The sequence below is a fragment of the Danio aesculapii genome, chromosome 10, assembly GCF_903798145.1.
Source record: "Danio aesculapii chromosome 10, fDanAes4.1, whole genome shotgun sequence".
NCBI classification, from domain to species: domain Eukaryota; kingdom Metazoa; phylum Chordata; class Actinopteri; order Cypriniformes; family Danionidae; genus Danio; species Danio aesculapii.
In genome coordinates this window covers 438,272-562,884 of record NC_079444.1, presented here as the reverse complement: position 1 = coordinate 562,884, position 124,613 = coordinate 438,272, and the positions used below count along the sequence as shown (strand labels likewise).

Here is a 124,613-nt window from a genome sequence, read left to right as displayed (position 1 = left end):
TCCCTTCACTGAACAAGGCGAGACCATACGGTCTTGCCTCATTGCTACCTCTTAATTAAGAACAATACATTCATTTGGAACTACGGAGGTCTCTGAATATAGATGTATAAAGTTTTGCCGAGGCTTTCAAAGTAGTTGTAAACCAGCCCATCAACAAAGCTTTTACGTTTCGAAAGCATTAATGTAGAAAATAGCTTCTTTGGGCGCATGTATTTAAGGTATTGAGAGTTTTATGTCAGAGAAATCCAAAGAGAAATTTAATATTTGGGAGAATGGCTTACCAACATATGTTTCCTGTAGAATATCCCTACCAAAGGTTTTAGGTTACATTGGAGGAGGTAAGGATGTACTTTTGTCTTTTAGTTTTTGACAAAGAGCAATGTAGTGGGATGTTAGATTGTACTTGACATTTTACTAAAAACCAATGAACTTTTTTCTTCTGGTGGTTGGTGGGCCGCTGGCTTTCCATGTCTTTTCATTTACGTTTACAGTAGTTTCTCAAGAGTATCTTTTGGTTTCTTGCTTTGTCTGATAAGAGAACCTCAGAAGGACTAATTTGTATTAGTTCAGACAACTGTAGAAAACCATAAGAGAGCATAGCGAGTGTTGTAGATTTTTGTGTTACACATCGACCATGCTTCGAAAGCTTACTGAATGAGGAGGAATTGATGCACTGGATCGCTCATTTAGCCATCATACCCCAATACAAACCTTGACGCCAAGTTACATGGCATCGCATAAAAACCATTATGATTTGTTCTTTCGAGGTATAGAATCCAAGGTTATTCAAAATGCTGGTAATTGTGTTGGGTGAATGTTACATGGTCAGTGTTGGGTAAACGCTGATCGATGTATTTATAGTTCAGTGCTGAATTCTTTGCTGCCATTTTCATTTCATATCTCAGTTACAGATTGTTTCGCCAGTGTATCACATTCCATTGTGATTCTTAGCCTTCTTAATGTTAAAGTCTTAATGGCATTCCTTTTTTTTTTTTGAGAGATATATTTTTGCTGGTTCTTTCTCCCAAGTCTTGTGTTTGAGCTTGTTAATGACAAACTTTGGGGTGCAGCTATAGTCCTGTTAATGGAACAATGTTTACAGCCGTCTTTTTCCTGGAATCCTTTTGGTTTTAGTTTCTCAAGTCGTCTCCGATTGTTATCCAAAGTCAATACGCTGAAGACTCTATATTCATTGCATCATCTCCACCAAAGCTCATACCCAGTTACAGTTAACTCCAGCCGAATGCAAGACTGTCACCAAATATTTTCTAGTTGAATATCTTAGACGATGTCTTAGGTACAGTACAAGTGTGCTCTGGCGTTGATACACACCTCAATTCAGGGAGACTTTTAATAGAGTATTTTTTTTGTTCTCGATAGGATTCCAGGAAAAAGCCGCCACCAAATATCGTGCTATTTTACGAATACCATCAAGCAAGCTGTGTCTTGGGTGGTGCGAGGCTCTTGTCAATTCCAGCATTTGAGACTATAGCTGAAAGAACTCGGAGAGCAGGAAAAAAGGATGACAAAAAGTTTCAAACTGTGACAATAATGTTTCTACTTCAAAACTTCAGGGATGGTTCTGTGTATTTTATAAACGCAGGGCTTTCGACTACATTTGTAAGACTGTGTCAATACTGTGTCAATTTCTGTATTTTATTGATGAAAAGCAAAACACTAGTTTCCTACGAAATAGATTTTACGAGTGTGTTCCCATTTCAAAACGCCTTCAAAAAAGACAAAAATAAGCCAGAGATGTACATGGAAGAGTTTTACTTTTAAGTTCCAGAGTGTTTTTGAACAAAACAAAACAAAAAAAAAACGAAAAACAAAAAAAAAAATCAAGCGTTCTAGTAAGTAAAAATAAAAAAAGTATAAACGAATACGATAAAAGCTCATACCCAAAATTTCAGACTATTTTCTAAACCAAAGCACATTTTGAATGATTGATTGATTGATTGATTGATTGACATTTTAAAGATACTTGTGTATAATATCTCATTGTTTACATAAACTCTTTACAGTCATAGACCTCAGGTGAGGGGAGGCCAGTTTGAACCTGCTTCTGCGTAGGTCACCATCCTTCAACACGAGCGAAACCAATTGTAACCGTGTCTTACCCTGTGAACGTAGCCGCATGCTTTTGATTTTTGGCTGCATTTATCGGTTGTGAATGGCCCTTTAAGATGTGCCGAGACATCCCTTATTAATCGTCACTGACATCATTCTTTTTACGAATCTGCTGCTTTATCGTTTTCGTTTTTTTTAATATATGTAAATACGCATGAATACAACTACATACACATTTACCTCAAAGTAACTATTTAGGATGTGCTGCATATAAATATATATATAAATGTATAAATATAAATATATTTTATTTTTTAATTTGAGTCCTCTCTCTCGATATTATTTCTAGAATGTAGTCTTATCGTTTTTTTTTGTATGTATTCTGAGCTGCCTGGGTTTATTTTAGTTTGTTTTTATTCACGAAAGAAGCAACTTAAAAACCGACTGGCCTCTCCTCCATCTACATTGGTGCAAACACTTACTGACAGTGTTCACTTTTTTTATCAAATGTCTATTGTCAGTGATGAATGTATTTATTTGTTTTGATCCTTTGGGTGAGACGATGTGTCTTCAGGGTCTGAGTTTATTCTGTTATATAGTACGTTGAGAGGTAAATAAATAAAAAAAGGCATAGTTCATTTTTTCAAAACCTGTGAAGACGTAGACATGAGGAATGTATTTCTCCATGAAGTGTCCATCATTAAGGATGTATCCACCATCACTTTTTTATTTTGTAACTCTTATCTCACTCAAAGCATGCATGTCCTCCGGATCATGTGTTTTCTGTCGTGGACACTCGAAGGCTGTTTGTCAATTGTAAACGTTCTCTGTCTGTGCGCCTCTGATGCAGGAAGGGACCCTTTAGAATTGTGTCAAAGGCATTCAAGGTTGTGTTTTCTGTACTGAAAGCTGCCGTGTTGCTGCTCGCTGTGATTCAAGGCTGTCGGTTGATTCCGTTTGTACATTATCCACAACAGAGCCAAAGGAGCCCCGCGTTTTCATTCACAAATCTTATTACTGTAAGGTCACGCATATCTTTTTAAGCTTTATAATATGCACTTTCTAAGTTCTCACTGAGGTCCTTTTCTCAAGGCAAGCTCTAGGTGACCGCGTCTTATCAGTTATTGCAAAGTGTACTCCAGTTTGTAAGTAAACGCAAAGATTAACACTCGCGTTTGCTGCTGCTAATGTGTAGTTTTCATCTGATTCTACATATCCCAGATAGTATTATATGTTGAACGTTGTCGATTCATAACTGGTGAGTGTTAGCCGTTTGCAGGGACCTTGAGTTACCAAACCAACATAAACCTAACTAAACCAAAGCCAGATTTACAAGCACGTGCATAGCAGGTGGGCATGTTTCCAGATGTTTTCACTTAAACGCCATATCACTTTTTAAATGCTCCACTAGCCTGTCCGCCCCACCCTTCATGAGCATTCCAATTTTATATGCTGATCGATATTTCTGTTCAGTTTTGAGAGCGAAAAGACATCGTCACTGCTGGAAGAGTTAGCTTGGTGCACTTGTGAATGAAGACAAGTTGCCCTTGATGATTATTAGCTTGAGTTGCTGTCGTGTGTGTGTGTGTGTGTGTGTGTGTTTTGGTCAGCCTTGAACATGGCGCATGCAGACAACACGGCGGTTTTGCGTTCCTCAGAGAGCTTGTATTCAGGTCAGAGCTACATGCCGCATGCAGCTCGAATTCTGTCTCATGTGAATAAAACAGTGTACAGAGCTCATCTCACGTCTTAATGTACAGCTACGAGAAGTCATTTTAGAATCTTTTCATTAAAATCTTGATCAAAAAAAGCACTGGCTTCTGTTGATTTATTTTTGGTCTGTTTGGTTTTGTAACTTTCTATAGAAACTAATGTAGATGTTCACAAACTCTTGTTGTTGTTGTTATTAGCGACACCGGTGGCTGTTATGTGAACTGCAGCTACATGCAAAATTTAATATATATTTTTTGTCTGTTTTGGTTTTACAATGTGCTGTGGAAATTAATGTAGAAGTTCTCAAGCTATTATTAGTGGGGTTTGCTTTAAGGCAATTTTAAATTTTTATTATTATTATTAGCCACACCGGTGGCTGTTATGTGAACTGCAGCCACCAATGTTTCTACATGCAAAATAATTTTTTTGTCTGTTTGGTTTTATAACTTGCTATGTAAACTAATGTTGAAGTTCATAAATGGTTATTATTATTATCATTATTATTATTATTATTATTATTATTATTATTATTAACGACACCGGTGGCTGTTGTGACCTGCAGCCACCAACTAATTTACATGCAAAACGAATAACTTGCTCTCAAAACTAATTTAGAAGTTCATAAACTATTATTATTATTATTATTAATATTATTATTATTAGCGACACCGGTGGCTGTTATGTGAAGTGCAGCCACCAACTAATTGACATGCGAATCATTTGTTTTTCATCTCATGGCAATTGTGTACATTTTTGATTTAGTGACTATTTCGTATGAATTCATTAGTACAATATAGTACGATTTGCTTATCCCCATGACGATTGGGTTTAGGGGCGGGGAAACTTTGATGCCACGCCTTTTTTTAAAAATCATACATTTTCGTACAACTGTACTCGTCCAATTTAGCCACTAAACTTTCCTCAAAAAGAGTGTTTTTACGTTAAGAAATTAATTTAATGTGATAGTTTGACCAAAATCTTTAATTATCTGTTTGTTTATTCTCCCTCATGTTGTTTTAAACCTTCATGGGGTTTATTTTTCTACTGTAAAGTCGATATTTTGAAGAATGCTGCTTGCTGGCTCCCATCCACTACCACAGTATGGAAAACAACCTGTACAGAACTCAATGGGTGCCCAGCAACCAGTATTTTTCAAAATATCTGCTTTTGGGTTCAACAGAATAAAGAAAGAGGTTTCAAACAAGTGAAGGGTACATTTTTGGGTGAACTGCCCCTTTAAATGGTGATTTGGAAAAAATATGATACTTAAAAAGATATATTTGTGCTTTCAAAGTGCACTGAAAAAATGGTTCATTTGGATTTACTTAATATTTTTAAGTTAAGTGGTTTGAAAACAATTGATATGGGCTTAATTTGTTTAAATTCAGCCTCCATTAAATGGTTTTCCGTAACATCCAGGAGTGCCCCCAGGTTCAGTCCTCGGTGAACTTGAGTTTCTCCATCTTCCAGAGCACAATGCAGTGGGACGTGTTGCGTTGGTGAGCCTGAGGGTCACCGATGATTAATGACGAGAGGGCGAGGGAGATTTTGGGCCCTCCACCCCCACCCGGGCTCTAACCGGCCGTGGCACAAGGGGTCCGTCTGCCATCTGGGAGCCCCTCTCTGAGGTTTACCAATCAGAGTCGCCGCTCGCTCCTTCACCAGCGCTTTTCTTTGCTCTCTGCTCTGCATTCTCGGGACCATTTAGACCGGCCCTCCTTTTGTTCCCCCTCCAGGCTTGCCAGTGTATGTCAAGAGGCCAGCGTGCACCTCCCTACCCCAAGGGAAAAGAGGGTTGGCATTTTTATGGTCCTTGTGTGCCTGATTCTACGGGGCCATTAAGCCCCGCCTCAAGTGGTGTCACATGCCAAATGACCCTGAATGGGGTCAGTTTCAGGCACAATGAGTTGTATGTTGATGCCGCCTCCCCCCGCTCGGCCCGTCTGCTAAGTATAGATTAACTATAGACACATCTGCGAGGAGGCAAAATCACATGCAGATCTTGCAGGAAGCCCTTAAACGCATGAAAGGCCTTTCAGCATCTAATGCCCATGGTCGTGGCATCTGCTGCATCATGCTAATTTGTAATGCAAAAATTGCTTTTGGTTAAGACAAGCAGGAATATTAGAGTTGTTCACGTTTGAGTTAAAGGAACAGAAAATATGCTCATTTTACAAGTGTGATCATTATTAAATGCATTCAGCTGATCTTCGGGTCTGGCGGCAGCACTTTTAACTTAGCTTAGCATACACTATCTTATCAGATTAGACCATTAGCTTCTCGCTCAAAAACAGTTTCTGCAGTTTTCCTGTTAAAAGCTCAACTCTATGGTAAGTTTGCTTGATTATTATGCTGGTATAAGAGTGTAATTCTTCGCCACGCTACCCTATAAGATAGCAACTTTTCATTTTCCACTCATCTTAGTACGCGATGCAACATAGTCAAGTTTTAAACAGGAAAATTAGCAGTGTTTTTTTTAATGATATGCTAATGGTCTAATCAGATTCAATGGTTTATGCTAAGCTAAGCTATAAATGCTCCCGCCAGATGTGTCAAACTTTATATAAGAAATTCATTCATTTTCTGTTCAGCTTAGTCCATTTATTAATCTGGGGTCGCCACAGCGTAATGAACCGCCAACTTATCCAGCATATGTTTTTTATACAGTGGATTTCCTTCCAACTGCAACCCAACATGGGGAAACACCCATACACACTCCTTCACACACATACACTACGGCCAATTAAGCTTACCCAATTCATCAATAGTGCATGTGTTTGGACTGTGGGGGCACCTGGAGGAAACCCACGCCAACACAAGGAGAACATGCAAACTGCAGACAGAAATACCAATTGACCCAGCCGGGGCTCGAATCAATGACCTTCTTGCTACGAGGTGATTGTGCTACCCACTGTGCCACCGTGACACCCATAGAAAATTTATTTACATTTTTGAGCGAGATGCTAACGATCTAATCAGATTCAATGATTTATGCTAAGCTATAAATGCTCCCGCCAGATGAGTCGAGCATTAAAATGGAAAGTTATTAGCTTTTTTATTTTTATTTTTTTTTTACATTTTTGAATTAGATGCTAATGGTCTAATCAGATTCAATGAATTATGCTAAGCTAAGCTAAAGGTGCTCCCACCATGCGCTGACATCAGCTAAATAGATTAAAAAAACTTGTAAAACTCCTCTGTTTAACTCTAGGTAACTTGTAAAATAAGCCTCTTCCTCTCAAAAAAGGCCCAAAATTGTAAAATAAGACTATTCCCCCCGCCAAAAAAGACCCAAATTAAGAACCACTGGTCTAATCAGATTCAACTATTTATGCTAAGCTAAATGTTCTCCTGCCAGATGAGTCCAGCTTTAAATAGTAAAATTATCCAAACTTTTTTATTTTTAAACAAGATGCTACTGGTCTAATCTGATTCAATGAATTATGCTAAGCTGAAAGTGCTACCACCATACGCTATGATTAGCTGAATGGATTCAAAATTTGAATTCTAAGTGGATTCAAAAATGGTAAAACTCCTCTGTTTAACTTTAGGTGACTTGTAAAATAAGCCTATTCCCCCCAAAAGTGGTGTCTTCCTTTAACTGATTTTGATTAAAATCCTCTTCATTGAGCATATCTGGAGATTTGGGTCTTTAAGAAATTGCATAGCAATAGCGTAACAGCAGACCGGTTACTATTCAACACCTTAGCAGCTACAAAGCATGAGGCAAAATCAATTAAGAGACCATAGCAGTGTGTTAAAACACATTCCAAAAAATATTGTGATGCCCTAATCACCTTAGCAACCACATAACATGCACTTGCATTGACAGCATGCCAATAAACAACTGGAGGGGGATTCTGTAATTGCAGAGACATTTGGTATACGAAGCCATCATTTTTTCAGCTTTTTTTAAAGACATGGCTGGATTTTTGATTATTTATAAAATGTGTCACTTATTTTTGTACATTGCAAGATGTTACATGCCATTACAATATAATATTTTCTGTAAAATGTGTATTAAATTGGCAAACATCTTGATTTATTTATTTATTTTATTACATCATGTAATCAAAGTAGTTTATTTAGCTTGTTCTTTGGCAATATTACATTTACTTTGTATTTTTAAAAGCTCTAAATGGTCATTTTCCTAATTCTACAACATTAAATTGTTTAAAAAAATAACTTTTCTAACAAAAATGCGTCCCTAAATCTTCATTTAAAAGCTTAAATTAGAAAGCGTAAAGTATTTTACCTTTACTATATTCAGCTTTTTATTCAACAAATTTGTCAATCATCTGTAAATGAACGAAATTCATTCATTAATTTTTTTTTCATCTTAGTCCCTTTATTAATCTGGGGTCGCCACAGCGGAATGAACCGCCAACTTATCCAGTACATGTTTTACACTGCTGATCCCCTTCCAGCTGCAACCCATCTCTGGGAAACATCCATACACACTCATTCACACACACACACACACACACACACACTACGGACAATTAAGCTTATTCAATTCACCTATAGCGCATGTGTTTGGACTGTGGGGGAAACCACGTGAACACAGGGAGAACATGCAAACTCCACACAGAAATGCCAACTGACCCAGCCGAGGCTCTAACCAGCGACCTTCTTGCTGTGAGGCAACAGTGCTACTCACCCCACCCACACTTGTCAGATTTCCTTTCAGAGGGCAGACGTGAGGTTCAGCTGTGTGCTCTTCATTTTCTCAGGCTAATACACTGAAGAAGTGTTGCATGCAAAACTGTTGCAATTTAACAATGTTCAACTTAATTTGCTTGTTTAAATTCAGCCCAAATAAATTGTTTACAACCGCTTAACGTAAAAAAAAATGAGTAAATCCAAGGAATCATCTTTGAATCATTTTTTTCAGTGTACAGCTACTCTGACTGAAAATATTTAGCAACGGCAAAAGCACGTGCTATTAGAGGCATGACACTTTCCTGGCGACGTGGAGCCAATGTTAGCTGACCAATCAGAGCCTCTTGATGGCTGCCTTTCAGAGGAACTAGAAAACATGACAGCTGTTTTCATGTTAGCTGAGTAGCTGTATATAATCAAAGTAATATATATGAACAAATAACGGGATTTTCTTCAAATGAAGCATGAGCACACATTGCTTTGCATCTTATAAACACAAAAAAGCCTTAAAAATACACTCTGGACCACTCCTTTAAGGTAAGTGGTTGTAAACAATTTATATGGGGGCTGTATTTAAACGAATTAAGTTGAACATTGCTAAACTGAATGTTGAAATCAGCCCATATAAATAGTTTGCGACCACTTATCTTAAAATAATTGAGTAAATCCAACGAATCTCCCAGTGAAATTTTCTACACTGTTCATTTAATGTTGTGGAAACACCTTGGGCTGAGGCGTTTGGGTTCGAGCTGGCGGTTTGCATAAGAAGTGCTGCGCCAGGTGTCTGTGTGGCCCCGCGGTACAGCAGCTGCCCCTCCAACCCTGGATTAATGCGGAGCGAGGAGGGGCCAATACATGCGAGCATTGAGCCTATTCTTCTGCTGATTTCTTTCATTTCTTTCTTTCACTTGGGCTGAATGTAATGGCACAGACTGCCAGGCTGACAGTGCAACGGCCCCCCAAAAAAAGAAACGACCCTACAGGTGGTGGGCACTGCGAGAGTTTAGCATATTGATCCTTTCACGGGGAATAGTGCAGCGAGAGAAAGACCGGACCTCCACCCCGTCCCCCTGCTCTCTATTTACACTGTGCCATGGTGCTATACAAAACAGGCTTTAGGGCAACACATAATGGGCTCCTTTGCCTGAGCCTGAAGGGCCACAAAAGGACAGAGAGAAGAAAAAAGGTTTAATGTGAAATTCTGATGCCTTTTTTCCTCTCTTTCTTTTTCTTCATCACATGATGATGCTGGACTGGATAATTCAAAGGTACAGCTGATTTTTGAAAGATGCACGAAGCTGAAATCGGTGCCAGGGCCTGTTTTTTGTGTTTTCCACACATTTATACAGTAGTCAACCTCATTTGAACTGGATCAAATACATTTATGAAAATATCCTAAAACTATTAAACAACACTCATTCTTGTCTTCAGATAATTTTGAAAAACCCTTTGACCCACTTCAAATGTTGACTACTATATATATATATATATATATATACTCTCACCGGCCACTTTATTAGGTACACCTTACTTGTACTGGGTTGCACCCCCTTTTGCCTTCAGAACTGCCTTTATCCTTCATGGCACAGATTCAACAAGATACTGGAAATATTCCTCAGAGATTTTGCTCCATATTGACATGATAGCATCACACAGTTGCTGCAGATTTGTCGGCTGAACATCCATGATGCCAATCTCCCGTTCCACCACATCCCAAAGGTGCTCTATTGGATTGAGCTCTGGTGACTGTGGAGGCCATTTGAGTACAGTGAACTCATTGTCATGTTCAAGAAACCAGTCTGAGATGATTGGTGCTTTATGACATGGTGCGTTATCCTGCTGGAAGTAGCCATCAGAAGATGGAGACACTGTGCTCATAAAGGGATGGACATGGTCAGCAACAATACTCAGGTAGGCTGTGGTGTTGACACCATGCTCAATTGGTACTAATGGACCCAAAGTGTGCCAAGAAAATCTCCCCCACACCATTACACCACCACCAGCAGCCTGAACTGTTGATACAAGACAGGATGGATCCATGCTTTCATGTTGTTGAGGCCAAATTCTGACCCGACCATCTGAATGTGTCAGCAGAAATGGAGACTCATCAGACCAGGCAACATTTCTCCAATCTTCTATTGTCCAGTTTTGGTGAGCCTGTGTGAATTGTAGCCTCAGTTTCCTGTTCTTAGCTGACAGGAGCGGCACCCGGTGTGGTCTTCTGCTGCTGTAGCCCATCCGCCTCAAGGTTGGACGTGTTGTGTGTTCAGAGATGCTCTTCTGCAGACCTCGGTTGTAACGAGTGCTTATTTGAGTTACTGTTGCCTTTCTATCAGCTGGAACCAGTCTGGCCATTCTCCTCTGACCTCTGGCATCAACAAGGCATTTGCGCCCACAGAACTGCCGCTCACTGGATATTTCCTCTTTGTCGGACCATTCTCTGTAAACCCTAGAGATGGTTGTGCGTGAAAATCCCAGTAGATCAGCAGTTTCTGAAATACTCAGAGCAGCCCGTCTGACACCAACAACCATGCCACGTTCAAAGTCTCTTAAATCCCCTTTCTTCCCCATTCTGATGCTCGGTTTGAACTGCAGCAGATCATCTTGACCATGTCTACATGCCTAAATGCATTGAGTAGAAATTTGCGTTAACGAGCAGTTGGACAGGTGTACCTAATAAAGTGGCTGGTGAGTGTATGTATAAATATTTGTCAGGGGTCGCCACAGCGGAACTTATTTAGCTTTTTTTTTTGCGCAGTAGATGCCCTTCCAGCTGCAACCTGATACTGGGAAACACCCCTGCACACTTTCACACACATTCACACACCTTCTTAATGTGAGGCGACAGTGTTAAGCACTGAGGTACCGTGCTGCCCCTTATATGTTTGTATGTATATTATGGCTGGTCACTGTCAACATTGCTGATGTTCATTTAGCCGGAGATTGTCAAATGAAACTGAAATCAAAAACTTAAATACATTCTGTGAAAAACACAACAGAAGTACAAAAACACATCATGTTCACTAACCCTAAAGTGAAAACACTAAAACTAAAGTGAAAACACTGAATACAAACTTGTATAAAACATTTATCCAGGCGACATTTTAAAAATTCCACAAAACATAAAAAACACACGGCATCACGGTGGCGCAGTGGGTAGCGCTCTTGCCTCACAGCAAGAAGGTTGCTGGTTCGAGCCTAGGCTGGGTCCTCCGTGTGCTCCGGTTTCCCCCACAGTCCAAACACATATGCTATAGGTGAACTGAATAAACTATATAGGTTGTAGTGTATGTGTGTGAATAGGTGTTTCCCAGTGATTGGTTGCAGCTGGAAGGGCATCCGCTGCATAAAACATATGCTGGATAGGTTGGTGGTTCATTCCGCTGTGGTGAACCCTGATTAATAAAGGAACGAAGTCAAAAAGAAAATGAATGAATAAATAAAAAAAACACGAAAAAAATTTTGAAAATACTAAAATTTATAATCAAATTTAAATGCAAACAAAACAAAAAACTAAAAAAAAATTCAAGTCCTCTCCTCCAATCACAAAATTCTATTAGGAAACGCCTACTTTTCACGGACCAATCAAAAGCCTTGAAAACAAACGGCGCAATTCACTTGGAAATGGTCAAGAACCCTGCTCATTCTAACGAGCCATCGCCATTAAAGACGCAAGACATTTCTTCTCATCTCGACAAAATGTGAATATCCAGGTCATGGTGAGTAAAGGTGAGAGCGGAGGGTGGGTGAAGGGCAGCTCATCCCAGTATTACCGTAGTATTATGAGCAGAGCTATTGCAGACCTCATCGTATCCCCTTAAGCATGTAAATGAGTATGATGTTCATCACACACACACACACACACACACGCGCGCTCGCTAAACTAACAGAAGATGACAGTGATGAATGTGCTGCTGCTGATGTCGGACCCTCGCTGAATCTGCATACATATGGCGGGGGTTCTGCCCATGTGACCCATTAATGTTAATCAAATGTGCTTGACAGTTCCTGATTAAAAATGTTGTACCTCGAGGCCAGACTTGAGCGGAGCAGGTACTTTCACTGCATTTTAAACACAGCAAGAGTCTACATAAACATCAGAAATATTCCATAACATGGTCGTGAATAATATAGATATGATTCAGAATCCTTACTGCCACTAGGGTTGGGTTAGTAGACACTGCCATCGCCGATAGACATCACCATGCTGAGCCGGCATCGCGATCCTCTGCCCAGCCGCCGTTGCAGCGGCAACCCAAGGGCGTAGGTTTGCACTTGACACTAGTGGGGACGTGAATCAAACATATATATATATATATACGTGCAGTTATTTATTTAACTGCTATTAAATTATATTAATAATTAATCCTCTCTTTATACAGTTTATTAAGTTTTAGGCCTGTAGCCGAGGGGGGGTCCGGGTGGTTCGAAGACCAAAAGTTGGATTATTATTATTATTTTTCTAATTATTCAAATGGCCAAATTCGGACTGAGGAAAGTTGAATGTTCTGGCCAGTTTGTTATTCGCCTGTAGGCTTCAGTTTTTATTTTAAGACAAGTTTTATCAGATTTCCAAAACAAAAAATGTAATGATAGATGATAATAAATGTGTATTTTAAAAATAAGCATCTTTTCATATTTTTTTATAAAAATAAATCATTATTTCTACAACTGTAATATAAAACGTACAGCTTAAATGCACATTTGTAAATAAACACTTAAAATAGTAATATAAAATATAAAATAGTACGGTAGGCAATTTGACACATGGGTTGAAAATATTATGGTATATCAAAAAGTGTGGTTATGATCAGCATCCGACAAGATAATCCAGCAAAAAATAGTTCTTAAAATGTCAGTAAAATGCAATATTTATACCTCATAATTAAATAGAAAATGAGGGGAATAACTACAAAAAGGTTTGGTTTTCCAGAAAAAAACACCCCTATTAATAAGCTGACTACAGGCCTGAAAGTGTAATGTTATATTAATGTTTATTAACTGATAATGAGACTTTAATACTTTATTTTAGCCGTGGTGTAAATGAAACATGTCTCACATATCAGTATTATGCCTATACACAGGCTGTATTTTTCTGACAAATTGTCTGAACTGAAATTGGACATGCTACTCTGAGAGATCAGGAGAACTGACGGGGATCATATACTGTATTTAGCTGTTTATTCTGCAGTTTGTTTTCAGGGTATATTATTCAGCCTATTTCAGTCTGCTCTAACGATAGACTGTGAGTAAAGCCGAGGAAAACACCAGCATTACCGCCATTATCATGATGGACTCATTCCGTAGCAAACTCTTACACTTATGTTGAAAAAAGCACCTTATGTCCACCTTTTTCTGCTGCCGCAATCCTCGCTTGTGTGTCACCCAAAACACTTTATTCCTACACAGGTAAAAAAACAATCGACCGCTTTTTGCTTGCATCCGAAGGCAGCCACAGCCTCTCACATGATAGCAGGGAAAGGCACAGCCAATCAAAATGGCCATATGCGTTTTGGGGGCGGGAGGACTCGAGGAGAGAACGCCATTTAACCTGTGTCTGGGTTAATGCTGACAGCGCGGTTTTTATTTCTGTTTTTAAAGTGGATTAAATTATTGGTGCGGACATTTCTATGGTCGGTGGATATTGGTGGGGATCTACGCCCCTGCAACAACCCGTTGGCGAAAAATACACACTTAGGCCCCGTTTACATGAACACGTCTTAGTTTTAAAATGGCATTTTAGAATGAAAACAATCCATGTCCACACTGGCGGTTCACCTAGCATTTCTGAAAAGCCCTCCTTCCACACTATAGCGCTGAAAACGCACATCATGTGACCACACACACTCGCTGCCATGCGCTGCAGTGTAGGCTATGCGCGCGTCTGACTCTGAGCTCCAGTGGTCACCCCAGAGAGCAGTGTACGTCTGGCAGTTTATCAAGGATGTAGCGCTGGATGGCGTCTCACTATAGTTGTTAAACATGATATTTAATTAATCTCGTCTCCATCTAATGACTCTTTGGTCTTTTAAATCTATCAGGTAACGTGTCACAGCGCCAGTACACTGCTTGTTTGTGGACGTCATTATAAGGACACAGATCACTCTGCCTGTTCATGCCAGAGTTCTGCGGAGATAGTGATTGACAGACGGTAATTTGTGAGTAGCTTATCTTTATTTATTTATGATTTGGTTATGGGTAAAACAAAGACCAAGCAGGTCAGGTAGTTGAAACAGTAAGCTACAAATAATTCATTATTCATAAATAATTAATTCACCACCGCCTACGACGACAATGCCATCGTCCATCGCAGTGTTTGAGATTAGAATCGTAGGATGCCAAATTGGTTGACATCGCGGAACCCTGATCGCCACAGCCATATCACCCCTGCCTGATTTACCAATATCTCTATAACTTTTCCTGGCCTTCGAGTTTTAGAAGTGGCTGATGTTTCCATGCTTTTGGTTAAAGCTCCATCCATGTGCTTGGCACTTCAGGGTGGATGTGTAAGTGTAAAGTATTCCTGGCACGTTGTCATGACGACCAGCTACACATTAAAGCCCATAATCTCTAAGCTCATTAAAAATTAGAGTAGCAGTTCTGCGGCCGCTCGGAGAATCCTCAAGGCATGATCTGCACTCCCCGTTCTCACTCCACACACACTGTCTTTATTTATTCTGCTTGATCACCTGTGGAGGTGAACACACTCAAAAAAACTCTTGTTCAAAGTACTTATTTAAAATGAGCTGAATCTAGAGCACAATTCTAGAGCTTTAACTTAATAGTTTTATGTTAAGTTCACAAAATTAATGGGTTTACTTAATTTCTGTATGTTGTTTCAACACATCGATTATGTGGAACCCAGAAATTTGACAGCGTATTCTGCCCAGAAATTCTCGCAGGAGAAAGTTAGCTTGTTGCTAATGCTAAATACAAAAGCATACAGGAAATAAAACCTATAGGAAAAGAGGAAAGTCGTGACATTATACTGAGAGCGCTGGTTATTCATTATGGGCGGCACGGTGGCTCAGTGGTTAGCACTGTCGCCTCACAGCAAGAAGGTCGCTGGTTCGAGTCCCGGCAGGGTGAGTTGGCATTTCTATGTGGAGTTTGCATGTTCTCCCATGTGTTGGCATGGGTTTAAAACATAAACTGAAATAGCTGGTGGTTCCTTCCGCTGTGACAACCCCTGATAAATAAGGGACTAAGCTGAAGGAAAATTCCTTTAAATTGTTAGAGAATGGTTTGAGTCCCTGCCAGTGCCAGGACTCGAACCTGCAATCTTCAAAACACAAGTTTAACTCTTTAACCATTACTACAGCTACCTAATGTTGTTGTTCCTACTACACTGTAAAAAGCAATTAGTTGACCTTGAAAAAACAGAGTAAACGCTGCCTTAAAATGGCAAAACTATGCATAATTCTAAAGATGAAGACAACTTAATAGTGCTGTTGCAACAGAAATACTTGACATTGGCTTTACTCACTTTAAGTGAGTGCTTTTTACAGCGTATAAGCTTATTAAGTAACAACAACTAAGAAAAACACTGCAGTAAGCGAAATGGAGTACTGCATATCAGGGGTGTCAATCTCAGTTCCTGGAGGGCCGCAGCCCTGCACAGTTTAGTTCCAGCCCCTGCTTCAACACACTTAAGCTACGGTCACACCGGGCTTTGTGTGTGCAAAATCCTGTCGTACGGCGCTGCAAAAAGGGGCGGGATTAAACAAGATAATTAGACATTTAATAAAGCGAGCGATTGCTCCATGCTTTAAATTTATGTCCAGAGAGGTCCTGTTTTGATCCTCGATTGGTCTCACACAGTCAAGTGATGTGATTTCGCAGGTCAGAGTTCACCAAGCTTGAACTTTGCACCGCAGCGACATGCGAAACTTGACGCATGACCTTGTGTTTCCTGTCTGACGCATTCGCGTGCGTATGAATGGAAGTCTATGGGAGGAAAAGCTCAGTGTGAGCGCAGCTTTACCTGTAGGTTTGAAACAAGTCTTATTAGTCTGATCAGGTGTGTTTAATTAGGGTTAGAACTAAACTGTGCAGAGCTGCGGCCCTTCAGGAACTGAGTTTCACACCTGGGCTGTATACGATTGTTTTTTTTTTTTTTAAACACACACACACACACACACACACACATACACACACACACACACACACACACACACACACACACACACACACACACTTATATACCCTATATTTTTGTTTGTATCTTAATTGACAAAATCAAACCATTGGAGAGCTGCTATAAAGTTGTTTGGGCTTAATTTGTAACGTGCACACACTGTAAAACCTAACAATGAAAATCACTATATGAAATGAGTTAGTTAAACTTAAAGTTACTTTGACTTAATGAAGAAGTGTTATGGTAACTCATCAACTGATTCTATAAAGCAGAAAACAAATCAAATGATTCATGAACTAATTCATTCTGTTTTTTTTTTTTTTGTTCACTTAACTAGAAGCAATATCAAACCATTTAAATAGCTGTATAGTTGTTTGGACTTAATTCATTCTAATAACAACTTAAAATGTTTAAGTTACAAATACTTGAAATGTTTGACGATACCTACACAAATAATATATATATATATAATTGAATCATTTATTCCAGTGATTTTAATGGTGAACTTTCAGCTTCATTACTCCGTATTACTTAATTTTAATTAATTACTTAAACTTAATTATAATTTAATACTTTTATGTTATTAAAATTCATATATTTATTTCAATTATAGTCAATTACATATAATTAAATGTATTTTAAAATGTTTAAACGTGTATAATTATAATAGATTTGAATTAGAATTAAAATGTAACAATAATTCAGACTTGAATATTAAACCATTACTCTGAAAACTTTTCAAAAATGCTTAAATAATAGGAGTAAACACTCAGATGAGTCCTGCAGTGTTCAGGTAATGCGGTGTTCATGAATCCTCTGCGCCAAAGCTGCAATGAAACACATGCAGTGGAATACTCTTTATGCAACAGAGCCTGCAGGCGGATCACGGGCAGGAGGGAGGGAGGGAGGGGCTCAATTGCGCTTTCTGAAAATTGCCCTGTCGAGAATAAATGGGCATGTTTGAGGAGACGGGAGAAATCAGTGGCAACACCTTTTATTGCAGGCCAGTCCTCCTCCTTCTCTTCTTTTTCCTCCTCCCCCACCCAGCGCTGAGGGAACCGTTGCCATGGAGATCCAGTATTCCGACTAATGTATGGATGTGGAAGTGGAATTCCAGGAGACAGTGAGGATCCTTCAGCCCTCAGATCTCTCTCTCTGTGTGAACTTAGAGAAACTAGTATGAATGGTCGGAGATACTAGTATTCAGCTTAAAGTCTGATTCAAAGGCTTGATTAGGTAAATTAGGGCAAGTCATTGTATAACGATGGTTTATTCTGTAGACAATCGAAAACAATTATGAAGAGGGCTAATAATATTGACCTGAAATGTTTTGTTTTTTATAAAAGGGTTCCTGCATGTTTCATCAAGTCAAATTTAAGACCAAAACCAAACAAAAAGTGCTCAGGGGTCTCTTAAATAATGTCTTGGTGCTCTTTGGGCAAGGGATTCATCAGAAGAAACTGCAAAAATCAGTCTAAGGCGCTGGAAAGATGTGGGAAAATTATTAAAAACCTTTCTTGACATGGCATTAACACAGCAAGAAAGGCGCTGGTTCGAGCCTCGGCTGAGCCAGTTGGGGTTTCTGTGTGAAGTTTGCATGTTCTGCCCGTGTTGGCGTGGGTTTCCTCTGGGTGCTCCGGTTTCCCCCACAGTCCAAACACATGCGCTATAGGTGAATTGGGTAAGTTAAATCAGTCGTAGTGTATGTGTTTGAATGAGAGTGTGTGGGTGTTTCCCATTGATGGGTTGCAGCTGAAAGGGCATGCGCTGCAGAGAACATATGCTGGATAAGTTGGCGGTTCATTCTGCTGTGGCCTGATTAATAACAGCATTAAGCTGAAAAGAAAATGAATGGATGTCAAAGAAAACAGCCATGATGTAATATCACATCATGTAATATCAACTCTGCAGATGACAATCAATAGTGTATTTCCTTCACTCCAGAACATTTAAGCTGATCGATACGACACAATTCAGCTGCCTACATGTGTTTGCTGAAACATACTAAACTTCACAATCAACACAAAAAATCGACAAAAGATACAATTAAGCTTACCTTCTGCCTCTTCGGGGTTGAGTTGAATCAATGTATAATCCGTATATCCAGCATTTTGCATCCTGAAGCAAGTTTAACTGGTTTGAACAGATGTTTGCATCTAGTTTATATACACTATGAACAGCAGCTATGCTAATTATTCTCTATTTCTACTTGGGGATAGTCATCCCGAGGTCCCCAGAGACTATGCAGTACCATTGAGGAGACCATTTGCAGACTCGTGAGGAGATGATCCCATGGTTCCCATAATCCTGGACCAGGCCGTATCCTGAGCAGCTGCTGTGGTGGTCATGGAGGAGTGGAGAGCATGAGACTGATTCCTGTGATGCTCCAGCTTCTCCAGCGCCTAGACTGCAGCTCTGCACAAAAAGTTTGGCCAGAGGAGAAATGGTCGTGCCCAACTGAGCCTGGTTTCTTCACTTTCACCAATTAGTGAAGTTTTTCCCTCGCCGCTGTCATCACTGGCTTGCATGGTTCGGGAAATGATAATGGTTGTCTCATTAGGAAAGATTGTGACTTATTAAACACCGCCTGAGGCATGCATATTCAAATATCCCAGCAGTCAGAAATGATTAGGACAAGTAGAAGGCTTTACTTTGATTGAACGCTCATCACAGAATGTACTCTGTAAAAAAATGCTGTTTCATACAACCAATATAAGTTGGGACAACATGAAGTTCACTTATTAGTTTTTAAAAATATAAGTAGATTGAACTTAGCAGTTGGCCCCCTTCCCCCAAAAAAACTCTAGAATTGTGTTGTTTCAGCTCAATTTAAATAAGTAGCTTAAACAAATATAGCAAATGAAAATTTCTGAGTGCAGTTTCTTAGCCAGAGCTTTGACGCCAAGGGTTTTTCAGTGATGTTTTGATCACATTACTGTCTAATAATCCAGCATCACCGCGAGCGGGAAACTGTGACAACTGCCAGAAGAGGTGCATTAAAGCAGTAAGCCTTAGGAGCCATTGATTTTACCCTGGTAAATGGATGCTGATGAGTGTTTGAGCAATAAGGACCGGCAAACAACTGCAATAGAAACAAACAGCAGCTTATCTGCTGCTGTCAAGCACATTATAATGGTTCCAACACATTCAATTATTAATATAAAAAACAAATATTATTAACGGAAAGAGCAGAGGTGCATCAGCAGAATTAAAACTTGTGGTTTTGACACTTAAAGGAATAGTTCACCCAAATATAAAAAAATCTGTCATCATTTACCCTCCCTTTGCTTGTTACAAACATTTATGAGTTTCTTTTTTATAGTAAACACAAAAGAAGGTATTTTGAAGAATGCTGGAAACCGGTAACCATTGACATCTATAGTATTTGTTTTTCCAGGTTTCCAGCATTCCTCAAAATATCTTCTTTTGTGTTCAACAGAAAAAAGATGCTCATTAAGGTTTGGAACCTTGTGAAGGACAGTAATTAGCGAGTCAATTTTCATTTTTGGGGAAACTAATCTTTAATTCGAAACTGAAATAATTTGGCCGTATTGAGAGTAAGAATTAATGGTGCCTAATACTGCATCAGTTCAATAATTTAAGGCTTTTATTTAAAATTTATTTATGGCTTTGGTAAGTAAAATACCATGTTTGCCTGTACCTGTGTGTCACGCAACAGTCTGCTTTGTGTTCTGATTTCCTTATTTTTGTCCATGGAGGTTTTATACTCGTGTAATTTACACAAGATTACTCATGATATGGCCCTTTCCATATACTGATCTCTTATTAGTCGACTATGCCAAGGTATTTCTTCAGCTTTAAACAACATTTGCATCTTTCATCATACTGCTAATCTGCTCTACACACATTATTTGTAAAACTGTAACACAGACTGGTAACACATTGCTCATTTTAGTGTGTTCATCCCATTGGATTATAGACGAGTTTTCCTAGGGAGTTTGTGTTCATTGTGGATCCTCCATAAATGTGACGCCCACCCTTAAGGAGTAGATCAGCAGTTCTGCGACTGCTACATCAAGCCATTAAATATTAATAACGTCAGGAGTCACAGCAGCTAAACCATCCTCTAGGTAACACACACACACACACACACACACACACACACACACACACACACACACACACACACACACACACACACACACACACACACACACACACACACACACACACACACAGACCAGGTTTAAAATGTTGGCTTCCACACAAACACATCGATTTGTGTTGGGACAACATGAAGGAATTGAGTTCACTTTACCCAGAATTTTTTTAAACAAATAAAATCAAATAAATATGTTTTTAAAATGATTGAAAGATTTTAAATGATTGATTTTAAGAGTGTCCCTTTGTTAAAACTTTCTGGTCTGATGTGAATACTCTAAATGTCCAACAGATTTGCGGTGACATCTCTTTAAGCTACAGCTGTTTTGGGGTTTTACACTAAAGAAAACTAAATCTGTATAAACCTCATATTATTTATTAGAACGTTTCTTATTAAGCGAAAGCAAAAATATACTAAATGCAAACCAAATTAGTTTTTTTATGTACTTAAATGCAATTTAAGATAACAAGAAAGCAGTTCAAATGTCTAAACGTGTGCTTTATTTATTTATCTTGCAGCTAGCTGTCCACAACTCTCACATGGTCACCCACTGAAGCTAAGCAGGGCTGCGCCCGGTCACTACCTAGATTACATGGGAAAGCTAGGTTGCTGCTGGAAGTGGTGTTAGTGATGCCAGCAGGGGGCGCTGCGCTGTGTGGGTCATAACACCCAGTATATTGATGGGGACTCTATACTGCTCAGCGAACGCCGTTTTCCGAATGAGACGTTAAACCCGACCGAACGTTAGTCCCGACTCTATGTGGCCGTTAAAAATCCCAGGATGTCCTTTGGAAAAGAGTAGGGTTTAACCCTGGCATGGTGGCCAAATTTGCCTACTGGCTTCCTAACCATCCCCATGTCATAATTGGCCTCATCACTCAGTCTCCTCTCCACAAATCAGCTGGTGTGCGGTCTGGCGCAATTTGGCTACCGTCGTGCCATCCAGGTGGATGCTGCACACTGGTGGTGGATGAGGAGACCCCCCTTCCCTTCTCCAAAAAAAAAAAACAATGTGTAAAGCGCTTAGATTATCCAGAAAAGTGCTATATAAATGTAGGGAATTATTATTATTTAATATTTTGCATAAATGTTTATGATTTTTTCAGATTTTTATTTTAGATTATTTTTTCTCCCTCTCTATTTGCGATACAACTTCTGTAATTTAAAATCGTTAAATCTCCCTTGTTGCAAAAAGTAATCTCAGTATTGTATTTGTCTGTTGTATTTACATGGGAATTGCCTGTTGTCATTGCAATAAAAATACTACAGTAAGTCTCGAGGAAAAGATAATTAAGTTAGCTTATTCGTTTTTACAAATTTAAGTGGATTGAACATAAAACAATTAAGTTGTCCACGAAAAAACTCACAAATTTGTTTCAGCTTATTTTGAATAAGTGGTTTGAACAAACAGCAAACGTTCTTTTTTGAGTGTGCCTATACGAGAAATAATATAATGTGAGTTTAGTAAATCACCAAACACAACTGCAGAGTTTACATTTTAATAGATCATTTCAGGTCCATTTCTGTTCACAGACACGTTTGATTGTTACACTGACAGCGATGACATTTTAAAAGTGCAATTGCGGACAAACGGCATACAAGTTCGACTTTATTTTAATATAATGAGGTTACGAAACGTTCCCAGATTTCGATTTTTCACAGACAACCGTGAACAGACTTCATGAATGGATTCACACAGAACACAATTCAACACGCGACTTGATTGTCAATGATGCTAACGGCGACGCAAACACCAATGAAATGAATGAAACGTCAACATACGCAGAAATAAAGTGTTTTCTGACATTTTTCTTAATATCACAAATATCAGACGCACATATACACACACAGATGAGTATAGAGTCTATATAGTCTATTGGTATACAGCTAAAATAATCTCTTCGAGTAAATGAAAGTGATTCATAAGACTAAAGCTTTTGTCTCTAATATATATTTGAAATCTGTTCACCGAGTAAAAAATAAAATCAGCTAGGGCAGCATATGAGGAATAGCAACTATACAGCAAATCTCTCGTCGTAAAACCCACCGACGACATGAAAGCAATGTGATAAACGTAATACTCGCAGTTCCCTATTTCCACCACTATGAAATTACATCTTCAGTATTGTTTTTATAATAAAAATACGTGCAAAACATCCACCAGATATTCTGTTAATTATTCAGTAAACTACATTTTCTTATAGAGTTGAAGATCCCTGTTTAGGAGTAAAGACACACACACAACATACGAGTAAATCTCACGAAAACACAGCTAGGTCACATTTCACCCTGCTGATGTCAAAATAATATTCCATTTTTATATTATATTAAATTCAACTCCATAGTTTAATTCTATCTGACATGGAGAAAATAAAGCATGAGATGATTCTGAAAGCAGCCTTCATTTTGTATTATTTGAGTTTTACACCCCTGAACCAACATAATTTACCCTTAAAAATATAAATCTTATTTCCATGACCAATACGATCATTTGGATTACTTTTGTATTATTTGAGCTGAAATATTATAGCTATAATTTAGTATAAGAAAATGAAGCCAGGTTGTAGGAGAGTCTTTACCTCAGGTGAGGAGTTCAAGTATCTTGGGGTTTTGTTTACGAGTGAGGGAAGGATGGATCGTGAGATTGACAGGTGGATCGGTGCAGCGGCAGTAGTAATGCCGTCGATGTACCGGTCTGTAGTGATAAAGGAGCTGAGCTGAAAGGTAAAGATCTCGATTTACCGGTCAATCTACATTCCTACTCTGACCTAAGGTCATGAACTTTAGGTCATGACCAAAAGGATAAGATCTTGGATACAAGCGGCCAAAATGAGTGTCCTTCGCAGGGTAGCAGGGCGCACCCTTATAGATAAGGAGCTCTGTCACCTGACAGTTTGCATATGTGCCTCCCACTTGTTAAGGGTCCAAAAGTAACTGGACAATTGGCTTCTCAGCTGTTCCATGGCCAGATGTGTGTTATTCCCTCATTATCCCAATTACAATGGGCATATAAAAGGTCCAGAGTTCATTTCAAGTGTGCTATTTGCATTTGGAATCAGTTACTGTCAACTCAAGATGAGCTCCAAAGAGCTGTCACTATCAGTGAAGCAAGCCATCATTAGGATGAAAAACAAAACAGTCAACAATCAAGAGAAGACTACACATGAGTGAATACAGAGGGTTCGCCACAAGATGTAAACCATGGTGAGCCTCAAAAACAGGAACCTCTAAAAAAAAAAAAGCCTTCACAGTGCTGAAACAACCTCATATGGACAAATGAGATCAAGATCAACTTGTACCAGAGTATCTGGAAGAGAAGAGTATGGAGAAGGAAAGGAACTGCTCGTGATCCTAAGCAGTGAAGCATGGTGGTAGTAGTGTCATGGTTGTCAATGGAACTGGTTCTCTTGTATTTATTGATGATGTGACTGCGGACAAAAGCAGCAGGATGAATTCTGAGGTGTTTCAGGCAAGATTTTCTGCTCATATTAAGCCAAATGCTTCAGTAGTAATTGGACGGTGCTTCACAGTGCAGATTGAGAATGACCCAAAGCATACTGCAAAAGCAACCAAAAAGCTTTTGAAGGGAAAGAAGAGGATTGTTATGTAATGGCCAAGTCAATCACCTGACCTGAATCCGATTGAGCATACATTTCACTTGCTGAAGACAAAACTGAAGGGAAAATGCCCCAAGAACAAGCAGGAACTGAAGACAGTTGCTGTAGAGGCCTGGTAGAGCACCACCAGGGATGAAACCCAGTGTTTGGTGATGTCTTTGCGTTCCAGACTTCAGGCTGTAATTGACTGCAAATAATTTGCAACCAAGTATTAAAAAGTGAAAGTTTGATTATTATTCTCTCCAATTACATTTGGACTCTTAACAAGTGGGAGGCACACATGCACACTGATGTAATTCCTACAGCGTTCACCTGATTTGGATGTAAACAGCCTCAAATTAAAGCTGACAGTCTTTTTTCTAGTTTCATTTCAAATCGATTGTGTTGGTGTATTCAGCCAGAACTGTTAGAATTGTGTCTATGTCTAAATATTTATGGACCTAACTGTGTGTGTGTGTGTGTGTATATATATATATATATATATATATATATATATATATATATATATATATATATATATATATATATATATATATATATATATATATATATATATATATATATATATATATAATTTTTGTTTAAGGTAAAATGCAGACACCAAAGATTATTCAATTTTTTTACAATAAATATAGTGTAACTATAATATATTTTACATATACATATATAAATCCTTCTATTTTTATTTTCTTCTATTTTTAATCTATTTAATCTAATAAAATAATAACAAATCTTTTTTTAATATTTATTTCTCTTTTATTTTTATTACCTGCATTTTACTTGAAAGAAAAATGATATGGTTGTATATTTTAGCAAATAAAACCTGTTTTAAATCATTCATTCATTGTCCTTCGTCTTATTCTCTATGAGCATTAATAATCATTGTTATTTACAGGATTTTCATTACTCTTCCTACGCTAACTCTCTCCCCACAATTTTCATTAGTGCAATGCATTCAAATGGAGGTCTGTTTTTTCTATTTATTTTTTCCAAATCTCATCAATCTCAATCAGCATTCTGGATGCGAATGTTTCGTTATGTTGTAGTAATAAATGCTGTAGCAGTACAGCAAACACCACCATGTGATTTTGCTTTATTTTATTGAGAAATTGCATTTAAAAACGTGCTTTGCATAACGCTAAAGAAGTATTGCTATAAAACAAAACTAAAATCTCAGTGGTTTTCTTGACAGCTTTCGTGAGATTCACCCGTTGAGTGAACAGTGAACACAGACACAATAATATCTACAAACACTGATGTATTGCATAACACAGAGGTCATTTACTGACAGCACTCAATCTACAGTGCAATCTGTGCCATAGTCTGAGAAATGGCTTCCTGGGTGACGCAACTAACCCCAGTCAAGATTCAAGTAGAGGTAAAGGATGTTTTTATACGCAGGGAATGTCAAAACTCACGCAGAAACCGTGACGGCAGACGCCTTAAAGGGAGAGAAGAGGACAAACATGCAGCCGGTCACTACAGATGCCCTCGCTGACAGGAAGTGACACGCCTGGACGCTGCCATCAGGGCCAATCAGAGCAGGGGAAATATTCAGATCTATAAAGTGCTCATCGTAAAGGATTGAAGAGATGGTTTGAGTCTCAGTATGGGATTTGGTTCTGGTAATATTGCAGCATGTCGTAGGTTTTGCTCCTGTAAAAGAGAAACACAAAAGGCTCATGGTTACACGTTATAATAAGAATCAGACTGTTATGCATAAAAGAAAAAATTCAATACAAATTAAAGAAAGTACAGCTAATAGAGTAATCAACAATGATCAATAAATAAATAATTACATTAAATAACTTTTATACGTTATTTACAATTGGCTGCTTATAAACATTGTAATATAAATATTTGTAATATTCCCTGATAAATAAGGGACTAAGCTGAAGGAAAATTGTATGACATGTAGACATGGTCAAGACGATCTGCTGCAGTTCAAAGCGAGCATCAGAATGGGGAAGAAAGGGGATTTAAGTGACTTTGAACGTGGCATGGTTGTTGGTGCCAGACAGGCTGCTCTGAGTATTTCAGAAACTGCTGATCTACTGGGATTTTCACGCACAACCATCTCTAGGGTTTACAGAGAATGGTCCGACAAAGAGGAAATATCCAGTGAGCGGCAGTTCTGTGGGTGCAAATGCCTTGTTGATGCCAGAGGTCAGAGGAGAATGGCCAGACTGGTTCCAGTTGATAGAAAGGCAACAGTAACTCAAATAAGCACTCGTTACAACCGAGGTCTGCAGAAGAGCATCTCTGAACACACAACACGTCCAACCTTGAGGCGGATGGGCTACAGCAGCAGAAGACCACACCGGGTGCCGCTCCTGTCAGCTAAGAACAGGAAACTGAGGCTACAATTCACACAGGCTCACCAAAACTGGACAATAGAAGATTGGAGAAACGTTGCCTGGTCTGATGAGTCTCCATTTCTGGTGCCAAATTCAGATGGTCGGGTCAGAATTTGGCGTCGACAACATGAAAGCATGGATCCATCCTGCCTTGTATCAGCGGTTCAGGCTGGTGGTGGTGGTGTAATGATGTGGGGGAGATTTTCTTGGCACACTTTGGGCCCATTAGTACCAATTGAGCATCGTGTCAACGCCACAGCCTACCTGAGTATTGTTGCTGACCATGTCCATCCCTTTATGAGCACAGTGTCTCCATCTTCTGATGGCTACTTCCAGCAGGATAACGCACCATGTCATAAAGCGAGAATCATCTCAGACTGGTTTCTTGAACATGACAATGAGTTCACTGTACTCAAATGGCCTCCACAGTCACCAGAGCTCAATCCAATAGAGCACCTTTAGGATGTGTTGGAACAGGGGGATTCGCATCATGGATGTGCAGCCGACAAATCTGCAGCAACTGTGTGATGCTATCATGTCAATATGGAGCAAAATCTCTGAGGAATATTTCCAGTAGCTTGTTGAATCTGTGCCATGAAGGATAAAGGCAGTTCTGAAGGCAAAAGGGGGTGCAACCCAGTACTAGTAAAGTGTACCTAATAGAGTGGCGGTGAGTGTGTATATATGTATATGGAATACATATACATATATACATATGTATATATATGTATATGGAGTTATGTGTTTTTTAGTACCAAAAACAAAGTTGTGTAAACAAACACGCAACACTTTCATGTATATTTATTCTTGGAGCATCACGTGAGAGAATTGTTGTTTGTTACCTGCTACTAAGGAAGCAGCGCTCGATGACTTTAATCATGAAGGCTGCAGCTTCCTTCTCGCTCATGTTTGGGTTGAACCGTTGCCTGCCGAACACAATGAACAACATACAGAAATCAGCAATGGGCACGACCCGTCAGAAACCATCATATTAGCCCCTTTCACACAAACATCAAGAAAAGGTCAACCCCTTCTATGTTTACAAATGCAAGCGCAGCCGTTTAGAGCTCATTTCTGGTTGATGATGTCAGAATTTACCGGTATTTTGGAATGGATGTGTGAATGGTCTATTCCGGAAAAATTACAAAACGTCCGTGCCTGTGTGAACACTTGTTTATGAATTTACCGGTAAAGTCCTTCTGGAAATGTTCAGCATATTAACCAGTATCACTGTGTGAAAGTGTCTATTTACCGATAGAATATTAAAACTCATTTAATGCTAATTTTTGGGACGCTGATTCCAGACACTGACTGTTTTTGTGCTTGAAAATGTAAGATAAAGACGTCTTGTATTATTATTTCACAGCAGCAAAATAACAACACCATTGAGATGTTTTTCAGTGATATTTAAATACAGCTGAAATCACAATTATTAGCCCTTTTTTCTCCAAATATTTCCCAGGAGAAAGTCTGATTTGTTTTATTTCAGCTAGAATAAAAGCAGTTTTTAATTGTTTTAAAATAATTTTAACAATATTAATAGCCATCTTAAGCTGTTTTTTTTGATAGTCTACAGAACAAACCACTGTTATACAATGACTTGCCTAATTACCCTAACTTGACTAAATTAACCTAATTAAGTCTTTAATTAAGCCTTTAAATGTCACTTTAAGGTCAGAAAATGCAAAAAATATGTACATTTGAATACTGGCTGTGTGCTTTTTCTCTTGTTGATGTTGCTGATGTTTTGTGTGAACACACAGTCGCTGATGGCTTTTATTGGTTGCCTGTCCTTGTGTAATATTTTGTATAAACTCTTTTTGTTTACTTTTTTGTTATGATTGGGCCGTGCTTGTCTGTGTTATGATATTATTTCCAGTAACGTACTTGAGGAGTTTGATAGTCTGTCCTCTGAAGCAAGGCAACCCCGTGTCCAGCATCAACGTCACCAATGACACGACAGCATCCATGTACGGCCTGAGAATCATAACATGCATATAAAAACTATTAAAAACCTCTCACAAACCAGCTAATTGCAAAAAAAAGCAACCCTATATCATCTTAAAGGGGACCTATTATGCAAATTTCACCTTTATAAAGGGTTTAAACACAGTTGTGTGGCAGCAGCCTGTGAATATAACCCATATAACCATAAAAATATATTGATTTTATTTTTCATAATCACACTTTGATTGACATTCTTCCTTTATACGTGTCATCAGAGGGGAAAAGCTCCGCCCATTAGTGATGATCTCTCCCTCATTAGCATATGATGTTAGTCTTGTTTTTGTATCTGCCACAATGCTGACACACAGGCATTTGTAGCCCCTCCCTCTTTTGAAAAGAGCACAATCTCATTTGAATTTAAAGCGACAGTCATCAAAACGGTACATTTTGGATCAAAGCCTAAGAGGGTCAATTTCAAAGAGTTATAAAACATTACTAGTGTACTATTCTGAGCTGAAACTTACACATACACACTCTAGGACATCAGAGACTTGTTTTAAATCTTGTTAAAAAAGGCATGATAGGCCCCCTTTAAAACATTCGGGTGGTTTGTAGGGGACAAAGAAAAGTCAAAATCCTTCTGAAACCCTTGTGAAATATTGAAGAGCGACGCATCTCACCTTACAGCCAGGTATCCGCGCACACACATCTCCATGAACCACTTAAAGGGTGTAGCCTCCATCTTGCCCCCCATGATCATCACCATCTCATCGGTCAGCTTAATGTCGGGCTCCCAGCCCAGATTCCCACCCGGAGAACTCTCAAACATGAAGCCGAAGTCTAAGAAAAAAACGCAAGCCCAGAGTCATTTCAACTTCACATAATACATTAATTAAATACAGTTTTAATATAATTTAGAGTTAATTAATTGGAGGAACTGAATAATTAAGAGGGTTATATGATGAAAATGTTCCTTGGTTGATGGACTATAGGATATAGAAATTGAGTAGTTTTCAGTAATTATTATTAGAACTAATAAAATAATAATAGTAATAAAAAAAATTTATAATTAAAAAATAATAATAATAGTAATAATAATAATAATAAAATAAAATAATAAAAACATAAATGTTGCATTAATTTAATAGGTTGATTTAAAACTAAAACTACAAAATAGTAATATATAAAATCCAAAACAGAATTAAACTATACAAAAAAAATAGTAATAATAAAAAAAAATTTTTTTAACTAAATTTAAAATGAAAAGGTTAATAAAACAAAATAATAATAAAACAAAGGATAAATAAATACTAAAATAACTCAAATAAACTAAACTAAATATAAACTATAAACTAAAATAGCACTGATGTTTAGGCAACCATGGGTCATTCAAAATAAAATAAAATAAAATAAAGAAGAATAAAAAAAAACAAGAACAATAAAACAAAATAAAGAAAAAGTAAAAAAAATAAATTTAATTACAAAATATAAATAATTGAAATCTAAAACTCAATTAAAACTATACAAACAAATAAAAAATACACATTTTTAAACTAAATTTAATATGAAAAACAATAATGTAAAAAATGGTTAGCCGACCATGGGTTGTTCGAAATAAAATAAAATATACAATAAAACAAAGCAAAGTTAAATCAAACAAAACAAAACACAATTAAACAAAACAAAATAAATAAATAAAATGTTGCATTAGAAAATGAAATAGGTTTAAGTTTAAAAAAATTACAAAATAGAAATAAATAAAATCCAAAACTTATTACAAATATAATTACAAAATTTATAATAATAAAAAATACACATTTTTAAACTAAATTCATAATGAAAATCAATAAAGTAAAAATTAAAGCCATTTCCAAACATTAAGAAAACAAAACAACATTAAAACAACAACAAACTAAATAAAAAAATTTTAAAAATGCAATTAAAAAATTTAAATAAAACTGAATAAAATGCAACAAAACAAATAAAATAAAAAATAGATAAAACTAAATACAACAAAACAAATAAAATAAAATACAACAAAATAAAATACAACAAAACACATTACAAAAAAATAACAAAAAAATAAAATGAAAAAACACAACAAATTACATTAGAAAAAGATCAAATAAAATAAAAGCACTTACAATAAAATAAAATGAAATAAAATTAGAAAAACAAAACAAAACCATGACTAGCATTTTATTAGGTGGACCACATAAAAGTGCTACATAATAATAAATCTTTTTAAACTCAAAGTTGTCTGCTTTGATCAGACTGACCAATGTGAATGAGATGGCCTTTGCTGTCCAGCATGATGTTGCCGTTGTGTCGGTCTTTGATTTGTAACAGGAAGAGCAGCAGACTGTAAGCGGCCATACTGCGAATGAAGTTATACCGAGCCTAGAAAAGAGCAAAAAAAGATAAATGTTGAGATAAGACCCGCATAAACAATTCAGTCCATAAACACCAAAACAGGAATACATCAATATATGAATCTGTTCAATTAGTAATGTCATGCTGCAGTCCAAGACGGGTTCCTCACTGAAGCTGTGCAGGGCTGAGTCTGGTCAGTGTCTGGATGGGAGACCACATGGGAAAACTCGATTGCTATTGGCAGTGGTGTTAGTGAGGCCAGCAGGGGGCGCTCACACAGTCTGTCTGAGTCCTAATGCCCCAGAATAGTGAAGGGGACACTATACTGTCAGTGAGCACCATCTTGGATGAGACCGAGGTCCTGACTCTGTAGTCATTAAAAATCTCATGACACTTCTTGTAAAGAGTAGGGGTGTAACCCCGGTGTCCTGGCCAAATTTCCTTCATCGGCCCTTACCCATTATGGCCTCCCAATCATCCCCATCCACACCCATTATAGCCTCCCAATCATCCCCATCAACAAATTTCTAAACTTATTCTAGCCAAAATTAAACAAACAAGTAAGACTTTCTCCAGAAGAAAAAATATTACAGGAAATACTGTGAAAAATTCCTTGCTCTGTTAAACATTGTTTGGGAATTATTTGAAAAACAATAAAAGATTCACACGAGGACTATATATTTTAAACATTTTTAATGTAAACAGGTAAATCACAGGTAATTAGTTACTTTTATAACGATGTAATTCAGTTGCTAACTCAGTTAGTATTTGTGCGCAGTAGTAATTAGACATGATTCTGGTCATTAAATGTGTGTAACCTTCTGGAAGGCCAACGTGGACTCGTCGCCATATTGGTTCCTGAAATAGTCGTACATGCCGAAGTCAGTCTGCCGGCCGAGCTGATCCCGGGATTTACAGTCCGGAATACATTCAATCACACCACACTAAAAAAAACAGATAGGGCATTCAGATAAGCAGAACTGTGGGGTTACAAACATAAAGAGGAAACCGAATATTCACTCACTCCTGGAGCTGTGGCCACAACCCGGTACGGGAACACAAACAGATCCAAACCCACCAGCTGAAAGATGTTCTTGAACAGGCCAATGATCTGAAGCGCGAGCATGTCCTGGTACAACACAAACTAAATTATTAAATCAACTTACTGATGAATATTCATTTAAAAGGTCAGATTTCATATAAGCAAAATCTATAATACTTACACATTCATTTCAAATTCATCATGATAATTCAATACATTTTGGGTCAGATTCTCCTTATTGTACTATATCCAGATATTTGTTTACACTCACTGGCCACTTTATTAGGTACACCTTACTAGTACTGGGTTGGACCCCTTTTGCCTTCAGAACTGCCTTTATTCTTCGTGGCACAGATTCAACAAGGTACTGGAAATATTTTTCAGAGATTTTGCTCCATATTTACATGATAGCATCACACAGTTGCTGCAGATTTGTCGGCTGCACATCCATGATGCCAATCTGCCGTTCCACCACATCCCAAAGGTGCTCTATTGGATTGAGCTCTTGTGACTGTGGAGGCCATTTGAGTACAGTGAACTCATTGTCATGTTCAAGAAACCAGTCTGAGATGATTCGCGCTTTATGACATGGTGCATAATGCTGCTGCAAGTAACCATACGGAAGATGGGTACACTGTGGTCATAATGGGATGGAGATGGTCAGCAACAATACTCAGGTAGGCTGTGGCGTTGACACGATGCTCAATTGGTACTAATGGACCCAAAGTGTGCCAAGAAAATATCCCCCACACCATTACACCACCACCACCAGCCTGAACCGCTGATACAAGGCAGGATGGATCCATGCTTTCATGCTGTTGAGGCCAAATTCTGACCCGACCATCCGAATGTGTCAGCAGAAATGGAGCCTCATCAGACCAGGCAACGTTTCTCCAATCTTCTATTGTCCAGTTTTGGTGAGCCTGTGTGAATTGTAGCCTCAGTTTCCTGTTCTTAGCTGACAGGAGCGGCACCCGGTGTGGTCTTCTGCTGCTGTAGCCCATCTGCCTCAAGGTTGGACGTGTTGTGTGTTCAGAGATGCTCTTCTGCAGACCTCGGTTGTAACGAGTGCTTATTTGAGTTACGGTTGTCTTTCTATCAGCTGGAACCAGTCTGGCCATTCTCCTCTGGCATCAACAAGGCATTTGTGCCCACAGAACTGCCGCTCACTGGATATTTCCTCTTTGTCGGACCATTCTCTGTAAACCCTAGAGATGGTTGTGCGTGAAAATCCCAGTAGATCAGCAGTTTCTGAATACTCAGACCAGCCCGTCTGACACCAACAAACATGCCACGTTCAAAGTCACTTAAATCCCCTTTCTTCCCCATTCTGATGCTCAGTTTGACCTGCAGCAGATCATCTTGACCATGTCTACATGCCTAAATGCATTGAGTTGCTGCCATGTGATTGGCTGATTAGAAATTTGTGTTAGCGAGTAGTAGGACAGGTGTACCTAATAAAGTGGCCGGTGAGTGTCAACTTGCATCCGATGAACACTTTTAACATTATATTTACAACTGTATATTTACTATCATTTTTGGCATTATAATTATGACATTTTATTCGATTTCTTGGCGAAAAATGTGTTGTGAAAAGAAAACAGTAATTGGTTCTTAGAATAAACAACAAAAATTGTGAGGGTTTCATGTGGTTTTCCTATTTACATTACATAATAGTTTTTAATAACTGAATGAATCTGGATATTCCTATAAGACTGACCTGTCTGCAATCATCGCCCACTTTAAAGATGGCTGCCTGCCAGCAGACCCTTTGAGCCATCAGTGAGCTCTCATCTCCTTCATCCTGAGAGTCTGACGGACAGCGCAGACCTGCGCACACACACAAAGAGACCACTTAGGAGAACACACAAAACTTAAATAAATCAATCCCTCAATTCTCACATTCCCTGGATGTCATTCATATACTATATACAGTTGAATCAGAATTACGCACCTCCAGTATATTTTTCTCCCAACTTCTGTTCAAAGGAAAGAGGATTTTTTAACACACTTCTAAACATAATAGTTTTCATAATTAATAACTGATTTCTTTTATCTTTGCCATGATGACAGTACATAATATTTGACTATATGTATTTCAAGATAGCTAGTATTCTGCTGAAAGTGACATTTAAAGGCTTAACTAGGTTAATTAGGCAGGTTAGGGTAATTAGGCAAGTCATTGTGTATTGATGGTTTGTTCTGTAGTCATCGGAAAACAAATATTGCTTAAGGAGGCTAATAATATTGACCTTGAAATGTTTTTAAAAAATTAAAAACTGCTTTTATTCTAGCTGATATAAAACAAATGAGACTTTCTCCAGAAGAAAAAATATAATAGGAAATACTGTGAAAATTACCTTGCTCTGGTAAACATCATTTGGGAAATATTGGAAAAAGAAAATTCACAGGAGGGCGAATAATTCTGACTTAATTCTGTAGGTAATGGCATATGAACTGTCATGTGAGACTCACCCTCTTTTTCAAGCTCACTAACGCCACACCTCTTAACTTTGAATTTGGCCAGATAAGGGGCTTTGGCAGCGCTGTGAAGACAAAACAAATGTTACTGAGCTTATAAAGCAGCAGAGAAATCCAAAAGTTGATCGCGTGAGAAGAACGGTGATACCTCTGCATGGGCGTTCCTGACTTGTAGTCGATATCGAGGACGATTGCTTCTGGATTGCTTGGCAGATAACATCCTGATTACAGAAGTAGGAAACACAGATTCAAATAAACGACACAAACATCCAGGTCCCATTTTTAAAGCTCAATTACACAAACTATTGAGATTTCTCTTGAAATGAGTGATTGCAGACCTGGCTGAACTTTGATTTCTGACAGCGCCTTCAGACACGCTCTCTTCCTCTCGTCTCCTTTGGGAACAGGCCTGGAAAACACAAACAGCACGCTTAGACCTTTTTAAGGCCATTAAATTTTAGGCTTATATAGGGCTAAAACCTAAGGATTTCTCTCATGGTGCAGCAGAAAATAATAATAATTTACTTGCCTCATCAAGAAGGGCATTATAATTAGTTATTTCTTTGCCTTTCTAATTTCTAAATAATTTCTAAATAATCTGTCAAATCAAGCAGACCCAACATAACTTAACTCATAACAAAACTCTTTAAAACTTTAATAAACTAAAGGCCTGCACAACACACTGTTATAATATTAGTAATGAATGTAGATTTGCTTAAAGTTGTATTGAGATGTATTGTTGGTGATTGGATGTGTATTGAATCGATTGGGTAGCTTTCTAGAAAGGTTAGCTTGCTAATATAAACAATGATCATTTATACTGATATAAATATGACCAATACTCTACTGGTTATAATGACTGGTTTTCTCCTAGATTAAATCAATTTACTTTAAGCAAAACATACTTGATGATGGCGGAGACATTGGTGATCTTGTTGAAGAAGTCAAACTCGCGCTGATAGAAGTCTTTAGCCGGACCTGATAGAGAGCGCGTGATCTCTTCCACCATCTGCTCCAGAAGTTCACCGATGTCCGCTGCACCACACCCCAATATGAATGTGTTAGAAATATTAAAATGGTATCAAAAATTATACAAACTGTCTAAATGGTGTACACAGGAAACACTTATTTTTCATTGATATTTTCTAACCAACAGGCCTATTTTTACTTCTTTTTTTTTTTTTACACACACACAAATATACAGCTGAATTAATGAAGTCAACTGAATTATTAGCCCCCCCGTTTACTTTTTTTTCCCAATTTTGGTGTAACAGAAAGCAGATTTTTATCAACACATTTCTAATCATAATAGTTTTATTAACTCATCTCTAATAACTGATTTATTTTCTCTTTGTCATGATGACAGTAAATAATATTAGACTAGATATTCTTCAAGACATTTCTATACAGCTTAAAGTGACATTTAAAGGCTTAACTAGGTTAACTAGGTAGGCAAGTTTTTGTATAATGATGGTTTATTCTGTAGGCTATCTAAAAAAGTTTAAAAGGGCTAATAATTTTGACCTTAAAATGGTGTTTAAGAAAAATAAAAAACTGCTTTTATTTTAGCCAAAACAAAACAAATAAGACTTTCTCCAGAAGAAAAAATATTATCAGACATACTGTGAAAATTTCATTGCTCTGTTAAACATCATTTGGGAAATATTTAAAAAAGACAAAAAATTCAAAGAGGGCTAATAATTCTGACTTCAACTGTATATATATATATATATATATATATATATATATATATATATATATATATATATATATATATATATATATATATATATATATATATATACATATATATACATACATACATATACACATACATACATATACACACGCATATATATATATATGTGCAAGAGTGTGTGGGTGTTTCCCAGTGTTGATTTAAAATGATTTAAAATGAGACTAAATATTTATTTAAATAAGCTAAACTTCTAAAAATCTAAATGTGTCTTGTTTTGTTCATATTTTAATTCCCCCTTGAGCAGGATTTTTAATATCTCAGTAATTTGTAACTGTACAAGTCAAGCTAATGTTTAAAAAAAACTTATATAATAAGATTATATTAATAAAATTAATTAAAATTAAACAAAGCTTATTTTAATACAATTATTTTGCTTTAAAAATGTTGGATTGCAGCTGGAAGGGCATCCGCTGTGTAAAACATATGCTGGATAAATTGACGGTTCATTCCTCTGTGGCGTTCCCAGATTAATAAAGGGACTAAGCCGAAAAGAAAATGAATGAACCCTTTAGATAGGCCTGTGCAAAATAGTTTCTGGCTTTTTATGAAGCTCTGTGGAGTAAAAACAGCAGATTATAGTGTGTGTGTGTGTGTGTGTGTGTGTACATAAAAACACTTACTATGTTTACTATGTTTTGAGAGCTGAGCTGCTTATTTCGTTTTTTGGGATGAAATGCTGGACTAATCTGACCGAAAACGCAGAGTACCCAAACCCATTCAGAATGGAGTACGTACGGTCTTTCTGGTGTCCCTCTTCATCCAGAAAGATGTTGGTCTTCATGTTCCATATGAACTGATGTGCGAGGAGCTGCGACTTCTGCGCGGCCCACAGGATGTACTCGCGCACGTAACCCATCTGCAAAAAGCCCAAGACAGATGTTAATAACAGCCCAGGGGCGCAAGAGTCACATCAAAACCAACGCTTTGTGAAGAAAAGGGAGAGGTAGTTCAGGAGAGGTCGGAGGTCAGTCCTTCTCACCTTGTCGTAGCGCAGCGCCTGAACGATTTGAGGAATGTAAAACAAAATGGCATCCTGTAAGAGAAAAGCAAGTTGTAAATCAGTCAAACATAAAGGAGAAAACTCCAACCTGTACCTCACATGAGGACGACAACATGAGGAGCACTTTTATAAACTGTTTGAGGTGTTTAACGCAGGAACATTTATCGAAACGTCTACTTTTGAGTGGAGTGTTTGTCAGTTTCAAAAGTGTCTAGTCTAGTCATGTCAGTGGAAACTGTTGCTAAACCACAAAAGCTGACAAATATTTGACATCAAGTTAAATGCTTCAATGCTTCAGGGGAACTCAGTGTGGATTAAAATGATTTAAAATGAGACTAAATATTTATTAAAATAAGCTAAACTTCTAAAAATCTAAATGTGTCTTGTTTTGTTCATATTTTAATTCCCCCTTGAGCAGGATTTTTAATATCTCAGTAATTTGTAACTGTACAAGTCAAGCTAATGTTTAAAAAAAAAGCTATATAATAAGATTATATTAATAAAATTAATTAAAATTAAACAAAGCTTATTTTAATAAAATAATTTTGCTTTAAAAATAAAGAATATATTTGTTTTGTGGACTTAAAAAACCCCTAATGATATTATTCATTCATTTTCCTTCGGCTAAGTCCATTTATTCATCAGGGGTCGCCACAGCGGAATGAACCGCCAACTTATTCAGCATATGCTTTACACAGCGGATGCCCTTCCAGCTGCAATCCAGTACTGGGAAACATCCATACACACTTATTCACAAACACACGTTAATTTAGTTTATTCAATTCATCGATAGCGCATGTGTTTGGACTGTGGGGGAAACCGGAGCACTCGGAGGAAACTCACGCCAACACAGGGAGAACATGCCAAATCCCTACACAGAAATGCCAACTGACTAAGCCAGGGCTCTAACCAGCAACCTTCTTGTGAGCCAACAGTGCTGACCACTGAGTCACCCCCAATAATAATTTTGTTTATAATCTATTCAATAAACATAATTTCTCTAAATTAATTCTCTAAAATACTTTAATTGGAAGAAATGGAAATTACTACAAAAAATAAAAAATAATAAATATATATATATATATATATATATTTTTTTTTTTCATTCATTTGTAAATATTTATATCTTTTTCCATCATATATAAAATGTATTTATGTACTTATTTATTTATTAAATATTAAATTAAATATAAACAATGTACAGAATAAATATAAATACCAATATTTAAGTAACTTATTAAATCAAATAAAATTATTTATGTTTAAATGCATTTAAATTGCAGCACCGGGTATATATACTTTCTTTAATAGAAAGTGTTCAAACCAAAAAAGCTAAAAATGTTAATGTAAACACAATTAGATGTTTATTGCTTTTATTCTAGCCAAAATAAAACTAATCTGGACATTCTACAGAAGAAAAAATATTATCAGACATACTGTGAAAATGTCCTTGCTCTGTTTAACATCATCTGCTAAATATTTTAAATAGAATAAAATTCAAAAGTACTTATGCAATAAACATTAAATTAAATATAAACAATTTACAGAATGAATATAAATACCTATGTTTAAGTGATTAAATCAATAAATATTTATCTTTATATGTCTAATTTAATGCATTTAAATTGCACCCCCAAGTATATATACTTTCTTTGAATAGAAAGTGTTCTTACTGTAAAAGTTAAAAATGTTAATGTAAATAAAATTAGATTTTTAAAATAAAGATTACATTTGTTTTCTGTACTTTAAAAAAAAACAACAATAATAATAAGTTTATAATATTCTATTTAATATATTTTTCCTTTAATTTTCTGAAATACTATAATTGGGTAGAAATAGAAATTTCTACTTAAAAAAGCTTAAGCAAATTATTATAAATACAATGTATTTATTAATTATTAATACATTTATTTATTAATATAAATAAAACATATTTAGATTTTTTTTATATATATTTATTTATTTGTAAATATTTTTCATCATATATATGACATGTATTTACATACTTATTTATTCCTTTGTTAAATATTAAATGAAATATAAACCATTTCTATAATGAACATAAGTACTTATATTTAAATAACTGATTTAATCATATAATATTATTTATTTGAATACATAATTAAATGCTCCAAGTATACAGATATGCAGTTTTTTTTTTTAAATAGCCAGCAGAAGAACTACAAACATCTTCAAATATCATCTGACAATAGGAACCTTCAGAGCCACAAGCATAGAGACCTGTTGGCATAAAAGATCAAGTCTAGAGCGCCGCCCTACTGGTACGTACAGGAGGAAAAGAGCGAAGGACTTTGACTCCATACTGAGCAGTGAGCGGATGAGGAGGATACATGCTGGAGAAATACGACAGTCCGGTTGGAGGATCTGCAGGAGCCCAGCACAAGATGTGGCTCAGCTCTGGAGAATCCGCATCAATGGTGTGCCACGTCACCAGGAACTATGGATAAAGCACATAAAGGAGCACTGGAGTGTGATTCCTAACATGCTGTGGTCGTACTTAGTTTGTGGTTGAGCAGCATCTCTAACCTTAACTGCCTCTGGCACATCGCTGACAGCACCAGGATCCAGCCGAACCAGACGGGTCACTTCTGCCACAATGGCGTCTGCATTTTTGAACCTACAAAACATGTCATAAGGTCCCACACACACACACACACACACACACACACACACACACACACACACACACACACACACACACACAGAGATGAAAAAACATGAGCTCTTTTCCCAAAATGCTTTTGCTGCTTGGACTAAATCAAATATTGTGATCCTCTAATGAACAAATATATATATTTTTTTGTTTGTTTGTTAACCTACTGTAGTGCATTCTGGGATTGCATTCTTCAGAAATGACACATGAAAGAACAAATACTTAAAAAAAAGAAAATGTTTCATCGCATTGTGACTTTTAATGACATTTAAATTCTCAAATTATAATGTTTTTTTGCCCAGTTTGTGGGTAATTATATTAGACTTTAATGACCAGATAATAAAATAAAATAAAATACAATACAATAAAACAAAATAAATTAAAATAAAATAAAATAAAACAAAATAAATTAAAATAAAATAAAATAAAATAAACCAAATTAAATTAAAATAAAACAAAATTAAATAAAATTTAAAAATTAAATAACAAAATAAAATAAAATAAAATAAAATAAAACAAATTAAAATAAAATAAAATAAAATAAAACAAAATCAAATTAAATAAAAATTTAAAATTAAATAAAAAAATAAAATAAAATAAAATAAAATAAAATAAAACAAAACAAAATATTTTCCTTAAACATTAAACAACTATTTTTATAGTTGATGACAAAGATTTTGTCACAATGAAGATTACAAGAAAAAGGATACATACTGAAAAAACAACTGCAAAATAAAATAAAATAAAATAAAATAAAATAAAGTGACGTTTTTCCACACATTAAACAAAACAAATTGTTTTTGAAAGGTTCTGCAAAACTGCATAATTATAAAAAACGTCATTAGAAGATTGCAAATTCCCATGTTTTGAGGTTTTATTCATAACTCTTACTCTACTTCTATTGATGATTTGATTTATTCACAAAATTGTCAATAATAAAATATATAATAAAATACCCCCCATCCCCCCCACACACACATTAAATGAAAAGTTTTGTTTTTGGAAGGTTTGGGAAATATGCATAATTATCTTTTTTTTTTTTAATTAATCACAGAAAAATAGCATTTGTTAAAACAAAACAATTTAGAAGGTAGTAAATGATCATGTTTTGAGGTTTTATTTATAATTCTTATTCCTATTAAAGCTTCATTGAGGATTTCCCCCCTCAGTTTGTGAGTAATTCTGATTAGATTTTAATGAACAGATAAATAAAATAAAACCATGTTTTTTCCCCTATATTAAATGACAAGTTTTGTTTTTGGAAATATGCATAATTCTAATTGCAAAAAATGTCATTACAAAAAAATGGCTGAAAAATAAACAGCATTTGTTAAAATTAAACCATTTAATAGGTAGTAAATGACCAGGTTTTGAGGTTTTATTCATAATTCTTCTTATTATTATACTGTACTTTCATTGAGGATTTTTAGTTTTCCTTCTTTCTGAGTTTGTGAGTAATTCTGATGAGATTTTAATAAACAAATAAAGAAATGAAAATAAAATTAAATGATGTTTTTCTCCCTACAATAAAGGAAAAATTTTGTTTAGTAAAGTTTTTTGGAAATATGCATAATTATAACTGTAAAAAATGTCATCACAAAAAAAAAAACGGCTGAAAAAAACAGCATTTGTAAAAATTAAACCATTTAGTAGGTAGCAAATGACCATGATTTGATTTTTTATTCAGGGGCGTCGCTAGACCCAATTTACTGGGGCACGTTCCCCAGTAAAAATCGTCAGTGCCCCAGTAAATGCTTTGAGATATGATTTACTTCATATGCAAGTGTATTTATTAAGAGTGGTAATTCCAGAATAAAGACGTTATTCTCTATGTGCAACCGAACCAACACTGGTGAAGGCAATGTGTTTAATTACAAAGCAAACTGACGCATCTCCGCGTGTGTGCAGAGAACCCCCGCACCTCTCGCACGTTGCTCTTCTCCTGGTGCGAGTCCCGGTAGTTACATTCACGCCAAAAAAACCTGCTGCTCACGCGCCGCTCATGTGTTGTCAATCCGGCGTAGCAGGCTTTTTTTTGTTTTGCAAGTCAACAATACGATGGTGATCTTACTAAGCGCGCCTCCTGATAGATTTCTTATGTATGAAGCAAAAAGGAGCGATGACGAGTCAGGGAGGTAAGACTTAATACACCTAACTCTCTGCCATGAGTCAAAGACAACAAATAATTCTAGAAAACATCTTTTTCTTGTATTTTATTGAATTTTCTATAGAATTTCAGTCAAATGAAATTAATATTCATGCAAAAGATTTCCTAAATGATCTTAGCATCACTCCAGTTGTGTCAACACTGTTTTCCAGTTACATTTAAGATTATTTAGAATAATAATTTTATCATAACAAAAATACTTTTATTTATAATAAATATTTGTTTTGTATTGATTTCATATATATATATTTTTTAATTAATTTATTTATTTATTTATTTTCGAGGGGGGCGGGGAGAAGGGGGTGTGTGCCCCAGTAGAGCTTTATGTCTAGCATCACCCCTGGTTTTATTATTGGTTTTATTCATAATTATTATTCTATGTTTATTGATTATTTAATTTATTTGAAAAATTGTCAATAATCAAAAAAAAGCAACGATTTCAATTTTTTTATGTGGTTTTTGATATGACAAGAGTTTAAAATGATCTATTTTAATCTGACAATACATTCTGGGACTTAAAAACAGCTGAAATTTGTTTAAATGGGTCCAGTTCTTTTGCATATTTTTGAAGACAGGCTTTACTTCATCATAAAGCATAACCACAATGTCTTATAATGCGGTCTACGCAGGCAGCTCATTATGGTTTGGGACAGCCTTGTTGTTGGCGTACCTTGCCGGAAGCTGCAAGGCCAGGTAAGGAGCGATACTCCAGGCCAAATTGACATTATCCTTCCACTGTTTCTCAGTCAGGTTGATGTACTTGGACCTCCAGTTGGAGATGCTGGTTTCCACAGACTGCTCGGTGGGTATGGCCAGCTCCTGTGTGGACAGCGGGTTGTACCATGTGCTCAGTCTCTCGATCTCGCTGGCCTGCCAGGAAAGAAAAGGTGCAGGAAAACTCAAAACACAGGAGCTTAATGTTTAACAGGAGGCCAGGTGAGGAAAAGATGTCCCTACCAGCAAAGCCAACAGTAACGTCCTGCGTTTCATGTAGTACTTGTGCAGCTGGGTTCCTCTGTTGCTTTTTTTGGACATGCCTACAGTGAATGAAGACATGAGACAAACCGATTAAGCTCATTCATTTATTTTCCTTCAGCTTAGTCCTTTTATTCATCAAGGGTCACCACAGCGGAATGAACCACCAACTTATCCAGCATATGTTTTACACTGTGGATGCCCTTCCAGCTGCAACTCAATCATTCACACACACTCATACTGCTCACTACGTCCAATTTAGTTTAATCAATTCCCCTATAGCGCATGTGTTTGGACTGTGGGGGAAACCGGAGCACCCGGAGGAAACCCACACCAACACGGGGAGAACATGCAAACTCCACACAGAAATGCCAACTGACCCAGCCAGGACTTGAATTAGCTTGCCATTGACTCTTCAAAAACAACACTCAAATCTGTGACGCTAACTTTAGCATCCATTAGCTCAGAAACCATTTATCGTTCGGCTAATTACAGCGCTGACCCCTAACAAGCATTTGACGGCATTAGCAGGTGTACATCGGTTTAACAGATTAAACCATTAAAACGAATCAGGATGAGCGAACAGGCCAGGCGTGTACCTGATTTCTTGGAGGTGGTGGACATGCCGCTGGACAGGGGGTACGTGTTGATCCAGCCCTGAGCGCTCTGCTGGCGGGAGCCCACCGTCATGTCCATGTTGTTCCGGGGGTCGGTGGCGTTCATCACGGACAGGCTGTTCAGTGATGGGTCCTGGTTGTCTGCCAAAGGAAACGGCATCAAGACGAGGACTTTGCAGATTTTTACAGGGCTCCCACGCTTTCATGCACAGAAGATTCAAGGACTTTTTAAAGCACCGTTCATTTTCATCAGGCACTAATTCATACCTCACCATACAGTATATAGCACCATGATAGTCCTTCCTGTACTGTGTGATTTTCATAAAGTGACCATTTTTAAACAGTCATGTTCAAAGACCTTTGAATTCAACACTGATATTCAAATGACGTTACTGAAATATTGATAAAATGTGCATTATTTGTCAGTGTATTGTACAAGATTTAAATGTAAGTCTTTTAATATAGGAATTTCTCAGTTTTTTCATTCTGTTCATAAAAACTGAGTACAACTGTTGAAATAAAACCATAAACACATTTAATTTCTAATTTAATTCAAGCACTTTCAAGGACTTATGTTTGTTTTTAAGTACTTTCCAAGTCTTGGATCCATATGTCTGATCCTCAAGAAGCATGGGAACCCTGTTTTTACTTCGTTTTCTAGAACTAAACACTTAAATTACTTTAGTGAATCTCCAAAAGTGTGTCTGCAGGTCATATTTCACCCCAAAACTAAAACAAATAGACAAAAAAAGGAACATTATTTTGCATAAAGCAAATTTGCTCACACAATGAGGTTTCATTGGTTGATGATAGTTTATGTATTTACTAACATTAATGAACAAACTGAGCTTAATTCCTGCTTGTTTACATTAGTTAAAGCACTGTCAGTTAGCATGAACTACTTTATTTACATTAGCTAATATTAACAAAGATGAATAAATACTGTAATGAATGTACTGTTTGTTCATGTTTGTAAATACATTAACTAATAGTTTATTGACTTTATTGTAAAGTGTTACCGAAAATTCATACAATTCAGTGTTTTTATTGCATTAATGCAAATAAATCTCTTTGGATTTGTATTGAAATGCTGTAGTGGTAATAATAAAAATTTTACTACGTCTATGAAATGACGCAAGTAAATATTTTACACATATTTTATAAAATAGTTTTTTTTCTTATAACATTTTTTAGTGGAGAAACAAATAGCACTTTTTAAAATTAAATAAAAATAAATAGTAAACAGAATAAAATATAATATTATTAATATTTAATTAAATATAATAATTTATTTTATAATAATAAATAAATTATAATAAATAAATAAAATTAATCAATATAAATAAAAGTAAATAAATACATAAATATAAATAAATAAATACTTAAAAATAAATAAATACATATATATAAATAAATACTTAAAAATAAACAATAAAATGAATACTTAAAAATAAATAAATAAATGTACATAATTAAACAAACACTTAAAATAAACAAATAAATAAAATAAATAAATATTTAAAAATAAATAAATGTATAAATATAAATAAATAAATACTTAAAATAAGCAAATAAATAAAATAAATACTTAAAAATAAATAAATAAATGTAAATAAATAAACAAACACTTAAAATAAACAAATAAATAAAATAAATAAATAAATATTTTAAAATAAATAAATACATAAATATAAATAAATACATACTTAAAATAAACAAATAAATAAAAATAAATACTTAAAAATAAATAAATAAATGTAAATAAATAAACAAACACTTAAAATAAACAAATAAATAAAATAAATAAATATTTACAAATAAATAAATGTATAAATATAAATAAATAAATACTCAAAAATAAATAAATAAATAAAAAATAAATAAAAATAAAAACTTTAAAATAAAAATAAATAAATACATAATTTAATTAAAATAAATAAATAAATAAATGAATAAATAAATAAATGACACAGATTTTGAATTATAAAGTCTTTTGATGAGAGAAAATTATTTTAATGCAAAAACAAAACACTAATAAAAATAAAACAATTCCCCCCAAAATATTAAATTTTATTTTTATAAAATACATATTGAGATTTATGTCTTCTGACTTAGGGGTGGACTATGACCTGGACATGTTCTTTACAGGATCCTTAAGATTCACCTCATCAACTGTAAAGTAAATTCATTTATTTACCCCAATTAAAGAAATTAGTTAGCCCCATTTAACTACTATTTTCTTCCATCATTCCAGCACTTTTTCCTCCTTTCCTATTCCCATTTGCGTTAATGAATAATTAACACACAGCATCCGAGGAAGAGAAGCCTGCAAATTATACAGTCGACGAGTAAATACCAAGCGAAGCAGCTTGATTTGTGGTGCCGTCTGGCTGTGTAGCACATCACACGATGGAGAGGCTTTAAGGCAGTGTTTCCCAACCCTGTTCCTGAAGGCACACCAACAGCACACAATCTTAACCTAATCAAACACACCTGAATCAACTCATCAGAACATAAGAAGAGACTCCAAACCTGAAGCTAATTGACCAGATAAGTATGTGCTGTTGGTGTGCCTTTAGGAACAGGGTTGGGAAACACTGCTTTAAGGGACGAATGGACTCTCAACTAGTTCTCTGGTACTGAAATGATCATGCATTTTACATGAGAAGCGATGAGATCATGTTCTTCTACAATGAAGGGTGGTGGCGGTACGGGTCGGGTGGGGGGTGGGGTAAGATGGGACGGTTGCATTTCTCAATTTGCGCTTGGCGTCAAATTGATCAATCTGGCCGTCCGGATGATTGCCGTGCAGTTTTGTATTATGGGTTTCAAATTGGCGGTCATGCTAATTTGAAACCGCATTCACATGCTCCTGCCGCACTGTAGTCGCACAGTGGGAGCAAGTAGAGGCTTACTTAAGATCGATATCGGAGAAGTGCTGGAAACGATAAGCGATCCGAAAATCCCGGCAGATAGGGAGCTTTGAGGGGGATTGGCACCGAGCTCACCAGGTGGCACGAGCAGGCTAGCACCTAGGTACTTCTTGTCGGAGAGGATGCTGGCGTAGAAGCGGATCATGATGCTGATGTCCTCGCGCAGACGCTTGTCTCCCTGGGTGGGGAACTTCGATGCCACACTGAAACAAATAAAACAATATATTAGAATCAAAAGGGGAGCTTTTATGCAAAAATCTCTTTTATAGGGGGTTTAAACACAGCTGTGTGGCAACAGAGTGTTAATATGGCCAGCCTGTTATTGTAAAAATGGATTGTTTCTATTTCCTATAATGACACTTGATTGAACGAGTCTGCAGAATCACTTTGATTGACATTCTCCCTACGTACGTGTCATCAGAGGGGGAAAGCCCCGCCCACTAGTGATGATCCCTCCCTCATTAGCAAAGGACATTAGTCTTGTCTTGAATCTGCCACTATGCTGACACACAGGCATTTGTGGCTCCGCCCTCTTTTGAAAAGAGAAGAACCTCATTTGAATTTAAAGCGACAGTCACCAAAATGGCACAATTAGGATAAAAGGGTCAGTTTCAAAGTTGCAAAAAATTATTTGTGTGGTATTTTGATCTGAAACTTCACATGCTAGAGACACCAGACTTATTTTACATCATGTAAAAAGGGGTATAATAGGCCTCCTAAACATTTATTCACCATAAAGCAAAACATACGATTCTTTTTTTATTATAAATACATTGTCAATTGTGTCTTCACACACTTTAATGGAAAGATTTTTCCTCCCGCTTCAAATGCATCTCTTCTGCATCTGATGATGTTTCCTTGTGTTTACTGGTGTCCACCAATATCAAACCACGATCAGTTTGCAACATACGTTTAGTGTTTCTCCTCGATTTACACCTTGGGTGGACTGGGGAGTTCTCAAAATTTGCAGCAATATTTGCGACATGTCCGACTCCAAGACGGATTACTGGGAGATTTGGAGCAATAAATGATATTTATATCAGAGCACAGTTTTGTTCTGTCATGTTTAGTCTAGTTCAGTGGTTCCCAAAGTGGGGTTCACACAAAAGTGAAGTTGATTATCTCCCATGGCCCGCACAGTTACCAGACATAATATTATTGAGCCACTTTGGTGTGTTTTGGAGGAGCGAGTCAGGAAACGTTTTCCTCCAGCAGCATCACTTAGTGACCTGGCCAATATGGCTCAAAATCCCTTACGATCATTGTGCAGGACTTGAATCTATCATTCCTCAAATGAATTGATGCTGTATTGGCCACTTAATGGGTCCAGCATACTAATGAATTATTGTGCTCTAAAACCAGACATTTCAGTTTCATTGTCCCAAAACGAACCTTTCCCGATCTCATGTCCCTTTTTATTTCCAACTTCACTTCCAGTCAATATCTAATGTGTCCTATCATAATAAAGACCAAAATGCAAAAATATACCTTTAAAAAATCTCACTAATAAAGACATGACAAGTAGTAGAACTGCTAAAAAAAGTAAATAAATTCTGAAATATAATGGATCTTTTCAAATAATAACTTTCTTAATTTATTTTTCTCAAAATATGGTCAACCATTTAGTAGAGCAGGCAGTTAAAGGCAAAATAATATGTTTTACTTGTCTAAAAAACAGTTCTGGTGACACTGTGGCTCAGGGGTTAGCACTGTGACTGTCGCCTCACAGCAACAAGGTCGCTGGTTCGGGCCCATGCTAGGTCAGTTGGCATTTCTGTGTAGAGTTTGCATGTTCTCCCTGTGTTGGTGTGGGTTTCCTCTGGGTGCTCCGGTTTCCCCCACAGTCCAAACACATGCACTATAGATGAATTGATTAGACTAAATTGGCCGTAGTGTATGTCTGTGAATAAGTGTGTATGGATGTTTCCCAGTCATTCCACTGTGGCAATAAACGGACTAAGCAGAAAGAAAATGAATACATGAACAGTTCTTGATTTAAGAATTTCTAGATATTTGGACTAGAAATGAGACACAAACTCAAAGTAAGAAACTTTTGTTTGCAGTGATCAAACTGTATTTCTTTGTAAAACAGTTCTGGAAGAGTTTCCCCTGTTTTCCATTAAAAGCATTATCAACAAAACTCTATTCAGTACCTGAAATAGTCGAAGGCAGTGGAATAAATCTTTTCCCTTAAGACGTTACGGATGGTGGCGTTGGTCACTACATCAGAATGCAGGAGGGAAAGTCCGAGCGTCAACAACCTGTGCGGAGAAACACTGTAAAAGCCTGTTTTGCTCTGTGATGTTAAAGTTAAACTAAAAGTTCTAACAAATTTACTAACTAAAATAAAAAACTTTTCATTTCCTCATGAACCGGAAGCTGCAGCTTTATTTGTCATATTGTGACGCAGTTCCTAGAGAAACTAAATATTAAATGAGAAAACAGTGGGCGTGGCTTGTTTACTACCGCAAGCTGATTGGAAAAGGGTTTGGGGAGAGTTATTACAATGTAACTCCACCTCCTCATCATTTCTGAACAGAACAGAACAAAACAGTTGGATGGGCGTGGTTAAGTATGTTAGCCATGCCCACTACCTCAGACAGACCTAATCTGAGATTGTAACTGAAAACAAACAGGAAGTGCATTTTTAGATTTCAATTAAAGATTAAAAGAGCAAACTATTGTTTTTTGTTCTCAATGACATGCACAGATGAATTCATCACCACAAAACTAGCAATGTGAGCTAACAAAATCAATATGGTTAGTTTTGATTTCCCATGTACTTAAAAAAGATGATTAATTATACAAAAATAGATGAACACAATAAAATGATGATATTTTAACAACACTATCCAATAAATCTTTAAAAATAAATTTTCCGCATTGTGTAGTGTTGCTAACCTGAAGCGCGGTCCGATGGCTGCAACATGGCGGTTCAGACTGCTTTTTGGGCTGCCGACATTCAGAGAGAGAGACCTTTGCAGAAGACTGCCGAAAATCTCCACCTGATCAGCGCTGCTGTACTTGGCGATCTCAAACCGCTGCACCAGAAACTAATGGGAAGAAAAATGACGAAATAAACAATACTTCCATGTACATTCTATTGCTTCTCTTGTTCTTCTTTGTTTCTTAGTACTATTTTGGACAACAGAAATGTGTCAGGACAAACAGATTTTAATGGTTGGCCATTCACACAGAACGCATCTGTGTGTCTTTAAATACACTACCTGACAAAAGTCTTGTTGTCTATCCAAGTTTTAGCAACAACAAATAATAACTGGACTTCTAGTTGATCATTTGGTATCAGAAGTGGCTTAAATGAAGGGCAGAGGCCTCTAGATTCTTCTGCTTTCTATGTTTTCCACTTTTATTTATTCCTATGATTCACGATGCTAAAGTATTAAATGCAAAACTTCCTTTTGCAAAACAAGAGCAGACTAAACAAAACGAGCTGCTTTGTAGGGAAACGAATCTAGCAAATTGAAAAAAAAAAATTGATTAAGTGATATCCACAAGAGTTCTATTTGAAGACCAACCCTCGACGCAGCAGAGGAGAGTCCTCGAGCTATTTTCAGGTGTGTATCATAAGGAGCTTTGGGGTCAGGTAAATCCACAGCTATGGAAATGCCCATAAGCCTTGAACGGATCAGAAAGGTAAGAGGAAGTAACCTCAATCCAGATGTAGTGTGGCGTGACGTCGGGCGGGCAGGGGATGGGCTGGCTTTCCTCGGACGCCGCCAGGGGATCGGCCTCAAGCTGGGCATCAGAAAACAGCCCCATCTTCAGATCCACCGTCATCTGCCACGCGCCGGCCATCTCACGCATGAACTGACCACAGAAAAGCACAAACCCAGTCTAAACTTATTAATGTAACATACGAGAAATAATTTAAGCAGAATATTAGAGGAATTTGTAGTATGTAAACATATTGTTATGCATATAAAAGGCCACCAGGGCTGTGCAATATAACACTACACAGCTGAAGTCAAAATGATTCGCCCTCTTGTGAATTTTTATTTCTTTTTCAAATGTTTCCCAAATTATGTTTAACAGAGCAAGGAAATTTTCACAGTAATTCCTATAATATTTTTTCTTCTGAACAAAGTCTTATTTGTTTTATTTCAGCTAGAATAAAAGCAGTTTTTAATTCTTGTAAAACCATTTTAAGGTCAATAATATTAGCCCTCTTACACAATAATTTTTTAGATTAAATAACGTCTTTCGTTCCATTTTAAGATCAATTGTTTATTATTATTATTATTAATATATATAAGTGACCTAATAAAATATACTGGTTCAAAGAGAGTTGTAGATGTACATGTATGTCATACCGGGACTTCAACTCCTGTTCTTCCAGCCAGAAGCCATTCCCAGCAGGCTATAGCCGTTTCCATGCCATTCTCAGTAAACATCTTTAATGGAGACCAGCACAGGTGATGTAACAGCAGAGGGTCCCATTCTACACAACACAACACAACACGACACGACTTTGAAAGCACTGTCTAAATAAACACCTGTGAACTGTGTGAATATATCTAATTTAAGATATAATTCATGATTCATTCCATTTATGATTAATAATTCATAAAACATCACTTTTCAATAGCATTTTTATTTTTAAAATATTGTTATAATGATTTAAATTTAAGAGCCACAGTGTTTCCCCCATCATTATATTAGGGGGCCCCCCGCCCCCCAACGGCTCATTTCAGCCGCTTGTATCCGTGATCTTGATATCACGGATCCGATATCTGTCCACATATATGCCAGGACCATTCTCTGTAAACCCTCGAGACGGTTGTGCGTGAAAATCCCAGTAGATCAGCAGTTTCTGAAATACTCAGAGCAGCCCGTCTGGCACCATCAACCATTCCACGTTCAAAGTCTCTTAAATCCCCTTTCTTCCCCATTCTGATGCTCGCTTTGACCTGCAGCAGATCGTCTTGACCATGTCTACATGCCTAAATGCATTGAGTTGCTGCCATGTGGATGGCTGATTAGAAATTTGCGTTAACAAGCAGTTGGACAGGTGTATCTAATAAAGTGTATATATGTATATATCTTTGTGTTGGACAGAAGATAAAGTTTAAAAATTGGATTCAATTTTGGTTTGAACTGTCCCTTTAAAACATTTGACTATCTGCTAGTGTATAACTTGTAAAAAATACAGTAAAATGTGCCTCTGGAGCTGATCAACAGCGCCGCCATCTTGAACAGGGCTTCGGTGAAGGCTTCGGGCTGTCCTCCATCCAGAGCTTCATTCATCTGTCGGATCATCAGTTTATTCAGGTCTGACGTGCTCCGCGTGGCCTCGGAGAAATGGATCATCCCTGCGACCTGCATACGAGACACAGGAGGTAAGACTCGCTGAAACAAACACAAAAAGCCCTGCTTCATTATTTAGCAGCACCTCTCCAGCGTAGCGGTTTCTCAGGTTAAGGGAGGCCATGAAGTTGGAGTAGTCTTTCTTCACACATGCGGGTCTCTCGGTGAGCTGAGTGGTCTGAAATGATGGAGAACAAACTTTTAATGACTGTTTTCAATCTAAATGACTAGTTAATAAATCCATTCAGTAGAAATGCACCAATCCATTCTCAATTTATTCATTATTCACTTATTCCAAACTTGAATACAAACCAAACCGTGATGAATTTACACTACAAAGTTCCACAGTTGTGTGATATTTTCAACATTAAATCTAAATACTGCCTGTATAAGGCTTTTCTATTTGATTGTAATTTTGGATTGCAATTTTCCCCCCATTTTATTTGATAAAATCACCTTTATTCATTTACAAAAATTAAATGTCTAAATAAATGAATTCAATAAAACTAATTGATCATTATTTGATATGTAAGGATATGTGTTTATATTTTTTGGAGTGCTGAGTGGTCTGAGATGATGGAAAACAAACTTTTAAGGACATTTCTTAACTGTTTGCAATCTGATAAACTAGTCAATTCATATCAAAATCAATTCAGTAGAAATGCACCAATCGATTTTTTGATTCAAACTTGTTCAAATCAAAATACTGAGTGTACAAAACTTTTATATTTGATTCCATTTTTGGAATGTAATTTTTCACTTCAATGGTTTACAGTACATCTAGAAAGTGTTCATATCGCTTCACGTTTTTCACATTTTTTATGTAACAGCCTGATTCCAAAATGGATTAAATTGATTGATTTCCTCAACATCCTACACACAATCCCCCATAATGACAATGTGAAAAAAGAGTTTTTGAAATTGTTGTAAATTTATTAAACATAAAAAAGCTGTGAAATCACATGTACATCAGTATTCACATGCTTTGCCGTGAAGCTCTAAATTGAGCTCAGGTACACTCTGTTTCCACTGATCATTCCTGAGATGTTTCAGCAGCTTCATTAGAGTTCACCTGTGGTAAATTCAGTTGATTGGACATGATTTGAAAAGGCATGCACCTGTCTATATAAGGTCCCAGGGTTGACAGTGCATGTCAAAGCACAAACCAAGCATGAAGACAAAGGAATTGTCTGTAGACCTCCGAGACAGGATTGTCTGGAGGCACAAGGCTGGGGAAGGTTACAGAAACATTTCTGCTACTCTGAAAGTTCCACTGAGCACAGCGGCCTCCATCATCCATAAGTGGAAGATGTTCAACCACCAGGACTCTTCCTAGAGCTGGCCGGCCATCTAAGCTGAGTGATCGGAGATGAAGGGCCTTAGTCAGGGGAGGTGATCAATAACCTGATGGTCACTGTGTCTGAGCTCCAGCATTCTTCTTTGGAGAGAGGAGAACCTTACAGAAGGACAACCATCTGTGCAGCAATCCACCAATCAGGCCTGTAGGGTAGAGTGGCCAGATGGAAGACACTCCCCACCTGGAATTTGCCAAAAGGCATCTGAAGTACTCTCAGACCTTAAGAAACTAAATTCTCTGGTCAGATGAGACTAAACTTGAACTCTTCGGAGTGAATGCCAGGCGTTACGTTTTGAGAAAACCAGATAGAGCTTGAGAGGTTCTGCAAAGAGGAATGGGCAAAAATTCCCAAAGAAAAGGTGTTCCAAGCTTGTGGCATCTCATTCAAAAAGACTTGAGGCTGTAATCGCTGCCAAAGGTGCATCAACAAAGTATTGAGCAAAGGCTTTGAATACTGATGTACATGCGAGTTTTCAGGGTTTTATTTGTAATAAATGTGTACCGATCCACCACTACCCCTACCAATTTGATTGTAAAATCAGCAATCACAATTTTAAATAAAAAAAATCAAGATCGGTGCATGACTAGCCTTCATCATGGGCTAAAACACAAGTGGTCATCTTACACCAAGACTGGTGCTCTGTCGGTTGTATCCTGCGAAATTGAGTATGCTTTCGGTCGCCATCGCCAGACCAGTGTGCTGAGACAAACCTGACAGCCAGTTCTGATGCTTATTCAGGTATTCCTGCGGGGGAAAAGCATTGACCATGTTACAAATCATTCCGGAGAAGGATATGTGGAAAATACATGCTTTTGCTGCATTATCTTGTACAATTTTTAATGGCAGGTCAAACCTGTAGGTGTGATTTGGTGACCGATGGCGCCCATTTCATGGCCTCTTTCAGGATTTCTCCACAGCGGGCGGCAAAATCCTTCACTATGCTCTACACATGACATAGCAAATTTAGCACAAATACACAGGCGATACAATGCCAAATATACATTTATGCTTTCTCTACTCATTTTACATTCAAAAAAGGAAATGGTAAGACTTTACTTGACGGGGTGTTCATAAGACTTTCACAAAACACTTATAATATTACATAACATGAAAATGAAGGAGATTTTATGTGTGTTTATGACAACCATCATTTGCTTAACTATGTACAATACAATACATTCATTCATTCATTTTCCTTGGGCTTCGTCCCTTTATTCATCAGGGCTCGCCGCAGCAGAATGACCCGCTAACTTATCCAGCATATGTTTTACACAGGGGATGCCCTTCCAACTGCAACTGTTTTTGTGACCTCAACTACACTGCAAAAAATATGTTGCTCACTTCAATTTTTAAGTTGAACCAATTTAACTTTACAAGCCATTTTAAATTGCATCAATTAAGCCGACTTAAAACATCAAGTTCAAATTTGTTTCGCTTAAAATGTTAACCTGATTAATGTTAACCTGATTAACTTTCCAAACTAAGTTAAAGTAACATAGAAAAATAAGTTGTCATGACATTTGATTGTCGTTTTTTTTACAACATACATCGGTACAAATTGAATTTGTCATTAAAATGTCAGAAAATAAAATAATTTCGACACTTAGAAACATGTATATCTATTATGAAAATTTTTTTACATTGACGCATTCTGCTAAATGTTTTCCTTTAAGCTGCAGCTCTGTAGCCAGACAGGATGTATATTTCTGCAAGCTGAGTTTCCTGTTCTTGCGTAAAGGTGTTAAACCTGTGTTCATTTGTGATACACCAATGCTGTGTACGCTTCTGAAACCTCTGCATAGGTTAGAAAACTTCTGACCTTGAAAAAATAATTGGCTGAATCGTAGAAATAGCTGAATTAAGATCGAGTGTAGGGTCGAATCGAGATCGTGATCTTTTTTTCGATTGATCGTGCAGCCCTAGTGTTAACCCAAGTAATCAACCAAACAGAACAGACAAACACACACACAAACAAACAAATAAGTCCAGTATCTGTACCTCTCTGGCCTCATAAGTGTCCGGCACTGTGATGCGATATGGTGTGTCTGGTATGTCGTAATATGGCTGGTCTTTGTGGATATCCTAAAAAACAGAATCAATAATGAGTCATAAACATCTCTTGTGACAAATATCTCCATGATTTGCATGTTAACTTGAGCTGAGCAAAGAACGAAGCACGTACAGCACTGAGCGAAAGAGACAGAGTCTGTAATATATCCAGCATGGTCCTCAGAACACGGCCGCTCCACAGCAAGTGTGGAAAACTGAGGGGAAATACAAAAAACTGATAAGCAACCAACATACATTAAAACACTTAAAGCCCTGGGTATACTTCAAACTCAGTTCTTTTTCATTTCAGGCCAAAAAGGAAGCTTGAAAAAAGCTGAGTGACGGTATACTGTTTTCGAACATCCAGAGAACCCAGTGACACAGTAGGTGTGGTTGTAAATGTGTCTCGAGTGTCTCCTAAACACAATGACAATGGCGGCTATGAGTGAACAAATGTGTCATATAAGGCAAACAGCCTTCTCCAGCGAGATGCTGCATCAAGGCACACCACACTGCTTTCTATTTGACGCGGACTGACACTGAATGGAACAATGTTTAGAATTTTATGGGACACGGCACAATGTGGTTGTGCTTCTCATCCAGTGTGTGACTCAAGAGTCTTTTAAATCTCTCAGTGTGAATACCATCTGTACCAGAGATACAATGTTTGCTAACTTAGTGTTGTTGTGCTGAATGTTTTTCTCCTGCCTGACTTTGAACCAAGCGGCAACCTCCCGCTCTCCCTCGGGAGGCCAATACGGAAGTAGCTGAAACTGCAATTCATCAAAATTCCACTAGTCCTGCTCCATAATAGAGCAAAGTGCAATTGAGCCCTCTGTTAGAATGGCCAACTTTACAGCAGAAATAAAGGTGTTTACAGCCTGGTACAAAGAACGATTTTGGTTCATATAGCTATTATTACCCTCCATGACAACTGTGAGGGGGGTGAATTTTTTTATAACTCATCCATTTCCTTTATATTAGGGTATATTAAGTTTGCATAATTAAGGGCGTGGCCACTTGAGTGACAGCTAGGTCTCGCTGGTCACCGTCACTTCACCTCAGCTGAATCCGGCAGATTAGCCACTGATCTCAGCATATTCATCATATTTTTGTGTTGTTTTATGTGGCTTTACACAGTCAGCTGCCTTTTGGACTTATTTCTTACAATTATCAGATGACATTCATGTGGTCTCCGGTTCCCATGTGAGTAAAGTTATATACTTGTATACCATCTCTATAAATGTATTTGTTTTATTTAAGATCATTTATCATTAATATTTTTCTTTAGACCTGTAAAGCACTCCAGAATGTGCCAGATTGATTAGCTGTAGGCTCTAGAACAGTCATCTGAAGCGTTATCATACAGTGTTATGCTGGAGTTCATCAATAGTCTTGCATTTACTAACACAGACTATATTTGAAGTGTTTGTAAGAAATTTCTGGTTTTCCTCCTGTTGAAAAACATCATAAGAACAATGTTTAGTGGCTCAATGTGTTACTACAGTGTTTTTAAAAGTCTAAACACTTTATTGATATAGTGTACAGCCAAGCACATGTGGTCAGAACACAAACGAGTCGCAGGTAATAAAGTATCAAGCGTTTCTCCCAAAGTAAAGTCTGTTTCTCAAAGGGGCATGGGGCGATAACCGCTTTCAAGGTATACTGCGGTTTGGAAAAGTCAAGGTTTTAAAACAGTCAAAATGTTCTGCTATATCGTTCCTAAGGTCTGTGTAAGATTTTTTATTTACGCTTTTCTTTTAGGACAACAGTATCTTTAGCAGAAACAATATCCAAAGATGCCGTTTTAAATAGTAAAGAAATCAGTGTTTTAGAAACTAACGAAGACAGCAGATGTCAATGATTCATTTGAATGATTTAGCCTGACATATTTACTTCTCCAAAATATTAGAAATCTTTCAAAGAATAAAATATATTGTTTTCAATGGGAAAAAAGTTGTATTTTTTACTCAGACATTTAAAAAGAATAGATTTTAGAGCAGTGATCGCAATACCGTGAAACTGTGATATTTTTATCCAAGATTATCATACCGTCAGAATCTTATACCGGCCCCTGCCTAAGTTAAACGAACTCCCTCTAGCTCCCTCAGCGGTTTCAAACTGCCGAAACGAACGTAAGTTTGCCATTTTAGTTATTCATTCGAAATATACCCGGGCCTTAACTAAGTTCAGTTCAATCTTTGATCATTTCTACAAAAACAACATCTCCACAGACAGAACACAGAAGTATAGAATAGTCTGGAATGATTGTAATGGCCAACAGTAATGAATCAGAACTCACGTCTCAGCGAGTCCTGACAGATATTTGTCAGCAACTCTTCGGATTCTCTTATGAATGTGGTTGAAGTTGACCAACAGAAACTGAGCATGACTTTCCAACTCCTCCTCATGGGCTTTGGTCTTTGCCTTAGAGACAAAAAAACACAAAGAATATAGAAATTAGCGAATCAAGGTCAATTTGTTCACTTTAAACCTTTAAGATTTGATTTACCTTGTCAGCCATCATCTGTAGAAAGACATCGAAGACCTTGTCACCTACTGCGATGACACACTGCATCATTCCTGAGTGGGGAAAAAACAGCAAAATCACATCAAAATCATTGACTTCTCACAAATATGACCCAGGACCATAACATTTAGAAAATGATGAGAATTAAACAGAAAGAACATGGCATTATTAAAGCTTCTGCCATAAAAAGATGTGAAATTCTGGGTTTTACGTATGACTAGGATTTATTTAGATATTAATGAGATTTTTGTGACGATGTTGAATGTATTTGTGTTACTTGTACGTGATGTTGGTGTGATTCAAAGATAAATTCCGCTTGTGGATGATAAAGAAAGTCAAAGTCAAACCAGTTATACACTCAGTGTCAGTTTTTGGGAATTGAGATGAAGTTTTTTTATAAAAGTTGAATAAATAAGCTTTTATTGATGCACTATTTAAAAATCTGGAATCCGAGGGTTGCTAAAATACTGAGGAAAAACAAGTTTCAAGATGTACAAATTAAGTTCATATGAATGCACATTACTATTAAAAATGAGTTTTAATTGGGTTTTTTTTTTTTAAAGATGGGCTCCTGTTACTACGTGTCTGAACATGGCTACAGCACATAGTATTTCCAGCTCTATCCTTTGAAACTGAAAATGATGAATGTGTCTTTTTATCATTTCTTTTTATTTACTGCTAGTGTTACTTGTTATTTTTTAATAACCGCTGTTTTAATGTATAAAAATAGTTATAAATATTAGTTTTGATATATTTACAGTAGGAAACTTGTAAAAAAAAATACTTTAACTGAGCATGATCTTAATATTCAAATGATTTCTGTCGTAAAAAGAAAATCATTTTGACCCATACAATGTATTTTATTATTTCAAAAACTATACAAAAAAATGGTTTTGGATTGGTAGGACTGGATTAGGATTGGTTTTGTAGATCAGGATCACAAATGTACAAAAGGTCTTTAAATACACATATAAAATACTCTTTAAAAACATGTGGAACTAGAGAAAAATCAGATTCTCCCTAAAACAGAAAGAAGACAAATCCTACAATATCTGGCAACCTTTCATAAATTAGTTTAAAGCCATAAATTCTACAGGAAATATTTAAACTGAAGCGGATTGGACCAGTTTAGATTAAAACTGAAGGTCAGTATTTTGTTTTTATTTATTTATTTTGTTTTTGCATTTATGCATTTTGATTTATTTATATGTTTTTATTATTTTTATTGATCTATTATTATCGTACTTCTGTGAGCATTGTTTGTATATTGTATTGTCAATTGCTGTGTATATGTTTGTTGGACTGAATTTGTAAGTCCTTTTTGAGATACATATACAGTGGGGAAAATTAGTATTGAACACATGCTTTTTTCCTTGGAATAATATTTCTTAGCAAGCTGTTGACATGGAATTGAACCAGATTTTGGTAAAAACCCCAGTTTTTATAAACAATACAAACATAACAATAATGTGTAATAACAATGGAATGACACAAGGAGAAAGTCAGGTAACTGGCTGGGCCATTCTACAGCTTGATTTTCTTTCTCTGAAAGCCTTTGAAAGCTTCCTTGGCTGTGTTTTGGATCATTGTCTTGCTGAAATGTCCTCCCTGGTTTCATCTTCATCCTCCTGCTAATGTAGATGTTAGACTGAAGCAGCTGCTATTCACTTTCAATGAGGAAGGGTAGAGGATTGTTGAAGAACTACTGAGAGATTTCAGCTGCTGTCTGGGCTTTTCATGCCTTTATACACCTCCCTTTCTTCATGTGTTTAATACTTTTTCCCTGTGTCATTTAATTTTTATACACATAGCTTTATTTGTAAATTAATTAGATTACATTTCTTTGCATATAGGGATTTATTTGGTTGTTACTAACATCTGGTGAAAATTTCAAGTCAACAGCATCTTTAGAGATATGTTTTCTGAGGAAAATGGTGACGTGTTCAATACTTATTTTCCCTGCTGTATATACATATTCCTTAAATCATCCAGAAAATAAAATTACAGCAGGTCCCGCTCACCTGATTTATCCTTCTGAATCGCTCGGTCTTCAAAATAGCGAAACATCACTTGGAATCGATCAGACTCCTGAGATCGTAACACTCTGAGGAGGAAAAAAAGAGATGGGATCATTTGGCTGTTCAGTCTAAAAACCATCAGACTCGAGTGAAAACGCTGGTGTACCTCATGTATTCCAGCCGGTAGACGGACAGCAGGTAGGTGGACATGGCAAAGTCCAGTTTATTAATAAGCGCAGCGACCTCCGGGGGAGGATCCAGCAGGTTAATGATGGTTCCCCTCAAATCATTGAGCTCAGCCTGGAAACAGCAAATTTGAGATTTCAATCTCTATCCGGGTCACGGCACCAAATAGGGTATAGGCACAGCTAGTGTTTTTTCCCCTACTGATGAACTTCTGGTGAACGTTTAATGTTTATAATTTCATACAGTTCCTTTTACAGCATCGATGTTGTAATGTAATTAAAATATAATCAGTTAAACAGACTTAAGCATTCATTTAGTTGTTTAAGTGTAAAACGAGATGAAAAGCTGCTTAAACGCAAGCACCATCAGTAGCAGCATTTAGGTCATTTGCTGGTGTTTTTTTACTATCTGCATGTGTTTTCTTAAGTTGCAGGGCCCTGAGCTCTTTCAGTTATCATACTTTGGGGTAATGATGCCCTGTGATCAGTGTTTCAGAACAAAAAACAAGCAGTACCGGCGTGACAGTGTCGTTCTTCAGGGCCGAATTATACTGCAGCTCTGAGCGCAGCGGTTCTCCGCTAGGGAAGGTCAGCAGTGGGGATTTTGTTGCAATCTCACACACTCCCTCATACCACTCCTCCGGCCACAAACCTGAAAATGAGGAAAGATGATGATTATTCAGACCAAACACAAAGAGACGGCTTATGTTTACCATAATAAGGAATAAGGTAAAATGAATCACCTCACTGTTCAAAGAATCGTTACTCTGTTCAAATGACTCACCTCACTGTTCAAAGAATCGTTACTCTGATCAAATGAGTTATCTCACTGTTCAAAGAATCATTACTCTGTTCAAATGAATCACCTCACTGTTCAAAGAATCATTACTCTGTTCAAATGAGTTATCTCACTGTTCAAAGAATCATTACTCTGTTCAAATGAATCACCTCAATGTTCAAAGAATCGTAACACTGTTAAAAATGCTTCAACTCATACAAAAAAACCAGCCAAAGTGAAGAGGTGTATTTTCATCAATAAAATTCTCCCCAGATCCACGTCAGTATCTGCTGACAGCTCTGCCACATCCGCTTCTTGCTCAGATATCAGCTTTTCAATCCAACGACGATTTCTTGAATGTGGAGGGGCTCTGGATTTCTCTCTGTTGCTGTCTCATCTATCTCTCTCTCCATCATCTCTCTGCATCATTTAATATTCTCAACCGTAACTTTCTCAACCGTAACTTTTCCAATCATAACTTCCTCTCTTGACCAAATATGGTGCGTCGATGGAGTTCCGTTCGCTCTCCCATTGACTCTTAAAGGGCCCATGACTTTAATACATAGAATGATGAAATGGCTCATTTTCCTTGCCTTCTTTCTCTCTTTTTTCACACCACTTCCACTTTATTATTATTATTATTATTATTATTATTTATCATTAGTAACCTAGGTTATCCGGGTTACACAACACTCCACTTATTTTGAAGAAGTTGAACAGTTGTCTTGAACCATATTTGAATCCATTTAGCCTGGCTGAGTCACTTTTAGCCTAGCACAGTAAATTGAATCTTATTTTAAAAATAAATCTAATTTAAAAATAAACAGACAAAAAAAGATACGCTTATGACTTTTTGTGGAAAAGGGTCACATATATCCATTAAACCATCACTAAAAGATTTAATGTTGGCCTAAAACTTTTGCACAGTACTGTAATTTGTCCAACATATATAAATAAACAGACAAAATGCTACAAAATGTTAAACTAAATGATGTACACATGATCATTTATTAATATGGAATATCTGACCTGAGCCCTCAACAGCGAAGCCCATCACAACCGAATACAGCCAGAAATCTCTGAACAGCTTCTGCAGCCTCGGTTTGGCCTCTTTTATGGCTGGCAAACGTTTGGTTAGCTATAAGGTGAAAAAAGCAGGCGGATAACATTATGAACAACACATTACAATCGGGTTTAAGCAAAAACAATAATTGTGTAAACTGTTGGCAACCGAGGAAAAATAATGTTCATTTTAATCACAAAAACAGACTCAGGAAAGCATTTATTGGGTATAAGACAAATTGTATACCCTTTTCTAAGCATCATTTACTGTATATCGATTTATTTGTTCATTAAAAGAAATATCAGTTCAACACAGTAACTTAGGTCAAAAATAAAATAGGTCAGATGTCTTTTTACACATACAGTGAGTAACAGTACAGAGTGACCATTACCGCTGCATGTGACGACACCACGGACAAAGGGACTACGGAAATGTGTTTAGGACTAACAGCAGTTTGCAACAATGCCACCAGGGGGCACAAAGAGACAGATACGAATGGACAGAAATATACAGCAGCTGTAAATACCCTGCTACTTGTAAATGAAAATGTTAGCTAATGCATTAACTCACAATAAACCTTTTAACTGCATTAATAGTAAACGTTACGTTTTATTGTACATGACAATATTTCTGTATATTTGTAGCATAACGTAAAAGAAATAGCATTATCTTTATGTATAAACAGGGAAATCCCAATCACAGCTTTAGTCTGTGTGCACCTAATGTTTGACCTGTACAATATTGGTCCAAAAAAGAAATATTCTCTTACCACAGCAATCACAGGAATGAGAACTCCGAGATTACCAGCGCTGCTTGACGCCTGAGGAAAAAAATCAACATAAAAAATATATATATAATTATTTTTAGGGGTTTTCACCTTTATTTGATAGGACAGTAGAGAGTATTGACAGGAAAGCATGGGGAGCAGAGAGAGGGAAAGGATCGGCATAGGACCGTGAGGCGGGAATCGAACTCCGGTCGCCACGAGCACCGGAGTGCATGTCAACGCACTAACCACTACACCACCACTGGCGCCGACGTTTCTCATCAAATCTTGACCAATAAAATGCTCTCTAATATCTGACATGCCCCGCCCCCTTCAAGACACTTCACACTTAGCGTGCTTGAGCTCAACCACTCTCACTGAGTGGCGTTGTGTGGCAAGAGTCTGTAAATATAACCAGCTTCTAAATGTATTCACTTTATTTGTTATAATCAAACATGATAAAAAAGTCTGCAGAACGTTCTCCCTTTGTACGTGTCAGGGGGAAAGCATTAAGGATGTGTCAGAATCCAATTTTGCTATTTTAAGGATAAAAATCCATTCTGCGCCGCGGCGCATGGTCTAACAGGGTTGTGCTTATTTACTTAATGAGTTCTGGATGTGTTTTGAGCATAACATGCATTAAACCAATCAGAGTCTCGTCTCCCATTCCCTTTAAGAGTCAGTTGCGTCGCACCATGGCATATTTGCTATTTACATGGCGGACTTTGTAAGACAAAAAACTGAACACTTCACTAGCGAGAAAACAGTCAAACAGAGCATCTGCAGCGCGAGGATAAAGAACGAGCCTCCTCCATTCGGCCTCTTTACTTTCTCTTGACTTTTACTCTTTACTTTCGTGGATGAGGAAACGGTGGAAACTTACTCCACTGAAGACATCCAGTAGTCTACTTATTTAATTTTGTTTAAGCTCAGAGATTTGTTTCAAAACTATTTCCAAATTCAGTTCTAATTTCCAGCAAACGAATAAACGAACAATAATAATGAAGTGTGGTCAAAACACTGAGCTATATCCAAACACACGTCCCAAACATACGCCCCATATGGTGATGCAGACGTCTCCAAAACCTGACAGGTGGGCAAATCTAAATAGTTTTTATTAAAACAAATATAAATATACATATAATGAATTATACTTCAACTAATAATAACATTATATAAATGCAGATTGTCATGAATGAACTGAAAAAGAGGTGAAGAAAGCATAAAGGCAGTGGTTTTTATATTTATGTAGAAAATAATTTTTTTTTGTAATATTTAAATCCTTTATTTTTTTTTATCTGTAAAGATATTTGTGTGTTGCTGTACATCATGTGTGTATTAAGCAATGTGTAAGAGTTTGGACCTGCATAGGTGCATAACTAACTGCGCTGGACTTTAGAGCAGGTCAATGGACTTTTAGCTGGTCAATGGCGCGGTCTATTTCAGTTCCTCAAAATAGCAACGCGTCAACAATGCGCCTTAACACACCTCCTTTCTAGACCAGCACACCCATGAGTCCACAAAGTGGCACAAATAGATTTACTATTTAAACAATGTGGTGCAAAACGGGGAAATTACTGTTGCGCTGGTCTGAAAATAGCAACAAATCACGCCAAACACGTCTTGCGCCTTGTGTATTATAGGGCCCAATATCTCCCTTATTAGCATAGGATGTTAGTCTTGTTTCTGAATCTGCCACTATGCTGGCATTTGTAGCTCTGCCCTCTTTCGAAAAGAGCACAATATCATTTGAATTTAAAGCGATAGTCAACAAAATGTGTGTGTGTGCTCTTTTTCCAGTAATTTTCCTTCTGCATTCACACAGGGCAGCATTCCGGGAAGTTATCAGTAATCTTACAATTGCTCTTTCCGGAAAATTGGCAGAACGAGTTTACAGGCATTTTCAAAAAGGGCCCGTTCACACATGATCTCTTTCCGGAAAAGTCTGTATGTGTGAAAGGGGCTGTGCATTAAACCCACTGGCGCCAAAGTGGGGAGTGTTCACAAACACTTGTGTCTGCAGAGGTATTCGAAACCTCTTTAAATCTAGAACAAAGAAGACGTCTGCTGTGGGTTTACTGGGGGCTTTAATTTGATGTTTGGGTACCTTAAGGGCCGGGCCCTTCTCGCTGGCTCTTTCACTGGCCCGTTTGCCCTCCAGCCCCAGCTGCACAAACAGCTCCAGCAGATTGACCAGCAGCTCGTCCACCATCTGCTCCGTCTGCAGGTTGGCTGCAATGTTGGCCAGAGCATTGATCACGGCCAGAGAACAGTGCCTGTGCCAAATACAACAACACTGAGTCAAAAAAAAGGTCAAGAATTATATCATGCACATATAATACCGGTGCTATATATATAAATATTCTAAATATTCTGCAGCCAATTCAGATGTCATTTCGTCCTCTTGTATAGTAAAGTTTTTTATTAAGTCGTTTATTAAAGAATAATTATTGAATGTTTCTCTCGCTCTCATGGCTGTGCGCTCGCAGTTGACTGCGAAGCCAATAGAAAGTAGGTTTAAATGAAAAGGTCATGTAAAAATGCATACAATTAACGGCAACTTTCGAAAGCCAAAGCCAAATACATTAGAACTTCTCCGAGCACATTTCTAGAACTGCTCGATCTTGCAGATTCGCACTCTACAACATCAGAAAGGTCCGATCCTTCCTATCTGAACATACAGCTCAACTCATTGTTCAAGCTCTTGTTCTCTCCAAACTGGACTATTGCAACTCTCTGCTAGCCGGGCTACCAGCTAGTTCTATCAAACCTCTTCAGCTGCTTCAGAACGCAGCAGCACGAGTGGTCTTTGATGAACCCAAAAGAGCACATGTCACTCCGCTAGTCACCCATTTGCACTGGCTGCCAGTTGCTGCCCGCATCAAATTCAAAGCTCTGATGTTTGCTTACAAAGCGACCTCTGGCTTTGCTCCTTCTTATCTGCTCTCACTTCTGCAGATATATGTGCCCTCCAGAAACTTGCGTTCGGTGAATGAACGTCGCCTCGTTGTTCCATCCCAAAGAGGGAAGAAATCACTTTCCCGAACTCTCACATTCAATCTGCCCAGTTGGTGGAATGAAATCCCTAACTACATCAGAACAGCAGAGTCACTTGCTGTCTTCAAGAAACGACTAAAAACTCAACTGTTTAGTCTCTACTTTCCTTCCTAAGCTGTAACTGCCTCTCTGACTATACCACTAACTGTACTCTCTCAAATAAAAGCAGATTACTAATGCTTTGCTTCTTAGACTTTACACACCTGAAACTTGCCTACAGCACTTATTCACACGTGACTGTCTGTGGAAGCGTTGACTGTTCTCGAGCACACAGAATCACAAGATATGCAAATTGCAGATATTTGGTTATGTTGATATAAAAAAAGTGTTAAAAGGATGATAATAAATAAAAAACAAAATCCATTTTAAAAAGCGTCACCAAATACACTTGGGTGGTCATTAATATACCTGGGCGAAACGCCCACGTAAAGTCTATGTGTGGGAAGCACTCAATACAATTTAAACAGTTTGACATAAATATATAAATTAACCATATAAATAATAAGAATATTACTAAAAGGAAGAAATTATATCTAGAGTATGTTGAATTAGATGAATTTTAATAGTAAGTTTTTTCTCAAAAGCATTATTATTAGTACATATTTTATTCATTATACACACTCGGTTACGAATTTATCACACACATTTGTAAGTTTTGCTTTGGAAGAGAGAGTAGGTAAAATACAATGTCTCAGACGTTGAAGGTTTACATTTTCTTTTATTTTGTAGTTCGAGTATAAGAGTTAAATGGGTTTGTAATCTTTGTTTAATTCTTTTCTTTTGTTTGGTACAGTCTCATTCCGTTTGTCCTCATGTCTGTTGAACTTGGTTGATTTGTTTTTGTGAAATCGTAGTCTTATTTCTTATTACTACTTTTGTGTGAAACTTTATTTTTCTATAAGCATTTAAACATCCACAGCTTAACACTAACACACACACACACACACACAATACTCCTTATAAAAGCCAGAAACTAAGCTCTTTTTTGCACTGTAACTGATGATCGACAGTAAAAATGACCAATCCAATCTCTTCCCAACTGGGAAAACCCCCAAGAATCAAGAATGCATGATTATATGCGGTCATGGCTTTGCAATCAAAAAATGTCCTTATAATGGAGGTCAATGTGGAAAAACAGCCATGAACATAATGAAAGGTAAAGGAGTGTATTGTTGAGTTTTTGACAAATGTCAAAGCATTTTCCCAAAATATGTGTCAAAATAAGATTTGTCACCAAAAATCAGTCCATTTGCTGAAACATTTCACTAAATAATAAATAAATGTAAAAATGAATCACCTGTATCCATGATCCTTGTAGTCTTTGGTGGAGTAAACCATGGAGCTGGCCTTCACACTGATCTGCTGGAACAAGTTCCACACTTCCTGATAAATGTATTGCTGTGGGACAGAAACATGGAGATGTTAGCACTATAGACCGATCCAAACAAACAACCCTGATTTTCAGAACACAGAAGAGCTGGCTTACGTTTCCAGTGATGACCATACAGCCCAGCTGATCTATGATGAGCACATCGAGCTGAGATGGCGGCTGGCAGAACTTCTGCTGCAGGATCTGTAATATTGGCTCCATCACACGTGGTGTGTCTCTCAGAGCCACAGCGATGTGTCCTAACGCCCGTATGGTGTGGTCCGGGATCAGATGGGCATCCCTGAGAGGAAAACAGCACAAAGGATGTTCATTCTTACGAATCTCTTTAAAGGGCTGTAAAATTATTTAAAGTTATCATCTGTCTAACGTGGACTAGACATGAGATGATAACCGGTTTCAAGGCTTACCGCGGTTAAGAAAAGTCAAATACGTTTTTTCCATGTTTTTTTAATGACTATTTCATTTAGTTTTATTGTTTATTAAAATAAAATATATTTTGTTCAATGGGGAAACAGCTGTTTATTTACCCAGACATTTGAAAAGAACTTATTTTAGAGGAGTAATCATAATACCGGGATATTTTTATCCAAGGTTATCATAGCATCAGAATCTTATATTGGCCCATGCCTAATGTGGACTGGCTCTTTTAAAGAATCACTCTACTTTTATGGAGAAAGGCTCATTTTACTACTCGGGTCTGGCAGGAGCACTTTTGGCTTAGCTTAGCTTAGCATAAATCATTGAATCGGATTAGACCATTAGCATCTCATACTTGTGTGCATGTATAGCAATAAAATTATACTGCACTAAAATATGTTGTTTCTACAGATGATCATACTCAAAATATGAAATGCTCTGCTTTATATTGGTCTACACCAGTGTTTCCCAACCCTGTTCCTGGAGGCACACCAACAGTACATATTTTGGATGTCTCCCTTTTCTGACCCATTAACTTCAGGTGTTGGCGTCTCTTCTGATGTTATGATAAGATGATTCAGGTGTGTTTGATTAGGGAGAGGTTGAAAATGTGTACTGTTGGTGTGCATTCAGGAACAGGGTTGGGAAACACTGGTCTACACAATAACTGTCTTAAATAAAGTTGTTTGCTCGGTTTTATGGGATTGCAGTTTATTTTTTAACTGAATCAGGTAGGTCTTGAACCATTACTTTGACCAATTTTCTAATACTCTTTGTTACCAAATCTCAATTTCATGCATTCTATTAAAAAATAACTACAATTTTCAGCATGAGAAACTGTCTTAAATGCCTTAAATTCCCTTAAAAGTCTAAATATACTCAAAACAAAATAGCATATCTTATTGTCTTGGAAAAAAATACCAAAATTAACAAAGTTTATTGTTAAAACAAGAAATATCTGCAAGTGGGACAAGAAAAATAAACATTTTCTGACAGCATCTGGGTCAGACTCATTTTTCTTGTTAGTTTATTGAGTCAGTTTACACCTCAGGTAAGTACATCTTGATTTATTTAAATATTTGGTACACCTAAGTAGGACAAAAATACTGAGTACTGAGAATTTTCCAATTATTATCCACAAAAAATATTGAATTTGATGGTTGAGAAGTGATTTACAGTCTGTGTTTTACAACATACTTGTCATTTTCCTGCGAAATGTACAGACGGTTGGAAAGACTGGCGAGGAAAGCTTCAACGATGACTGAATCCATGGTCAATCCTGCTTTTAAACACCTGGATTAACAAAAAAACATTAGATCTCAATATACTTCATAGAACAAATATAAATTATGCACAGGGACAAATGATCACCTAAAACAGAATTTCTTGAGTCCAGATGAGGTTTACCTGCATATATTGTTGATGGAAATGTCTCGGAGCTGCTCATACATGGACGGCTGGCTCTTCTTGCTGGAGTGAGAGCTGAAGGTGGACTGGGAATGCTCGTTGGTGACATGAATCTTGATCTCACCTGCTCCTGTTAAGTTGAAGATGGAGTTTGTTTGAAAGTAATTAAAGTAAACGGCAGCATTAATCAACTTCTGATGAGACCAAAATCAGGAGATGATCTGACCTGTGGTGTACTGACTGTGGTACTTGTAGAGCTTCACTAGTACAGGTGAAGGAACCACCAGAAAATCTCGTAGAGACATGGTGACAGAGTGAGCCACCACAGGGAAACGCTCACAGAGCCGGCCGAGACCCTGTTCCAACAACACACAGAGCACGAATACACCAGAAATGAGGCTCTTATGAAATCTTTTTTGGTTGCACAGTGGCTCAGTGGTTAGCACAGTTGCCTCACAGCAAAAAGGTCGCTGGTTCAAGTCCCGGCTGGGCCAGTTGGCATTTCTGTGTGGAGTTTGCATGTTCTCCCGTGTTAACGTGGTTTTCCTCTGGGTGCTCCAGTTTTCTCCACAGTCCAAACACATGCGCTGTAGGTGAATTGAATAAACTAATTTGGCTGTAGTGTATGAGTGTGTGTGTGTAAATGAGTGTGTATGGATGTTTCCTAGTGCTGGGTTGTGGCTGGAAGGGCATCTGCTGCGTAAAACATACGCCGGAGTAGTTGGTGGTTCATTCCGCTGTGGGGACCCCTGATAAATAAGGGACTAAGCCAAAGGAAAGCCTGTCTTCTACATACTGAGCAGTAGTTTTGCGCCTTAACATTCACAGAAATCATTCTAATCGAATCAACCACTGATCAAATCAAGGCAATTTAGCTTTAATAATTGAGTTCCACATGTCTATCCATGCTGCAGTAATCACAGGGCCCTATGAAATGTTATATTGCATCCCAAAATGTCCAGAGGTCATGACGCACCTGTAAGCAGCAGATGAGCAGAGGCATGTGGGCGATGATGACTTTGCTGGATGTCTTGGACTGGAGCTTCTCTGACAGTTTAGTGCAGAGATTTTCAGCACCTGGCAGAAATCATCCCAAATATGAAGAGTTAGAAGGGTCATGTGCAGTGATAGAAAGATTACCGAAAAATCACACTCCAGTAAAAGTACCATTGCCTCCTCAAAAATGTAGAGCAAGTCTAGTAAAAGGATCTTCTAAATAGTACTCAAAGCATGAGTAAAATAAGCCCTATTACTTACAACTTCGACATTTCCTCATAACATAAAGATATAGAAAGAATTAAAAACCCTTCTATAATAGAACAGTTTCTAAACGATGTACAAAATGGACATGAGACCAATAAAATAATTGCTAAAGGTTACTCAATATCTAAGAATACAAATAACACCTTACAGATAAAGGAGAAATGGGAGACTGAAATGGATAGAACAATTACTCTGGATACTTGGGAGGAAGTTTGCAGTGGAGTGCATTTTGAGACCAATTCTCAAATCTGGAGAGAATTTAAATGGAAGGTTATAACTAGATCTTTCAGAACTCCACAAATAATTTCAAAATGGAACCCTTCCTGCTCTAACAAATGCTGGAGAAATTGTGGTCAGAATATTGGTAACCACACTCATATTCTGTGGTCATGTCCTAAATTAAGTAACTATTGGAAAGACGTATTAAGGAAATCTTCCATTATGAATTTTCTGAAGATCCCACAGTTGCTCTGCTAGGGTTATGCCCTGAGGGCTTTGATGACAGATCATAAATTTACTTATTGCTGCAGCTTTGAAGTGCATCACATGCAGATGGCAAAATTCTGAACCTCCATCATATAATGCATGGATTCAGAAAGTGTGGGAACTGTATCAAATGGAACAAATAACATATGTATTACGACTTCAAAAAGAAAATCTTCCTAAAGAGATGGTCTCCTGTCATGCCTCTAATTCTTCAATAATGGGCCATACTGAACTCTGCGAACTATCGGAGAACAAGGACACTTTTTTTTTCCTTTCTTCACTTTATCTTTTTTTTTTTTTTTTTTTTCTTAATTTTTATTTTCATAATTATTATTATAATTGATGTTGTATAAAAATATTCTTTCTTTTATATGTCCTAAGGATGTTTTCTGTTCTGTACATGTATTTACAAGCATTTTGGTAGATAGAAATTGATGGTCTAACGTGTAAAAAAAAACTGTTACACTATATTGTACACTGTATTCTCAAATAAAAAAAATTTAAAAAAAAGAAGCCCTTTTGAAAGTACTCAAGAGGAGGGAGTATGACGCTGTGATGCTTTTCCATGCAGTTTGTGCATGCGTGTGTGTGAAAACGTAACATTCTGTAGTGCATTTACAGACTGTTTAAAGCCATTTGACGTGTTCATGACATGTCATCATACAGTAGACATCAATCCTCCTCTCATCAGTGAATTGCAGCCTAAAACAGACTAAAGTCTCTTGGGTGATTGCATGTAAAGATTTTGGACATCAACAATGTTCCTGAACAAAAGTGAAAGTACCAAACTGCAGTTAAAGTTGACAAAGTAATGATTTGGCAAATAATTCGATTACTTATGTCCATGTAAACATAGTCACTGTCTTTCTCCCCTGCGTCTGTGTGTTTGTTTGGCCTCAGCGCGTGCCCAAACGGAAACTCCCATTTTTATGCAAAACCTTCCCTCTTGCCCTCCCCTGACACTCCCACCTAAACAGAACTGGACACACCCACTTTCCTGACTTTTTACAAACTAGAGGTGTGAAAACACCCTGCTGAATCAGATTCTGCGCTTCTGTTGGTTCTTGGATCGACGCTCATCACAGCTGTAGTCACACTGCAGGAAAGTGTCTGAAACCGTCTGACACTCCCAGAACTTAATCAGAGGGAAAACCTGATCGCACCGAGCATTAAGCAGCTGTCTGTGAACATGTCAAACCAACAAAGATCACAGATTTTAGCCTAGAATTTCAAGAATCTTTTAGGATTTCCCAAATTTGTCTCAGATGACAAAATCGTGGCTGAAATCTCACAGTGTGAGCAGGGCTTAAAACACTAGAGCTTAGATCAGGCCCAAAAAATGACACCCGCTGCGAATTGTGCAACTTTGTAGACCCAAACATGTTTTTCTTGGGCCGACTTTGCTAAAATATTCATATCATATTTCTAATTATGGCATAGCTTTCCACCCAATTAGGCTAATTAAGTAATGACTGAACCCCCCTCCACAAATGCTCGATCACGGCCCTGCCCATGTGGGCTCGGGCTCAGGCAAAGAATCTAAACTCTATTGGACACCTTCCAAACATGCCTTGAAATTGTTCAATACGATGGAAAATTATTATTATTTGATTGGACTGGAACGGCAGGAATGATGTTTCAACTTTAGCCATTCCCCATAGACAGGAAAAAAGAAAAAAAGTGACTGCAGATTGAAGGAAAACAGCGGAGTAAAAGTACGGATACTGCACTGAAAATGTACTGAAGGGAAAGGAAAAGTGCACATTTTTAAAACCACCTTAAAACTAGAGAAAAACTCTAGTAATTTAAGGATTTGTAATGTTACTTTACACCCCTGGACACGTGACGTAAGTGTTGTGCTGTAATTCTCTGTCAGGTCTCACCCTGTTCTTCCGTGACGGCCCACACCATGAGGTCCACACAGGCGGCGTTGGCCTGACAGCGCAGCTTAAGCGGGTTCAGTTCACTGTGCAGATACTCCACATCATGCAGGATCCTCTGCAGCTCAGACTGACTGCTGCTGAACTGCTCCAGAACAAAGTCATGGACCTCCTTCACAAACGACACCTGCAGGTCTGTGCACAAAAAAAGTCTGTGATAAAATATCTGTGGAAAAAGCAGGACTGATTTGGGGAATGTGAATAAAACACTCTTATTTAATTAGAACACTTTCTTAGTGTCCGATCACACTGAACACACCTTCCATTCTCAGAATGAAAGGCACAGCACACTGCCTTTTTTGTTGACTAGGCATTTACCTGTCATCTCTATTGCCAGACTGACTTAATTCCAGGGCTGCTGCTTTTTAACATTATGATAATATTGTGATATTCAAGATATGTGAAGTTATACAGCTCCGAAAAACTCCAAACAGCAACCACTAGTCTTTCCTCCATCTTTATTAAGGAATTACTGTTTCCCCGATACAACGTCCACTCCGTTACTGACAATAAAATGCGTGTTGATATAATTGAGAACACTGAAGTGGCTTTCATGCGAGCAGCGTCTCTCTCAGCCAGCCATAGGACCTCTCTCTCTCTGGGGTGTGTGTTTGTGTGTGTTCGGGGCTGGGGCGGGTCACATAACCAACCAGTGATGATGATTGGTGTGTCTGTGAATGTGGTGTAACTGAGAACGTGATGATTGGCTTAGATAGGGTTCATTTCCATCGTTCACCAATCAGAGGCAGAGTAAGGCAGGTGTTCACACACAAGCACACGCAGTCAGTCGCACACACCGACGACCAGGAGTCAGAACGATGGCAAAGCCAACAAGTTCAAAGGTTGCGAGAGCAAACTGGAAATATAAGCACGACTCTTCCCTCGCAGAGGTGAACGGCAGATTTCAGCAGATTTTTAGCCCATCATTGAGTCTATGTATTTACCTGTGTAAATTGATATTTATTCAGTTTTTTAATTAATTTCAAGAATTATATTGTGATATAATAATAGTAATATTAAAATATTCATATGATTTATTTACAATACAGTTTGTAAAGTAACATTTTCTGTCTTTTAGTTCATTTTATATGAGAGACGTGCTCTGTTTACCAAATAAGTGGATCTAATTGGATTTGCATTGTAAACATTAAGTAAAAGTTAAAAAGGTATTATTTTTATTTCATGGATTAAGTTTTTAGTTATGAAACTCCTAAACTCCTTATTCTCCATAAATCTGCAGATTTTTTACTAAATTCTCCACAAAAATAGCAAAAATGTCCGCAGACTCTGTCTGGCCCTACTAATTTCTCTTTTAAAGGAACGTGCCCAACACTGCTTATAAATACACAGAGACCTTTTAAACAAATGTTATTATTAACTTGAAAACCATCTAGTTGTAAAGTTACAGAACGGCCAACTGGGAATTCTCCTGGTTCCCCGAAAGCCCGCACTATTTCTATCTGTGCTACGTTCTTGTTATGTCCTGGTAAATGAGGCGCACCATTACATGTTCAGAGAAAAGCTTCTTAATTATTCTGCTTGTAATGACAATGTGTGTGATATTTGTATTGACAATCGTGATTTCTCTATTATGAAAATATCAATCGTCTTAAAATGCAAATTTGAAATCACTGAGCCCTAGACAGCAATCATGTTTATGACGGATTTATGACAAATTTTGATGTCTTGGTAATGTCAAGTTGTCATGACAAAGACAAAAACAGGTTGTGATGTAATTACTTATGTCAAGTTCATTCATTCATTTTCCTTCGACTATGAGCCTTATTTATCAGGGGTCGCCACAGCGGAATGAACCCCCAACTATTCCAGCACATGTTTTACACAGCGGATGCCCTTCCAGCCGCAAATATGTCAAGCTGTCATAACAAACAATGTCATCTTTGCATTTAAAAAGTCATAACTGAGCGAATGACACTTAACGACAGTTGTTATAAGCAATGTACAAAATCTCATACATAATCTTGACATGTGTTATGACAGCTTGACATATGATTATATGATTATAAAGGTCTCATGACAGTCTTCTGGACACCCTCTTCAAGTAAAATGTTTCCAAAAATAAGTTTTAAAAATTACCTTTCATATAATACAACGAGTCCCTCAGCATTTTAAAGATGGCCACGTACAGCGGATCACTGAAAGTCTTGTAGTACAGACTAGCCGTGGGATTGATCTGCAAATCAACACGGAAATCACCAGACTGTTTGTTTTTAACAGCATAAATAAAGCAGAAGAGTTTAAATCAAAGCATGTACCTCCAGAACTTCAGTCATCGCCTGATCTAGTGTCTTCATGAAGGGTTCTGACACAAACTGCTCGACCTATCAGAAAAGAGAACGAAATGTGGTAAATGTGGCACTGATGGCGGAAGAACAGAATAGATACACTGCAGAACACAGACCATCTGCAGAAGCTGCCTCAGTAAATCCAGCGGTACGGTAAACTCTTTACTGTTGCTGCCTGTGAAGAGCGGAGAGACGGAGAAACTGGAGCTGATGGTGGAGAAATAGTAGTCTGGGTCCACAGCACTGCCGTCGGGCAGATACGAGCCTGCTGGAGAACAAAAACATGAACAAGTTAAAAACCCATCAAACCTAAACAGAATCAAAAAGTTACACATTTTACTTTATTAACATTTTATATATATATATTCATTAATTTTCCTTCAGCTTAGTCTCTTATTTATCAGGGGTCATCATATTCATCATATTATTTTTATTTTTGAAAACTCTGAATCAGACTGAATTTAAGAACTGTGGGAAAACTTGTTTATATTGATAAATTCACCTTCGAAATAAGGAGCAGAAGGGTCAGCAGGAGAACTCGGAGGAAGTCCAGCACGTTCTGGACTGGCCTGTAAAAACAAGCAGGTCACGAGTATTTACCAGGGTTATTATACAACTATTACAACCAAATAAAATGAAGAAAACCTATACAATCAAAACCATTAAACTAAAAACATTTTGTCTTATAAATTCGAATGGATTTAAATTAAAATGTAGATTTTAACAACCTCGCAAAGAGACATCACATTTAGTAAATTTAATTAAAAAAAACAAACGATAAAATGATCAAAACTACAACCGAATCTCAATTACACACAAGCAGCACTCATAGTCATTGTGTGGTTTGTTATCTTCCAGCTTGCATTTTACAGCAGCAGACGCCCTCTGCCGGTGAAGAGAGGAACTGCATTCTATACCTGTTGTGAGATGCTGGAAACACTGCTGGTTTTGCGGCGTAAAGTGTCACTTTGGCAAACGGTGAGGAGTGAGCTGGGCAGGATGGAGCGGAAATCGTTAAAAGATCTTCGTCGGGTCACCTCTGCCCCATCTCCGGTGCCCGGGGGCTGAGGAATGATCCGGGGGAAGAGTTTGGACAACAGCGGCTCCTCTGTGTTGCTGTAGCGGCCAAACGCGCGCACCACTCCGAGCAGACAGGGCACGGTGTATTTACACAGGTATTCTGGGAAGGGAAGTCAGAAGAGAGTATTTTCACTCCGCCATGAAATACAGCAACTTTATGGTATTTAAAGCTTTAAGAAACCCTCGAGTCCTTAACAGATTTCATGTGTGTTGAGAATCAATGTAGATGACGTTAGCACCTATTAGCTTTAATTGGACCCTTTACACAAAACTGTTGAGACGCGTTTAATGGTCATCACCATCTCGTCCCTGTATGAACAGAGTAGGAGTCTGACTCGCATTACCGGCAATAAGTCAGACCTGTTACTAGTGCATGTTGGGCTCCGGGAGGGCTGCCCTTTGTCACCAATTCTGTTTACAACAGGGATCCGCAAACTTTGTCCGGTGTTCTGCAGATTTTAGCTCCAACCCTAATCAAACACACCTGAACAAGCTAATCAAGGTCTTACTACGTATACTTGAAACACCCAGGCAGGTATGTTGAGGCAAATTGGAGCTAAACCCTGCAGGGCACCAGACCTCCAGGAACGAGATAGGTGACCCCTGCTCTAAAACAATGTTTTTATGATGCAATTATTAATCATCAAGATGGATCAAATAAATTCAATTTCTTCCAATCTCACAATGATAATAAAAGCTATAAATTATACATAAAATCTAAAATAAGTAATAATTCCACATGGCCTTTGGGGAGGAAAACACAGACCTTTATCTTGGCCCTCGATGTTCTGACAAGTCTCCTGTAGCACCTGGATAAGGTTCATCACAGCCTCCAAAATCTGAAATGTTTGAGAGGAAATAAAAAAATCACTGCCGCTCCTAATTTGACAATTAATTAATTAATTCGTGAAAATTAAGTGCGGGATGTCGTTCTGTTGTGTTCACAGCAGTCAACATCTAGTGATGCAATACAACCTATAAACTTAACCTGTTTTTATTACACCACGTTAAAAAAAATCCTCTTTCATTATTTGCTCTGCTCTGAGACATTACAGAGGAGCTGTTAATAAAAGATCAGAACACCTATCATAACATCTATCACCCTTTTATAAGGGGTTAAAACACACTTGTGTGGCAACAGTCTGTGATTATAATCAGATTCTAATGATAAAAATTTATTAATTTTATTTCTTATAATCACGCTTGACAAAAACAGTCTGCCTTAACACTTTTTATTGACATTCTCCCTTTGTATGTGACATCAGAGGGAGAAGCTCCACCCATTAGTGACCATCTTTCCTTCATTAGCATAGGACATTAGTCTTGTTTACTATGCTGATGCATAGGCTTTTGTAGCTCCGCCCTCATTTGAAAAGAGCACAATCTCATTTGAATTTAAAGCGACAGTCACCAAAACACCACAATTAGGATCAAAGCCTGAAAGGGTCAGTTTCAGAATTATTCGTGAAATATATTTTGAGCTGAAACTTCACAGAAGAATTGGGCATAATATGTCCCCTTTAAAATTGCCTTCGCAAATACAATAAGATTAATCCTGTACATAAAAAAACACATATATGGAAGAAATCATGATTAAATAAATGAAAAAGGTAGTTTTTCAGATGAGCATGAATCCTCATGAACACACCTGGATGCGCATGGATTCATCCATCTGGGCCACGTCTGAGAGCATCGTCACCAAACAGAAGGAGAAATTCTCCGCAATGGGAAGCGCTTCTGAAAACAGGATGAGTGGAGAGTGAGAGCAGGAGTATTTGTGAATGTAATATGGGGATAACAAAAATAAACAGGTGGATTCACACCTCGCCCTTTCCTTTCTGAGCTCTCCTCGATCCATTGCACCCTCGGCAATCCCTTTAGCAAAACCAACAAGTAGGGGACAATAGCGTCCTTGTGCTGGAGGAGTAAATAAACAAAACATTCAGAACAGTGAAAATTCATTTTACATTGTTTTTCATTTCATTTGCGACTGGTATTGTTGGGGAATTCATTGTGTCTTGATGAATTTCTGATGAATGTATTACTCTCATTTTCTGTCTTTCTCCTACTAGGAGTACGCACACTTACATTTTCCCATTTCCCATCTGTTTCGCTCTATGGTTTCTCTACATGTGGAGAGCGTGGATTGAGTACGCCGTTGTTAATATTAGGAGGAAAATAATTATATGTATGCTTTTTTTTTTGGAGTCAAACACTTTGGAGAACACTTGAACAAAATGCAAGACCTCTAAAAGCACCTTTTAAGGGCCCTAATTTTCTCATAATTGATTGATCAACTTTTAATACTGTTTAAGCCCCCGCGGACAGCCTGGTTAGTAAAGAGTGAACCATCCCTTTATTATTTTAAAAAAAAAATGTATTTTTAAAGTGCTTTAAATGTGCCCCATTAGTACCTGCAACTCAGACTCCACGAGGAAGATCCCAAGTGCGATCACAGCATCTCTCCTCCGCTCGTCCAGCTGGAAAACACCTCGGATGTCCACAGGACACATGCATTGTAGCTTCTGGACCTATATTACACAAATGAGCATATAAAAATGCACAAGCAAGGAGATTTCTCTTTGTGTTATTGGTATTTTAATCTGTTAAAATATTTCATCGTTTATTTTGCGAACCAAAAAACAAAGTACGACAACACACCACACCACACCACACGACTACAGATATTATTGTTAACAAATGCTATTAAAACGCTTTTGGAAAATTGGAAATGTTCATTTAGCAGCTACACCAGAAATGGAAAGCATTGAAATTACTACATGAAAATAAATAAAAAGAGAATTATTTAAAAGAGAATCAGTACTACTTCCGTCAGACAATATTATGTGGCCAAAATTGTCCATAAAGACAGCAAACAATCACAGCAGATTCAGTGTGTCATACAAATATAAATTAAGCAATTTAACATTAATATTTAAATTAAATATTCAAATATATAAAAATTATATTACTATATAAAATATATATATATATTTTTTTGCAGGAAATCATATTATCAGCCAATGACTATCACAGTACAACATTACTCACAATCAATGAAATGTGCAAATGTTTACATGTGAACATCAGACCAAATATTCAAAGTAGCGTGGTAAACAATATAGGAACCTTCCATAGAGAGAAGTGTGTTTATGTAATGTATTTTTTATTTATTGCTATGTCAGCAACCAAGGTTATTTTCATGGCAAGAACATTTCAATATTAAATAAACAAGTTACTAATATAATGTGTTGTGCTCATAAGGGTACGTTATAATAATAAATCAGTATTAGCCAAAAATGGCCATAAAGACAGCAAACATTCAATGCGGATTCAGCATGTCACATACAAATTAAGCAATTAAACAGTAATATTTAAATTAAATATTAAAATATATTAAATATTAAAAAAATATTTTACTAATAAAATTAAAAACTAAACATTAAAATACATAAAGATTCACAGTAAAAAGCGCTGGCTTCCACAAAATATATTGTGTTGAGACAACATGAAGGAATTAAGTTCACTTATTTTTTACAAAATTAAGTGGATAGAACATAAAATAATTCAGTTGTTCCAAACAAAAATGTAAGTAATGTGTTGTTTCAGCTCATTTTAAATAAGGAGACTGAACAAACGGCAAACAACATTTTCTGAGTGTTTTTCAAAACATTATTAAAAATGACAACAACATATAAAACTCAAAAATAAAGACTGAACAGCAAATTCTTCACTATGTAATGATACAATAGGAAAAGTCACATCATGAAAATGTGATGCAGGATTAAGTTCAGCAATGTATAGGGAAGTTTTAAACTTCCCTTTAAAATATACTATTGAAAAGTCTCAATAGTTCATGCAAAAAGCGTATATGAAGCCAGCAAAAGTGAATTTAGACACCAGCATCTTTTGACTTTATGAAGAGATCACCTTTACACACATTTACTAAGCCCTTACTAAGCCTACAATTGACCTCTCTATATTAGAGATCCACCTCTGCAACACCTGTCTGGTTTTTCGCGTCCGGTCAGTAAAAACATGCTAAAAATGAGCTTGAGGTAAAGTTCGGACATTCTACTGACATTCTACTAAATAACTTAATTCAGAAAAGTATTCTTTTGCAGGAAATCATATTAGCAGACAATGACTATCACCGTACAACACTGTTCACAGTCAATGAAATAGAGTTAATGCTGTTTTAAAGTCATTCATACATGAGATTTCAGACCAAATATTCAAAATAGCCTGGTTAACAATGTAGGGACCTTCCACTGAGATAAGTGTGTCTATCAGCTTTTTTTAACAGTTACTAATATGTGTTATTATCTATCTATCTATCTATCTATCTATCTATCTATCTATCTATCTATCTATCTATCACATTAATGATTCTATCTATCTTTCTATCTATCTAAAATTAAAAATTTCACTCCAAAATTACTTATTATATTCTACATTTCGAAACTGGTAAACATTTATTTTGGTATTTGTAGTAGTAATAATAATATTTGTTATTATTACTATATATTCTTATCAATATCTTTTTATACTGTCACTGATTATACAACTAGATTTATTGTTCTGAACTGGAATAACGAATCATTTCAAATAATCAATAATTATATTGATTATCACACTGAAATCCGCTTAAATCTATTACTGCACATTTTATTTATATTGTACACGTATTAATAAAATAAGTATTAACTTCTGAATACCTTAAGTGTTTAAATAAAAGAACGTAAAACCGGCTAACGTTCAGCTATATAAAGCTAATGTCAGTGACTTTGAATGGCTGGTGATGAACATTTAGACATACGCGTGTTTAAAAGCCTTATATACACAAGTGAGCCCATCGGCTTTTTATTAAACGATGGTTTGTTTTGATTCTGTTAGCTGTTAGCTTCAGATGCTAATAGGAAGTAAAACTCTCTCACCTTGTCGATCGGAGCGGGTCGATGAGCAGCCAGAGAGCGCGCGAGAGAAAGCACAGTGTTAAAGTAAAAACCCCGCGACGTCCCTCTGGATGACATTATTCATTCAATATTTCAATAAAAAAACCACAAACAAATATCTACATCTTAAAATGAAACGCTCGTCTGCTGACAGCGGATGAGAGCTGCGAATACGGAAAGCCAGAGCGCACAGTTGACAAGGTCACTGCCTCTGTATTCGTGCAGCATCATTTACGCTTCCGCTTTTTTTCTTCTGACATTATAGTGCAATCATCAGTGTGCATATTTGACATATATACCTTGGAGTTCAAAAGTTTGTGAATTGTTACTGTAATTACCATTTTTTTATAATTTGGAAAGAATATCTTTATCTCCTGAGGGTTAGAGTTCTTTTAAAACTATCTATCTATCTATCTATCTATCTATCTATCTATCTATCTATCTATCTATCTATCTATCTATCTATCTATCTATCTATCTATCTATCTATCTATCTATCTATCTATCTATCTATCTATCTATCTATCTATCTATTTTGTAAATTGCACAGTATTTAACTGTAATATGAACTGTCAACGCCACAGCCTACCTGAGTATTGTTGCTGACCATGTCCATCCCTTTATGAGCACAGTGTCTCCATCTTCTGATGGCTACTTCCAGCAGGATAACGCACCATCTCATAAAGCTCCAATCATCTCAGACTGGTTTCTTGAACATAACAATGAGTTCACTGTACTCAAACGGCCTCCACAGTCACCAGAACTCAATCCAATAGAGCACCTTTGGGATGTGGTGGAACGGGAGATTGGCATCATGGATGTGCAGCGACAAATCTGCAGCAACTGTGTGATGCTATCATGTCAATATGGAGGAAAATCTCTGAGGAATATTTCCAGTAGCTCGTTCAGTCTATGCCATGAAGTATAAAGGCAGTCCTGAAGGTAAAAGGGGGCCCAACCCGGTACTAGTAATGTGTACCTAATAAAGTGGCCAGTGAGTGTGCATGTGTGTGTGTGTATATAGAGTATCCCTACTTTATTTTGGAATATGAAACAAAACAGACTCATCTGAACAGTCAGCATAATTTATTTTTAATTACAACATGAGCTGAAGGCACACTGTATACATTTCTTTTGTTCACGATATTAATGCATATTTTAGGTCACACGTTTGGAATGCATTCACAGAAACACGAAATAAAATCCTATGTTTCTCCCAGTGTCGTTTCCTGGCCCAACATGGGTCAGCTAAGCCATACTGTACACAAAATCCCCCCTCCCAAAAAACACTATATCAAGTTTTTGGCTGAAACGTGGTTCTCTTTTAGATATGTGGCGTTACAATATACCTAAATCATGTCTTTCAAGAACCACAGGCACAAAGATATTTTATAAATTCCCATAAAACTCTCAAAACGATGTGCGGAGAAGGCAAAATACATATTATTCATACTCTAAAACAGTTGCATACTACAAGTTAAGCCACTGGAGTTCTCAGGTCTGCTGTGAACGTTTACATTTACAACTGAAAAGTGAACTTTTATTTAAGGTGACGTAGTTACACACGCTCCATACACTTACTATAGTAATTACTATGAATTATGCATAACCCTAAACCCAACCCACATTCAAACTTCAGCCATATAGTAAAGTACATGTAATGAATTAATTGTACTCAGTAGTTAAATGAATAGTTACACCGTAACTACATCACCTTAAAATGAAGCGTAACCTCACTTTATACAACCCAATACATGTCAGTCTGTGGTATAACTCTAGATGTTGTGTCACCATATTAAACCTGCTGAATATTATACCTCTGTAAGTCTTTACAGATTTGTAAGAATGTCTTGAGGTAGGAGGAGAAAGAAACAGCAGAAATAAGCACGCTGAATCGTATTTAAGGCATATACTGATCCATGATCAGCGTTTAAGAGGCTCTGACCAGATCCGTCCCACGTAGAAATCTAATATATGGTCATTTATGCAAATTATGTGAATTAAATCTGCTTATTTTACACACAAGTTTATATTTGGATTTCACGTGCACTCAAAAAATGAATTTCGCCGCTTGTTCAAATTACTTATTTAAAATGAGCTGAACAACGCAATTCTTATGCTGTGTTCACACCAGAGGTGGCACCAGTGAGTAATTCATGCTATTCGTGCGTAAATGGACATGTGAACATTTTGAGTTTACTCACTTCCTTCGCGTGTCAAATTCGCTTCATTCACGTGTCAAATTCGCTTCATTCATGCGTCAAATTCGCTTCATTCATGCGTCAAATTCGCTTCATTCACGCGTCAAATTCGCTTCATTCACATGCCAAATTTGCTTCATTCCCATGTCAAATTTGTTTATTTCGCGCGTTAAATCCGCTTCATTCACGCATTAAATTCGATTAATTCATGAGTCAAATTCGCTTCATTCACGGGTCAAATTCGCTGCATTCTTACGTTAAATTCGCTTAAATCACACAGCAAATTTGCTTCATTCCCGTGTCAAATTCGTTTAATTTGCACATCAAATTCACTTCATTCGCTCATCAAATTCGCTTCATTCATGCGTCAAATTCAATTCATTCCCACGTCAAATTCGCTCAACTCGTGCGTCAAATTTGCTTCACAATAGACACAGATTTGCATCATGGGAGAGGCAGGACTCTAGCTTTGTTTTCACTCACGCTTGACGCTTCAACCGCATCTAGTGTGAACGCACCGTTATATTTTGGGACATCTTAATTGTTTTATGTTCAATCCACTTAAACTTATAAAAACAATTAAATTAATTTAATCGATTTGTGTTGTGACAACATGAAGGAATTGTGTGGAACCTAGCATTTTTTGCAGTGTATATAAAATATATATAAGATACATATTCCCTGCCCATATAACTGCTAATATATTTGAACATATATGTGCATATTTGCAAATCCAATGGGTACAAATCAAATTTAAGCAGCCATTTTTGCAATATTTCAAATGATATATTGCATATATGAGTACGGAATATGTATATTACACACATATATTATAATTATTATATTATATTATAAAAATGCTGGGTTCCACACAATTGCTTCATGTTGTCCCAACACAAATTAAGTTAACTTAATCATTTTTACAAAGTTAAGTGGGTTGAACATAAAACAAGTAAGTTGTCCCCAAAAAAATCGTAAGAGTTGTGTCGTTTCAGCTCAGTTTAAATAAGTAGTATGAATGAGCAGCAAAAGTCATTTATTGTGTGTGTGTGAAATCCAGATATTATTTTCAAACACGTAAATATATGTTTAAATATATTAGCTATAATTTATACACTTGTTCATATATGAAAACGGAGAACATATATAATCATAACTAATATATTTGAACATACTTACACATGCTTGTACTTCCAATGCTTGAAAAAAATAAATATAAGTGTCCATTTGGTGCATATAGGACATATATTTTATTTCTTCAACCCAGACTCATTCTAATTACGTACTCCTATATACATTTATGGAGATCAGCAAATTCGTCCCAGGAGATATGTTATTCGGCTGTTTTTGTTTTCACGAATCTGCCAGAGGCCGCTGTGTACGCTTTTTCAGATCTCAAATTTCTCTCGTGATTGCCATTCGCACCTGCTCTTCTCACGTAAATCCACCAGAGGTCGCTGTCGACTGACTGACTGACTGACAGACTAATCGATTGACAGACCCACCCTCCTCCTTCCCTAAACCCAACCGATAGTGTTTTCAAAAGCACCAATTAACCAGGGACCACCCCTTCCCTAAACCCAACCGACAGTGTTTCCAAAAGCAATCCAGAAATAAAAAAGGTCCTTGCCTGATTTGTACCACGTTTTCAGATTTTACCACATTCTCGCCCTATTTTTTACTTATTTTATTTTTTGGCTTTTGTTTTACCTGCTTTCTGGAACCATTCTTCGCCCAGACTTGAACCCCTTCGTCACAACCAACTCTACTCTGCGGCTCAAGTCCGCCGACGTACATGTCAAGCTTCCAGACAAACTGGTAACAGCCGTCCATACAGAGATAATCAGTCAGCTGGTAGCGTGAAAAGGAACGGTCTCATACTGCCCCGTAGCGTTCATTTTATAGACAAAATGTAGCCATACGTAACTCTGGCTCCATAATTTGCGCTCTCCAGAAATGTATATAGGGATACATTTTCAGAATTAGCCTGTGTTGCTTTTTTTACATATATTTCCATGAATCATCTTTCTAGATGGGGTTGAACATTCATCTGGTGTACAGTCAGTATAGTAAAAGTTGTGTTTGTCTCAGAGTAATCTGGCTCTTTGGTGACGCTCGCTTTGGTGAATCAACATTTGTTCTGTTTTTTTATTATTTGTGTTTATGCACAGCATATCGTGTGATGCTTCAGATTTCAGAGTTGTTATTGATGTTATTATGATGAACCCTTACAGCAGGGTGAAATTATAAGCAGATTATTGAAATGACTTCATGTAAACAAGTAGAATTAGACAAAAATCTATTGAAATTATATTAATATAGGCACTTCAAATAATCACCTGAATTACGACTAAATGTGAAAGTGCATGAATCCTTTGTACCACTTATGTAGGGTATAAAATTAGTATTCTTTAATAAAACTTGTGATTTTTAGATTTATTTTATGCATCTCAGAGAGTGACAAAAGCTTTAGATCTTTTCTAAGACGCATTTTCTGTTTCTCAGGTTGTCCTGAGCACTTCCTATAGGAAAATACAATTAAGGTTTGTTAGAAAAATAATATTGTTAAAACTGGAATGATGTGTTTTTTTAATGATACTACTCTAAATGTTGTTTAAAAAAATAAAAATAAAATCTGAGTGAATCCTGTGTCGTTCTTTCTATAAAAGATTATGTTTATTAAAAATAATATTAGATTGTTTGGGGGTGAAACCCTAGTATTTGCTATCTTGATGTTGGTTTTCTTTAAATCAGACAGGGGAATCTTTGTTTGTGTGTGTGTGTTTACTTGTTTATGTGGTTTACGAGGACACAAAATTGTAAAATGACATAGGTATGACCAAGTTGTACTCTCTTGAAGGGATCGTTCACGCAAAAATGAACATTTTCTGTTAGTTTACTCACCCACAGGTCATCCAAGATGTATTTTTGTGTTCAGTAAAACATTAAAGAAGCTTCTGAGCTGAATCTGTGGTTCTTGGTGATATGACGGAGGTAAATTAGTTTTAATCCACAGCCTGGTCATTCTTTCGTCATCATAAGTGACCGGACTACATGATCTGTTTGAGCAGGCAGTGGATTAAAGCTAATAACATAGTAAATAGTGTTCACTTTCATACACGGACCGATTGTTTCGCTTCACAAGACCTCAGTGTGTCATTAGGAGTCACGGCTATTGATTTGGACTCGTTTGTATGTTTATTTTTAGTCTAAAAAACCTGTCACCATTCACTGCCATTATATGAATCCCCAAGAAACACAGATTCAGTTAAAAATCTTCATTATCGTTCTACTGGAGAACAAAGTACATTTTGGATGACTTGTGGGTGAGTAAATAACAGGAAACCTTCAGAATTGGGTGAACTATCCCTTTAAAGATGTTTACATGGACATGCCTTGAGTCCTCGTAATTCAAAACACTTGAAAATCAGATCTTGTGACGTTCAGAATTAGCCGTTTATGGATAGTGGCCATATAATAAGCGTTTCGTTTACAGTATAAAATACTTTATGCCTATGGAGAGTCCTCGTAAACCATATATACAAGTATGTGTGTGTGTGTTGATTGCATTAAGGTCATTAATTAAGCACAATCCAGTGATTTTCCTCTGCTGTGAGCAGGTGTTTTGGCCGCTGTGTAAACGCTTTTGTTTTGTCGCACCGCTGTGATGTCATCAGAGCTCCATCAGTCCGTCTTCCACACCTTGTTAAGAACTTTAACAACTTCTTCATAGATTATGAACACTATGGCCACATCCATACACACCCGACCTAACCTGGGCACAGTGCCTTTGTAGAATCTAGAAGAAAGAGAGGAATCACAGTGAGTGCATGAATGCATACTTTGATTTTTAAAATGAATTGTTTTTAAATAGTCAGACAACAAGATACAGTGCATTCAGAAAATATTGACAGCGCTTCCCTTTTTCCATGTTTTTATGTAACAGCTTTATTCCAAAATGGATTAAATTGATTGATTTCCTCAACATTCTACACACAAAACCCCATAATGACAATGTGAAAAAACAGTTTTTGAAATGTGGCAAATTTATTAACATTAAAAACCCTGAAAAATCATATGTACATCAGTATTGACAGCCTTTGGCGAGAAGCTCTAAATTGAGCTCAGCATTCTGTTTCCACTGATCATTCTTGAGATGTTTCAGCAGCTTCATTAGAGTTCACCTGTGGTAAATTCAGCTGATTGGACATGATTTGAAAAGACATACACCTGTCTATATAAGGGCCCAGGGTTGACAGTGCATGTCAAAGTACAAACCAAGCATGAAGACAAAGGAATTGTCTGTAGACCTCCGAGACAGGATTGTCTGGAGGCACAAGGCTGGGGAAGGTTACAGAAACATTTCTACTGCTCTGAAAGTTGATGAAAGTCAATGAGCACAGCGGCCTCCATCATCCATAAGTGGAAGATGTCTGAACCACCAGGACTCTTCCTAGAGCTGGCCGGCCATCTAAGCTGAGTGATCGGAGGAGAAAAGCCTTAGTCAGGGGAGGTGATCAATAACCTGACGGTCACTCTGTCTGAGCTCCAGCATTCTTCTGTGGAGAGAGGAGAACTTTAGGACAACCATCTGTGCAGCAATCCACCAACCAGGTCTGTATAGTAGAGTGGCCAGATGGAAGACACTCCCCGCCTGGAATTTGCCAGTCAGGATAGAGGTAAAGATGGATGCAGCAATGTACAGAGACATCCTGAATGAAGACCTGCTTCAGAGTGCTCTTGACCTCAGACTGAGGCGACGGTTCATCTTCCAGCAGGACAATGACCCTAAGCACACCGCCAAAATATCAATGGAGTGGCCTCACAACAACTCGGCGAATGTCCTTGAGTGGCCCAGCCAGAGCCCAGACCTAAATCCTATTGAACATCTCTGGAGAGATCTGAAAATGGCTGTACACCGTCGCTTTCCATCCAACCTGATAGAGCTTGAGAGGTACTGCAAAAAGGAACGGGCCAAAATACCCAAAGACAGGTGTGCCAAGCTTGAGGCATCGTATTCAAAAAGACTTGAGGCTGTAATTGCTGCCAAAGGAGCATCAACAAAGTATTGAGCAAAGGCTGTCAATACTGATGTACATGTGAGTTTTCAGGGTTTTTATTGTTAATAAATTTACAACAATTTCAAAAACTCTTTTTTCACATTGTCATTATGGGGGATTGTGTGTAGAATGTTGAGGAAATAAATGAATTTAATCCATTTTTGGAATAAGGCTGTAACATAAAAACATGTGGAAAAGGTGAAGCGCTATCAATACTTTCTGGATGCACTATTATATATAAATTATATGAATGAATTCTATTATATTATCAAAGACATTTTCATTAAATTCATGTGTCTATGTGTTTATGTGCGTGACTGCTGGGGCTTTTTTTTCTCCCTGATCTCACACTGTCCTAATTCAAGAGCCTGCCTCTCCTGAAATGTATCATACTTCCTTTTTCTAAATGCTACCTCCTGTACCTAGACCTGTCTTCCCCTGTGTGTTTGTTTATGGTCGGGGGGAGATCCAATTTGACTATATGACAGTGTATGCGACTATGGAAGTGTATGTGACAAATAAAGGCCTTTGATTGATTATAAAATTATATAATAAAATACAATTTCTTTTAAATGAAATATAACTTTTTCAACTAAAACACTGTATAATCTTGTTCTTCTTTGTTTTCCTCTTGTGACTGTGTTCACTTACGCAGCCGGTCCTTCATATTTCATGATTTTGATGGCGCAGTCGACCGTGCTCTTATATTTGTGAGCTTCCAATCCCTGTGAACGTCATTGAAGAACACACATGAAAACTTTCTTCTGTATGCAAGACAATGTAAATGATTGTTTCTTATCACAAACCTGCATTCTAGTTTTAATCACATCCAGCGGCGTATTTCCGAACACGCTGGCGGCTCCAGCGATGGCTCCAAACAGCCCGGTTACCACAGGGTTAATACTCTTATTAGGGTTATCTCCTGAAAATAGTGATCGTTTGAGTTTTTACAAATCATTGCATTACCAGTCATTCTGTAATTCTGTCGACTGTATCGTGGCTCAGACCTTTGTACCAGTTTCTCAGAGCGGTCATCACGTAGAATCGGATGGCCTGGTTTGAGCCCTGCTTCAAGACGGTCGCTGTCAAACCCTGATATGTTCCTTTGAGTCCTGAGAAAAAGAGTTATAAAAGAGCCTCAACAAATGAGACCAGTTGTTCTATTGGATTATAATGACGGGTTAACTTTATGGTTAAACGTACTCCATGTGGTCTGAATAATTGATTAGATCAGGGGTTAAATGTTAATAAGTGTGATGGTCATATGAACTGATGCACCAGATGACGGTCATGTGAGATCTCATATTTGTCAACCCTCCTGTTTTTGCTGGGATTCTGCCATATTTTCCCATTCTATCCCGCTAACATCCCGTTTAAGTATTTTCCCGTATTTCTCCTGTATTTCTGATCCTTCTATTAAAAGTAGCATGAAAGAACCGATCTCTAATGTGATATAACTACAAGAGCTGTTCAAGAGAATGCTTTGACTTTATTTTGACTTGAAAGCATGTTGATGGTTGGATCAAAAGCACATGGATCGTTGACCTTCCCATGCAACCTCTGAGTCAATCCATGTGTTGGCGCTGACTGACGGACAGCTACGTATCAAAACACTGTTTCCAGATCAGCTTCTGTACACGCGATTTGAAGAGCGAATGTGGACACTGGGATTTGGGTGCGTTTTTAAACAGTCAAATACACTTATTAATATATAAACACGTCCATCTTGGTGCGTTTTTATTTTAAACAAATAATTTTGTCTTAATTAAGCATACAACAGTTACAAAAGTAATCGAGTGCTTTCATTACAGATCTGTGGATTCTTAAAGCGACACCCCTTGTATTAAACAAAACAGTGCTTGGGTGACACGGTGGCGCAGTCGCCTCACAGCAAGAAGGTCGCTGGTTCAAGTCCCGACTTGGCATTTCTGTGTGTAGTCTGCATGTCCTCCCTGTGTTGGTTTCCTCCGGGTGCTCCGGATTCCCCCACAAGTCCAAACACATAGTCCGTAGTGAATGAGTGTGTACTGGGTGTTTCCCAGTACTGGGTTGCAGCTGGAAGGGCATCTGCTGTGTAAAACATATGCTGGATAAATTGGCGGTTCATTCCGCTGTGGTGAGTAAGCCGAAGGAAAATGAATGATGAATAATATAGCATATGTAACACGGGGAGTGACAGACAACTGAAATGCGGATCCACGTGCAGGTTTATTCAAAGTCAGGCAAGCAAAGGTCAACACAGGTGCAAACAGACGTATAAAGGCAGTCCAGAATCGTAGTCACTATAACAGGCGAGAGGTCAGAAGGCAGGCAGCAGACAGGGACAATAAGAATAAACAAGACTAGGAGACCACGTTGAAATGTCACTATACGGATAACAAGACTAGGTAATGTGAATGACTGCGTGTGCTGCTTAAGTAGTGTGGAAATCAGTCCAGAAGCAGCATCAGCTGTGGGAGTCCAATCAGTGGAGACTTGGAGCAGGTGTGTGTGTGTGTGGCATGACTGAATATGTAGTCCATAAGATGTAGTCCATGTGAAAGTGAGTGCTTACCAGCGACCTCTGGTGGTTAGAGATCGCTGGTAATCATGACAGCATATATTATCTTTCTAATATGTCAGGTGAACAAACTGTGATTTTAATGGATATAACTGTTTAATAAAACTGTTTTGCTTAAATGGACCAATATATAGTGTATTTATTGACTATATACACTATCAAAAGGTGTGTGTATATATATCTATATTAATTTTCCATCCTAATTTCCTTATTTATCAGGGGTCGCCACAGCGGAATGAACCGCCAACTATTCCAGCATATGTTTAACGCAGTGGATACAACACAGTACAGCAAAACACCCACACACTTTCACATTCACACAGTCATACAATATGGCCAATTTTCATTGTATATCCAGAAGGAGGCGCTGCTGTATAAGTGATTCTCTGTGCACATGTACCTTGTGTTCTGACTATTTCCCTCACACCGTGGAAAAATCCTCTGTATTTTGGGTTGGCAGACGTCTGATCATGGATGAATTTGACCTGAAAAGAAAGAAAAACAGCTTTTTTCATCATGACAAAGAGAAAATAAATCAGTTATTAGAGATGAGTTATTAAAACTATTAAGTTTAGAAATGTGTTGATTAAATCTTCTCTCTGTTAAACAGAAATTGGGGGAAAAACATACGGGGGCTAATAACTCAGGGGCATTAAAAATTCAGGAGAGCTAATAATTCTGACTTCACCCTTGTATTGCTCTCTGATACTCTACTTGAATTGCTGGTAAAGTAAAAGTACACTATCCTTCACATCTGAATTAGTGTGGGATGTCTTTTACTTATGGATGCAGTGTTTATGGATTTAAATGTCACATCGCTCGCTCTCCATAAAAAGCATGAGTCTGTCTACTGAGTCACCTTTACAGTCTCCATGGGACAGACCACGACTACAGCCTCCGCTACTCCTGCACCCAAACCGCAGATTAACCCGCGAGTGCTGTCCAGCTTCCCAGATTCATCCCGCATCTGATTACTGAGAAACTCAAACACCCCAAACCTGCAGAGAAACACACACACACACACACACACTATCACAATAAACAACACGACAACTAAAACCAAACTGAAAAAGCCTTACACTTTTCTTTGAGCAGCATACATATTGAATTTGCAAATACTGCACATGCAACATTGAAGATTTTCATAGTTATTCATAGTTAAAAACATTTTTATTAATAATTAATTTCTTTTGTCTTCGCCATGATGACAGCACAAAATATTTGACTGCGTATTTTGCAAGATACTGGTGATCATCTTAAAGTGCAGTTTTAAGACTTAACTACATTATTATGTTAACTAGTTATTGGATAGCAGTGGTTTGTCCTGTAGGCAATCGAAATCAAATAAACTTTTCCAAAAGAAACTAACATTATAAGATGTAATGTGGAAGTTTCCTTGGTCTGTTAAACATCACTTGGAAATAATTGAGAAATAATAAAACATTTCACAGGAAGACAAATATTTTTCGCTTTCGCTGTGTGCGTGTGTGTGTGTGTGTGTGTGTGTGAATACAGTTGAAGTCAGAATTATCCCCCCTGAGTTATTAGCCCCCTGTTTATTTTTTTCCCAATTTCTGTTTAACGAAGAGAAGATTTAATCAACACATCTCTAATCATAATAGTGTTAATAACTCATCTCTAATAACTGATTTATTTTCTCTTCATCATGATGACAGTAAATAATATTAGACTAGATATTCTTCAAGACACTTCTATACAGCTTAAAGTGACATTTAAAGGCTTAATTAGGTTAACTAGGCAGGTTAGGGTAATTAGGCAAGTTATTGTATAATGATGGTTTGTTCTGTAGACTATCGGAAAAACATAGCTTAAAGGGGCTAATAATTTAGACCTTAAAATGGATTTTAAAAAATTTAAAACTGCTTTTATTCTAGCCGAAATAAAACAAATAAGACTTTCTCCAGAAGAAAAAATATTATCAGAAATACTGTGAAAATTTCCTTGCTCTGTTATATATTTCTGTAACTAAAGAATCCTATATTTGTTCAACAATTGCACATACTTAAAAAAACAATGGGCCCTATCATACACAATAATATTAAAGCAAGACGTGTATGGAACATCCCTAATATTCACATTTTGCGTGATGTTGTTTAAATAGTAGATCCATTTGCGCCACTTTGTGGACTCATGGGTGTGCTGGTCTAGAAAGGAGGTGTGTTAAGGCGCATTGTTGGCGCGTTGCTATTTTGAGGAGCTAAAATAGACCGCGCCATTGGCCATGTAAATAGCAAAAGCAGCATGGCGTGACGCAACTGACTCTTAAAGGGAATAGGAGATGAGACTCTGATTGGTTTAATGCACGTTATGCTCAAAACACACCCATAACTCATTAAGAGAATAAGCTCAACCCTGTTAGACCATGCGCCAGGCGCAGTGTATTTTTCCATCCTTAAAATAGCAAAAGTGGATTCGGACACGTGCTTAATGCTTTTGCGCCATCTGCTTTAGACTCTGCGCCTAGATCTTTAAAACAGAGCCCAATGAAATTAGAAATGTGTCAATATATTTTATATATATGAAATAGTTGTCATTATAAAACGTTTGGAATATTTTAAGTGTTATTAAATTAAATCTGCTGTTTTAACTTTCTGTTTGACTCATTTTATGTCTATTGTCTATGCATTAAATCTGTACGGATTCTAAGTAGTTTTGACTCAAGTAATTCAATTACTTTTGGAGTAATTAAGTTACATCTTTAAAGTAATCTACTTAACACTGGACACAGATAGACTGAAATATTATGATATATCATGCTATTGAAAAAAGCAAAAACAGAACTAGCATGAGAGTGTGGATGCCAGAAATAATCAGTAATGTGCATTAGACGTCACACACAGACAGCCAGACGTCCGGCTGTTTGCGGCTCATCCCAGCAGGTTAGGAAACACTCACCTCACCGCAGCTTTAGGAATTGAGCCATAAAGCAGAGAGCTGAGACCCCGGTACAGACCCTTCACCCCATGACCCCGCACCGTCTGCTTCACGCAGTCCACTGCACAACACAATCACAACACAAAAACAACATTACCAGAGATCCTACAGTCCTCAAACACTTCAAATGCTAATCTTTCGGAAGCGTGCCGGAGGGAGGGGATGAATTATTAAAAGCATTCATTTTCAGATTGTTCAGGCTTTGATGCTCTGAGTAAATCATTCACCGGGTTTAACAGAGAACACGTGCGGACTGATGAAAGTGTGCTCTTATTGGCTAACAAAATGAACAATTTGTGCTGATAAAGCTGTTGCGAAAAAGAGCCACAAAGTCCAGCGGCTGATAAACGTGCGCTAAGTAGATCAGTTACTGTACTTTGAGCAGTCAAAACACAGTGACCTCGGTCTTTGCGGTTTCTTTCTTCACACACAATCTCAATTATTAAACAAAAGTGCTTCAAGACCGATTACGCTGACGAGATTACGCTGTAAACAATTCACAGTAAATTACTGCACAATAATTTCATTACTTTCACAGTAAAGTGTTGTATGTAAATTTAGAGTAAGGTACTGTGCGGTAGCTATACGTTATTTAATAATTTAATTAAATAAATTATAATTCCCTTACTTTCAAAATAAGGTACTGTATGTACATTCACAGTAAATTACTGTGAGGTGGTTTTATTATTTAATAATTTGATTGAATAAACATTATTTAATAATATAATAATCGCAGTACTTTCACGATACGGTGCTGTATGTAAATTACTATGAGGTAGCTATATGTTATTTAATCATTTACTTGAGTAAACATAATTTAATAATATAATAATCACATTAGTTTCACAGTAAGGTGCTGTGTGTAAATTTACAGTAAATTACTGTGAGGCGATTTCATTATTTAATAATATAATAATTACTACTTTCACAGTAAGGTACTGTGTGTAAATCACAGTAAATTAATGTGAAGTAGCTATAGGTTATTTAATAATGTGATAATCGCATTAATTTCACAGTAAGGTGTTGAATGTAAATTTACAGTAAATTACTGGCTGATAATCGCAGTACTTTCACAGTAAGGTGCTGTGCGTAAATTACAGTAAATTGCTGGCTAACAAATGCAGTACTTTTACAGTAAGATGCTGAATGTAAACTACAGTAAATTACCGTGAGGTAGTTACATTTATTAAAATAATTTAATAAACATTATTTATTAATATACAAATTGCATTAATTTCACAATAATATGTTGTATATAAATTTACAGTAAATCACTGTGATGTATTTATGTTATTTAATAATTTAACTAAATAAACATTATTTAATAATAACATAATAATCACATTACTTTCACAATAAGGTGATGTATGTAAAATTACAGCAAATTACTGTGAGGTAGTTACACATTATTTAATTATTTAATTGAATAAACATTATTTAATAACAAAAATAATCGCATTACCTTCAGGGTAAGGTGCTGTATGTAAATTTACAGTTATTTAATAATTTACTTAGATAAACATTATTTAATTCTATTATAATTGCATTAGTTTCACAGTAAAGTGTTGTATGTAAAATTGACAGTAAATACCATGAGGGGGTTACATAATTTTTTTTACATGAAATAACTGTGAAATTACAGTCATATAATGGATTTCATAGAATCAGAATCAGAATCAGAATCGGTTTTATTGCCAAGTGTGCTTCACACACACAAGGAATTTGTTTTGGCTACAGAAGCTTCCAGTGTACATAAAGTGACATGTGACAACACAAAATAATCTGAAAAAATAAAATAATAATAATAAAAAAATGATGAACATTAAACAGATGCGGTTAGTGAAGAAACCTGGATGTTGAGTTGTATGTACAGATTGTTATAAATATACAGGTTACAAGGTGCTGTGTACAAGTGCGAATGTAGAAAGTATTGCATTGTATATTGATATAAGGTGCTGTGTACAAGTGCGTATGAGAAAGTATTGCACATATTTATTGCACAGTAGGGGAATATTTAACTGTTCATAAGGTAGACAGCCTGAGGAAAGAAACTTTTCCTGTGTCTGGCTGTTTTTGTGCTCGGTGCTCTGAAGCGCCGACCAGACGGTAACAGTTCAAACAGGTAGTGTGCTGGGTGTGAGGCGTCCAGAGTGATTTTGCGAGCCCTTTTACTCACTCTGGAAGAGTACAGTTCTTGAAGTGTAGGAAGGGTAGTGCCAGTGATTCGTTCAGCAGTCCGGACTATTCGCTGTAGTCTACGGAGGTCAGTTTTGGCAGCTGAGCCGAACCAGACGGTGATTGAAGTGCAGAGGATGGATTGGATGACAGCTGAGTAGAACTGTACGAGCAGCTCCTGTGGCAGGTTGAACTTCCTCAGCTGACGAAGGAAGTACAGTCTCTGCTGGGCTTTCTTCACAATAGAGTCTATATGAGTGTCCCACTTCAGATCCTGAGAGATGGTGGTGCCCAGGAACCTGAATGACTCTACTGCAGCCACAGTGCTGTTCATGATGGTGAGTGGGGGGAGTGCAGGGGGGTTTCTCCTGAAGTCCACTATCATCTCCACTGTTTTGAGCGTGTTCAGCTCCAGGTTGTTGTATCTGCACCATAACGCCAGCCGCTCCACCTCCTGTCTGTATGCAGACTCGTCACCGTTCTGGATGAGGCCAATAACAGTAGTGTCGTCTGCAAACTTAATGAGTTTGATGGAGGGGTCTTTTGCAGTGCAGTCGTTGGTGTACAGGGAGAAGAGCAGTGGAGAAAGAACACATCCCTGGGGGGCACCAGTGCTGATGGTGCGGCTGTCGGATGTGATTTTGCCCATTCTGACTAGCTGCTGTCTATCTGTCAGAAAGCTGGTGATCCATTGACAGACAGAGCTAGGAACAGAGAGCTGGGCCAGTTTGTACTCAAGCAGTGATGGGACGATGGTGTTAAAGGCAGAACTGAAGTCCACAAACAGAATCCTTGCGTAGTTCCCTGGTTTGTCCAGATGTTGTAGGGTATAATGCAGTCCCATGTTGACTGCATCATCCACAGACCGGTTTGCTCTATAGGCGAACTGCAGGGGGTCCAGCAGGGGTCCAGTGATGTCCTTCAGATATGCTAGCACCAGTCTTTCGAATGACTTCATGGCCACAGATGTTAAGGCCACAGGTCTGTAGTCATTGAGTCCTGTGATCTTTGGCTTCTTTGGGATTGGGATGATGGTGGAGCGCTTAAAGCAGGATGGAACTTTGCGCTGTTCCAGTGATCTATTGAAGATATGGGAGAAAATGGGAGCCAGCTGGTCAGCGCAGGTTCTCAGACAGGCTGGTGAGACACCATCTGGCCCTGGTGCTTTCCTTCTCTTCTGTTTACTGAAGATCTGACGCACATTTTCCTCACTGATCTGAAGAGCAGGGGGGGAGAGGAAGATGGCTGGAGGTGTTGATGGCTGTGTAGGGCGATGGTCCGGGCTGTGTTGATGTGGTGTTGATGGCTGTGTAGGGCGATGGTCCGGGCTGTGTTGATGTGGTATTGATGGCCGTGTAGGGCGATGGTCCGAGCTGTGTTGATGTGGTGTTGATGGCTGTGTAGGGAGATGGTCCAGGCTGTGTTGATGTGGTGTTGATGGCTGTGTAGGGAGATGGTCCGGGTGGGTGTGAGGTGTCTGGTCATAGGTGTCAAACCTACAGTAGAACATATTCAGCTCGTTTGCAATATGTTTATTGCTGTCGATACTGGGGGACGGTGTCTTGTAATTAGTGAAATCTTTTAAGCCTCTCCACACTGATGCAGGGTCGTTAGCTGAAAACTGGTTTTGCAGCTTTTTGGCATAGCTTTTCTTAGCCACACCAATCTCCTTTGTCAATGTGTTCCTGGCCCGATTGTACAGGATCCTGTCACCACTCCTGTAAGCATCCTCTTTGGCCTGACGAAGCTGTCTGAGTTTTGGTGTGAACCATGGTTTATCATTGTTAAATGACAAGTAGGTCCTGGTAGGGATGCATAACTCCTCACAGAAACTGATGTATGATGTTACAGTCTCTGTGAGCTCGTCCAGATCTGTGGCTGCAGCTTCAAAAACATCCCAGTCAGTGCATTCAAAACAGGCTTGTAAGACCTGCTCTGTGTCGTTGGTCCATCTCTTGACAGTCCTTAATACTGGCTTAGTAGTTTTAAGTTTTTGCCTGTAAGTTGGTATAAGATGAACCAGGCAGTGATCGGAGAGTCCTAGAGCTGCTCTGGCGACGGAGCGATATGCATCCTTTATTGTGGTGTAGCAATGGTCCAAAATTTTATTGCCTCTGGTGGGGCATGTAATGTGCTGTTTGAATTTAGGCAGCTCATGTGTGAGTTTTGCCTGATTAAAGTCCCCAAGTATGATAAAAGCAGAGTCCGGGTGTTGTTGTTCTGTCTCTGTGATCAGATCAGCCAGCTGTTGCAGCGCAGTACTCACGTGTGCTTGCGGTGGAATGTAAACACAGACGAGAATGAACGAGGAAAACTCTCTTGGTGAATAAAACGGCTTACAGTTAATGAAAAGCACTTCCACATCAGGACAGCACATCTTCTTTAACACAGTTACATCCGTACACCACCTTCTGTTGATGTAAAAGCATGTCCCACCACCGCGCGTTTTGCCCGTTGACTCCGTATCGCGATCTGCTCTGTACAGCTGAAAGTCCGGTAGGTTTAATGCGCTGTCCGGAATGGCTTCGTTTAGCCAGGTTTCCGTGAAACACAGGACAGCAGAGTTGTTAAAGTTCTTGTTTTTGCATGTGAGCAGAAATAGTTCGTCCATTTTGTTAGGAAGAGAGCGGAGATTCGCCAGGTGAATGCTGGGCAGCGCCGTTCTGAAGCCGCGCTGTCTTAGCCTGACGAGCGCGCCGGCTCGCTTCCCACGCTTGCGCGTCTTGTAGCGTTTCCACAATGCGGCTGCTCCGCCGACTACAATGTTCCGCAAAACGCCACAAAAATCAAAATCCAGTTCTTGATTGGTTGGTGTGCACTGCCGAATGTTCAGCAGCTCGTCCCTGGTGTAACTGATCGTGTTTGACAAACATAAAACAGGACAGACTAACAAAAACAGTGCAAACACTGGAGAGCCCCCCGCCGAAGCGGCCATCCGCGGCGCCATCTTGATGAGGTTTTACTAGTAGATAGTAAAACCCATTGCTGTGGATTTACAGTGTTCTCTTGTAGAATTAACTATATTTTATTGTGAAGTTACGATTAAGATTACTGTGATTTAGTAGTAGGTTGCAGTTAAAATACTGTACTGTAACTGTAAGGTTACATTTACATCCTAGATTACTGTAATTCAACAGTTTGCCACTGTAGATTTTCAAAGCAAATTTACGGTCATCTAAACAAATGAAAATTCTGTCATCATTGTAGCATGAAGGTCATTGAAATTATAAAAAAACACGTTGTCAAACACACACCAATGCCTTTGTAGCGAGGCGGGTTTGCCTTCTCATCTAGCTGGAGCTGAGTTTTCACATACTCTGTAGGAAATGTGATGCAGATTTCAATCCCCCCAGCAATCCCACCTGCAAAAACAGAGAATATTATGCATATAAGCCACAATTATAAAAACATGAATTATGCTGTGTGCCATATTTAAAGGACAATTTGTACAAAACAAACATTCTATCATGCATATTCTATTTATATTTCAGAACTCAATTTGTATGTTTATGTTTACCTATAATGCACCTTTTTACAAGAGGTAAAATAAATCTCTGATGCCTCTAGAGGGTGTGTGTGAAGTTTCAGCTAAAAATACCACACTAATAATGTTTTATAACTCTTTGAAGCAGCCCCTTTTAGGCTTTAATACAAATTGTGCCACTTTGGTGACTGTCGCTTTAAATTCAAATGAGATTGTGTTCAAAAGAGGTACAAATGCCTGTGTGTCAGCATAGTGGCAGATTCAGAACAGGACTAAAGTTATTTCTGTGGTCGGCGCCAATAGCCTTGTGGTTAGTGCGTCGACATATGGCACCTAGGTGTTCACGGTGACCTGAGTTCGATTCCCGGCTCAAGGTCCTTTGCCGACCCTTCCCCTATCTCTTCTCCCCACACTTTTCTGTCTTTAAAATCTCCACTGTCCTATCACAATAAAGATGAAAACCCCTAAAAAATAACTATATAAAGTTATTTCTGTGAAAAAAGTGTCTCAGAAGAAGCCTACGGTGTTCATTTGTGCATCCTAAACCTCCACATTTATAATCCTCTTAGTCGCTGACATTATCTTCTGCAGATATGGCATGAAAACTCGGCTACGGCTGCTTCTCACTCAGGGCTGTTTATGCTAATGAGGGTGAGTGGTGGTCATGGAGGAGTGGAGAACATGAGACTGATTCCTGTGACGCTCCAGGGACAGACGAGTCTCCGCTAAGGTCTAGCTTCCAGCCTCCGGTGCTAAGACTGCAGCTCTGCACAAGACGTTTGAAATCTACATTGTAAAGGCGCTATACAAATAAAGGGGATAAAAAATTTAAACATTGAATTTAAATCAATATATAAATGTGACTCACTGAAGCATTTATTACAACATTACCAAAAACATTCCGTTTTAACATTAAGATTACCATCTTTATCACTTGTACCCTGCTTGTATTTGATAGAAATATAATAGAAATCTATAGTGACATTTTTCTCATCAGCGTTCACCTCTATATAGATAACAAAGGGTTTATGAATGACATTCGCGTCTCCACCTTAAGTGTGTGTTGAGCACATCTGTGGCTCAGCTGCAGGCGGCAGTAAAGGAGGCGTGTCTATCTTCTTATTGGCTAAAAGGATCAGCCCCCTTACTGCTCGCACTGATGGGTGTGACTGAGAAACAAACGTCCTGCTCTTTAATCAGATCGCAACTTTACTCACACTTTTGCACTTGAGTTTGTGTGTGTGTAGAGGAGCTTCAGGTGAAATTTTCAACAAGCAGACATTACTTCAGTTAAAGTAGTCAATTATTCGCCCTCCTGAGAAGTTTCATTTCTTTATCAGATGATTCCCAAATGATGTTTAACAGAGCAATGAATTTTTCATAGTATTTTCTGTAATATTTTTTCTTCTGGAGAAAGTCTTATTAAGATTTTAAGACTGTACATAACCCGACTTCACCACTAAATCAGTTTGTGAATATTAGACTGCTCACCGATCTACTAGAGGTGGTGAAAGAGGGGATTGTATTATCAATATCAGTATTTTCAGTGAAAGCTGCTAGAGAATGGAACTCCATCCCACCAACAATTAGATCACTTACTCTTCGTTCTTTTCAGTCTCATGTTAAAAACTGGTTAGTGACAAATCAGCATTGTCAGCATTAGTACTGTATTCTTGACACTTTTTGTCCTCTTCTGCTGCCATCAATCTGTTTTTGTTTTGTACTTTTCAATTGTATTTTATATATGAAAGTGTATTTTAAGTTATTATTCTGTGCTTCTATTTTAGGAGTGACTTTTTAACATACTGTAAGGCAGTGTTTCCCAACCCTGTTCCTGAAGGCACACCAACAGTACACATTTTTAATGTCTCCCTAATTAAACACACCTGAATCCCCTCATTAGAACATCAGAAGAGACTCCAACACCTGAAGTTAATTAGTCAGGTGAGGGAGACATCCAAAATATGTACTGTTGGTGTGCCTCCAGGAACAGGGTTGGGAAACACTGCTGTAAGGGGTCTACAGATGAAAAATAGCCATTCTCGGCTAATTCTGGCACATTTTACAGTAATGTTTATTAATGCGCATTGACCTCGTAAACAAATAAACTAAACTAAATTTGTTTTATTTCAGCTAAAATAAAGCAGTTTTTAAAACATTTTTAAAGCATTTTATGGTCAATATTATTAGCCCCCTTAAGCAGTATTTGTTTTGATTGTCTACAGAACAAACCATTGTTATACAACGACTTGCCTAATTACCCTAACCTGCCTAATTAACCTAGTTAAGCCTTTAAATGCCACTTTAAGCTGTATACTAGTGTCTTGAAGAATATCTAGTCTAATATTATTTACTGTCATCATGGCGAAGATAAAATAAATCAGTTATTTGAAATGAGTTATTAAAACTATTATGATTAGAAATGTGTTAAACAAAAATCTTCTCTCCGTTGAAAAGAAATTGGGAAAAAAATATTGAGGATGGCTACTAATTCTGACTTCAACTGTATATACACTATATACATTCCAGTAGTAAACATTAGTACTCAGAGTTGGCTCTTTCATACCTTAGGAGAGTCATTTGTCACTTAATAACATTGTCTGAGGTGTTTCAGCTAAGATAAACACAGATCAGGATACATGCAGGAATCTTAAATGTAATTTCAATACCTTTTAAAGTCTTTTTAAAGACCTTCTCAGAATATTTTAAGACCTTGTCGCCACTTCAAGTTCTAATCAGTATCAAACCTTTACCTTTTTAATAATCTGTTGTCAATAAACAGTTGTAGTTAAATAAATCAATGAAGAAACAAAGCTTGACAGAATAAATTACGCGGTTGTTTTCAGCGACAGGTTTCAGCCACTGATTAAACTCGTCTTTCTCCTACTAGAATTTTCCCATTTCCCATCTGTTTCGCTCTATGGTTTCTCTACATTTGGGGAGCGTCACATCTCCCGAGTTTGTCATAAATTGCGTGACATCACCCAGATGGAGGAGCTTGGACGGATATACCCCGGTCCAAACTAATCGCCTGGATTGAGTACGCCGTTGTTAATATTAGGAGGAAAATAAATATATGTATGCTTTTTTGGAGTCAAACACTTTGGAGAACACTTGAACAAAATTTAAGACCTCATAAAAGTGCGAGTAAGACTTTTTAAATACCTGTTAAGGGCCTTAATTTTCTCATAATTGATTTAACAACTTTTAATACTTTTTAAGACCCCGCGGACACCCTGCAAATGAATCATAAAGTAAATTTATATACTGTAAGTATAAAATGATTGTGGATAGCAGTTCTGATGACTTAATGTGAATTGTCTGAGTTTATATTGAAAATTTGTAGATATTTAGAAGGCATGTTTTTGTATTTTGTCAAATCCGGGCATAGAAACACTGCAAAGATCTCTTCAGAAACTCTACAATACAGTATTTTTTTAGTTGAAGGTACATCGACTTCATCTAAGTTCTAGGAGTTTTTACTCAAAAATTGACATTTGCTGCTTGCTCAAACTTCCGAAAATAGTAGAAACAACATAATTCTTATGTTTTTTGGGGGGACAGATGGGTTGTAGCTGGAAGGGCATCCACAGTGTAAAACATGTGCTGGATAAGTTGGTGGTTCATTCTGCTGTGGCGACCCCGGATTAATAAAGGAACTAGGCTGAAATTTTTTTTAAATGAAATGAACTTAATTGTTAGCGGCATGATGGCTCTGTCACCTCACAACAAGAAAGTCGCTGAGTCAGTTGGCATTTCTGTGTGGAGTTTGCATGTTCTCCCCTCATGTTGCCGTGGGTTTCCTCCGGGTGCTCCGGTTTCCCTCACAAGTCCAAACACATGCTCTGTAGGTGAATTGAATAAACTAAATTGACCGTAGTGAATGTGTGTGAATCAGTGTGTTCGGGAGTTTCCCAGTGCCGGGTTGCAGCTGGAAGGGTATCCGCTGCGTAAAACATGTGCTGTATGAGTTGGCGGTTCATTCCGCTGTGGCGACCCCTGATGAATAAGGGACTAAGCTGGAGGAAAATGAATGAATGAATAATTTCACAATGCAATACATTTTTCCTGACGTGTTTCCCAAAACTATAACTTCTCCATATTGTTTCTGTTGATTCCCTGAACTGATGTTGTTTCGTCATGCCTGTGTGATCTCATAATGTCTCAGGGTTTTGTGTTAATATATACAGACACGTTTTCCTTACTAAATCAGTTTATACCAGTTTAACAGGTCTGAACATAACTGACAAGTGCATTTCTGTCTCAGGTAAAATGACAGGATATCGGCTCCTATGTTCAGCCTGTCTGACCTGCTGGTTTCCTTAATTGAGCCACAGAAACTGCCCTGAGGGAGAACACTCAATTAAATGATACTTAAACCAATTACTCTAATTTGTTACAGCTAGGTTGCCATGGTGGCTCAGTGGTGTCGCCTCACAGCAAGAAGGTCGCTGGTTCGGTTCCTGGCTAGGAGGTTGCATGTTCTCCCCATGTTGGCGTGGGTTTCCTCCGGGTGCTCCGGTTTACCCCACAGTCCAAAGACATGTGCTATAGGGGAATTGGATGAACTAAATTGGCTGTAGCGTGTGTGTGTGTGTGTGTGTGTGTGTGTGTGTGTGTGTGTGTGTGTGTGTGTGTGTGTGAGTGTATGGGTGTTTCCCAGTACTAGGTTGTGGCTGGACTATTCCAGCATAAAACATATGCTGGAATAGTTGTTAGTTCATTCCACTGTGGCGACCCTGAGACTAAGCTGAAGGAAAATGAATGAATTAAAAACTAATTATTGTGGTCAAAAAAATAATAATTTTCACACAAAGTAAAAATATTGTTTACTATAAAGACACTAATTATTTTTTTACTTCGGTAAATCGATGATTATCAGCAATCCAGCCTGTACAGATTGCTGGTACACACGCAAATCGCAAAGAACTACAAATCCGCCTTTAATAGGACTACAGATCCAGCCATGCAACACACACACACACCTGCTCCAAGTCTCCATTGATTAGACACTCACAGCTGAAGCTGCTCACGGACTGATTCAAGGACTATAACGACAGCACACACACACACTCACATTTTTGTTGAACTGTATAGTGAACATTACGACGCGTTTGTTTACGTTGCCCAGCGCATGGTCTAACAGGGTTGTGCTTATTCTCTTAATGAGTACTGGATGTGTTTTGAGCATAATATGCATTAAACCAATCAGAGTCTCGTCTCCCATTCCCTTTAAGAGTCAGCTGCATTGTGCCATAGCATATTTGCTATTTACATGGCGGACTTTGTAAGTGGAACATCTGAACACTTCACTAGAGAGAAAACAATTAAACAGAGCATCTGCAGCGCGAGGATAAAGAAGGAGCCTCCTCCATTCAGCCTCTTTACTTTCTCTTTACTTTTACACTTTACTTTAATCCTTTACTTTCGTGAATAAGGAGACGATGGAAACTCACTCCACTATATATATTATATATATATATAATATATATATCCTGTTTTGGATCTTTGTTTCTTTTCCTTAGTTTGTCAAAATGTACAATAATATTCAAAAATGTCTGATATTAATCCTATACATAGAGTTGAGAAATTGAAAATAATAATTATAACCACAGTATAATTTTTGAGGCGGCTTATTACAATAGTTTTTTAACAGTTACTTTATTTAGCGACTTTATTATAATAGTTAAAGAGCCCATATTATGGGTTTTTGAAAATGCCCTTCCATGTAGTGTGTACCACAGCTCTAAGTGAAGTGAAATATCCAGCTAAGGCTTAAATCTGTAAGTGTACAGTGTTTAAAACTATTGATTCATCTATAAAAGAGTCGACTCATAGTGCTTCAAACGAGTCGCCTTGATAACGAGTCATTAGGTGTTTCGCGATGACGCAGCCACGAAACACAAGCCTCGCCAGTAGTTACGCGCGCAAACCAGGGAGATTTGAAACCTGCGGCCCCGCCCACTAACACAGAAAAAACACTAGACACACACACACAGACGCCGCCGGTCGAATGAAGTCACGCTGTGCTCAGATGGATAATATTGACAGTCTCTACCCAAAGATGAGTTGTTAACCTGGTACAGTACACGCGGTTACTCTTTATATTCTCTTATCACATGTAAGCCACGTTAAAAACGCGACGCGTGCCGCTTTGTTTACGGATTTAACGTTAAAGGCTTTTGTGAGCTCGCGTTCCACTGCCGTTTGTCGTTGCTATGGCGATCGATCATAAGCTAGGAGACAGGACACTCGTGTCACTTTCCCTAGTTCTTCTGAGGAGCGTTGTGTGTATGTGTGTGTGTGTGTGTGTGTGTGTGTGTGTGTGTGAGAGAGAGAGAGAGAGAGAGAGAGAGAGAGAGACTCGCGTCGCTTTCCCTAGTTCTTCTGGAGAGCGTTGTGTGTGTGTGAGAGAGAGAGAGACTCGCGTCGCTTTCCCTAGTTTTTCTGAGGAGCGTTGTGTGTGTGTGTGTGTGTGTGTGCGTGTGTGTGTGTGTGAGAGAGAGAGAGAGAGAGAGAGAGAGAGAGAGAGAGAGAGAGAGAGAGAGAGAGAGAGAGAGAGAGACTCGCGTCGCTTTCCCTAGTTCTTCTGAGGAGCGTTGTGTGTGTGTGTGTGTGTGAGAGAGAGAGGGAGAGGGAGAGAGAGAGACTCGCGTCGATCTCCCCAGTTCTTCTGAGGAGGGTTGTGTGTGTGTGTGTGTGCGTGTGTGTGAGAGAGAGAGAGAGAGAGAGAGAGAGAGAGAGAGAGAGACTCGCGTCGCTTTCCCTAGTTCTTCTGAGGAGGGTTGTGTGTGTGTGTGTGTGCGTGTGTGTGAGAGAGAGAGAGAGAGAGAGAGAGAGAGAGAGAGAGAGACTCGCGTCGATCTCCCCAGTTCTTCTGAGGAGGGTTGTGTGTGTGTGTGTGTGTGAAAAAAGCCTTACACTATGAAGCGCGTGTGCACTGTGACTACTTTTATATAGTTGATTACCAGCTGGGCATTTCACTCTGTCTCGTGCTGAAGGCTGTCACTGTCGACCAATCGCAGCAGGCTGTCATCGGTCCAATCAGCGCAGATTAGCTTCGCGCTGAGGAGGGGGTTGGGAACAAAGGAATCGCTGAACGATTCATATGGGAGTCGCTGGGATAATTAGGTAAAAATAAATGCAGGTTATAAGACCATCAAAGTGTTTTATGACCTTGCATGCATATTAGACTGTTGTTGGAGACCCTTACAACCTAAATATGACCCTATTTCATGTATAATATGGGCTCTTTAAAAGAGGTTAAGACCACTACCAGTGATGGGTAAAGTATCTGTTGTAAATATTACTCAAATATTACTTTTTATGAGTAAAAAGAAACCCTTTTAAAAGTACTCATGAGTAGTGAGTAATGACTATTACACTGTGAATGGCTAATGTGTGTGTAAACGTAATATTCTGTAGTGCATTTATACAGAAAACATCCGTCATCTTCTCATCAGTGACATGAAGTCTAAACAGTCTTTGCGTGTAAAGATTTAGAACATCTTCTTGGACACTTTTAATGTTTCAAAATAGTTTTCTGCATGTCTTAAGGTAGTTCAGAGTGATGCGGTTTACTTTCTATGTGTGATTTGATTGGTCAGGAATCGCAGGACTGATTTTTCTAGTCCAAATAGACAGGAAAAAATAAAGTAGTGACTGCAGGTTGAAGGAAAACAGAGTAAAAGTACCGATACAGCACTAAAAATGTACTCAATGGAAAGAACACATTTTTAAAACTACTTACTAAATTACAATTCCTGAGAAAAGCTACTCCATTACAGTAATTTGAGTATTTGTCATTTGTTACTTTACACCACTCAATACAAGTTCCCTTTCGTAGAATTGCATGAAACTACCTGCTGTATCAGTACTAGGGGAAATGTCATGGTCAAACTCAGATTGCTCCACATATAACTAGCAAATAAACACAAAAATTACCTTTACTATGTGAACTATGAGAGAAGCGAGACACGTTTGATCATTACTGAACTCCTTACTGATGAATGACACACCTAATCCTGCTTGAAAATCAAACAAAGTAAGCCTCTATGATGCAATCAATGGCCGTGTGTTAGTGGTGTGACGTGGTGTTTTCTGCTGAGCCATCCATTCACGCTGGAGCACTGGTATTACTGGTCTTTAATTGACAGATTAGCCCAAAGGAACATTGTTTTTGTGGTGGAGCAAGTTGTGATCTAATTATAAAGCATGGAGAGAAAAATGTTTGAAATTACCAATTAAAGACGGATAGTTGACCCAACAATGAAAATTCTGTCACCATTCAACTCCCTTTACTTGTTTAAATGTATGGGTGTTTCCCAGTGATGGATTGCAGCTGGAAGGGCTGCGTAAAACATATGCTAGATAAGTTGGCGGTTCATTCCACTGTGGCAACCCTAGATAAATAAAGATAAATAAATCCTGATTATCATATATGTGTGTGTGTGTATATATATATATATATATATATATATATATATATATATATATATATATATATATATATATATATATATATATATATACACATATATATATAAAGTACACATGAAATTGGTTTCATGCATGTGAATTTGGCTATCCCTTTGTACATCTTGATTTTTGCATGAATTATTATTGACACTAATCCAGCTCCATAGCTTCAGAATAAGTTCAGACCCACTTGACCGTATGTAAATGGTGAGAAAATGTTCATTTTAGGGTGAACTGTCCCTTTAATTGTTAACACGAACACAAACAGGGTAAAGAGACAACGCAGGGTAAACATCCGCATCCATCAAATGCAAATAATTAAGTATGCTTGTAGTTGCGTGTTCAAACTGTTAGCCACATATTTGGCAAGAACGAGACTCACAGACCGACTGCATTCCATGTTACTGTGTTAATGTGTCCATGCCACAGGCTCTGTCATCAGACCATCATTTCATCATGCACCCAGCACACATTTACTGCTCCACTGAGCAATTACTGACACCAGAATTAGGTTCATGCAGCGCATAATTTGAGGTGAATGGAACTGTTGTGAGCTTCTCATTAACTGTGCACTGGCAAGACATTACCCACACTAACTAGGAAAATATAGCTACACGCTACAGCTACTTATTAAAGGCAACAAAGTTATCCATAAATGCCAAAGACTGAACAAAAGAAAGACTGAACTTTAAAGGATTGTATAAAAAACTGGGCTCCACACAATCGATTTGTGTTGGGATAACATGAAGGAATTAAGTTAACTTCTTACTTTTCACAAATTTTAATTGAACTTAAAACAATTGAGTTGTCCCAGTGAAATCTCAGGAATTGGGTTGTTTCAACTCACTTTAATAAAGTAGTTTGAACAAGCAACAAAATATAATTTTTTGATTGTGTTTGGGTTATTATTATATTTGGCGGATAAAATTATATGAAACAATCAAATAATATCTAAAAACAAGCATGTGACTAAACAGTTATTATTAGGGCTGCACAATATTGGAAAAGGGCAGCACGTGGCGTAGTAGGTAGCACAATCTCCTCACAGCAAGAAGGTCGCTGGTTCGAGCCCCAGCTGGGTCAGTTGGGGTTTCTGTGTGGAGTTTGCATGTTCTCCCCGTGTTTGTATGGGTGTGCTCCGGTTTCCCCCACAGTCCAAAGACATGTGGTACCGGTGAATTGGGTAAGCTAAATTGTCCATAGTGTATGAGTGTGCATGAGAGTGTATGGATGTTTCCCAGTGATGGGTTGCAGCTGGAAGGGCGTCTGCTGTGTAAAACATGTGCTGGATAAATCGGTGGTTCATTCCGCTGTGGCGACCCCAGATTAATAAAGGAACTAAGCCGAGAAGAAAATGAATGAATATTGGAAAAATCTGATATTAATCTCATTATTTTCTGTGATAAATTTTGCGATATGAATTCAGTTTCACCAGATGGTTTGAAAAGCACTATATGATGATTTTCTGGGAGTCTTAACAGTATCCAGGTAGAAACTGCATAATCACAATGCAAATGATGCTTTCCTTACTTTGCTGTGTCTAGTTTCTAGTCCAAATATCTTAGATTGAGTAAAAATTGCAAAAATACTGTCAAAATGAAAAGTTTTACCTTAAAGGGCACCCGTTTTACCCCTTTTTCAAGATTTAAGGTAAGTCTTTTGTGTCTCCAGAATGTGTCTGTGAAGTTTCAGCTCAAAATACCCATCAGATTTTTTATTATACCTTTCAGAATATTGTAATTTTCTGCTCGTATCACTATGTAGCTGTTTAGCTTAATGAATTTATGTTGGGATGAGATGAAGGGATTGTGTGGAACCCAACATTTTATTTACATGAGAAAAGTGATTAGTTGACTTTAAAAAGCGAGTAAACTTGTTGCCTTAAGTATGTGCATAATTATAAAAAATTAAGTCAACATATATACATATATATGTTATTAAAACAACGTTATCAGTAAGATATCAAATTAATTGGGTAAATAAAGGTTAAATAATCATGTAATGCCATATTTCTGAGATATGAAGTCACAATTGCAAGTTATAAAGTCAAAACTATGAGTTATAAACTTAGAAAGTTATATAGTGGTTTAAAACAACAGTAATAGGTATATATATATTCCCACTTTTGGAGAATTGACCATTTAATATACATATATATGTTATTTAAACAACGTTATTACACATTAATCGCAAGTTTGAGAGAAAATGTGAAAAGAATGTCAAAATATCAGTAAGATTTCAAATTTATTAGGTAAATAAAGGTTAAGTAATAATGTATTGCCTTAATTCTGAGATATAATGTCACAATTGCAAGTTATAACGTCATAATTTTGAGTTATGTAGTCAGAATTATGAGTTATAAAGTCACAATTCCAGGTTGTAAAGTTATATGGTGATTTAAAACAACAGTGATAGGTATATATATTCCCACTTTTTGAAGAATTGATCATTTAATATACAAAAATATGTTGTTAAAACAACGTTATTACATATCAATCGCAAGTTCGAGAGAAAATGTGCAAAGAACATCAAGATATCAGTAAGATATCAAATTAATTAGGTAAATAAATGTTGAATAATCATGTAATGCCATATTTCTAAGGTAGAAAGTCACAGTTGCAAGTTATTAAGTCATAATTTTGAGTTATTAAGTCATAATTTTGAGTTATTAAGTCATAATTTTGAGTTATTAAGTCATAATTTTGAGTTATAAAGTCACAATTCTAAGATATGAAGTTACATGGTGATTTAAATCAATAGTAATAGGTATTTACACTTTTGGTGAATTGATGTAATATGTTATTAAAACAATGTTATTACACATTAATTGCAAATTTGAGAGAAAATGTGCAAAGAACGTCAAAATATCAGTAAGATATCAAATTAATTAGGTAAACAAAGGTTCAATAATGCAATGTTGAATTTTTAAATGTAATGAAAATGCAAAACGATAATCTCTTTTGATTTTGGGCTGTAATGTGACATGTTTTCCCTAAGACTTTTTGACACGTTTGTCGCAGCCCTGGGTGTACGTCAGGACTGTTACTTTATTATATACACACAAACACAACATTGAGGCTTTATATTTGCACATTCTGACTTTCTCCTCAAAAATGTAATGTATTTTAAATGGGTAAATCATATTAGCAGCCAGTGGCTATCAAAGTACAACACTATTTTGTTGATTAAATAGTGCTAATGTTGTTTTAAAGTCATACTTGCATGCTATTTTAGACCCAATAATCAAAGTACCATGGTAAACAATATAGGGAGAGTGTTACAAGTTCTCACTGAATAAATGTGCGAATATAAAACCAACTTTACCTCAATAAACACAACAAAGTTCTGTAGTAACTTTGTAATAGAGTTCATGAGTTACTTTTAAACCAGTTCCAGTGAAAAAGCAGTATGAATGAGTCACACACACACATCACAGTCCACTCAATAATACTCGCCTGTGTAGTGATGTTGACTACAGCCCTGTGGGGGATCAGAGCAAGTCAGCAGAAGACTGTAAACAGTGTGGATGACAGTGCAAAAAATGCTGCTCTGGAGTCAGCCACAGCATTAACACAAACCTTTGATTCTTCAATGTTTCACAAGCAAAAAAATAAAGTCACTTACCAGCTAAAATGGCCTTTCCAGGGTGTGTGAGTTTGGCTTGTCCGGCGGGCGCAGCGGCGGATAAACAGTGCGGTCTGTGGAAAGGACTCACGAATTTTGGGCTACCTGACATTTTTCTCGCTTTAAAACTGAGTCTGCGGACAAAACGGCAGCAGAAATGGTGTAAGTTGTGCAAACGGGGATCATAAGTGAAGTGACGTGCTCGCGAGGTGTTTTGACAGCTCAAAGTTTCCTGCTCTCTGTCAGCAGGACAGGCGGGCTCGGTGTGTGAACTGTGAATGTGCTGTAGAGAGACTCTCAGTAGGGGCGCCATTCTCTTAAGGTGGAACGAAGTAGTTCATCTGTATTTTTATTAAAAAATGTTATTGCGACTTTTCATCTTAGAATTGCGTGATACAAACTCTCAATTTACAGGTCAGAATTATCAGTTATAGACAGAATTCTGAGCTATAATGATATCATTTTGAGTTATTTTCAGATTTATGAGTTTTAAAGTCACAATTCGAGTTATAATAAAGTCAGAATTATGAGTTATATAGTCAGAATTCTGGGTTATAAACTCACAATTCCATTTTATAACATCGCCATTTTAAGTTAGGCTATATAGTCAGAATTATAAATTAGAAAGTCACAATTGTAAGTTTTAACATCTAACTTTTGAGTTATAAAGTCAAAATTATGAGTTACAATATGAGTTATGTAGTCAGTATTATGAGTAATATAGTCAGTATTATGAGTTATAAAGTCAATATTATGAGCTATATAGTCAGTATTATGAGTTATAAAGTCAATATTATGAGCTATATAGTCAGTATTATGAGTTATAAAGTCAGTATTATGAGTTATATAGTCAGTGTTATGAGTTATAAAGTCAATATTATGAGCTATATAGTCAGTATTATGAGTTATAAAGTCATTTTTATGAGCTATATAGTCAGTATTATGAGTTATAAAGTCAATATTATGAGCTATATAGTCAGTATTATGAGTTATAAAGTCAGTATTATGAGTTATATAGTCAGTGTTATGAGTTATAAAGTCAGAATTATGAGTTATATAGTCAGTATTATGAGTTATATAGTCAGTGTTATGAGTTATAAAGTCAGTATTATGAGTTATATAGTCAGTATTATGAGTTATAAAGTCAGTATTATGAGTAATATAGTCAGTATTATGAGTTATATAGTCAATATTATGAGTTATAAAGTCAGAATTATGAGTTATATAGTCAGTATTATGAGTTATAAAGTCAGTATTATGAGTTATACAGTCAGTATTATGAGTTATAAAGTCAATATTATGAGCTATATAGTCAGTATTATGAGTTATAAAGTCAATATTATGAGCTATATAGTCAGTATTATGAGTTATAAAGTCAATATTATGAGCTATATAGTCAGTATTATGAGTTATAAAGTCAGTATTATGAGTTATACAGTCAGTATTATGAGTTATAAAGTCAATATTATGAGCTATATAGTCAGTATTATGAGTTATAAAGTCAATATTATGAGCTATATAGTCAGTATTATGAGTTATAAAGTCAGTATTATGAGTTATACAGTCAGTATTATGAGTTATAAAGTCAATATTATGAGCTATATAGTCAGTATTATGAGTTATAAAGTCAGTATTATGAGCTATATAGTCAGTATTATGAGCTATATAGTCAGTATTATGAGTTATAAAGTCAATATTATGAGCTATATAGTCAGTATTATGAGCTATATAGTCAGTATTATGAGTTATAAAGTCAGTATTATGAGTTATATAGTCAGTGTTATGAGTTATAAAGTCAGAATTATGAGTTATAAAGTCAGAATTATGAGTTATATAGTCAGTGTTATGAGTTATATAGTCAGTGTTATGAGTTATAAAGTCAATATTATGAGCTATATAGTCAGTATTATGAGTTATATAGTCAATATTATGAGTTATAAAGTCAGTATTATGAGTTATATAGTCAGTGTTATGAGTTATAAAGTCAGAATTATGAGTTATAAAGTCAATATTATGAGCTATATAGTCAGTATTATGAGTTGTAAAGTCAGTATTATGAGTAATATAGTCAGTATTATGAGTAATATAGTCAGTATTATGAGTTATACAGTCAGTATTATGAGTAATATAGTCAGTATTATGAGTTATAAAGTCAGTATTATGAGTTATATAGTCAGTATTATGAGTAATATAGTCAGTATTATGAGTTATATAGTCAGAATTATGAGTTATAAAGTCAGTATTGAGTTATATAGTCAGTGTTATGAGTTATAAAGTCAATATTATGAGCTATATAGTCAGTATTATGAGTTATATAGTCAATATTATGAGTTATAAAGTCAGTATTATGAGTTATATAGTCAGTGTTATGAGTTATAAAGTCAGAATTATGAGTTATAAAGTCAATATTATGAGCTATATAGTCAGTATTATGAGTTGTAAAGTCAGTATTATGAGTAATATAGTCAGTATTATGAGTAATATAGTCAGTATTATGAGTTATATAGTCAGTATTATGAGTAATATAGTCAGTATTATGAGTAATATAGTCAGTATTATGAGTTATATAGTCAGTATTATGAGTAATATAGTCAGTATTATGAGTTATATAGTCAGTATTATGAGTAATATAGTCAGTATTATGAGTTATAAAGTCATAATTATGATTATGATCACAAATTAAGCCCTGCCTAAACCCAACCAACAGTGTTTTCAAAAGCAATCCAGAAATAGAAAAAGCCCTTGCGGCAGCCTGATTTTTACCATGTTTTCAGATTTTACCACATTCTTACCCTGTTATTTACTTGTTTATTTTATTTTTTGGCTTTTGTCTTACCTGCTTTCTCGAACCGTTCTTCACCGAACTCAAACCCTGTCATCACGGTCAACTCCGCTCCACCTCACATGTCCTCATAAGTCCAAGAAATGTATATAGGGCTACGTTTTTCATAATGAGACTATAGGTCAAACTATATTTAGCATATTGTGATATCAATGCTGAAATGATGTACATATTTGAGCATGAACCATGTTTTATAATTGTCAGGAAGACCCAGAGATCATTCAGCAATTGCACATGTTTTATTTACAAGAGGAGTGTGCAGTGGGTTCAGGGGGAGTTGGAGATGTAGGGGAGGGATGAAGATCAGGATCATCTGTAGATCAGGTTGTGTTTGTTGACCCACAGGTGCTTTAGTTTCGGATCGATCCTGTAGCTATGAAACAGCAGCTCTCTATCTCTCCTCTCCTTCTCCTCCAGGAGTTTCCTCTCTGCCTTTTTCTTTGCCTTCTCCTCGGCCCAGAGGGACAGAAGCAGTGCCGCCTCTCTGAACTTTGCTTTCTTGCGCTGAATAACTGGAGACGCCATGGAGAACTGAGAGGTCAACTCTTGTCCGGCAAAGTCTCCAGCTTCACTGAGGTCCTCCTCGCATGAGTGGAGCTCCATCACTTCACTCGACAAGCATTCCTCCACTTTATCCTCCTCCTTTTCCTCCCAAGCAATCATTTGTCTCAATGGTCGGAGACTTTCAGGGGAGCTGCGGGCTTGGATCTCCTCATCCTCAATGTTGAGGAGCAGGATGTCTGGAGGAGATGCAAAGCACAGCTGAGACTTTACTGGACTGAGAGGAGCAGCTCGTCTGGTCGGAGGACGAACTGAGGAGCAGCAGTGGGAGAACAGCTCATCTGCTGCAGGAATGGGATGTGGAGGAACAGGCCGTGATTTTGGAGACTCTGGCAGCGAGTGAATGTGAGTGGCTGGAAGTGCAAAGTCTTGAGGGAACAGTACATACAGTGGAATCACTGAACTAAAGTTTGACTTATTCAATCATAACAGGTTTACTGTAAAAAAGATAAAAAGTTAAGTTATCCAAAGTGTTTCTCACGACACGTCCCCATATTGAAAGCTGATATGTGGCAACATACGCAAATTACATTTGGGTTTCACATACTGGATACATTACGTATATTTATATATAGAAAATGTCAGAATATAAGATGTCATATTTGTCAAAATATTGCAAAAAATCACTGTTTACATTTTTTTAACATATACAGTTGAAGTTAGAATTATTATTACATTTAAAGGCTCAACTAGGTTAATTAGGTTAACCAGCCAGGTTAGGTATAGGCAAGTGATAATTAAAGGGACTAAGCCGAAAAGAAAATGAATAAATATGGACATATTAGTAATTCTAATGGTTGAATTTTTGGGGTTTTTTTTGCAATATTTTGACATGTATGGCACAGTTTGGATAACATTTGAAGACATTGCAGAATATTATATATATATATATATATATATATATATATATATATATATATATATATATATATATATATATATATATATATATATATATATATATATATAATTATATAATTATATATTGGCAACCCCAGATTAATAAAGGGACTAAGCCGAAAAGAAAATGAGCGAATGAATGAATGAATAATATAATATAATATAATATAATATAATATAATATAATATAATATAATATAATATAATATAATATAATATAATATAATATAATATAATATAATATAATATAAAATAATAGAGTAATCAGTAGAATTGTGTGAAGGTGATGACATCTGCTGGTAACTGTGTGAGTTTGTCAAAGGATGTTGACCTGTCATTTAACTGCAAAATGCAATAAATGCTGCTCTCTTTCGTTTGCTTACGCGAAGAGTGTTTTATTCAATAATAAATGAAGTATTTTATTCATTAGCACGGTGACCAAAATTTGACGGCAGCTCTATGCGACAGTCGAATAGCTTTATTTGACGTACTGAGGACTTTTATTTAGTAAACGCTCAGCTGACACAAGTGCGCATGCGCAGTTTGTCTCCTTCACTTTGTCCCGTTAGCAGCAGTTTAGTGTCAAATCTGAAACACAGGACAGCCAAATCCTTCTGCTTTCCTTTCGCTTCGTCGTTTTGTTTGCCTCAACAACAGCGTCCTCGGTATGAATGTGTTTTCCTGATTTTAAGTAGATCGTAACTTTAGTTATTGGACCCGGTTAGATGTGTTGTAGCAGCATGTGGTGGTAGTTAATGAGAAACAGACACCAGCAGCTCCTTTACATAACACCATAATGCACATTTCAACTCAGCTTTGTAGTTTTGTGCTGTCAAATACCAATAACAGTACTTAAATGTGATGTTTTGACATCTCAGTGCTATGTGTTGGACTTTCTTCAAATGATTAAGTCTTAAAGGCTTGATTAGATTATCGTGCTCTAGATCACGCCCCCTGATGCATAAACATGCTTGGCTGTTTTCGTATTTACCTTCTCTAGTGCCAGTAATGCACGTATTTGTTACTAATATCAATAATAGGCGTTTCTGTTATGTTTATAGACGGTTTTTTATGTTCCTAGCCTCCTTGTCAGTAGCATTAAAGGGATAGTTCACCAAAAAAAGAAAGTTCTGTCATCGTTTACTCTTCCTCCACATTGAGGTAAAGTTGGTGTTATATTCACACATTCAGAAGTTCTTCTTAATAATATGCCTTCAGAAAAGTATGCTAAATAGTGAAATCATATTAGCAGCCAATGGCTATCAAACTATTGTAATGTTGTTTTATAGTCATACTTGCATGAGATTTCAGAACCAGTATTCAAAATATCATGGTAAACAATATAGTGAGCTTATCACAAGTTGTCACTGAGCAAATTTGCGAGCATAAAACCAACTTTACCTCAATTTCTTCCACTTGTACCTTTCCAAAACCTGCCAAACTGAGGTAAAGTTGGTTTATATTTGCACATTCAGACTTTCTCGTTAATAATATAATTTCAGAAAAGTATTATTTGCCAATTCATAAGGAAATCATATTAGCAGCCAATGGCTGTCAAAGTACAACGTTACAGTCATTTAAATAGTGATAATGTTGTCTTAAAGTCATACTTGCATGCGATTTCAGAGTGAATATAAAAAGTAGTGTGTAGGGATGCACAATATGTCGTTATCGGCCGATAATTGCTATTTTAATTGTTATCGTTATTGGTCCGATGTCAAAATTAGCCCGAAATTGCATTTAGCAATTTGAAACAGTTTAAATATTACATGGATAAATAAGTAGCAAAGATCAAGGTCCCATAATGCAATTTGAAAAAAAATATATATATATTTTATTAACATCTACCCCTACCCCAACTCCTACAGTAATGTAAAAACTGTAATTTTACTGAGTATTATTCATATTATTTATTAAATGACCTATTACTTTGTATTTTATTAACATCTTCCCTGACCCCAACCCTCAAAGTAATGTAAAAATAGGAATTATTGTTGTGCAGTGTCACAAAAATGATGCTATATTGATGATCCACAGCTGTATCCCCTTTAAATTGTATCCACTCACTGCTTTGGTTTACTCATGCTTAGATAACATTACCTGGAAATATGATACATTTGTTAAAATCCACTGATATTTTCTCTTCTCGTTTATGTGTCAGTCAAAATGGCCGTTCCTCCTGCATACTCGGACTTGGGAAAATCTGCCAAAGACATTTTCAGCAAGGGTTACGGTAAGAGATCTCATCGTTCGGATGACTTCACTTTCTGTAGTGATTTACATATATGTTTTTGTTTGCAGGATTTGGCATTGTTAAGCTGGACCTCAAGACTAAATCTCAAAATGGAGTGGTGAGTTTGTTGTTGTTTATTATGTAACTTGTTCGTTTAACCTAAAAACACGAGTAACAGTTTACAATAAGGAAGTATTGGTTATGCAGTAACTAACATTAATAAGTTAACACATCTGTTAAGCATCACTTAATCTTTGTAATTTGTTGACTAAACCAAAGACAATAGAATACACAAGACATGTCACTGGTGTCTTTTTGAATGGGGAAAAGTGTAACGGTCAATCTGGGGAATAAAGCCCCGCCTACTAGTACGAGATATATCCAGCTGCAGACCTGCAGAACCACACACATTTCAGGCACACACAATCGAGCACACACGATTTAGGCAAACCATATATGGTAACTTAACTCCTTAGCATTATTGCCACCTATTGAATTTCATAAATATGATTTCCCATTTCAGTCATTATTATTATATCGTAACGATCATTTTAACATCTCTGCAGTTTCTGAACTCAAATTATGTGAATAAAATTAATTGGTTAAAGACACTTATGACTTTATTCATGTGTCCACATACACAAATAAACATATCAGACCGTCCAATTGTAGGATTAAGTGTAATAAACTAATTTTAGGATCTTAATATTATCATACTTGGTTAAAATAAGTTTGTTGTAAAATATAAAAAGCAAACAATAATGTGTCACATTAAAAGGAGCTACTATAGTTAATCATTTAAACAATATATAATATAGTTATAAACTGATTATCTTAACTGATTATCTGATTATAAACTACTATCTTTTACTAAACTGTCACAGCTGTCATATATATATTTACTTATTATTTTTTTTATTAATTATTAATAGTTAATTTGTTTCTATTGCTAAATTTTGGTTTAAAACAATATTTTGCTTACTATAAGTTACGACAGTATTTATTGTGGAAAATCATTAATTAAAAAGTTATTAGAAAATTAAGCAAATACTCACTTTTACATCGCTTGAATAAAATATTAATATAGTGTTATACATTTATTACATGCATACATAAATGTATTATTGCCTATATTAACTTGCTATTATTTCCTTGCTATTATTAACGGGATATTATTATTATGTAAATTAAACCTGTCCAATTTAGATCTTTCAGCAAGGCCAGCAAACGAGTATCTGCTACATTGACTCTGTCAGATAATAATGACTGATCATCTATGATGACTGATAGAAAACAGTCTATTATAATTGAATGGCGATCGGAAATGTTCCCCCTATTCGCCCGTCTCGATCGTAATATCTATGAAATAAAGTAAAGTAAACACTATTGTATATTGTGTAGAATATTTATTAACCATAAATATCAAAATAGATCGATAACGATGTCCAAGAAGACGTTAATAACATTAACAACCGCCGTAACCATATATGGTATGCCTAGATTGTGTGTGCCAGATTGTTTGTGCCTAAAACGTGTGTGGTTCTGCAGGCCTGCAGCTGGATATTATTGACTAGTACAGAAGCCAATCATCGATCGCTATATGGCGAATAAAGCCCGCCTTCTAGTACAGGAGCCAATCATTGATCGCTGTAGACTGACAATACTCAACACTAAATAATGAGACACAAAACTTTAACCTGAGTGGTAATTAAAGTTGACAGAAACAAAAAAAATGGTTGGATGCAGACAATAAAATATTTATTTTCACTTTATAATATTATCTAACATTATTCAGTCACAAGATGGAGCCAAACAGTCAAGAATAGCAGCAATAAAGACAATTTTTAAAGCGTTAATGGTGCAGTATGTAAGTTTGACACCCAGTGGTTGAACTAGGTATTGCATGCCTGGTTCAAAACAAAGGCAAGCACAGGTTGTCAGAATGACCACACCAACATATTCAGCATCTACATTTAATCATGTTAAAGAGCTTCAATATGTATTAATTTGATTATAAATCTTACCATTTCGCTGGAGTGCAGTGAGTGCACTATTCTGTGCTTCTGAATGACTGTATTTACATTTCTGTCAGGTTTTATCTGGTGCAAATAGCCTAATTGCTTATCACTGCAAATCTCATCGTGTAGCGTGTTGTTAGGACACAGGGTTACAATGTAACCTGCTCAGCTAATGTTTACATTCGTAATTTTTTACATTATTTACTAGTTTATAACCACGTGAAAGATTACACATTTCTTTAAATATATATTATGTTTTTACATTGTAAGATGCATGGATAATTAAAAGTTCTAGGCACATTAGGTCTGACTGCCTATGTGTAAGAGACAGTATCATTTATCCAAAGTAATGCAAATTATAAGTGCTAGGCACATCAGGTCTGACGGCCTATGTGTGAAATACAGTATCATGTCTCCAAAGTAATGCATATTGTCAGTGTCTTTTGTCTAACAAATAGCCAGATGATACTTTCAGGCAAGGCAAAACCTGTAATGGCAGTTTCTGTTTCTACTGATAAGCACTGCCCACTAAATTGCGTATTTAACTGAGTGCTAACTGTAGTAGTTGAGAGATTTTTCAATGAATGCCACAGCGATAGTGAGTTATTATTAAAGGATTCTGCTTTGAAGAGACCCGAAAATCATCCTGGTTTTGGTCTCTTTTTCAAATTCACAACACACCTCATGTGGAACTCTGAATCTGCATCTCATTTCGGAGGCTGTTACTGTCCACCGGAGGTCACAGGGTGCTGAAATATAATTGGCTAAACTAGCATTGGGCGGGTTAAAAGAACCAAAACAAAGACAGGAACGGAAAATACATTTTTAAAGCAGAATATCTGACTTCAGCATTGTTTTTCAGATAAACAAGTATGTTTACTTGGGATGTTTCTTAAATATCTGCAACTATATTATGGGGTTTTATGCTTTAGAAGAGTCAAAAACTTCCATTCCGCACCTTTAACCCTGCAAAACCTTGTATCGTTTCTAATTCAAATATCTCAAATAAATCTTAAATCAGGAAGCATCTTTTAGACAAAAGATATTGTTTTGTTTTCAGAAATAATCATTCAATAATAAGTGATTTTTTTTCTTTCTTTCTGTAAAACCAGCAAAATAATCCAATGAGTTAAATAAAATTGTGCTTTTTAGTTTGCTTATACATTGGACTGGCTCTGACTAAACATAGTATAATGTGTTATTCATTACATTAGTCAACATGAACTAATACTATATTTCAAAATACTGTTATTCAGCATTACATAATCTTGGGTAATGTTAATTTACTCATTTTCTAATGCATCTCTATACATTAACAGCCTAATTAGTTCATGTTTACACTAATGCATTTGTTCATCGATTAGGTATTAGGTACACCTGTCCAACTGCTTGTTAACACAAATTTCTGATCAGCCAATCACATGGCAGCAACTCAATGCATTTAGGCATGTTGACATGGTCAAGACGATCTGCTGCAGGTCAAACCGAGCATCAGAATAGAGAAGAAAGGGGATTTAAGTGACTTTGAACGTGGCATGGTTTTTAGTGCCAGACGGGCTGGTCTGAGTATTTCAGAAACTGCTGATGGGATTTTCACACACAACCATCTCTAGGGTTTACAGAGAATGGCCCGAAAAATAAAATATCCAGTGAGCGGCAGTTCTGTGAGCACAAACACCTTGTTGATGTCAGAGGAGAATGGCCAGACTGGTTCGAACTACTAGTAAGGTGTACCTAATAAAGTGGCCAGTAAGTGCATACTAAATCTAATTTGTGCACTACACATATATTAATGTGTTAATTAATACATTTTAAAGAGTTACAGAAACAGATCACCAAAAAGGACTATTTTCATCATGCTTCAAAATGTTAACACAAGTTTAGATTTTTTTCTATGCCCATTTTGAGATGCATTTTGATTGTAAGACGTTTGTAAGAGCGTTTTTTTTTTTTTTGTGTAGAGAAAGTTTCGCTCTAGAGTCCCACACATGCTTGTGGTCTCCATTACACATCATTTACCATACAGACGGAACTGCTTGGATCTTTATCTTGCTGGCAGTTATCTGTGGGCAACTGTTTTCATTTCATGCGTAAATTAGTTTTTTCTTTAACTACATTACCAACGTTAGTCTAGCTGAATGCTGAGTCACGTCCCATCAGCCCCGTGCTTCATTCAGAATAAACCTGATTATATCCCATCGCTCAACATCTGGCATTCAGTAATATCATGAGCCACCTGCTCACATGCTTGTGTTTCAGCATTAAAGGAGACCTATTATGTCCCTTTTTAATAAGATGTAAAATAACCCTCTGATGTCCCTAGAGTGTGGTTGTGAAGTTTCAGCTCAAAATACCACACTAATCATGTGTCATAACTCTATGAATATGCCCCTTTTAGGCTTTGATGCAAACTGTGGCGTTTTGGTGACTGTCGCTTTAAATTCAAATGAGACTGTGCTCTTTTTAAAAGAGGGCGGAGCTATAAATGCCTGCGTGTCAGCATAGCGGCAGATTCGAAACAGAACTAATGTTATCTTTTAGACTTTTTTCGAGAATTTTCCATTATAGGCTTTCTGACAAACAGTTTTAGCACACACTAACACTTCTGTTGTTAACCGAAGCTAAAATAATCATGATATCATAATGCCTTGATAGACAACTGAACTACTAACTTCATGAACCTAAAAATATACACCATATACAGTGCATCCGGAAAGTGTTCATAGCGCTTCACGTTTTCCACATGTCTTTATGTTACAGCCTGATTCCAAAATGGATTAAATTCATTGATTTCCTCAACATTCTACACACAATCCCCCATAATGACAAAGAGTTCTTGAAATTGTGGCAAATTTATTAACAATAAAATCCTGAAAGATCACATGTACATCAGTATTCACAGCCTTTGCAGTGAAGCTCTAAATTGAGCTCGGGTGTATTCTGATTCCACTGATCATTCCTGAGATGTTTCAGCAGCTTCATTGGAGTTCACCTGTGCTCAATTCAGTTTTTAATTTTTATTTATTTTTATTCATACATTTTATTTATTAATTAATTTATTTATTTATTTATTGATTTATTGATTGATTGATTGATTGATTGATTGATTTTGCTGGCTGGCTGGCTGGCTCCAGAAGAAACCACTGAACAACCAATAATGTGACTTAATTTTCTAATTATATATTGATTATTATATATAAATAACTGAATACTAGTATTTTAAAGAGCCCCTATTATGTTTTTTTGAAAATGACCTTCTATGTAGTGTGTAACACAGCTCTAATTGGAGTGAAATATCCAGCTAAGGCTTAAATCTGAAAGTGTTTAAAACTAGTGATTCGACTCAAATGGTTCAAATGAATCATCAGGGTAACGAGTCTTTAGCCGTGTCGGCGTGACGTAGAAACGCAACCCAAGCCCTGCCCATTTTTTGTGCACGCAGACGCGGGAAGATTGAAACCCTGGGCCCCAAACACTATAGAAAGAAAAAGAAGACGACAAACACTGTAGCAGATCCCGGTTGAATCATGTCGTGAAGACGCTGTGCTCTGAAGTGTGAGGGAAAGTTATTTTCCCTTCCCAAAGATGAGGCTGTGAAGAGTCAGTGGTTGGAGTTTATTTTTGCAAAAAATACCTTAGCATTATAGCCCCAGCCTTGTGCTGTGTTCCTGTCATTTTTCTGACGAGTGCTTCAGCAATCTACTTGCTTACAACGAGGGATTCGTAAAGTAATGTTTGCTGTAAATTCATTTTAAAATAAATTTGATCAGTAAGTAGTTTTATATTAATAATGCTGAGCATAAAAGACTAAGGGCTCTATTTTAATGATCTAGGCGCCTAGGAGTGATCTAGGAGTCTAAAGCTCATGATGCAAAAGCATTAATGACGTATCCGAATCCACTTTTGCTATTTTAAGGACGGTAAAATACACTCTTCACCCCGGCTCATGGTCTAACAGGGTTGAGCTTAATCTCTTAATGAGTTATGGGTGTGTTTTGAGCATAACGTGCATTAAACCAATCAGAGTCTCGTCTCCCATTCCCTTTAGGAGTCAGCTGTGTAGCACCGTGGTGCATTTGTTATTTACATGGCAGACTCTGTAAGTGGAAAACCTGAAGGCTTAACTAGCAAGAAACAGTTAAGCAGAGCATCTGCAGCGCGAGGATAAAGAACGAGCCTCCTCCATTCGGCATCTTTACTTTCTCTTTACTTTTACTATTTACTCCTTTACTTTGGTGGAGTAAGGAAACGGTGTCCTACACACTCCACTAAAGACATCCATTAGCCTACATATTTAATTTTGTTTGTTAAGCGCAAATATTTGTGTCAAAACTATTTCTAAATTCAGTTCTAATTTCCAGCAAACAAATAATGAACAATAATAACGAAGTGTAGTCAAAACACTGAGCTATATCTAAACACAAGTCTTATTCTTATGCTCCATATGGTGAAGCATATGTCTCCTAAACCTGACAGGTGGACAAATCTAAACTTGTTCTTAT

The 124,613-nt window shown here is 37.1% G+C and overlaps 3 protein-coding genes across 7 annotated transcripts in view; 1 reads left to right on the top strand and 2 right to left on the bottom strand.

Annotated features, from left to right (window-relative positions):
• Positions 1–25,017: 25,017 nt before the first annotated feature.
• pi4kaa (phosphatidylinositol 4-kinase, catalytic, alpha a) lies at positions 25,018–81,174 on the bottom strand. Of its 4 annotated transcripts, none has more exons than XM_056466447.1 (55): positions 81,003–81,174; positions 78,480–78,596; positions 77,889–77,982; positions 77,714–77,802; positions 76,832–76,904; positions 75,903–76,165; positions 75,488–75,554; positions 75,102–75,253; positions 74,956–75,021; positions 74,777–74,873; positions 72,623–72,814; positions 69,967–70,067; positions 69,217–69,346; positions 68,991–69,120; positions 68,781–68,876; positions 67,263–67,446; positions 67,074–67,174; positions 64,827–64,995; positions 62,723–62,773; positions 61,920–62,028; positions 60,628–60,764; positions 60,094–60,227; positions 59,931–60,013; positions 57,892–57,962; positions 57,682–57,806; positions 55,513–55,594; positions 55,329–55,412; positions 54,184–54,273; positions 53,955–54,074; positions 52,058–52,150; positions 51,828–51,984; positions 50,979–51,106; positions 50,317–50,475; positions 49,549–49,700; positions 48,801–48,908; positions 46,630–46,850; positions 43,697–43,855; positions 43,080–43,159; positions 42,793–42,992; positions 39,829–39,919; positions 39,572–39,739; positions 37,261–37,314; positions 37,017–37,137; positions 35,428–35,557; positions 34,861–34,931; positions 34,671–34,743; positions 34,517–34,587; positions 33,762–33,871; positions 32,024–32,128; positions 31,818–31,943; positions 30,906–31,026; positions 29,307–29,466; positions 28,567–28,656; positions 27,522–27,605; positions 25,018–25,978 (listed from the first exon to the last, which is right to left on the bottom strand). In XM_056466447.1, the coding sequence occupies exons 1-55, from the start codon at positions 81,096–81,098 to the stop codon at positions 25,927–25,929; spliced, it is 6,387 nt and encodes a 2,128-aa protein (XP_056322422.1). In that variant the 5' UTR covers positions 81,099–81,174; the 3' UTR covers positions 25,018–25,926. The 4 variants fall into 4 exon arrangements, with proteins under 4 accessions (XP_056322422.1, XP_056322424.1, XP_056322423.1 ...); XM_056466449.1 differs by having other exon boundaries at positions 46,723–46,850; XM_056466448.1 differs by having other exon boundaries at positions 75,102–75,250.
• Positions 81,175–85,774: 4,600 nt separating this feature from the next.
• Positions 85,775–111,819, bottom strand: slc25a1b (slc25a1 solute carrier family 25 member 1b). The gene is made up of 9 exons (XM_056466952.1): positions 111,558–111,819; positions 99,226–99,333; positions 93,758–93,857; positions 91,701–91,839; positions 91,242–91,326; positions 89,289–89,393; positions 89,088–89,203; positions 88,933–89,006; positions 85,775–87,020 (listed from the first exon to the last, which is right to left on the bottom strand). Exons 1-9 carry the CDS (start codon positions 111,667–111,669, stop codon positions 86,906–86,908), a joined length of 954 nt encoding a protein of 317 aa, XP_056322927.1. The 5' UTR covers positions 111,670–111,819; the 3' UTR covers positions 85,775–86,905.
• A 4,572-nt stretch (positions 111,820–116,391) lies between these two features.
• The window catches only part of zgc:56235 (Voltage-dependent anion-selective channel protein 2-like), a 16,534-nt gene continuing 8,312 nt past the window's right edge, over positions 116,392–124,613 (top strand). Inside the window, exons 1-4 of one of the 2 annotated variants that reach the window (XM_056466240.1) lie at positions 116,392–116,525; positions 116,942–117,021; positions 118,022–118,093; positions 118,162–118,211. In XM_056466240.1, the coding sequence (XP_056322215.1) occupies positions 118,027–118,093; positions 118,162–118,211 (117 nt within the window). In that variant the 5' untranslated portion in view covers positions 116,392–116,525; positions 116,942–117,021; positions 118,022–118,026. The remainder of the gene's footprint in view (positions 116,526–116,941; positions 117,022–118,021; positions 118,094–118,161; positions 118,212–124,613) is intronic. The other variant, XM_056466239.1, reaches the window with a different exon arrangement.

Coding starts and splice junctions, on each gene's coding strand:
- pi4kaa (XM_056466447.1), bottom strand. CDS start 81,098: ATGTCATCCAGAGGGACGTCGCGGGGTTTTTACTTTAACACTGTGCTT. Junction 62,029..62,722: donor TCATTCCTGTGATTGCTGTG/GTAAGAGAATAT, acceptor TTCACCTTATAG/CTAACCAAACGTTTGCCAGC. Junction 35,558..37,016: donor AGAGGGACACCAGAAAGACC/GTACGTACTCCA, acceptor GGTGTGGTGCAG/CGGACATCGGTGAACTTCTG.
- slc25a1b (XM_056466952.1), bottom strand. CDS start 111,669: ATGTCAGGTAGCCCAAAATTCGTGAGTCCTTTCCACAGACCGCACTGT. Junction 91,327..91,700: donor GTCCCATGGAGACTGTAAAG/GTGACTCAGTAG, acceptor CTTTCTTTTCAG/GTCAAATTCATCCATGATCA. Junction 89,204..89,288: donor TCTGAGAAACTGGTACAAAG/GTCTGAGCCACG, acceptor CACTATTTTCAG/GAGATAACCCTAATAAGAGT.